We start from the raw sequence: 144,179 nt of genomic DNA, 5'->3' as shown, positions 1-144,179 counted from the left end.
ATTGCATCTAGTTTCTCAAATATGTGGTCTTCAAAGATTAAATGACAAGTTGAACAGGCTAGCGTTCCTTCACATGCACCTAAAGAAAAAAAAAAAAAATCAAGATAACAGAAAATCCAAGTTTCAAATTACAGCAGAATTTCAGAAGAAATCCTTCATATATAAGTGTTTGTCTCATACAAGAAGTATCTCTGTTGATTAGTAAAATTAATGTTTCATATATTCCCACATTCATGTATCCACTCTGCATTCAACTGCCAATATTTCTACAGTTCCTACAACACTAAGATTTACTTGAATGCTGTAGTTAGTTAAAATACTTAACTAATCCTCTTTCTACCATTTAAAGAGAGAAAAGTTTTCTACTCTAAGAATGCAAAAGCAGACAACACTGTCAATCAACACTACTTAATTTATTTCCAAGGTTGATCCTTCTATCCCTTCTCTTTCCCATGGTTTTGAGAACGTTTCCTCAAGAAGTTCAACAGAAGACACCTGCTATACAAAAAATTCCTCAGAAGGAGGGATTTTATACTTGGTATTTCTTCTCACTCAACAGAACACTAATTCACAGCAACAAAGGTAGTCAGGGTAGAGAGAGATGGTTTTCTCTGTGTTAAAGAGTACTACATGTATTACTAAGCAATCCAGCCTGAGCCAAGGATCTAATAATTTGCTAGGATTGAACAGAACAAGCATCAACTACATCTACCTGCTAGAGCAATTAGGTCGTCACAGGACAGTAAAAGTTTGAACACTAAGAAATTTGTCTCTGCCGCCGTATAGGGCTGGCACCAAGTTCCCTACTTTGTTGAAAAAGAAACATGCCACTTCAAGACGAGGAGAAAGCTGAACTCTTCATACTTGTGTGGAGATTTGGGCTGGGGCACACAAACCCCCACCTCTGATTTAAATTGGTAAGAGAGAAGTAGGTAACACATTAGCCAAGTTTCCTTTATTTACTCATTTCCAGGGAAAGCAGAACCAAGACTATTGTGACCACATCACCTCTGTACTCATTTGGAAACAAAGGGAAGCAAGGCTGCAGGTATAACCACTGCTATGAAAAGAAACAGTGGGATTCATCATCAGACCACAAGAATCATGCAGAAAGCACCATGCTGTTACATGTAGTAACAGTATCAACACCACATATTCAAAGTGAGCATGACACTGCACTATAAGACTTGATTTTTAAAATAAATCACATCTTCAAGTACATACAAATGCATGTGAAAAAGTAGAGTTTAAATAAAGTGCCAAATAATGTAAAATTTGTCATATCAGCAGTTTAAGTGTTTTAATGTTGGGGGAGGGGAGAAGGGGGAAAAAGAAAAAAAAAGGAAAGAAAGAACACTGACCAGTCTATTTGAGCAGTGGAAGGTCTTTCTGTAACTGTAAAGCTAGCAGCAGCAAACAAACTTGAGTGCAGCTGAATCATTCAACAGTTTTGTAAGTCTTTATACAAAGCTATTCCTATTATTATTACTACACATGGGATGCCCCCTAGTGATAGAAGTAAATCGATAAGATTTACTTTTTACATTTTTTCCCCTCATTACTTTATTCCTAAACACAGAACACACATTTTTACGTTATTTATACTGCATTATTTCTCTGCCCTAGCATGATGTTTCATTAGCAAATGAGTATTGAAATAGGACTGGCATATGTTATAAATAAAGATAGTTAGAGTATCTCCAATTTTTAGTTTGGCTTCTGTTTATTGAACAACATTATCTTTTTTTTCCCCCCCCACTTTACCACAATGCTTTAACATGGCTGACATTTACACAAACTTAGAGAATATTTACTGTAGAATACAAGCAGACTAGCCATAAGCCTATATGACATATTTAATAAGTGATACATAAAGCTAGTTATCCCAACACATTACAGATTTTTGAGACAATTCTTCTTCCCCAGATGTGTGCAACTCTAGACATAACAGTTGTGTCAGACATAAATCTGAGATTTATAATCTTATCAAAGATTTTATTACTAGCAGTGAAATTTATTTGCACTTAAATAAAACACACCTCAGATTTCAAACTGTGCTACGCTAGCCTACTTATTTTTTTCTCTAATTGCGCCATGCTATGCATTCACTCATGCAAATTGTACTTCCGCTTCCTGCTTTAGTTTGTGCTATTAATTCTTAAGCTCATGTTCATGTAAATACCTGTCCTGAGGTATTTAATTGCATTACCAAATACCACTACTTTGCGTCGGCAGAATCCTACAACTTCAACGGAACTAACCATGGAAAGTGCAAAAGTTTGAAGGAATACGGAGGTGTTATAACTTCCTCCTATTTTGATTTTAAACAGAACTTGTACCGAGTTAGAATTTCACTAGGGCATTGGTCTCCTTTACCCCAGTCCTTTAATAAGAATTAAACTTTTTGCTCTTCCCTGCTAACTGACACGGATTTGGTTGTTTCTTTCACTTAACATGCAAATACTACAGCAATTTGCGCTACAAAAAGCCGGATAATAAATTGAGACAGTATGGCAATACAGAAGTAACCAGACGCTGTTAGAAATATACCAGTTTTGTGTTGCCTCCAGAACCTTTCAGCTCAGAAGAGTCTGCAGGTGGCATACTTCAGATTCTACCTTGACAGCACTCTGTCCACATTCCCCTCCTTTAACATTCAACCAAGGCTCACCCCAAATATTTTTTTAGAATTTGACCCAAAATATTCTATGCACTTGCAGGAAAAAACCAAATGGGGAGAAAATCCAAATAAAGTACAGCTAGGTTTCATAAATAAATTCATAAATAAATATTAATTTACGGTCGCACTCAATCTTAAGGGTCTTTTCCAACCTAAATGATTCTATGATTCTATAAATATTTATGAATAAACTGGTAACAGAACATAACTTCTAGACACTGGATACAGTATTCAGTGAATCTACTTACCAAAACCATCTATGTCTAGATTATTATCAACAACAACATCCAGTAGTGAATCCCCAGGTTTTCCTTTGGCTGTTAGTTTGTCACCATCACGATTTATGAAATGAACAGTTATTTTATCTTCTGAGCTGAAAAAGAAAAATATATAATGGAATTAAAGAAAGAATTCTATAATTTTTTAGATCTTTAAAATTGATTGAATACTACTAAACCAGTAATCACTATCAACTCTAAGAGCACAGAAACCTAAGTTATTGGCTTTTAAAGCTGTAACAGGTACAGACAGTTACTGCTGTACATTGAACAAAAGCCATGAAAAACAAGAAAAAAAAATTGGTTTGTGTTTTGTCACTAGAAGCTATATAGGATCCTGATGTTTTGCCTTTCACCAAATAGAGTCAGAGCTATTTTGTTTTAGGCACAATATTTGTATTTTTATTAAATAAAAGAGCTTATTTTAAATGCTTCTCTACACACCTTTCTGTGGACTCTTGCTTTGGATTTATGAAATTTTAATTGTTCTCATCATTATAATTTAGGACAAATTTTAAACTCTAAGCGGAAATGGGAAAATCTAAGACATTTTACTTTATTAGTTCCAAAATTTAATTCTCCTGTCCTCCCAAAAATGGAAATACTCCAAAAGCATTCTGCTTTTTTTGAGCACAGATTCTCTTAGGGTTTCACCTTGTAAATATTAATTCTAGAGAAGTTCAAAGTTTTGACATTGGCTTCAAAGAAAGAAGGTTTTGTATTTTCCTGCTTTGCTTTTCAGACAATTATGTTTATTTAAGAAAAAATTATCTTGTAGTCTGCATAAAAATTTCTTAAGACTAAAGCTTTTAATATGGAAAAAAAATAGAGTTTTTTTGTGTTCCATATTATGTTATTTCACATGCAAATTAAAGGAAAGTTTTTAATATACTAACAAATAAAATACAGCTTGTTTGTTTTGAAACAGACTATTTTCTTTCCTATAGTAAGTGAGCAAAACAAGAAAAACTTGTTGGATGGACAGTGAAGAAACCTGCCAGGAGATGAGAGATACAAATAGAACAACTGAAAGCTAATGCAAAAATCTATGTTTCAATGTGAAATCCATGTTTAAGAACAGCATGCTTAATACTACCTTTAATCTTTTTGTAACTATGGGCCTTGAATGATCTATCATATGGAAAGCATACAAGCTTGAAAATCAAGTCACACCTGGAAAACTGTAACCTGTAGAGCTGAATATTAAAGCAAAAATTTGAAAGTGGCCATACTGAAACATCAGTGAACAGATTATTTTTGGAACTGGCTGTAAAAGAAAGTGTGTTTTTAAGCAATCCGAGTCCTAGCTCATTTTGAAAAACAACAAGTGTTTGTTGCTCTACACTTAATGTACTTGCCACAACTGTAAGCTCAGTTGGCAGCAGTATGCGCTGTGATTCATTATGATGTCGTGTTCAATTCTTATCATATCATTCCTCAGTCCATTCTCCAGAAGGCAGCCACAAGCTACTATTAACTATAAATTCATTCCAAAATTATAATCGATAATGAAGGATTGACCTTGCTGATCTGCAGAATGCAACTGAAGCACGCACTATAATAAAATTCAGCAATCTTAAAGATGTATCTTTACAAAATGTAATTAATGTTGCATAGTCACCTGTCATATCAAAGGACCACCTCCAGCAAACCATTCTGTGGGGGTTTAAGTTACCACTCTGCTCTTCTTTTTGCTCCTCTGCTGTGCTAACACCTCCCACAGCACAACCAAGGAAACAAGCACCCACTTCTTAGATATACTAGTACAAAATTCACCACGTCCACTAGTAGTTTAAGACTGATGGGTTTAGATTGCATCTGGGAAGATATAGATTTGCATTCTGACAGCCAAAGTAAACAACTGACAGTGTACTTTTAAATTGCTTCAAAAAGCCCTTCCAGAGCTCACCAAAATACACTCTCATTTACTGAAATATTTCTGTCAACATGACAAACACAACCCTGACAGGAGACTCAATGCAAGATGTACTTGCATTTATGGGCATCTTCTGCCCAAGGTATAGACATGGCAAGTACCAAATATTTGTTCAATATCCAAAACATACCCTTTCCTCTATTATAGGATGAGGCAATCACAAGCAACATGGACCATACAGCAAGATGTCTGGCCATCCATTAGATCATTGGAACCTTTGTAAAAGACAAGTCATCTCCCTCCCAGTTTTCAAAACACACCTGAAACTGTCTTCACCTGTGATTACACTTTAATCTGGCATAACACCACAGTGCCACCAGAAGAACAGTGCTGCCCTCCCTCCTTTGTGCCTTCTATCACCAGCGCTCACACTGTCATGCAATAAACCGGGTCTGGAAACAAAACCGGCTGAAACCCAGCCTTCACAGGTCAACGGCCATATGAATGTCAGAACTGGTACACAGTCAGATCTGCCCCTTCTACGAAATTTACTTCAGTTTAAAACAATTGTGTTACTGCAACTTTACGACGCAGTAACACAATCTAAGCTTCATGATCAGCTTAAACCGATCTCTTTCTAATATAAAAATGTGGTTTTGGGTGATCCCCACTCCAAATTGCCCTGCCATCATCCTTACAGCTGTATTACTGCAAGTCAATTCATTTTGCAAACCTGGGTGAAAATCAACCATAAAAACAAAGTAGTCCCAGCTGAACCAGCAAGCAAAACTGACAGAAGTGCCACTGCCCACAACAAAAATGAGGAAACAGGAGTGGGAACCCCTTTTCAGTAGTAACAATCTTACACTAGCTTCAGCCAGTTGTGGAACTACACCGTGGCTGTGCATGCCTAACTGGTGTGGCGTGCAGCAAGGGGACAAACCAAAGTACCACCACTAAGTCACTGACTTTTGTTGAAGATCGCTACAGTAATTAATCTTTTCTACGGGACCTAATCCACCCTGGTTGATAACTGAAACTAAAATTTATGTATTTGTAATAAAGTTAGAGATAGCCTTCTTAAATCTTCCAGTAGGATCTGTTTTTCTGCTATTGCCATCTTTACCACTGTTCACATAGCCAAAATGTTTAATTTAAAAAATCACTAAGGCTTTATTGTGCATGAGCCCGAGCAGTGAAAATACTTTCAGAAGTGTGTGTACATAATAATCAGACCTAGTCAGACATTCAAAACACACACTGTGCAGATCTTTTCAATGACTGGGAGATACCATTAAAAAAATAATCACCACACCTGCATGAAACAATACTTAGGCTTTATAAATTTCAAGTAATGTGGCTTTTGTCTACCCAGCCATTGTTTGTGTGAAAAAAAAAAAAAACCACAATGAAACACCACCATACTGTGAACTAGTCACAGGCAATTAACATGAAACATGTGCCAGGCCTATGCTAGTATAAACAGCCTCAGGATTATCAGGAAGAACAAAACATATTTTGTCTAATCTGCATAAAGCATAAATATCCCAATTCATGCTCAGATGAACCCTTTTCACCAGATGTAAAATACAATTAATTTCTTCATATGGTTGCCACAGTACTATCAGCTTTGTTATCAAGCTTCACTAGGATACCCTAAATTAAGCATACTGCAAATGCACAGAAGAGCACCAGAGAACTGTAAATGCTGTTCATTGTCCCTGCCATGCCAAAAAAAAAAATACTGCAAGAATCCTGACAGCCACCTCTTCCCCCTTAAAAGAAGTATCCTTTTGAATCTTTCAGCTATTACTTCCAAGTTAAGAATCACCTCTTACGTTCCTCCAAACAAAACATAAAGATAACAACTGTAGCCTGGTGTTGCACGTGACGAGATCAACTCTATTATTTCCAGATTTTTTATTAAACAGTAAATCTAACGGCCATACCTAATTGACTGAAGAGTTTCATGAATGAAACTATTATACAGGCCTCAATTAAAATATGGAAGTTATAAATCTGAACTAATCTTTAAAACATGTAGTAATTATGTTGTGCACCAAAAATATTGTACAGCTATCTAAACTGGTATAAAAGAATTCTGAGATAACTACTGTGCACCATGAAATGAAAAGGAAGGATAACAGATAAAAATGGAGCAAGAAAAGAATGAAATGGAAATGAAAACAGGATGCCTGACGCTTCACTGAAACCCTTGGGAATCTCTGCTCACAAGAATCATATCAGCTGATGATTTTATATAGCTAGGTCTTCATCCTCTAGACACAAATACAGCTAATTTTACATATACAAACAATGATGTATCTTTTTACTGGAATAACACTGACTGACTATATAAAGTTCAGGAACTGGGTCTCAAATAATACGACATCCAGAAATGGTAGGGCTAGAGAAAATAACTTGCACATAAATGGAGAAAACACTAATATATGGAACAAACAAGGATTTTCTTTTTCTCCTGACTCACTCAGCCAGGTCATGACATGGAGTATATGAACAATACATTTTAAATACTTGCTTGCATGAGCTTTTTTGCTGGTATGCTTGCGCAATGAATGTGAATAAATTCCAATCTGTATTCAGTCTATTTGTCAAAGACCTGAGGGATTACAGGCCTTACATTACTATTAGGTAAGGAAATGTTTTCCCTTTTTAGTATTCTTTTTCCTCCCATTTTTACCCTGTTCAATAATTTTAATAACTTTTAAAAACTTGACAATACTTTACACAGACTTTTTGATTTTTTGAATTAAAAACTGTGAATCGGGGACCTCAAAATAACTGATCATCAGGGCACACACTCAGTGGAGACTTATTTTTAAGACAATAGGGTCACTCAGAGAAGAGATCTAAATGAGCAACTTGCCCATCTCATATGGGAGTCCTGGACTAAAAAGTTAGTTTGTCTCTCCATATTACAACTATCTACTGGAACAGAGTAAAAGAGCACCTATAGGAGAGTTTAAAAACAAACTATTGAAACAGCTTTGATGGTGAGGGCACTACCCAACCCTCTAGAAACAGGCTAGGCTACACCCCTGATGTTGGGCAGCTGGTTGCGGGTCCTGTTCCGAGTCAGAGAAACTTCTCTGGCAACCAAGTAAATTAGGCTTTTAAAACTTCTGTATTTTAAATACCGAAAGTTAACTGTAGACTCTGACCTATCTTTGAATATACAAGCTACAAGCCAGAAGACCATGCATAAACACAGTCTTTGACTACGTGCACCAAGCTGCAAATCTATAGTTGTGGGCTGTAGAATATTAGATGTCTACAGATGTAATGCATTTTGAAACACCTACTCATACATACTGGTCAAGAGAGGAGGGGTTCTGCATACTTAGATGCACCAGTACTCTTCAGTGAAGAAAAACTATACCAAAAGCAGAAGAGATCTTCAGATCGTCAGTATTGGGCTCTCTCTGATATGTGCTGTACTTCTACCACAAGCCTAGCCAGACTTTCACAAACAACAAAAAAAAGCAAGCGCTGCACTGCATGAAAAAGCAACATCGATAAGGTCACAACCTTTTAGAAAACTAGTTTGAACATTAGGAACCCTAGTTTAGCTTTCCATAACGTTATAAGCTCTTTCAACGGGGTTCCAGGTCACATAGGCCCTGTGGCTTAACCACGCCGCAGGGTCGGTACGGTGCCTAACGGCGACGGGCCCACAGGCACCTCCAGCTACCGGCCCCCGGCACAGCCCTGCGGGACGCTGCTGGCCCCACCCGCCGAGGGCGCACGGCCGACACCCCGGGGGGAGGCTGGTGGAAGGTCCCCCCGCAGAGCGCTTCAGTGCCACCGCCACGGCAGCCGCAGGCGGGACGGCGAGAGCCGGGGCGAAAGGCGGCTGTGAGGGGGCCCAGAAGAGGCCGGGACCTGCCCCGAGCGGGCCAGGCAGCGGCAGGGCCGGGACAGCGGGGCACCGCGGACCGCGGTGCGGCGAGCGACCGGGGGAAGGTCACGCAGCGCCAGCCCGGCTCGGCCGCCCCCGCCCGGGCGGCCCGTGCCACAGGCGGCCGCTGGCCCCGGCTGCCCTCAGCACCGAGGCCCAGGCAGCGGCCCGGCCTGGCCCGGCGCTGCCGCGGCGCGAAGGCGGCCGCCGCCGCGAGGAGCCCGCCCGGCGCCTCACGGCTCCGACCCTCTTACCTGAGCACCGCCCGGGCAGAGAGGCTGAACAGCCGGGCTGCCCTCACGGCAGCGCTGCCACAGCCCGGCCTCGTCCCGGCTGCCGGCGAGGCGGAGAAGAGCCAGCGGCGGGAGGAAGCGGCGGCGGCGGCCCGGAGGAGCCGGGCCGGCCCCGGGGCAGCCATCGCGGCGGCAGGACGAGAGCGCGGGGCCTCCGCGCCGGCACCGGGGGAGGGGCGGGGGCAAAGTCCACCGCTTACGCCTCTGGCGCGAGCTGCGGCGATTCTCGCAGCCGTCTACGTAACGCACGTCCCGCCCCCTTTTGGCGGCGGCGAGAGGTGGCCGCGCGACGGGAAGAGCGGGGTTACGCAAAGTGCGCAGCGATGCGCCGAGGGAAGGGGCCGGGCCTTACGGAAAAGGCGCAGGGCGCTGGTCGCCCGAGGCCGTCTTCCCGTCAGCTTCCCTTTTGCTCCCTCAGACCGCGCTGCAGGCCGGTGAAAGCTCTCCAGTTCCCAAATCGAAGCCCTAGCCCTAGTCTTCCCGGGAAGGTGGTCCCGTGGAGCCCGACATGTCCTGCGCCCCTGCCCGGTTGGGTCTGTGAGGGATTTCTTGTCATGGCTCAGGCCAAGGCGAGGGCTCAGCGCTGCCTAGGCCCCAGCGGGGTCCCTGACACGCGCTGTGGAGGTGGCACCCAAGGAATCATCACTACATCCCCAGTGCCCCTTTGGGAGGCCTGGCCTGTGAGGGACTGGGCTCCTTGGCTCTAGGCAGGGCAAGAAGCACGGCCCCAGGGAAGTAGAGCTGGCAGCTCAGGGGTCTCAGCTGTCTGCCGGGCTGTCTGGGCAGGACCACTGAGAAATTCCCAGTTCCTTGTTACTATTTCTTATGGCAGAATATCAACTTCTAAAACCCAGGCATCAGCAAAGGGACAGCAATGCTATCAGAGGTTTTAACAGGAGATGAGCATTCATGGTGAATGACTCAAATATCACTATGCACAATAGGAAATTCTGAGATTTCTGGAGCAATTACAGACTGCACATGTAGACTTAATGTGGCTCTCTGCAACGTACACATTACTCTACAAGTTTTGATTAGATGGTTATGTAGATCCCCTTCACTGCCACACCCATACTGGAGAGTGCTGAGTGAATGAGGAAGAAATGGAGCATTTACTTCGAAATAATTCATTCAGGAGTGGAAATAAATGGGGAAAAGAAGGAAATGTTTACCTCTGATGTGCTTGAGGTCGCTAAGATTATTCCTGATGCCTTATGATTTTAGGAGTATGCTTTTGTGGCGTCAGAGTAAGATCAGAGAGGGAGATAACGTTATACTATATAACTTAAACTGGTGTATTTTCTTTAAGGAGAGGACAAGCTTGTGGTGGAAATGTCAAGAGCCTCCAAACTGGCCATAAACCAAGTGACTTGAATGTGCCAGTTTTCTCTGCTTCAGGTATATAGCTCCTACCCTCTAAGTTAGACTCAATGTCGTTAGAGGGATTCCCTTTACCGATTACAAATATAGTCAACGTAAGATTTTACATAGTCTGAATCTTGTCTTTTAAGCTTTATTTCAATTATTGCTACGTCAAAGTAGCTTTTATAGCACCTATGCTGTATGAGTCCTGTTACACCAAATTTGTTTCACATCATTATCCTTTTATAGTCCAGTATTCTTCCCATAAAAACAAATTTACTGCTGTCCCCATCTAGATTTAGCATAAGATTTTTAAAGTGTTACAATTACCTAGATGCACAGTGTATCTCTACATGTCAGCTGACATGAGGCTGACCATTTTTTCTAGGCAATTTCCTTAAAAACTGTACCTGTTACAGAGGCTGCAGTAACTTTACACAGGTTGCCACAGTGTAATACAGGCAGAATAGCTTTCAGTTGTTCTTTGATTACTAGCAAAATAATTGCGTTTGTTCAAATACACCATTTGTAGAGTAATATTTTTAAAATATAACTGAAATCAATACACTCAATATATTTATTAAATCATATATTAATATAAATGCAGTTAACATATGTGAACATATTATAGAGCAGTCACTGAAATAAATACTCTGAGGGCCAGGTCCTCAGCTAGTATACTGGTATCCCCTCACCCATGCTGAGCTCTTTTTCATTAGGTTTCACTCTTTTGCAACACAAGAGAATGTGGCCACAAATAATACAGTTTATTTCAATATTGTCACTACAGCATAGGGTCATATATGCATATTCGTAAGGCAGTATATAGCTAAATACATACAACTTTATGTGGACTTCTAATATTGTAAAGCCAAAAGAACATATCAGATAATCTAGTCTGACTTTAACCAGAAGGCTGCTTGTCATAAATTAATGGTTAATGCAGGAAATAAGTCTGAAAGGGACCCTCTGGACCTTCTAATGTAAACCTTTGCTGTCACATTCAGCTCAAGTAACTAAAAATAGAAGTATTTATTCATTTCTTAAAGTTGTTTTGCTGTTATTAACTGCACTGAAAAACACCCCCAAATTTCACTCCTTGGAAGGGTAGAAGGCCTAATTATTTATTAATTTTCAAATAATGTATTTTATTAGTTTAATTCTTAGTATAGGATTATTTATACTGATTTGTCCCTGGCCAGTGCTGCCCATGAGTTTAAATAGTTTTTGTTCTTTGTGATGTTCACCCATCATTTGTTGTACCCCCTCCAGCCCTTCTGTTTTAGCCTTTGTTGTTACTAGTCTCCTTTCATAAGACAGGAAACTCTTACTATTCTCCTGATTATCCCACTGAGCCATTTGTGCATATGTTAATTTGAATTCCCCCTTGTTAACATGGACGACTAGTTAGTATGTTCACTTCAGGTCTTGTACAGTGTCTCTAATAGAAATGTGTGGCCCTGATACATCCTAGGATTGTACTTGATTTTTTTTCATGTACACATCAAATTAGTAGCCTTGAATCATTTTGTGATGCGTTAATAACCCAGATGTCCTTTGTTGCGTCTCATTAATGAAGCTGTCTTTAACAGCAAGAGTTCATGGGTTCCCCTAAACTGAATACAGTAAGCTCTTTGAACTTTGCTTAGATCTACTTTCATGTGGGATTTTCATTCATACACCATTTTAATGAAGAAGGCCATTTCCATTAACCAACTTGACCCCCGTGTTGGACATGTTCCATAGCTCTGTTCCAGCCCTCAGACTGCCATGGCCCTGAGCACGTTACCCCCTTGCAGAAGTTTAGTTGGCAGAGTCCAAGGTCAGCTCCTTCACTGATAAGAGCAGTTGCGAAAAAAGCTAGTAGCGAGGGCCTGCCTCTCCTTTCCCTTGAGAGCCACTTTTAAGCTGAGGCTTTGCGCTGGCCCTCGCCTGTGCCACAGTGCAGCCGCGCAGCAGCTCTATTTGCACCGTCTCGCATCTCCGCGAGTCTGGCCCTGATCCGGACTTGCTGACTTGGCATCCTGGCTTGGCCTCGGACCTTCGTCGTCACTGCAGCCCTGCTGGGTGGCCACTGGACTGTGTCTGACCCTGACCACTGTCTCTCAGCCCAATCTTGACCCTGGCTTGCCGCTTTGCATCCTGGCTCCTTGCTGGTGAGGTCACTGCTTTCATCTGCCTTGGTATTGTGCTTAGCTCCTGGCACACCTTCCGTTGCAGAGCAGCCAACTCTTGCTGCTCTCTGACACCCCCCACCCCCAAACACAGAACCCTCCTAATTCCCTTATAATTTCTGTATAATGTATGCTTTTGGGTGGGCAAGCTTGAAGAAAATGGTGGAGCAAATTAGGTCAGGACACCTCAATGAAATAAGAGTAGCAGAGTGAAATAGAAGAGAGAAAAATTACAAACAGGGTGTACCTAACATCTCTCTGAATCTCACCTTGGTTGTGTGCAAGTTTTTGTTGCTTGTCTCCATGGCATGTTCATTCTAATGGTAAACACTTTGCGAGAGGTGCTTCATCTTTCCTATGTATTTGTATAGGTTCTTGCACATTGGGGAACAGATGTAATACAAACTTTTTTTAATAATTATGTCCTCCAATTCTTTACTATTTTTTAAGTTTATATTTGTAGGAGGCCAACAAACCACTAGGTGGCAAACGATTTCAGCAAGATAATACACAGGTATTCACACAATCTTCTGTCCTCAGCTTCATCATTGAGGCCATGGAGTGTAGTCCCACGGCAATTTATAGAAATCTGGGGTGAAGCTGATACAGTCCTTCTCCTCCCTGCCTCTCTCTCCCTTTTGCTGTTCTAGTGTTCATGAGCCAGGTGTGGGGTGGATTCATGGAGGTGATCTATGCAAAAACTAACCTAGAAAAAAAAAAAGAAAAAAAAAAGGAAAGGAAAAAGAAGAAAGTAAGTGGTTTCCAGCCATTTCGGTTCCATCAACCAGCCTACAGACCCCCTGTGCAAAACAAGATGTATTCTGGGAGAACAGCAGTCCCAGCTTGGATTGTTTTATACTGCTGAGCAAAGGTACCACATATTCTTCTCTTTGGCATAAAATTCCAAAGTTCAGGATGATAAAAACATTACATATGTGTATCAATGATCAGCAGATAATTTCTATAAGTTACTACAGATGATCTGTCCGAGTCCTGGTTTTCTATCTACAAGAGACATGGCATGAATGCATATTTACAAAATGCAAATCCAGCTGTTCTGAAGAGTTTTTTAAAATAACAAATCCACCAAGTAATCAGACTTCTGTATACGATTAGCTTTTCTGGTCGTTACCAAAGTTCTGTGTGAACATGTGTTTTAACCTGGATTTTCTTGGAAGCAAAATTGTGCCAAATTATCCCTTTCAGTTGAAATACTCAAGGAGATCTAGAGAAAGGAAAGGATCCATGGTCCATGTGGAGCTTTCCTTTTGTGATTGTCTCCTGTTAACCAACATGGGAGCAGAACCATCTCATCCAAAGTTTATTCTCTGAGGTAGCGTGACTTGTGATATCCTAGGATTCCCCACTCTGGTGTTTGGCATGAGTCTTTCAGTTCAGTCCTCTGGCTACAGTTTCTCTTTGATTACAAGAGTGCAACTAAGCCCTCACAAAAAAAGACAGGAGAGCAGCGGGCCACATTATTTCATCTTGGCAACCTTTGTACAACTGGGGGCAGGAGTGGTCATGTGAGCTGCTGACACAGAACATTTTCTACATGTTTGTTCCTCCAAACTATGGCATCTCTTCAACCTGATTTTTCTAATTCTGAGACCGTGTAAATGACCAAGGCCTTTCTTTCCACCTGCCCCTGACAGTTCAGTAACACAGACCTTGATCTAATTTTAAGCAATCAAACTTAAATAAAATGTAGTCATTGATCATAGGAAGCTCCAATCAGTCAGAAACCGGCAGAGATTCAGTCTGTAGCTGAGCGAGTGGGACACACAGGCTGGGCACTGTGTTGTTACCTTAAGCCCAGGAGCACAGGACTTGAGAGCGGTGAGGTCTGAAGTAACCCATGCTTGAAAGAAGGCAGGAATGTGAAGGAGAGGTCATCAACCAATGAAGGATTAATGGATAGGTAAAATGCTTATGGGGTGGTTGTTTTTATTTTGGGAATTAAAGTGGTTTGTAAGCCTTTCTGTAAAAGGCAGGTAATCTGAGAACCATCGAAGTGTGTGTGTAGCTGCCAAGGGATCCTGCAGCCAAAGGGAGATTTGGGAACTTTGGCACTTGGTTGGTGAGGATCCGGTAACTGCAGTGCGGCAGGGCAGGAGGGTGTTTTGTTTGCAATTGCTTTGTCTTTGCTGGTTTCACTATAGCACCTGAAATACAGCAGGAAACAGATAGAAATGTTTGGAGTTTTGTCATTCAAAGAGGCGGAGCTCTGGAAATAAGGCAGAGCCTGGTGTTACCCACTCAGAGAGGAAAGCTGAGGAGGTGGGTCTGTCTTATGACAGGAAGGTCATAATTACTGCCATGGAATTCTGCTAAACTGTACATAATTTGTTGCCTCAAAGCCATGGTTCTGTCATACATAAGAGACTGCAAATTCTGTGTGAGAATTTGCATTTCTGAGTAGGGGATTTTAAAGTTAGTTGTCTGAAAGTCTTGATACTCTTTAATAGAAAGATGTGGGCGTTTTTCCACAGGAAAACTTTTCTTACTCTTCTGAATTTCTGAAATTCTTCTACTTCATGTTACACATAACATTTCATAGCAACAGCTCCTTCCTCTGATAAATTGAAAAAGTGCGTGGACAGTTTAATGTGGAATTTTCAAAACAAAGCAGAATTTGTCATCGCTGAGTTAGAGCCAGATTTCCATTGTGAATATTTGTCTCTATCAATAGGGGATCTTAAAGTGTGTTCAAAATACAACTGTACAATGTCATGAAACGGAAATCCACTGCAGGCTATTAAATACAAAAACACCATGTCCAGCTCATGTCTGAAGTCCGTGATCTGCAAGTTGTTGGAAGATGAGAAGGTATTCTGGGGAAGTCAATGCTTGCTCCATTCTCACATTCTTTCCCAGGTGTCGACTTTCACAGGTGCTGGAGACAAAATACTGGGCTTGAGGGACCTTTGGTCTAACATAAAATGGACTCTTCTTTGGTCTAACTCCTTCCTAATTTTCATGCATATAATAACACCCTGAAGTTGAAGTTGTGGAGTTCTTACTGGAGGACAGGAGTTGAGGACCAAAATCCACCACACCTTCCCTAGTGAATTTGGGCTGGGGCAATCTTTTTGACTACTACCGGTGTCCCAACTCCTGATCAAGACAGTAATTAGAGTCTCCAATTAAACAAAAAAGCAATTTTCTGACTGCACAAGATTCATGTTGACAATGAATTACAGCCTGATATCCACTCCTGTTGCCTACTGGTGCCCGCTTCTCTGGATAATGCTGTTATGAATGATCAGTAACACATTTTTACTCTCTTCCCAGGAGTCTTTACAGTTGTTTTGTAAGAACATATGCAACAAAGCGTAAGCAAAATCTCTCCACTAAGCAAGGATGTTCATTGCTGTAGATGCTGCAAGTCCTGCTGTCCTGTCAGTAGCAAGGGGAGTGAGTGATGTATGAGGTCCTGCATGCTGGTCTTTCCTACCGTTGAAAAAGACATCTTCGTAGAGCCTGCTAGGAAGGAATGCATTTACTTTTAGTGGTAGCCTATTGGTTTGTAATGAGAAGCAGCTCAATTACACATGAGAAAGTCTTTAGTATAAGATTCTTCCAGAAAGTGTGATGCACAAAGGTAGTGTACTAAGGCAGGAGGTTTGTGTGTCCACCAGGAGGCATAGCAAGCTAGGGCTCCATCTTGCACACAGCCCTGAACATGCTGCACGTACCAGCAGTGAAGGGAGGCAAAAGTTTTCATCAGATTTTTACATCCAGAAGTAGGAAATTGAGATATTTCTCGAATAAAAATGAAAATGTGGAGAACTGGCAAGGAACTGAAGTAATAAAATGCATATATGTCAAAATGTTCTCTGGTCAAAGGTTATAATTTCAAATAAATTTTGTTGCCGTTGTTCACAGTCATTGGAAGTCATAATTCATATGACTGAAAATAAAAATGCTAATCAGTTTATAAAGTGATACTGGGGCTCAGCTTCTTAAGGTATACATCAGCAGTTGTGTAAGAGGCCAAATTAGATACCTTCATGTACGTGTGGGGAAGGACAAAGTTTTGATGCTGCAAACATTTAGGCATGTGAATGATCATATCTGTTATATCTTAAAAATATAGAAGAGATTACAAAACCAGCCAGAGGCTTACCAATAAGTACTTGCACATTGGGACTCCGTGGGAATCCAGGTTGTAATAAGCTTATCAGTTATGCTTCTCCTCTGACAGTGTAACTGGAGTTAGAAACAATGATCCTTCTCCCTGACACCCTAGGAGCACGTATATCACATCAGGAATGTGAACAGTGGTGTTTTCAAAGCTGCTAAATTTTGTAATCTTTAAAGTATTGTAATAAAAGCCTTCTTTTCTGTCATTTCAAAATCAGGCAATCAGCTAGGAATTGAAAATCTAAAACCAAGCAAACAAAAAGGTCTCTTCCCAGGCTTGAAGAGAAACCTGAATATAAGAGCACGGAAAGGAAATAAAGAGAACCCCAAACTATTATTAAGGCCTCATGAGTTTTTTTTTTTTAATGCCAGTCTCATGACTTTCTGGGAACCGATTTATTGAAAGCCTTGGTTTGGCAATTCTGTGCTTGGCTAGCTTGGGCTTGACCCAAGTCCCCTTTTTTCTTGGCAGCACTTAAAACAGTTGAGATGTAGCCTATGCTCCTTCGTAATCCAAGATTGCTCTGTGCAGTCAAGAACCCTTAAGCATGGGAAATGAACAAAGTGACCCAAAGCCGTGGGGCCCGGGCTGGCGGTGTGGGCTGTGGGGCTGGGGTGAGGAGCCAAGGGCCCGCTCTGCTTCCCTGCGACCAGCTTCTACGTGGGTTTAGTGCAGCTGACGCTCTCCGACTGGTGTAGAAATTCTGTTTTACTTTTAAATTGCGCTAGCTTAGCTGGCAATAATCCAACTGCTGGAAACTCAGTTGCGTAGAGAGAACTCGTCTGATATTTCCAGTTCTTCAGCATTTACATGAGCTGCTGCTGCACAACAAACAGACGCAGTGTGCGGCCATCTCCTGCAGCAGGTCACGTCCTGCTGGAACAGTGCAGCAGCAGCGCCAGGCATTTTCGTGACCGTTCAGCAATCTCAGCAGTAAGGCAGCAATAAAACAATGCTTCCAATGTATTGCACTGGCTTTGCCTGTTGGCTCTTATTTCAAGGCAGAGCACTCTGCTGGCGTATATATATCATATAGTAGGTTTCTCTTGCACTGCTCCTAGGGCTCTTAGCCAAACTGCTGGCACAAGGTTGGAGTTCGTAACCCATAGCAGTACCACCGTTGTTCCAAACTCCTGAGGTAGCACTCTACCCTATTGCTTTTTTATACACTTCTGTTTTCTATATAGAAACAAGGGTAACAGAATCATGCAGCTCTCAAGTCTTAAAACAGGCCAAATTCTTTGTTTTAAACTGGCACAGCTGTGAAGTTAGCGGAGTCCTGCTGCATTACACCAGCACAGAGCTGGGCTAACCATCATGATGCAGAGGCCTGTACAAAGACCAGTAAATGAATGTCTAGCTCCAGTGTTTATACCCTATGTGATTAAGCATGATATTTCTTTTAGTAACCTTAAAAGCAACTGTCTTTTAAAGTTTCCTTGTAACATCCTGGTCTCACTGACTTGCCTGCAGTTGGGATTTCAGGACTGGTGTTTGTTGCACTTGACAGCTTTTATCTGTAGACTGGTGTCTTACTAACTAAGGTGGAAGAAACTGGAACTATTCAGTTACATAATGGAGAAGCAAATGCTTTTCCAGAAATTACTATTTGTTTATTGAGGGAGGGTGGGGGTGTGGGGGGTGTTTCCTGAGCCACCATTGTTGCAGTCATTGCAGACCTGCTTGTGTCTTTGCCATTTGCTAGCTGGGACATCCAATTAATTAGACTGAACTTGTTTCCTTTTGTATCTATCCATCCTGGGTTAATAGTTTAGAGGGTGTGTATGAAAGACTGAAGTTCCTGGCACTGCAAACGTATGAATAGTTTTATTCAAAAGACTAGTCTTACTGCATGAAAGACCAAGATGTCATCACACAACAGCTAAAGCAAAAATACTTGGATATTTACATCCGTATTATTACAAAACGCTCAAATTTTACTGAAGCAAAAACACTTCAATTCGAACACAAGGTCACAGAGTTCCATGCTTTTATTTGAGTGTATTATATTTTAACAGAAGTACAACAGAAGTTAGCAGTTATAACAGCACCCCCCTATACACCGGAGCACAACCTGTGTCAAGGTGTGCCTGTCCCTCATGCAGATGTCAGCCTCTCGAGCAGCCCATGTGACACCTGCAGAAATGCTCACAGGCAGCCCATGGGCCTCCTGTCTCTATACCGATGCAGCGTGGTGCCCAAAACTGAGCCGTTACTGACTGTGAACCAACCTCTGAGGTGTGCTTGCTTGCTCTCAGATCCCCATGCTCTGGCAGGTGGCTTGACGTTGCACAGCTGGATTTATACCGTGACAAGAATGCATCTATTCTAGAGGAAGAGTGTGGAGCATCCCTTAAAGGGCAGCTGAGATACACCCACTCAGACCAAATATGAAACCAGAATTACCCACATCCTTCTCTGCAGTATCAATGTCTCAAGTGCATCTTCCTTTGCTTCACAAGAAGAAAAATCTGGGGGAAATCCTGTGTTCTCTTCCCAGATTTTTGCTAGAGCTCTGACATCTTGTGTAAAGAAGTATAATGGTCCCAGCTTAATTAGGGTAAACAGTATCTTGTAATCCATCTTTGCTTGATTTGCCGAATTATCTTTCTTGTCCCACAGATTTGTTAGTGGCTTTGCCTACTGTATAGGAAACATACCAGTCCAGTGGTTTAGATTTCACTGAATCTGGAAAAATCTAGATTGCCAGTTCTGCAAACCAAAATACATATGAGCAGTTCTTTGACTAAAATGATCAGGACTACTAATGAGACTCATAGGTCTTGTAAGACTAACTTTACTCTGTATTTTAACTTACTGCAATAGAATGTAGTGAGCCTTTGAGTAATAGATTACATTACGTACTACACAAATATTTTTGTAACCGATTTCTGAATATATTAAGATACAGATTAGCAGGCTGAGTATCTTAAACTGATGAAGAAAAATGTTAGCAGTTAAAAATCTCTTCCAAGGATTTTGAAAATGTGATGAGAAGCAAATGACATCTGGTTATACTAACATCTTGAAGAAGGCCTGAACCTTCTATATAGCATTGCTCTGAAGGCTCTAGTCTTCATGAAGAAATTTCAGCAGCAGTTCTCATGTGGCAAGGTGAAGAAGTGAACACAGAACACACCGACATCTCAGTGCAGGTGACAATGCAGCTGCTGGTTTTACTCTCAATATCTGGATTAAAAGTCCCTATGCAGACTTTGGGCGTATATTCATTTTGCTTGTAAAACCACCTTAACAATACAGCCTCCCTTGCTGTATTTTCCAGGATGTGGTGTTTCAGTGTTATCATAAAACTACTAATGAAGAAGACACGTAAGCAAAAACATTGTATGCTACTCTGCTACCATTAGCAGTAATAGTGTGGCTAGGCTCCTACTGAAAGATAAGCAGGTTACACTAAGAACTGGATTCTTTTCTTCCATACAGAGTTGTATAGTAGGACTACTGTCATCAGATTGTGTATATGTGGGAGAACAAATATCAAAATGAGCCTTTGCAAATACAGTGAACTTTAAAGAATCTTGGGTGGAACCGTGACAGACCGTTCCACAGGGAATGGTAGTGCTTTCAAGGACCTCAATAGTTGGTGATTGCATTTTAAGTTAGAAATTTTAATTGCTAAGCAGAGCTATAAACAGGAATCTAACTCACTGTTTTCATGGTCTGTTGCATTTGCAAACAAGGTTTTCTGAGCCCCAATAGTTGTACAGTAACACCTGAAATGGATCTCTGCATAAATTAGTTTCCCAAAAGCCTAAGTTGCCTGGAACTGACTTCCTACGGTAACGAAGGATTTTCTGAACGGTTGTGTAACATGCATTTCTTACATTCTCCTAAAGGGAACTAAACATTGACCTTTCAGAAACAGGGAGTTTGGAGCAATTACTTGCTCTTCAGTAGTCTCTTTGAAACTTTGCTTTACAGAATTAAACCTTAGAGATTCCTTCCCCTGTTTTTCCTCAAGGCTTGTATAGTTTGATCACTGACATGCTCTCTCTGTGGGCTAAACCTAGTTTTATTTCTAAGAAAATGTTGAGCTCACTGGAGCATATAACTTGCCATACTGCATTATGTTCATTTAGCCCAGTTGTGTATCTCTAACTGTTGTCAATTCCCAACACTTCTGAGAAGATGCAAAACCAAAACTAACCCAAACATATTTTTGACAGAATTGGGGTGATGGAGACTTCATCGTAATTACTAACTTGTTTAAACTTTGTGTTTCACGCTGTTTTTTTCTTTTAATACCTCTTATATAAATAACAAGAATATCCAGAAATACAGTAATTCAGGACAAGAGAATCTTGCCCTCCCTTTTAGACTCTTGCTGTGTGTTTTGACTTCAGTAACACCCTGGAGCAGTGAGTTTCACAGTCTATTTTGTTCTTTGATGAAAAGACAACACTCAGTTTCAAATATATGAGTTGTCAGCTACACTGTCTGCCTCCTCTTATACTACAAGACTAAGAAAATGTAAGCTCACAAACCACATTCTCTAGTCTATTTTTATGTTTGCAAGCCTTTTGCTAGATCTTGACCCAGAATTTCTAGGGAATATTTACTAAAAAGTGTCCTAAATAATACTGTACATTTACAAACAGCTTAACAAAACAGAACTTAGAAAGGAGGAAAGTAAAGGAAGGGAAATGGGATAGCAACTACACTTTCCCTAAAGGACAGTAGTTATAATTTAGAGTTGTCCTCTGATTTCGTAGGGCAAGTGACAGCTACTTACCTCCTTAGGTAGTACTTTATTCACTGGTACTTAGTGTCAAGTCCAGTGGATTGACCACCTGCCTCAGTTTAGGCTGTTGCATGCCGAAGTGTCACCATGTAATTTGGGTTAGTTGCTCCCAGTCACCTGCTGTCCTTTCCTACTGACCATCCTGCTGGCTGTTTCTTTTTGTGAGTCACTCGTTAGTGATTTTGTGCTTTTTCATAGGAGATCACATATAAAGACACAAATAATCCTTGTTGCCCCAGGAAGACTGTTTTTTACAGAGCTTTCCATTCCCCTTCTAGGAGCTGCTGCAAACCCAGGCTGAAAGGGAGGTTTTAGATTAGGATGACTGCTAGCCCTGAGCACATTTACGCTGAGTTAGTTTGCCCAGGCTTTTCACACATTACTGTAATTACATCACTGTTTCAAATTTATACCATGCTTTTTCTCAGTGGCTGACTTCTTAACAGAAATACAACAAAGCATAAACTGCCAACAGAAGGTTTCAAGCCTGCCCGTTTCTGTTCAGCTCCTTTTCTATCCTCAAGATGCCAACAGAGCACTCACCCTCTCTTGGTTTTCCATTCCTCTACAGTGCTCAGAAAAAGGCTGTTGGGTTCTTTTTCTCCTAAGCCTCAGGCTTGCATATTTGAATCTCTTTTTATTTATTTCATTTCTTAGGCAAAAAGTTCTAATCCAGTTAGAGGCCTTCTTTTCATGCCTCTTCAGTGTCTCCAAATGTCTCCTAATTCTGTTGTCTTTTAGGCTGCAAAAATCACAGCTGTACACAGATTTCAGCTGAGGTTGTATGATCTGTACATATATGAATCTTAAACATTTTGTTGATCAGAGCCCCATACTGTACTGTCTACATTGATAGCTCTGTCTTTTTCTGGAAACAATATTGTTAACATATAATGTGCAAGATTAATTTTTTACCTTCTCTACCTTGTGCAAATTTCATTTGCCGTTGTGCTCCCTGTACACCATCACTGATGAAATTCCCCCAATCTTTTATACATTGACAATAGAAACGAAGTTTGCAGGGCTCAGCTGAAGAAATGAGGAAAAAAAATCTCAGCTTGCATCATAGGAAATGATGTAAAGAAGCAAGAAAGGGCAGATCTTCAAGCTACCAAACCTCTGTTTTCATGCAAAGCCTCAGTGGTTTTGACTGGCTCCATGTAGAAGAAACTCCATATAGAAGATGGTGAACAATCAGCGGCACAACCTGAGTAAATCTGCTCTTGATCTGTTAAGTGGGAGCAAGGAACACATTTTGTTTAAAAGAAACAAAAAATAACCAAACCAGAGGTCTTAGCAGGAGGAATGTTTCATCTCATCGAATTAAACTCAAAAGATGAACATCTGAGCTATTGAGATGCATGCAGCAGACAGATGTTCAAACTACTCCCAGAATTCATCAACTCCAGGATGTAAGAAAATTTTGAGCTTTCAGATGGAAAAAGTAGTAACCAAACCTGCTGGTTTCAATGTAGGCTGTGAGTAGCATTTAATGCCAAATGTTGAACTTAAAAATGTGTTATCCACAGTCTAGTCTGAACATTAGTTCAGGACATAGGAAAAAATTGTTCATTGTTTAACAAGATAAATGACTTGGACTGGTACTTCTTCTGCCTTCATAGTGGATCTCAGTTTTATATCTATTTTCAGCCCAGCCTTTGTTATCAAACTAGGTTCCTCTGCAAGTTTACTGGATAACTTTAAAACCTATTAGCCAACTTCAACCAAATGCAGCAAAGGTAGGGGCCTTGGAAGAAATTAATATCCTACAGATTTCATGTAAATAGCCACCAGGAAAGAAGAAAAAGACAACTGAGGTGTCCCCAGCTGGGAAGGACTGACTGAGCCATCTCATAACTTCTCAGTCAGCAGGGAATCCACACCAGGCAAAGCTCTCAAGTTTGCCTCAGCCACAGGAAAGAATTACAGCTACACCAAGTCAGTCAGTTACAGGGCTCTGTTTCCAAGCATGCACAACCTCAGTCAATCTGGTTTCATGGAGCAACTTGTAATTTCAACTTTGTATTTTGTAATTTCAACTTCAGCATCATCTGAAGTATCAAATCTGTCCTTATGTGCCATCCTTTCAATCTCTGTTCACCAGTAAACTTCATGAATGACGTGTAATGGAAAACCATTAGCAGAATTTAGACCCTTAAGGGGACTAAGTCAAACTAATTTCCCATTTCAATTTAATCATATTTCCTTGCTTTGGTACTCTTGTAATATTCTAGCCCACCTGGTTCTTCAACTGCCTTAGAGGTATCCTTAAGGATAGCCACAGACTGTGTCTTTTAATACTTTTTCTAAAAGCAAATACTCTTAAATCTTTCAGACCTTCTTCATACACAGTGAAATGAAAAAGGAGCAGCCTTTAAAAATATACTTGCAGACATAGCACACTGAAGTTCTTAGCATCCTAGAATTACCTTGCCTTTCTCCCTTTCCTGCCTTATGTTTCTCTTTGCTGAACTTTAATGGAGGGTGATTTGTTCTGATAAGGTTCGATTGGAACATAATAACTGCTGCAAGAGCAGGTGCCCTCTTAAGGCTAAATTACCTTCCAGACTCAAAATCGCATCTTTGTAGGTGTGCTGATGATAAAGCCTTGAGATTAATCTAGTTCTGCAAATGAAGTGCCTTGATACGTTCCTCACTTGCTGTTCTTGTGAGGTGAAAAAAAATGAATCTGTGGGGGTATCCACTTCAGCAATAGAGCTGTAGCTGGTTTTAATGACACATGCTTTTGCAGCCTTTTTGTTCCTAAATTCCTTCAGAAGCCCAGAATGTCTGCGGACTTACGACCTTGTACTCCGTACTAGCAGATTAACTCTGAAATAAGCCAGTGATTTCAGTGGAGGCATAACATTTAAAATAAGAGAGGAATTGTATTCAGTCTCTACTTCTTTACATAATGTTCATGCTGGGACTTTTTTTTTGGGCTATTGTTTTTTTCAGCAGACTTTCATGATTAAAGGCTACACAGGGTTTAGCTGAAAACAACTTTGGCAAAAATTGCCATCTGTTTTCTTCTACCTAAAACATTTTCTTAATAAAAGTGGGTTGGGGAGACTGTTGTGGAATATCCCCTTTAAAGAGGTGATAGGGTGTTTCCTTTGGTTCTGCAGGCATTTTTTTCATCTTTTGTGATGCTGCTGGCATGCTATCAAAAATGTCCCATATCTGGAAAACACAAAACTGAACAGTCTACTTCAATTTCCACTCTTTTTTCCTAAATATATATATAAATATTCCAGGAAATTCCCATCTTAAAAAAGGAGTCTTAACCACTCTGGCTAGAGTTGAGAGGAAAGGTGGACTTCTATTTTGAGGTTTTGACATGTCCATCTTGGTAGAACAGGGAGATGACACAAAGTCTTGAGGATATATTTTGCCTGAAAAGTTTTAACTCTCCTTCCACAGTCTTGCTTATTTCTGCTTGTTAACAAGGAAGCAAGTAAATGCAGTAAAATTAGAAGGGGTCAGGACCTAAAATACTTCAGTGACTGATTCCTAGTAAAAAACTCTACTTTTTAATATGATTTTGTTTATTCACAAAGTTGTATGGCTGTATCTCAGAACAGTGTACATGTGCCTTAGGAAAAAAAAACCCAAAAGCATTTGCTTTGGCTCTAACAGTTGTATATATTTTTCAAGCTTTCAAACACTCGCATCCAATTCCTTGGTAACCATATTCCTTTTTTTTGCCCACAGAAATAGTTTCATCAAAAAGTTGTCTGGATTGGTGCCTTTAACTCTGCCTAGTACCTTACATCCTATTTCATTACAAATACTTAGTATTATTTCGCTGAAGTGAATACCCCCATGATTATAAATGACTTTGATTTCCAATGCCATGGACATGACCCACATTATAACTAAAATAAACGCTGTCACTAAAAAAACAATGCTGTCACTGTGGAACAACTTGCACTTGTCATAATGATTATAACTATGAATGAGATAAAAACATTAAGTGGCCAGAAGCAGGAACTGCAGCTAAGTGTCAGCTGTTAGATGACAACCTTATGTATCAGTGAAGGCATGTTTGGGTGACATGACACAAGAGCAGTGACATGAGCAGATATGTCCCATCTCGGATACAGGAAATCAGACAGCTTGCCCCAACCTTAATTGCAAAGCAGCTTAATTTGTTAACTTGTCTCTTGTGTAATTACTAACAGTTACAAAAACAAATCATAGAATGATAACGGTGGCTGAAATAATAGATGGAACGTAAGGGCTGCATCATACATACTTTGTGTATGAAAATTAAATTAGCAAATCATTACCACAGAGGTGCAAATACTGATTCACTTAGAACGAATTAAGATCCATATTTGACACTGTTAAATAAACACACTCCTCCACAAGTGATTTTACTACTTCCCATCTTGAGCAGAAAAGGTACTAAAATTTGGCCCTGAGATAGATAGGCTGACACCGCTGTGGTACCTTTGCTGTAGTACCGGCGACTGAATACCTAAGAGAAAAACAAAGATGTGTCATTGGAAGAGGTCATCATGTGTGAGAGGTGGTCAGCAGGAAAGCCTTTGGGCTTCTCACTCACCCAGGCACTAGGCCAGTGTAACGTGTCTGCTTCTGGTGGGCACAGTCAAGAGAAGCAATGTTCTCCTTAAGTCTTTCACTGGCAGGAATTCATTGGGCCGCAGGACAAAACTTTTGCAAGCAACCTTACAGATTTTCAACAGTAAAGGTGTCTGCTGGCCAGCCAGGTTTCAATGTCAATGTTAGAGGCTAAGCCTCTGCAGCTAGGTTATTAAAACAAAAGGTAGAACAAGCCAGCCTTGTTGACGCCAAGCCAGCTGCCAACACAGCAGTTCATTCGTAGATTGCCCTGACCGCTGTTTTTCAGATGTTTTGATCAGGCTTTCGGGTGCTGGTTTATCCTTTCTGTTTCCTGCGTGTCCCTGAAGAGGAGGGAGAACCCCCCTTCCATGTAACTTTTTGCACACTAGGTCTGTCCTCCCTCATCACAACACCCGTGCAGGGGAATACCCAGCTGAGGGGTCCTGGACCTGGGCTCCCTGACATCTTCCCCGGAGCTGAGGCTTGTGGAGGTGCTGCCAGTTGCAGGATCACGGCACTGAAGGGCACCTAAGTGAGCTTCACACAGCTATGGTATTTCAGAAAGGAAAAGGACAAATCCCTCCAGAGCCATACCATATTTTGCCTTTTGAACTTGATCAAAGCTGAGACTATATATATGCACGCAGTAAAGGCAACTTGGAATGCTCAGTGTTGCTACTGGAACCCTTATATTTTTATTGAAATCTGGTATTTTAATAATGCATGAAAAATACTTCTTGGAATTAGATACATTTGATTTTAAATGACAGACAAATTTAACAACAGACATAAAAACTATTACTTCAGACATTTATTATAATTTCACCAAATATTTAAAATATCCGTGAATTGGATTCATCTAACGACCACAAAATTCTTTCAATTCCGTTTGTTTCTAGCAAAGACTTTAAAAGGCAATCTAACATACTTGTTGGAAAATAAATACGATTAATGTCCATTAAGGTAACATATCCTACTATTGTTATTCAAATACTAACAAAAGAATAAACAATTTGGTTTTGGACCATACAATTAGTAATAGTAAAATTATCCTGCAATAATTTTAGACTATGTAAGGTCTGCTTCTGTAAACATATTAATAGATGAGTGTGTGTGTGTTGAGTCATATGCATAAATATTCCCAGAGTGGCTAGCTTCCAGGCTTGTAGACTAAGTCCATGTATAACTTTTCATGTTAGGGACATGGTATGGGCAGAACTACACTTCTATCCTAGCTGATGGCATAAATCTTAATAGAATTAGAGGATAAAGTAAAGGTGTGTTGCATACCATTTAAGATGCCAAAAAATTCAGAAATTCCTCAAGGTGATTTTTTTTTTCTTAGTTCTCCTTTCCAAAATGCCTTGTTCAGTAAATGCCCCTTGGACTGTACATTTAGCTTTAATAAAAGTAGATTCGAACACACAACTGGGTCTTCACTGACTAATGCTTTATGCCTTTGCAGGTGCACTGAAAAAGAAGAGAAGCATTGGCCCAGAAATCTTTACTTTCAAAAGTGATTCTAGGATTGATTCCTCAGATAGGGCAATGAAAGTTTAAAATCTGTTTTTTAATGAAGAGCTGTATTTTGGCATTACTGCTGGAAGACAAACTTTTATATCTTGCAGTTATGGCGTTCTTATCATTAACTTTATCTTTATAACCTACCTCTTAAAGAACTGTGTAATGTAAGTTGATATGGGTATCTGAAAGCTCTCTTTATTGCCCGTAGTTCTTTCTGTAGTTTCAGTTTCATGGCTAGAAAGAATGCAATCTCTAACTACACTTTTGTTTTTACTGCCCTGTTTTATCAGACAAACTGCAATTTTACACCTTGTTAAGGAAGCAAGGTGAGAAGAAAACCACATTATACTGTTGACAAGGAAGATAAGACTATTATTTACCTTGACATTTGTGAGCAATAATATTCTTCATGTAACAGGATAAGAGATAAAGCATATCCTACAGTGATAGTGCACAAATTGAAAGGAACTTTCTTCCACATGCTATCAACACTAGTAAAGAAACCATGCCCTAGTGCAATAATCCTATATTTGAGCCAGTTCACAATGGACTATTTTGGAAGAAAAGTGAGCCTCTAATTCAGTCAACCAAAGTAAACACATTTTACCTGTGCACTGCAGTGAATCATAGACAATTTCTTTAGGTGACTGAATGAAACAGGGTTTGGTTTTCCGTGTTTTTTTTTTTCATTTCCCTTGGATCTTACTCTGACCTGCAGGAAAAGGCTGTCTGAACAGGGAAGAGTACGTTGTGTATTAATGGTGGCTGATCAGTGGAACTGTGTATCTGCAGAGGCTGCAAGACACTTCAGAAGTTTAATGTACTGCAAAATACTCTGTTTCAAGCCAGGATGTTCTTCACAAAGAACAGAGGAGGAGGAATTATCCACTGTCACTTCTTCCTTGGAGCAAAATGGCATAAACAAAGCTAGAATTGAAATTTTAGCCCATGGGAGGAAATTGAATATACCTTTAATAGACTGAGATGTTCAGGTTCTGTGGTGATGACTGCAAGAGAAATGCCTGTTTGAAATATACAATAAAATGCATAAAATCATCCCAGATTAAACTCATTAAATGTCTCTAGAACAAGCAATTAAACTCAAGCTTATATAATTCAATTTAATTTCACCACAGTTTGTATTATGTAGTCATCTAGTTTATCAGATTGTTCTTTAAATTTTGTCCAAACAAATAAAAAAAAATTTAGTCAGTGAGGCTCCCACAGATTCTCTGGGAGATTATTCCTTGTTGTTTGCCAGGTTGCTCTCCTCTTCTTCCCCTTCTACCCACCTCCGATTCATCCTAAAATGTTCTTATTATTCTTTTTGAAGCAGCTTTAATTGAAAATTCCTCTTAGTTCTTCCCCCAACCTTTCTTTCTTTATCAGACAGCCAGAGGGCGAGGTGTATTAATAGCAGCTGCGTGACTCAGAGTTGGTAGCTCAAGTGGATCCCTTTGCACTGAGCTTTGCTGTTTGGCCTCCCCTGGCTATGTTGCCACCGAGCTCAGGGAGCACCTTCACTTTCTTGCAAACAAAAATAAACTGCAAAAGCACAGAGGGGGCTGGCACTGCCTCAACCTCTCTGTCCTTCAGAAGGATTCTCCTTACTGCTTTTTTCTTCTCCACCCCCACTGGGGTTGTATACGAAAAAATGAAAATATGTATATGAAAAAAACCCCGTGTGATTCCATCCCCCAGTGTGACTCTTTCCCCCACGTGAGTGATGAAAAAGGAGCGAGGGTCCCATCACTGCCATGAGATGGAAGAGGGGAACGTGGTCAGCACTCTCCACTCAAACTGCATTCCTTGCTCTTTCTCTGAAGGCTTCCCTTTTCTCAAGGGCCATCACAGCTTGAGGCTTCCCAGCCCCTAGCCCACCACACCCCGAGCCCCGTTCCTGCCCGCTGCGTCCCCCCGGCTGGTGGCATCGCCAGCTCCGTGCCACCCTATCTGCCCAAACACCCGGACTCCCACCGTGCCCCAGCTGCGCCTATCGCACCCACATCCACGGAGCCCCCTGAAATACATGCCTGCCTTTTTCTCCCCAGCCCAAAAGGAGGGCACATTATTTCCTCGCGGGGCTTTGAACGGAAAACATCCACGCTGCCAACTCCCCCCTCCCTGGCTCAGGCTTTACTGACATTTTCTTGTCCCGTCTGCCCTTAGAGCCGGCTGCCCAGTTGTGCTAACGGGAGAGCTTTCTCCTCATCCTCTCCTCACTTATGTGAGCAAGGAGTTCTTCGAGGACAGCTTTACCGCTGAGCAGCTATTACAAGCAAACACGCGCGGGCAGAACTGGGCTCGGGTGATTTCCGCGGGGACTCGCGTCTCCGAGCACCGGCTCGGCCCGAGCGTGCAGGACGCTGCGAAGCTCCGTGCAGAGGGGCCGCAGCGCGGTGCCAGCTCTGGCGGGCCTCGGGGCCGCCCTGCCCCGGACTCCGCCTCACAGGGTGGGTGCTCGCCGCCGTCCCCTCACGGGAGCTCCCTCTCTCACCCTCGCTGTGCCCCCATGGGAGCCCCGGTCCCTCACCCTCCCTGTCCCCCAACGGCAGCCCCAACCACCGCCCCCTCTCGGCCGCAGCACCGCCACCTCACCACAGCCGCGCACGGCTCCTTCCGCGCCCGCGGAGCCGCTCGCGCGCTGCCAGCCCCCACGCCCCTCCGCCAGCGCCGGCACTACGGGCAGTGGCTTCACGCCGCCTGACGCGCATGCCCGGCCGCGCAGCGCATGCCCAGTGCGGGCGCAGGAGCAACATCTGATAGGGGGGAAAATCTGAACGGCGGCGGCCGCCGCCATATTGCGGAGCTGTCAGCGGCGGCCGCGCTTGGCGCTTCGTCCCCGGCGGCGCCGCGAGCAGCACGGGGCGGCCCCGCAGCGGCCTCCTGCCCCGCTGCGAGGGGGGAGCTGCGTGGCGGGGGGGGGACGGGGACGGACACCGCCCTGCCCCGCCCCGCCCCACGAGGAGCGGAGCGCGCCGCGCCGCGCCCAGCACCGTGCGCCGGGGTCTCGTCCCCCGCCTCCGCCCGACGCCGCGGAGCGCCCGCCCCGCTCGCGGTGGAGCGGAGCCCCAGGTGAGGTGGGGGCGCAGGGAGCGGCCGCGCCGCCGCCCAGGCCGCGCTGGCCCCGCGGGGCGCTGAGGCGCGGGGAGCGCGGGCGGCTGTCAGCGGGCGCGGGGGCGGGGTCTCCCCCCGCCGCGGCGCCCCGGAGGGCAGCGCGGGGGCGGCGGGCCGCGGCCGTGGGGGCCCGCTCCCCCGCCGCGCTGGCGGCAGCCTGGGGCGGGAGCCCGCCCGCAGCCCTCGGGGGGCGGAGGGGGGGGCACCAGCGCGCGGCGAGGCGACTTGTTGCGGCGGCGACGCGGCGTTGCAACGCGCCGCTGGTGTCCGGGGCGCAGCGGCCGCCGCCGCCGCCGCCGCCTGGGAGGGGGGCCCCGCTCGCCGACCCCGCCGCCGCTGAGGGGGTGGCGGGCGGGCGCTTTGTTGGGGAAGCCCCGGGAGCGCGCCTTCGGCGTGCCCGTGCCGCGCAGCCCCCTCTGCATTATTCATGTCCCTGAGCGTCGTGGCTCTTGAGGTTACCGTAGACATGTGGCAGTCGGGTCGGCCAGCTGACTGTGGCGGTGTGGAAGAATAATAAGGAATTACTTCATAAACAAGTGCTGTGAAGCATCTGTTGCTGTCTATTGTTTTCAACAAATGCACATTTTTAGAGTCCTTAAATACTGACCGACGTAATGGGCACGGCGGCCCTGAATGAGCCTTTGTGCATTGTTTTTTTGAATGGATTAATGTTTTGTACAAGTCGTGGGCATTTGTAATTAACCTTGCCGCTTAAAGTCTAGCGCAGATAAGGGGTTTTAGTTTCAACTTTGTGGAATTAATTTCTCTTTTGTCAGTTTTCTTAATTCAAATGTGAGAAAAATAACTCTTTGGACTCTATGCCAACACAACTAATCACATCAGTTGTAAGGTGCTATTAAGCTGTCTTTTCCAGTCTATGTAACGCCCTAGACAAGTATTTCATGTTCCTCTTTCTGGTACAGGCTTTTAAAAAGATCCATTTTTTTTAACTGAGGTATGGGAGTTGCAATTCTGGGTTTTAATTAATTCTGTCTTTGTGACTGGTTTGTCAGGCCTCAGACGTGTCCCTGCATCTTACTCTGTTTTGTTTTCATCAGAGATGCTTGTCATCGTGTTTGTCACAGAAACGTTTTGAGGATGCATCTGCCCACACAGCACTTCACATATTCAGAAGATCGTAGAAATACCATTGTTGCTGTCAGCTCTTATATAGTGCATTGGCACAACGCTGCTGGGCAATGTGTGTTGCAAGGGCAGACATTGAGTTGGTATATAGTAACATTATGGCTACTGTGATGAAGTAGGTTTTTTGATCATTAAAGATGAGAGACAAGTAGTAACTGTTTATTGGATTATAAGACTTACCTCTATTGATCTATTGATTTAGCATAAGAGGGGCTGTGAGAAAAATAAACTACAAGTAAGTGCAATGTTCCGAGATAAGGAACCTCCCAACAAATGGCAATTGCAAGGGAGTGGCATATTTCCAAGCTTTGTGCCGAAGTGACACAGCTCTTCTATCAGGTTGGGAGACTAGAGAGCAAAAGTACAACAAACAGCTTTAGAAAACGCACAGAAAATGGCATGGTGTGACATGTCAGGAGCTGTCCAGAGAGTTTTCCTTGAGTGCTGACTGAAAGAAACGGTGTAAAAGTGTTTGTAGAGATGACAAAAAGTTCTGGTCTGACTATTTCTGCCATTGCAGTTGAGAACATTGCAGGGCTTAATGATAATAGAACTGCCAGAAAAAAGCTGGTTCACAGAAAATTAAGTAAAGCCATAAAGAGAGTGAGACTACGGATCCATCTACAAGATGCAAAATTAGGGGGGTAAGAAGTGTAGAGGTTATGGTATTAGAAGGCAGTTCCTGGTAACAAAAGTTACTTTAGCTATTGCAGGATAGGTATATGGCCTTTCTTCTTGCAACAATCTTGCTCCACTTTTTGAGGAGGGGTACCTCTGTTGGCAGAGGTGAAGAGGGAAGTTATTTAAGGTATTACTTCTTTCTATTGGATGTGTTAAACACATCAAAGCAGTCCTATCACTTTGTATTGCGTTGGGAGTCTGTGGGAGTAGAGGAAAGGGAGGATTTTCAAGTCTGTATATGTAAACAAAGCTTTATACAAACTTCTGAAGAAAGTCCTGATTGTTGAAAGATACTGATCCATTAAAGCAGCACTCAGTGTATCTTGCATGCTCAGCGACTTTACTCCCGAGCTGAAGGGGCCTAGGTAAACTCTTTCCTTTCAACATTGAAGGGCTTCGTCTGTGGGCTGACTTTACTAATAGGCTAATTCTTAGCTGTGCTTTGAATTTAAAAACTTTTTTCCTTTCTGCTTTAGACATTTATTAATCACTCTGTGAAATGAAACCTTCAGGTCATGTAGTACAAGGAAAAACAATTATTACATTGGCCCAAAAAGGGAGTTAATAATCTTTACACCAGAACATTTCGATTTAAGAACTCTAGCTAGCGTATATGGAGACTGATGCGAGTGGCCAGTTCATGTTCATAAGTTTCCTGTATTTTATGGAATGAGTTCTAAGAGACTTAACAGCATCATTCAGAAAACAGAATACCTGGTTTTGAAATGGGATATACCCAGAATTTCAGTTATGTCATAATTCTTTGCCAACTGTATTTTTAGAGAAAGGTTTATTTCAATTTGAAACAACAGAGTACCTGCATCAGTCACACTTCTTAATTTCCATTTTTGCTTGTATATCAGATGTACGTGGGAAGACTGGCCATCCTGTCATCATAGGACTCTTCAAAATCTTAGAGTTATTTCAAATAGTGCAGTTGTGGGTACTTTGAAGCTAAAATTTGAAGTTAAGGTTACTAAACTTAATAAATATTAACTACGTAAATTGTATAGCACATCTATAGCATACCAGTTTATTAACTGGTAAAACTGCAAGTATTGCACGAATATTCTTTGGCTGGTCTGTGTTGCTTTTTGTTTAACTACTGTGTTGGCAACTGCCAAGTTTTCATTTGTACTTCTGAAGTTCTCAGGAACTCCCGTTTAGAAGAAAAACTTCACTCTTCAAAATATATTTAACTATAAATACATTTAATGTGTAACAATTGTACTGGTTATATTGCAATTATTTTTCAGAGAGGCAGCAAGCCTATCTCAAGTATTTCAGGGAAGTGAGGATTAGGGGAAATGGTTTTAAGAAGGTAAAGATACAGTACTCAAAAAAAAAAGTTGGTATGTAAAATTCTGCATGTGATATTTAGCACTGGTCAAATCTCAATTATTATGTGTTAGTTATAGAATTCAGCTCTTTTTTTCTTATTTTCCTTTTTTTGTGAAATAGATGGCTTGTTTTGGTTCCCCCAGTGGTTTGCTTACATCACAGACAATTGTGTAGATGACCTCTCTGTCTGAAAAAAAGGTATGCAGAAATAGTCTGTGGCAAATGAACTTCTTTATTGGTCTGCAGCAAGTGTGTCATTAGGGAGCTGTTAGTGTGAAAGATGATTGCCCTGCAGGCATTCGCAGGCTGCTTTGGAGTAGAGAGGCTAGGTGTTTTTGTAGAAAGCTGAGACCAGTTAGTCAGGTACAGTGGCCTGTAAGTTGCCTATTGCTGCCTCTCCAAAGATCAAAAACTTTTAGGTATCACAAAAAATGGAATGGTATAAGACTTGGAAAAGAAAAAGTATATTAAATTTAAATAAGTTCCTGTAAATAAATGAGTTAATTATATTGCTGTGCCTAAAGCTCTGTGGTCCCTGCCATCTGTATGTAGGAAAATAGATGATGAACCTCTTGCTAGGGCTTAGGAGGCACACTGCTGAAGAGACTGCTTCTGAGAGAAGGTCCTAAGCCGTCAGATAGAGATCCCACTTTTGAGGGTTGTTTCTCTGCCAGCCAGGCATCCTGCTCGAGCCTTCTGCCTCCTATCCCATCCTCACCTGACCTCAGACCCATGGCTGTGTGTATGAATGTTTCTTTTGAAAACAGCTGCTGCATGAATTATTTGACAGAATTTTGGCATCAAGCATTTTATGCACCATCATTTTCCAAAGAAAGCTTTCTTTGTAATCTTTCAACAATTGCTTTATTTGTTGGCTTCTGTAGCATAACTCGAAACATGGATGATACAGATTTAAAAATCCTAACTGCCTTGTAGTGAAATGAATTGAAATCACAGTTCTTCATTTCAAGAGAATTCTTGAAATTCTGGATGATTTTTTGTTTGTTTGTGATGTGGAGCCTGCTGATATTTTGGTGGTTTGGTCCAGAGTCCAGATTACTGCATATGCTGTGAAGGTCTCGAGGGCTGGAGTGTTGTAGCAGTAGGAACTCTGCAAAGTCACAACCCTGCTAATCCTGACTTGGAAGAGTCACCTTTGGGAACTGAAATGCCGAAGTGATGATCCTTTGTGTCTAGTAGGTCACAAGCTGGTTTCAGAATGCAGGAAGTGACAGGGATATCATTCCCAATCCCAGTTGGCTGCGTTTTTTTCCTCTATTTGCAGTGCCATTTCACATGAGTGTTAAGCTAAAAGTAAGTATAAGTAATTAATTGTTTCAAAGATTAAAATTTAGTAAAACTGATATGGTTGCCTCCACTAAATATAAATTTATTGGAAATGCATAAGTCGCAGAAGTGAACTCCCACTCCAGTAATAACAGTGCAGATGCACAATATTTTGCCTGGCAGTGATTTTTGGTTTCTTTTGGCCAAATATTTTTCTTATATTTGTTTTGTTTTTAATGTTAACTGATGCCAATAATTGGGAAAGATAGAGTGTTATTTTTCTATTCAGTGCTTATTTGATTTCAATTTTTGTACAGTTTTAAGATCTGTGTTCTTCTTGATTTTTTTATATACATCTAATACTTAGTTGCAATGCTTTTGTATGAATATACTGTTTTGATATTGTGTAATATTTTGAGTATGAAAGCATATAGACACAGGCTGTTTTTTGCATTATACATAAAATGGAAACAGTGGTCCATGAATTTAAGTTGTAGACCCTATCAGTTGAGTTTGATTTTTTTTTTCCTTATAATATGGCATGAGGTCTTTATGATCTGAAATAGAAACAAGTTCAGCATAGTTGGTTCTAATTTTATTAAATTTTTTTCTTTTTTTAAAGAAATTATAGATTTTTTTTTTTTTTACTCTAGTAAAAGATATTACAGCAAACACTTCAATAAAAAATACCTGGGCTATTATTTGTTTTGCATAGATTTTTTTCCTGTTGCTCGTGTACTGTGATAATTTATCAGGCCCATGACATCTGTGGGGCTGACAGCGAGACTTCATTTCTATTGAGCTTTGCACAAAAGGATTCTTACTTTTAGCCAATAGCTTTGTTTTATTGCATGTGAACAATAAATGTTAATTCTCTAAACTCATTTAAATTACGTGTCTACCAATTGTGACTTGGTGACATAGAATTATACTGTAAAACTTTGTAGTCACGTTTCTGATTTTAAAAATTACCCTAAGGTTTTAAAACGTTTTCAAATAAGTAATTTAGGGTTGGTTGATAGTATTTTAACAAAATGTTTGGGTAAAACCCAAAGCAAAAAGTTGGGACATATTTATGGAAGAATTTGCAATGATAAAATGTATGAGGGTATGACAGTCATCTTAGAAAGTGATAAACACGGTCTCTCTTAGAAAGACCTCAGAAAGTAATCAGTTGATAACACAGATCTCGGCCTTGTGCCATATGCTCTCATTTGCCTCCTGGAGACTGGACTGACTTATCAGTCATCTTACCATACCCCTTCTTTTCAATGCTAATATAACTGTAGGCACATAAAAATAGTCGTGCTACTTTCTATTCCTTTTAGTACTGTTGAGTTGGCACGCTTATAAAATGGTGGATGAGAATCTAATTTAGCTTTTGCATCGTTAATTAACTGAGTTTAACTCTAGGGCTTCAATCTGCCTTCAGTTTTGCAAGCAATGAGCCTCTACTGTCAAAAAGGTGAACACAGGGATTGCTACAGCTTGGAATCCTGCTTACTGTTAGCAGATATTAGAACCAAGCTTGGTTTTGCTTTTTATTACTCCTCTGAATTTTTCTGAGTAGTACATTAGGGAAAGGGGGGAGAAGAGAGGGCAGTCTCTTCTGTGAACTGGAAATGTGCTGTTGAATTTTATCAAAAGCCAGTGTTGTAAGCACCCAAAAAAACCATTTTTAGGTTTTTTTTTTTTTTTTCCTTGAAAGCATTTCTAGTTTAAAAAAAAAAAGGGTGGGGGAAGGAAATTGTGGAAAAGTGTATTCATATTTTTCAAGAATATAATTAACATTTTAGAATAGTGGTCTTACTGATACTGTCCAATACTTTAGAATGTCTTCCATAATTAAAAAAAATAATCTACTGAAATGTAATTGTCTTTATGCTAGACAAACGTAGTATTATGCCTTTGTAGTTGTGCTACATTAAGTTTATCATAATGAATATAACTTAAAGATACTGTTGTAATTTTTTCAGGCTGATTTTTCATGAAACAAAATTTGCTTCGTATCTGCATTATACCATTAGCGCTCTCTTTCTGTAATCTTTAGTCTTAACATTCCTTTTTCTTTAACAGCCAACAACATTGATGCTTCTTAAATTCTGTTTTCATCCTTATCTTTTTTTCCAGTCTCTCTTTTCACATGTCTCTACAGATTAGAAAAAGAAATAAAAACAAAATGCTAGTGCACCTTAGGTTGCTGTGCAAATGTTTCTAATATTTACTGTATTTTTTTTATTGCCAAGAAGCAAGGAAAAGTAACTTCTATTGTAAATATATATAACAATACTTTGTATTTGCATTTTTCTTTGAGTGAGAAATCATTTATACAAAAGTTTGCTTTTGATAAATGAATTACACTAAACATTTTGGTTTTCTCCTTATCTTCTTTTTTTAAGCACTTCTCAAAATTTTATTCATCTGATGCGGTCATGCAGTTATAATACTGGAATCTCGGATTATTCCGAGTAGTATGTCACTTTCATTTTTCTTAGTATAAATGTAATTCCAGTTAATATTATTTTTGAAGGCAGTGCCATCTTTGGTACTCTTTGCAGACCAGCAGCAGGACTGATTCATGGAAGTCATTACTTTAAAAGTGACTAGCTGCTTATTCTTTCTGAGTTAGAATGAATTGAAAAGGAGGCAGGATGCTATCTACCAATAACATTGCAAGCATATTTTTTTAAAGGCATAAAAACTTTTTTGGAACAGAACACAATAGTGAATACTTTCATTACCACGTAGACATAACTTACAGCCTTTCTGCTTAAAAAAAAAAAGCTTTATTATTTTAAGCAGAGCAGATTTTCTTCCTTTTTTACTGTGATGGTGTACTTGCATTTCTCTTCATTTGGGAAAAATGACTGTATTGTTCCTTCACTGAGAGAAACAGATGCTTTTGTAGACATGAAATACAGTTTTGATGCTTTAAAATTATGTTAGGTTTTTTCTTTGTTCTCATGATGTTTCAAGTTTGACTAGAGTTGATAGATTAAATTGCAGCTTTTGGAGTTCCTTGTACAAATTTTACTTCCTCGTAAATAATGTTAAGGGTTTTTAATACTAGAAGACGTCTGATATCAAAAGTTTTAAAAAGAATTTGTAGCACTTGGGGAACTGTTGTCTCTTTATTCTAACATTGGTGGATTAATATTTTACAAAAACTAGAAGAGAGGTTACTACTTAGAGATCTGTAGATTCTGGTACTGGCTAACTTGCTTTTTGTTCATGTCGTCTACTGAAAAGTGTGTTGTACATGTAGAGCACTTGTTTACCTGCTTTGGAATTTGTACTATTTGCTGTGATGTACATGAACTCTGTTTTGATTAATTTAAAAACAACTCTTTCAATTTTGTTTTTGACAGAGGGGGACAAAGAGTTTGTAGAAGGCTTAAGTGGACAAGAGACTAAAGAAAACAAGAAAAATGCCGAAACCAGTAAGTACCTGTTTTCTTACTCATCTAAAATCTAACAGGGTTTTCACATTTTAGAGTGGTGATCTTATAACAGCTCTAGTTGTTTTGACTCTGCCCTTTCTAGATTTCATAAGATCTGATAATGTACAGTTGGAGTTGAGGTAGTTTAATACCAACATGTGAAAAAAGATCAAGAAGGCTTGGTACTGCAAGTTGCATGGAGCACACTTGGAGATGGGGGCAGTACTTATAAACCACCATGAACTTGGAGCCCATTTGGCTGGCAGGAGGAATGACTTTTCAGGAATTGTTGACTTTGACGTGAGATGACATACAGTGGTGAATGGAGGCATAATTTGAGCCTGACTCAATGTCTGTGAGAATCAGTGGAATGATTTGATGCAGGATTTGGCAGGGAAAGACAGAACGTGTGTAAAGTGTCTGTGACAGCAACAGCACAAAGTTAGGTGGTAGTTTTACCATGGTAGAGGGTATAACCTAGAAAGTAAGTGTTGAAGGGAGGAAATAAGCAATGTTTGTGGTCTCCTATTCATCTCACTTCAGCTGAGATAAGGGTTCATCCACTTTCTATCCAGGGGGGGGGAAAAAAATCTCCAACTTCTGTTTTGACAACGGTTCTAGAATTCTTTGAGGAGATAGTTATTCAGAAGCTTGATTCTTTTGCTGTTGATGTAATATTGGTTGCTTAGGATTTCATCTGCCTTGTGTTAAATGACTTCTGATTGTCTCTTCCCCTTGCCTCCAGTGAGCAAAGCATTCATAAAGGGAACGGAATTGTCAGGGGAGATTATTTCTATTCAACTCAATTGGTTTATGTGATAGCCTTCAGGCTTTCTTTGTTTGCTGATGTTTCGTTGAGGTAGTAGATTAGGAGCAGGGCAGATCTATTACTAAGAATAAATATATCTGTGTGCATGTCTGTACACATATACATAGCTATACATAGATGTATAAAAGGTTTTTGCTATTAATCAGGAATTACCAGTGTGAATAGTCTGTATTGCATGCCAGTGTTTGGAACTGGTACAGCTTAATGAATAATGTGAGCATGGGGCTGTCCAAGAGCTAGAAGTTCTGTTCTGAGCTTTGCTGTTGGTCTACTGACCAACTGGCCATACCCCATTGTTTCTGTAATTTCTTCTTTTCCCCCCTGTGGATTGGGGGCAGTATCTTTAGCACTTTCTGAAGTTGGAAGTAGTTATTTGTATCCTGCCCCCTTCTTACAGAAAGCTGCACTATTAAGGGCAGGCAAATGAATTAGCAGCATACTGTTTTCTGACCTGTTTGAGTCCTGGCTATGATAATTAGGTAATGCCTTTGATAGAGCTTCTGAACTGGAAAACTGCATTTTAAGAATAAGGCAAAAAGTCACTGTGAGCTCATGTGGTTCCTGAGGCCCCCAACTCCATGCAGCTACAGAGCAGTGAAGTCATGGAAGTGATGACTAGAAAAAAGACAGCCTGAGTGAGGTTACTTCTTTTTAAATTCTGGGATTGGAACCATGAAATTTAGGCAGGCAGGCAGGGTTCCCTCTATTTTAAGGACCTGAGAAAATCGTAGGAAATACAGTTTCAGGGTTGTTCACAAGAAAAGCAATATCCTTAGAACTGAGATTGCAGAGGTGTTGGAAGAGCTCACAATCCACCCTAGGAATGGAAATTAGCTACCAGATCTTAGGAAAGAAGCTGGACTCATGCCAAAGATGAGATAATATTTTTTTCCTTTTATGAGGGGCTTTATATAAAGAGTTCTCATATGTTGGGATGTTCTCGTATATCTCCTGACGATATAGGTGCATGTGAGATCTTAGAAGGAAGCCAAGTGAAAGGAGCCATTAAGAAATGAAATTAAATTGATTGCATTTCTCGACAAATGTCATATAGATTTCTTCCTGTAAACTACAGGTTGCTGCAATTATAATTGGTAATCAGTGAATGAAGAAGTAGCACACATGCCAAAGATTAAGTAATTTTACCTATAAAAATAAAATCTCAGATTTTGCTCTGGTTGCTTCTTAAATGGTAGATCACTTTGGAGCTTTTCCCCTTTTTTCTTCCCCCCCCCCCCCCCCCCCCCCCCCCCCCCCCCCCCCCCCCCCCCCCCCCCCCCCCCCCCGCTTCTTTGTTGACTGTAAGTGCCTAGTCATTGGTTATGCTTAATGAATCCGACATTGTTCTTTGAAGAGTCTTGCTGTTCTGCTAGGGTTTGATAGTACTGGACTGTAGAAGGTCTCTTACTCTGGACATTCACTGTAGCTTTTACCAGTTGTCTTTAAAAACAATCCACAATAACCAAATGTACTTCTAGTCCGGAAACGATTTGTACTTCAACTCCTTGTTCTTCATTTTTGACAGCTGTTGCAATAAGACTGTCAGTGTTTTATTATTGGAGGTCTTTTAACCTGAAAACTAATGAAATAATCATGGATAAGAACTAAGAAAACCCAAATAATGTAACTGTGAGAATTTTGACAGTGTTATTTTATAGCCCTCTTCTCTGTATTACTGTGACCTATTTAGGTATATATTTTTTTTTTTTTCCCAGATTCTGCTGTAATGATCCAATTAATAGTTTTCAGAAAATCTAGTCATCTTGTAAATATGTGAACCTCTGCAGTACAACTATAAGTAAATTCTCTCCACGTTTTTGGAATGATTTTTTTTGTTATGCATAACAAATAATTAAACTATAGATTGGTTTAAACAAAATCAGTAAACACTAAATCACAGAAAAAACAATGGAATAGATTTTGGTTTCACTTTTTTGCTTTCACGTTGAGAAGTTATGTAGTATTTCAGACAAAATTGAGTAAATGAAGACCAATAAAGGGTCTTGGCATAGTTGAATTTTAAAGCAAAGATCTTCCATTTTTCCTGGAAGTCTCAGTCTGAAATAAGGTTCATGCCACTGTGAATGATCTTCTTATACATGGTAGTAAAAGGTCATTGCTCTTATGCGTTTGGGATTTTCTCTTAGATGCTACTAGGTTAAACAGCTTGAGTGAAAAGGCTGTTTCAAAAGGGTAAAAGTGACTTTAATATATTGTCCTGAGATAATTAAGGTAATATATGTCTGAAAAATATACATTATTGAAACATTTTCCTGTTTGATTGCTTCAGTAGAAACGTCTGTTCACTTTGGCTGTGTTTGTAACAAAGTGGCTTTCCATTCTTTCAAGCAGTCCACTCAGCATCTCCTCTATTTTTAAAACAAAATAGTTTTGAGACTTAATATTCTCAGTTCTGCCTAGCAGTGGAAAATTCAGTTTCATTTAGCTTCTGTTGTGATCCATCTAAAAAAAATTGGTGACTCCTTTGTTTAATTAGCTCTTTGCTACTGTAATCAAAATTGGAGTTCTTAATCGGGCTGTCTTCAGTGTGCTTAGTTCTCTGCTTACTGAAGAATAGAGTATTTGTTGAATCTTTTTTCAGTGCTTTCTTCCTAAAAGAACAGATACAAAAATGTTTCTCAGCTGTATGCCATTCTCCCAGATCTTCACCAAAAATAGAAGCATAGAAACTAAAATTAGACATCATTAGTTACATAACTGTTAATCATTTCATAGGCTAAGAAGATTAGGTTTAATTGACTGAAATATTAGTTGCATTTATAGGGTATAAGAGGAGTTTAAATTATCAGCTGTTTTTGCTGTTATTTTGCAGCATTTTTGTACAAGACTGCAAGGCATGAAAGAGAAAGCATTACGCTGAGTAGTAACAAGGGTAGATGTCAAAGTTACTAAGATTAAAAAAGAATTCTTTTTTTAGACTTCAACATTTTACGATATTGTGTATTCAGGAGGAGCAGATATCAGATTCTGGAATAATATGGATGTTTAAAATTTGAATTAATATTTACAAGATCAAGTTAATTTCTGTAAAGTGGTTGAATTGAAATAGTGTATAAATTAATCTTTGACTAGAGTGCTGTTTTACAGGAAAATCTGAGATGTGTAATGCAGTATTTGAATTATGGTTTGAATATATGATTTGTTTCTGCAACATAAATAGAGACAACTGATGTCAGTATGGAGAACTGCTTTCTTTTGATTTGTCTATTAGTAAAATCTATTTGCCATTATTTTGTAGCCTTCTCTTCCTAATGCTGTTTAATCCTTACTTTTTTACCTTATTTTTGTTAATTTTTCTCTTGCATCACTTCTTATGTCTGCTTTGAGGTTGATATGGAGAGTGTGCTGTGTATATTTGTATAGTGTGTAAAGCAGTGGGACCAATATACCGCTACTCCTTAACACAAATAATTTAATATGCAAACTTGACAGTAATTGTCTGAACTAGTGTGAAGAAACTCTTGGAAGAAACTTTTTTTGCTATTTGTAATTTTCTTATAAATAAGAATTGGACTGGTTTCTGTGGCTCTTACAGAACAAAGCAAAACCACTGGAAACCTTTTTCAAGTAATTTTAAATGGCTTTCTTACTAAATATTGGTATCTACTCAGTTTTGGGCTTCCTGATAAAAGCTGAAGTGCCATGACTAATATCTGTGAATGATGGCTGAAGTACAGTAATAGGAAGTATTAGACTATTAAGGTAACAGTCAGGTTTTGTGCATATTTTATGGACTGTATCTACATTTGAGGAGACGTCCAAAGGTTAATGTGGTGACTATGTAATATCCTATTGAATTGTGAAGTGTTGAAGTTAGATACTAAAAGGCAGTGTAGAAATATTTTTTCAAGTCCTTAAAGCAGTGAATGAATACAACAAAAATATAATTCCCATATGAAATGCATGCTTTTAACATGTGCACATGAATGTTTATTGTTCCAGTTACGTTCATTGACTATACTCTAGTGGTTTGGATAAATTCTTTCATAAATAAATTGCTTTAGATTGTTTTTTATAAATACTGTTTTGTGAGCTGTGGCAAATGTCCTCATAACCCATTAGCAACATTTGTTATCAAAACATCAGTTACTCCCTTCACAAAGAATAATCAACATGTATGTATGTGTTCTTCCCTTTCCCTTGACCGTGTTTAATCATTCTGAAGCAAGTCGGATAAAATGCAGATAGCTAATTCTGATGCCAAGGACCTGGCCAAGCTTGAGAAGTGGTCCCATGTGAACTTCATGAGGTTCAACAAGGCCAAGTGCAAGGTCCTGCACCTGGGTCGGGGCAACCCCTGGTATCAATACAGGCTGGGGGATGAAGGGACTGAGAGCGGCCCTGCCGAGGAGGACTTGGGGGTACTGGTGGATGAAAAGCTGGATATGAGCCAGCAATGTGCTCTCGCCACCCAGAAAGCCAACCGTATCCTGGGCTGCATCAAAAGAAGCGTGGCCAGCAGGTCCAAGGAGGTGATTCTGCCCCTCTACTCTGCTCTGGTGAGACCCCGCCTGGAGTACTGCATGCAGCTCTGGAGCCCTCAGCACAGGAAGGAGATGGACCCATTGGAGCGGGTCCAGAGGAGGGCCACAAAAATGATCAGAGGGATGGAACACCTCTCCTATGAAGAAAGGCTGAGAGAGTTGGGGTTGTTCAGCCTGGAGAAGAGAAGGCTCCAGGGAGACCTTATTGCAGCCTTTCAGTACTTAAAGGGGGCTTATAAGAAAGATGGGGACAAACTTTTTAGCAGGGCCTGTTGCGATAGGACAAGAGGTAATGGTTTTAAACTAAAAGAGGGTAGATTTGGACTAGATAGAAGGAAGAAATTTTTAACAATGAGGGTGGTGAAACATTGGAACAGGTTGCCCGGAGAGGTGGTAGATGCCCCATCCTTGGGAGCATTCAAGGTCAAGTTGGACGGGGCTTTGAGCAACCTGATCTAGTTGAAGAAGTCCCTGCTCACTGCAGGAGGGTTGGACTAGATGACCTTTAAAGGTCCCTTCCAACCCAAACTATTCTATGAGCCTATAAGATGGAGATAACTGTCACAATGCAAGGGTTTAAAGCATTATTATTTGGGAAAAGTTTATTACAAATAGATTAAAAAATATGTATAGGTACCCAGATATTGGGACAAAGCCTTTTTGTCAGAAATAAGGAAAAACTATACTTTTTGTAGCAATTTTTCCAAATGTTTGGTGATCCTTTTACGGTGAAAGGTTTCTGTCCCTAGCCACTTGTTTATATTGTTCAGTATAGGCAAATGATCCAAGCTAAATAGTCACTTTAAAAGCTGTGAGGTAGGTATTGGTATTCTAAACAGAGATTTAGTGCTCTAAAATAGAGCTTTGCAGTAGAGTTTTCCTAAATGTCCAGCAGACTTTTTTCTATGCTATGCTAAACTTCACTGTGTTCTTGATACCCTTTTACAGCAGCTTTGTTTATAAAATACACTCTTAAAGGTAGCCAGCTGAAGAAAACTTCGTGCTAAGCATTTTCTTCCTCCTAGAATTTTATTAAAAATTGAAGTAACTTGTTAACCTGCTGTTTTATGTTTCCCATTATGGCCTTTTAAATACAGCCTGTGCTTGTCTAGATGCTTGGCTTATGTAATTTAATGTCTAGTTGCATAAAGGCAATATATTCAGGATGAAATTCTGCCAGAAAGAGGCAAACCCTAAAGGTGTTCACATTTTGCCTGTGGGTTGTGCGGGGTTTTTTTTGTATGCCACTTTCTTCCCAGCACAAGAGTGCATTTCTTGTCCTAGCTTTACTGGATGAACATCAGTATAGTCATACATCTAAAGTGGGAGCGGAGAAGCTGTCTTGCATCCTTTGCTTCAAAACCGTATATAGCTCTATGGGTTGGGTGTTGGAAGCATTGGAGTTTTTTGGTTGGTTTTGGGGTGTGTGTGTTTTGTTGGCTTTTTTTTTTTTTTTTTTACTATGTACGTTGCAGTACTGGCTTAAGCCAGTGATTTCTGGTGCTGGAGGTAAGAGGGCTGGTCTAGGCATGCTGTATTGCCTGGTGTCAATTCTGTCTGTCACTGTGGAGCTGCTGTTCAGGTATGATGTTGCCTGATCTGTGGAGGAGGAGGGGAGGATCTCTCACCACATGGACCTTGCCAGAGGATTCACGAAGTCTAAGTTACCTAGTTACTAAGCCTACAATAGCATTATAAAGTATTTTCCAGACATGACCACCATGATATTTTAGTATTTAATATTTGCATAGAGATCTCTAGGCCAGTAATAAGTGATATAAATTGTTAAATTGTGGCACCAAAAATAATATTTGCTTATAGCCACTTTTTAACGTTAAAAAAAAAAAAAAAGGATGTTTGCTCAGGCATACTCCTATGAATTGGAGAACCACCTAGAGAGTTTCTTGATTAGTTTACCAGAGTAGGATCCTTAGAAGGCATCTACTCAGAGTTCAGTCAAAATTACGTATGAATATACCAAATGAGACTTGTTGCAGCTCTTACCCTGAGCCCGTGCACAGCAGAACAGGATTTGTCTCACGACTGAGCAGCTGAAGTAATTGGCGAAGTCTTGTCTAGTGCTCTGTCATAGTTTCTGAAGTTTGAAGGAAGATGTGTAATCCTGGTGAGAACAAGATTGAAAAGCAGGCATTAAATGGGTCTTGTGGTATGAGTAGTGGTAGCCTTCCAACACTTGCTACAGGAAAGCTTAATACATTTCTCTTGTTGCCATTGCAAGAGCTCCTTCCTGTTTCCATATTCGTGTGGTAAAATTGGTTCAGAGTAATTATGTTCAGATTAGTGTCTGTCTTCATAATTTGTGGTTCAGATAATTTCCTTCTGTCATCAGTGTCACATTAGGAGTGTTGCTTCGAAGTAGCTAGATACCCAACAGCAGATTACATGAGTGACAGTCCATTGCTGAATTTACTGGGCCTTCTTTATCTGCCTGCGTTTTCTCAATTCCCTGCCGTATTTATAATGTGGAAACTTCCTCCAGGACTCTTCTCAATGTAGTTGGTTAGCTGTATTTTACAGACAATGTAACTGACACCAGAGGTTTGATTTTGTTGAGAGCATGCTGTGTGATCGAGGTTTGGATTAGATAAGTAAACCTTCTGGGCTCAGTGTCATGGTCTGCCAAAAGTAACCTTCTTATTTTCCATGCCCAGAAATAACTGAAGCTGTGAAACAATGTTATAAGGTTGTAAAAGCTCTGTATTTGTATGCCAAAAATCTAAGTCAGTCCAAATGTCTTCAGAAGGAAAATGATCAAGTGTAGTGTTAACTTTGTAAGTCTCTTCTTAAATAACTTGTATCATAAAAGGTAACATTTTAATATTGCTATCATTTAATTTGCGACTTTCTTAGTAGAACTGAAAGTGTAAACATTAATCAGCAGTTGGGTAATCTATTAATCAGAAGTTCAAAGAAAAAGAAAATTGCTGAAGACTTAAGCAGTTACTGTAATGCATATAAGTGACCAGGTACTCCTAATGTGTATTTATATCTATCACAGATGTAGCAGCTATGTACTCCTATAGCACTCAGCTTTTATTTGAGGCAGTAACATCCAGAAGCGAACAGAATCTACAGGCTGTATTGAGTTTGCCTCTGTATTACATCTATTATTTTACTGTTTGAGTATTTGAGTTCTTGTGAGGGATGTAGACTTTCAGGTAGTAATTCTTGCATTTGTAGATGATGACATTTGTTATAAGGATATTTATGTAAGAAGTTTCTGCTGCAACTCTTAAGAAGTCTGCTACAATTAGTTGAACTTGCTGTGCTTTGTAGATCTTCTGTGATGATTCTTGTTTTGGCAATGGTGCTGTTACAGAACAGGGTGCTTTGGCATTTAATAAAGTTACATTTTAGCCTTATCCTTTGTAACTTCCTTACTTGTAGCTGCCCTAAAGCAGGCTTCATTTTTAAAATTGAAAAACTGCTTTAAAAAACCTAACATCTTGTAATTAAGAGGCAACCCCCCACATTTAAACCAGTGCAACTGACAGTGAGTTAGACTTACCATTTAAAATGGGTTGTTCTGTTTGAGGATAAGCAATTTTTTTTCCTCTGGAAATGGACAGAGTGAGAGAATCTACAGAAAATGCCTCTTTTCCCTCCTCCTGACACACACCCTCTAATTTTTTTTTTTTCAATAAAAGTTTACTATCTTTTACTCCAAAGCCTTCAACTCTTGTTGTTTATCAGTGTTTGCACACAAAAAAAGCTTGCTAACCCCCTGCTGTCTTCCTTGTTTGCAGGTCTATAACCTAGAGGTCCTCAGACTCCTGCTCCTCTTGTCTTGTGTATCCAGCTCATGCCCAAAGTTGTTTATCTTGACACTAAAAAAAGGAGTGAACAAGCTTAATCTGTTGCACAGGGACAAACTTGTATCCAGTTTTCTTTTTTGCACCTTAGATCTCCCTTCTGTGCTATGTCTTGCAGAGAGTTTTCCAGACTCTCACTTCTCGAAGTATTCCACCTGGTGGCAAAATTAGGGAAATAGTTAATGGAAATGGTTACACAGGCATAGATCAAGTCATGTAAGAACCTGTAGTACAAGTCCTAATTTATTCCTGTTCCATATTTTATAGTAGAGAGAGAGAAATTAGAATATATCTGTGTGCTTTAAATAAGTTTCATGTTTCTGGTTTTTGCATTTATAACAAAGTAGATTTGACCCGTAACACTTTATATGCCTATTCACTAAAGATAAATAAAATGTGATACCCTGGCAGTAGGAATGGAGGACCATTCTGACAGTGAGAAGACAGTACTGTGCATTTAGTACTTTGTTCTGTTTCGTGAAAATTCTTACTTCTGTGTGTATCTGTTGAAGAGAAATTGGAACAGACTTGTACTTCCAAGTTAAGGTAGGCTTCCAGATATCTCCTGGAATATTTGACTGCTTGTTTTAGAACAAATAAAAACAGTGACTGTCAGGAGTCATCTGGAAAATGGTCCTCTATTTCAGGAGAAGGAAGAAGTTTATTGAATAGTGGTGGTTTTTCAGTCTTGTAGTAAAGGAATTGAATGGGATCAGTATTAAGGGGAGCTAACTTCTATAGTTCCTCCTTCCATAGACGAAAAAACTACTGTTAGTCTGTCCTGAGGTGTACAAGCTCTAGTCCTATATACTTTAAGACCCCTGAACCTCTTAATTTTAGAAATGACAGGGCAGGAGGCTGCTTGTCTTTTTATATTGCGAAGTGTAAATACCTTCTAATGATGTGTATAAGACTAGGAACTTTGGCACACATTTGGGAAGCCCACTGAAAGATAGTACCCAGTAGCTGAATGTCCCAGTTCTTTGAGTGTTCAGTAGTCACGTCAGCTATCCCATTAAATTGATTTTGAACTTTGTTCCCTGGTTGGACCTTCAAACCTAATGTTAAATATTATCCTGAATATGCTTTTATACTAAATAAAAGATGAGATTTTTTGCAGATTCAAATTTTCCATTTTTGTATCTGCTATGTTCTGTGGGTATACAAGACCATTAAAATAGTTGAATTTACTTACCATATATTGTTTCTTACAGGCTTATCAGAGTATGTAGAAGCGTTACACTGTTACAGTATGATTTAAATATTTCTTTATTTTCTGTAGATCAATGTCAGAGTAACCACAATGGATGCAGAGTTGGAATTTGCCATCCAGCCCAATACAACAGGCAAGCAGCTCTTTGATCAGGTAACTTAAATGTGTCTCTGTGTATGTATGTGTACAAACACATAAAACTAATGTGGGTATTAAGGCATAGTTTGAGAAAGCGGAAGTGTTCTTATGTATAGATTATGTTTTTCCTTACGTTATCTAAGCTATGCTCTCAGTTAGTTTGAACTTCCTCATTACTTGTCTTTGAATTTAATACATTCCATGAGAACTCTGTGTAAATAGGTTAACAATGTGGCTTCAGTTGAATCATGTGTATAGAACTGCTTTGAAATTAATGGTATTTTTTATGTCTAATCACATTATAGCTGCAAGTGCAATATAACGGTTAGAATTATGTGTATGAGAAATTTATATAGCCTTCACTATTTAATAATGAATGTAACAATAAAAGTTCATTAAGGAAAGCTAACATCTTTTATTTTTTTTTTCCAAGAACAGAATATGTAGATACTTTTTCACTTCCCAAATGTTAGAAAAATAATGTTTTCCTATGATCCAGTTTGAAATTTCAGTTAAAAAAAAAAAAGGAATAAGTGGAAAAGTGAAAATGATGGCTTTAATGTGCTTATGGATTGTAGACCCATCAGAACTACACATTCTCACTTGATAGTGTCTCTGTCATACACCAGTCAAACAGGCTAAATGAATGATTTCTTAAAGGGTTGTTCTTGCATTCATTTCATATGATGTTAGCCATCAGAATCTTGAAACAATTTTTTGATCTAGGTTGTGGTGTGTTCTAGAAAATGTTAAGAATAGAAGCTTGTCAATGTGTCATTTTGTTTTTCCTCGAGAAACCAATAAATATGTTACATTATGTAGATCAAAGATGAATGCATTTAGTTAAAAATGCAGAAGTATTTGAAATTGCTCTTCAAAAATAGTTTAACTATATCAACAATTATGTCTGTTAGAACTGTTGTTGCTGTCTACTCCACTATAGATGCTTTAAGTATGTAATGATGGGTATTAAGAGAAAGTAACACATTGAAAGAGTTCTTTAAGAACTCTTAAACTTTTAGTTGACCTTTAAGAGTTGGTTAAATGTCTTAGTATATAAGTTGAAAGGAGGAGAATGTTTATTGTTTTGTAACACTGAGCTTTTTCTTTTAGATGAATGAGATTTCATTTGCAATTTTTGTTTGAAGTGACTGTCTGACTCTTAACACTTCTACCCCACGCCCCTTTCTCTAACATCGGTAGCAGTATATCTTCAGCCTCTACATAGGAATAGACTTCATGACTCTTACAAAGACTTCTTGAAGAAAGAGGCTGTCCTGCTTTTTGTCTAACCAACACCACCATCAAATAAAAAGTACAGTGTTCTGTGGCACAGAAGCCTCAAGCTGTTACTTGTCTTTTGCCAACCTTTGCTATCTTCTGCCATGCAGTACTGGGTGGGGTGACATTCTGCTGTGTAACGTCTTGTGCCCAGGTCATCAGGCTCATCCAAATTGGGGCATTCACAAACAGGGACAAAGATACAGCTCTGAATTCTTTTTCATGCTCTCTTCAGCTTTGCTCCTCAATTCACTGTGTGGCGTTTGACATCTCACCAGCTCTTACAATCAACTTCTGGAAGTTTAAATTGAAAGATTGTTAGGTCAAGCAAAATCAACCAGCATAGTTGTGTGTGAGGAGAGATGCGTTTTCAGCCTGATCTTAAATTTATATGCCAGTTCCACAGAGTAACATCAAGAGCTGAACTGTATTGCAAAACCAGCATGAAATTTTCAGACAAAAGTTATGCTGTTTATAGAAAGAGAATTGAATAGCACTGTTATTGAGAGGATTGGTCTTCAAGGTTTATGCAGAAATCATGGACATGACAGTAGACTTGTTGGTTATTGCTTGCAAAAAGTAACCTCTCTACGACTTTAGCTGTTGTGTAGTGCTCCTCTATGTTTTTTGTGAACAACTTGTCCTTTTTTTCAGTCAGTGGTTCTTTTAAGCTTTTAATTGGTGTTTTCTGGAGTTGTTGATTTGTTTCCCATTCCATGTGTGTGCTTTCATCACCTTCATCTGCTAGCAGACAAGAATTCAGCATTTGATGTCTGTGGCTTTCTCTTTTCTCTTCCATTGTGAAACTCAGTAAAGTTCTTATTTATTGCACAAACCCTTTTTTTTTTTTTAAATTACTCATCGTTAGTCCTTCTGTCTATCCTGTCAGTGGTCAGAATGGGCAAGAGGGGATCTGTCCTCCTTTAGTCAACCAATTTAGCATCTGTAACTTTCCTAGGAGAGGAAGAACCCTGTGGTGGGTGTGTTCCACACACTGGTGGTAATGGTGGGGGTTGTTTTGTTTTGTTCTTTTCAATAAGGTGTTAGCACTGAGCATCAGTACCTCTGGTTTACTGTAGTTGCCATTCAGAAAGAATGGGAGGGTTGTCTCTTTTATTTCAAGTTATACCCCACTGTCCTTTCCAGATATCTCAGAAGCCTCCCTTACAATCTTTCGGAAGCTGACTCAATGAAATTCTTGCTAGGTTGTCTTTGTGTATGTTTGGATTTGCCAAAACATGTCTATTGCTTTGGTTGCTTTTCTTCTCCAAGAAGTTTTTATTGCCTATTAGTAGTCAAGTTGTAGGATATGATGGTGGATAAATCTGTTTTGCAGATGTGATGAAGACTTGCCTGAAGTCACTTAATGAATCTTTTGAGCCAGAATCAAACTCCTAAGTTTCTCATTCTGTACTTATTTTTCATATCACGCTACTGCAGTGCATAAGTGCTTATGTTATCTTAGGTCAAAGTTTCAGAAATTTTTTTTTCTTTCCTTTGAGCTGAGAGGCAGTGATAGATGATGCTCTTTCCTTATTTGTGGAGTCTGAAGCAAAACAGGCTAATGTGTAAGCTGTTTTTAGTATTGATTTGCAAGCATGTCTAACTCTGCATTGCAGTAGACAAGTTGTCTGTATTTAAATGATATGCAGTGTGCATTTCAGTTGAAGGACCATAGCTAGTAGGTGAGAGCAAAACGTTTCGACGTGAGCATAAGCACTTGTCTCCTTATGCCTTATGGGCAGAGCTGTTGAGCATCTGCAGTTCTTACTGACTTCTTTTGCAGCTCAGAGAGCTGATTGGGTACAAAGGCTCAACTTGGACAGCTGCAAAGTAAAGATCATTCTCAGTCATCTGATAAAGCCATAAGTAGTTTGATCAGCATCATATTGGAGATCTGTGCCAAAAGAAGCAGCAGGTCTGAAACGTTTATGTTGGGACACCAAATTTAATGTTACTCAGGACCATACTAGTTACATAAACGTGTTCTTAACATTTCTTATGTTTTAAAGTAAATTATGTAGGAATTCTAGAGAAAATAACTGTGCTCACTAAAGGAATCAGGTTGGATCCATGAACATTGTCCATTCTGTGCTTTGGAGCTTGAAGGTGAAAGGGTAGAGGAAGAAAAAAGGTGCACACTTGAATGATTGTTAAGTAATAGTACAAATATGCAAGGCATCAGAAGTAAGTTTGCACAGCTATCTTGTGACCTTTTCTAATTTTCAAAATCTTAATTTAGCAACCTGATAGTACTACTTTAAAATGGAGGAGGATCTATGTAAAATTCTATTTACTTCACATGCCTCTGAATGCTTCCATAAAACAGCCTTCAGTAAACCAGCTTGCCAGCATGGTCCAACCTGAGAACATATGTAAGTACTGCCATACTGGCTCTTTTGGAGCCAGAGTTTACAGTTATTTAATAATCTTTGCTGGACCTTTCTGATTAATTGCTTATTGAATCCATGTGTACTTTTACTATGTAAAAGACTTGTAAGATAGTTTCACAGTTTCATTAAACTCTGTGTAGCAAAAGTGCTTCTTTTTGTTTGCTTTGAATCTGCTAGCTAATGATTTCTCTTGATTCTCTTAATTCTTACATTATGAGAAATAATGAATAATCATTCTCTATGTTCCTTCTACATGCCATGCAATTTTATAGACCTATATCATATTTTTCCTTTCCTCATTTCTCTGTCAGTAGCCTTAGTTCTCGTCTTAGCTATGCAGAAAATATTCCATGTCACTGATCATTCTTTTCAATGTTTCTGAAAGATTTCCAGTGCTGCAGCATCCTTTTTTAAGTTGACATGACCAGTCTATATGTAGTATTAGAGACTTGGGAATACCATAGACGTGTATAGTAATATAACAGCTTTGTTGCTTTTTTCCTTTACAACAAGAACTTTGTTCGCGTAATTAAAATTGTTGTCTTTTGCGTACAGAATTTTGTTTTTATTAAATATCATCTTTTACTGAGGTTCATCTTCCTTTTCCATCATCTGTTCATTCACAGATCTTCATGGAAGGTTTTCTACAGCAGATTTTGTCACATCAGTTTCATCTTTTTTTGCAGATCACATACGAAGCCCTGGGGGACTTCCCTAGTGGTTACACTACAAGTCTGTTGTGAAAACAGTTTGTTTATTTTTTTCTTTCTTTTTAATGAGTATATCCATAAAAAGACCTTCCCTCTATTCAAGGACAATTTTGCTTCTTTAGTAGCCTTTGGTGATAGACCTGATCAGAAATCTTACAGGAAATCCATTTGTGGTTTATCAGCAGATCATCCTTATCCCTTTTATCATTAACTCTTAGAAGATCTCAAAAATATTTGAAGGAGGTGACACGTCCTCATTCCCTCATGCTTGACCACAAGTATTATTCTTTATTATAGTTTCACCAGTTGTCTTCTGTTGAAGTGGACTTACTTGTCTGTAGGTCTGCAGATAACTTCCCAGACATGCTTTCAAAAATCAGGGTCCTGTTTGCTACCTTGTATTCCTCAGGTGCTGGGTTTGATGTAAGCAGTAAGCTGCATACTCCAGTTGGTAGTTTGGCAACACAGTGTTTATTTAGAACTCTTAAGGTGAATGCTTCCCTGAACCTGATGTTTTGCTACTATTTTAATTTGGGGTTTTGTTCTTGTAAACTTAATTACATTTCAGTTTGAGATGGTTTCTGTAGCTTAATTACCATTAAAAAAATCCCATTGTGATTACTGATTATTATGGATCATTTATCTTTAGGTGGTGAAAACTGTTGGTCTTCGTGAAGTCTGGTTTTTTGGGCTACAGTACGTGGACAGTAAAGGCTACTCAACTTGGCTGAAGCTAAATAAAAAGGTAACAATTCCCTAATATTTAGGCAAGTGTACGGTTTGAAATATACTTTTGTAAGGCTCACTGCTTTAATGTTGTAGGTGAGATACAGCTGGCTTCAAATTTAGTTGAAAAGTAGCTTTTCATTTGCTTTAAATGACAAAATACAGTGATAAGTTTGGTTAGTTATAAAAGAATACGCATCAACATTTAATTTGAGAAGGAGGTGCCATTTCCTGTATTTTCCAGTACCATGGTGATGCATGCATTAGGAAAACTTAAATTCATATGATTGTCCTGTTGTCACGTAGCAAAATATAATAGAATAAATGTTTTACAGTTGGGGTATGTGTGAAGTATTTGAGCTTCAGGAATTTGCATGTATACAGCTATAGATCTTTAAACAAGGCACCAATAATAGGCTCCTAAACTTCTGTTTAGGTATCTAGTAGTTACATTGTAGGATAACTTTTGGTTTGTTTTTTCCCCAACAGCACTGAGCACCTTGTATCTCCCAGCTATTGGGAGCCAGGTCATTTTACTTTAAATTCTATTTATGAATTTGAATGGTCACTTTTTATTTTAATATTGGCTGTCAGGTTATTAATGGCACTGTTTAGAATAAAGAGATTTGTTTTTACTTCAACTTAATCAAGAATACCTTTTTTATCTTCAGTATTAGGAGGTAAATTGGGAGGTTTTTAGGAGCAAGTCCCACTGTCTGCATTTATATAATCTTTCTTTCTCCTCTGTGGTGAATCCAGTGAGTTAAACCTGCTAACCACCAAAACTGTCTCCTAGAATTTCATGTGTGTCTTGTTTCATATGCAATAAATGTTGTAGTGCTACAATATTTTGTTAGCCCTAATGGCTTGCCTCCAGTGGTTGGAGACTACAGGATTTGGTGCATCATTTGCAAAAAATACAGCAGACATCGCTCTATGAAAGTCTTTAGCAAGTTAAGTTGCTGGTGCAGTTCAGGAGCAGCAAGGGTGTGCTAATTTCTTTTAACTTTGACTAAGGCAGTTATCTATCTTTTTTTTTTTTTTTTTTTAAGAAGCTTGTAATATTTGATTCTTAAACATCATCATAAACTGGCTCTAACTTGTAAGTTACTATTTAAATATTTGCAGTAAACAGATAAGATCTGATAAATCACAGAATAGATGTGCAAATAAGGTTTTATTACAGCAAGAGCACAACTAATCATTCACTGGTGAGATTGAAGTGAAATACTGTGTATGTAAACCAGAAGCAGGTGGACAATAATGAAAAGCAAGCAAAACTTTTAAAATTGACATCTGAAATGTTGAATATAGTACTTATGTTGCCTTACGTATGTGATTAAATGGTTGCATTATTTACAGTTTTTGATACTTCCTACAAGTCAAGCAAACATGTATCATTTCATGCATAGTGAAGAAGTTCTGGAGGGACTACTAGTGCACATAAAATTAAATGTGTAATAAAGTGCTTGAGGAATTGGGATGTATGAGATTTATTTTATTATGAGTGTACCTTTTAACAACCTCTGTATTATTTGATGTTAAAATTAGTTTAATTTTGAATGTTTCCGCTTTAGTCATAATCAGTGCTGAAAGCTGAACCCAAATGAAATGGAAAATCCTACATAAAAATGAGTTTTTGTTGAAATTTGAAGTACACACTTAAAACTTAAGATGACTACATCTGATCTCTTTACAGAAATCATGATTATAAGGCTTATCCATTCTAGAAAAATAATGTGATTAATGGAATTACATTTTTTTCACAGGAACAAAGCACATATAGTTAGTTCAATAGTTCAAAGACTTTTAAAAGAATCCAAATTTACACTTACATTGAAGAAATGTGCTGTAGTTCTTGCTAAAGAAACCTTGTTAGACCCCAATTTGTTACTTCCTGCAATTCGTCCTTAGATATAGTTTTGATTTTTTTTTTTTTTTTTTTAGTGTGTATTACATCTTTTTTTCCAGGTCTTTGTTGTGATAAATACAAAATTCACACGAGCCTACGAAAAACCTCTTAAACAGCCTTTGAGTAGTATTTCAAAATTGTCTGATTTATTCAAATTGGTGTACTTGGTTCAGTGCCATGTGAACCTTTCATGAGTTCCACAGTGGGCTTGTCAGGAAGCACTGGATTTCACTGTAGAGGAGCTAAAGACTTCATTACTACTGAGTTAATTATATTTAATATACCATTTAGTGATCTTTCTATTTTTTTCTTTATTCCTCTCCCTCAGGTAACACAGCAAGATGTAAGGAAAGAAAATCCTTTGCAGTTTAAGTTTAGAGCCAAGTTTTTTCCAGAGGATGTATCTGAAGAATTAATTCAGGAAATAACTCAGAGACTTTTCTTCCTGCAAGTCAAAGAAGCGATCTTAAATGATGAAATATATTGCCCACCAGAAACTGCAGTTCTTCTGGCTTCTTATGCTGTCCAGTCCAAGTATGGAGATTACAGTAAGGAGATACATAAACTAGGCTACCTAGCCAATGACAGACTTCTCCCTCAGCGGTGAGTGAGACTGTTTTTGCATCATCTGCTGCATATAAACTTGATTACAGCACGTTTTTTATAATTAAAAAATTAAGTGATGATGTGCATTTAATGGTAGCTTTCTTAAGAGTGCAGGTTTTGCTAGTAAAATTCAGAGATCCTAATTTAGACTTGAAATAACAAAGACGTGTCACAACCATGGGTTTCTTGAGACCTATTTCCTGTTCTGTCTCCAACCATCTGCACAGATTTAGTTGAACAAATTTCCAAAGTACTCCAAAATGATCTAATGTTCCTGGAGGCTTGCTTCTGCTAAATTAAAATCCAAATACTCTAATATAGAAGTCACTAAGATTCATTTGATACTCCTTTTCTTCAGTTCTTGATGTTTTTGTACACTTAAATGATAATAATTTCCTGAAAATAATTATGAAGTGTATTGCAAATAAAATATATAGCAGAAAAATGCTAGCCTGGACAGAAAATTTAGAAACTAAATTGTTGCCATTGCTATTGAGTATAAACTCTTTTGTATCAGTCACTCATCTAATTGGTTAGGAAAAGTAAGCACCAAGATTATAGTTCTGTTTCTTTACGCAATGGAAACCATGCTCCTGGCATGTTTTGGCAGCAAGAGAAGCATTGCGACACAAATGTACAAAGTTAGACAATCTTGTTAGTGTAGATGAATCCATACCGATGTATCATGGACAAATGTGTACTAAATATGTAACACTAATGCATCTTCAAAGAAATGAGAGCCATGGAATAATTTGAGGTTTCTTTAAAAGTCATATGCTTTGTCTCTTTGGCTTTAAAACTAAAAGTGGAAACTCACTCATTAGTGTAACTAAGCTTGAGAATTTTCTAGCAAGCAAAAAAGCATTTCAAAGGATTGTGGTGAAGTATTGAAAGAAATATTCCTGAAAATGTTTCAGGTTTTTAAAAATCCTGGCTGAGAGCTTGGTTTTGGCTGTTTACTTCCTTCTTGTGACAGTGAAGTTTATACCTCTTTCTAGAAAAATACCCTTTGTTAGGAAGGCAGGGAGATGTAGAACCAATAAAACTGTCATTACTGAATATGTTAGTTCACAAATCTTGGGTTTTGCTCAGTTGTGATGACAGCCTGTGAACACTGGAGTGCTTGTGCACGACACAAATTCAAATACTTAAGATGCTCCTTTTCAGTAGACAAATGTTCAGATGATTTCTCAGCATATGCTTTCAACCAGTTGTGTGCCAGTCTGCACTGAGTGAGCACATAGCTTTTGTATTCATTCTAACACAATTATTTCTGTTTTGTCACCTGTCACCAGGAGATTTGCCAGAAATCAACAAATACATTATAAAAATACTTCAGAACAATATACAATATAATGTCAAAAATACTTACTTGTTTCCCAAAGTAGACTAGCTTTGCGAAATTTTACTGAAAAAGGTGAGAAAAGACTTGCAGTTCCCGTTAATTATAGAGTCTTAATGTTCCCCTGTCAAAACTACTGCATATTTCTTGGCTCAAAACTATGAGCTGGGTAGCAACAAGGCATCAAGTCCTTGCTGAGTTATTCTGTCGCAATAGTCCTTGCGTATCTGCTAGTGATTTTTCATCAGTAGCATGTGAAGAGAGAATGGAGGGGACCAAATGACGAGATGGTTATCACCAAAGACATTGCCAGCTTTGAGGATATCATAGAAACACAGAATCGTTTGAGGTTGGAAGGGGACCTCTGAAGATCATCTAGTCCAGTTGCCGTACTCAAAGTAGAGTCACCTAGAGAGGTGGTCAATGCCCCATGCCGGTCAGTGTTTAAGAGGCATTTGGACAAGGACCTTAACATGCTTTAATTTTGGTCAGCCCTGAAGTGGTCAGGCAGTTGGACTAGATAATTGCTGTAGGTCCCTTCCAACTTAAATATTCTATTCTAATTACAGCAGGTTGCTCAAGGCCTTTTCCAGTTGGGTTCTGAATATTTCCAAGGTGGGACACTCTACAACCTCTCTGGACAACCTGTTCTAGTGTTTGACCACCTTTGCAATAAAGAAATAAGACATTGTGTTCAAGTGTATTTCACTTGTGCCCATTGCCTCATGTCTTTCAACTCAAATTCAATTTTAAAAGAGGAAAGTGCAAAGAATTTCTGTAGAGGTAGAAATATAACTTAATTTGGAAAGCCTAAGAAAGCACAAGTCACCGTGAGGGTGACTGAGCGCTGGCACAGGTTGCCTGGAAAGCTTGTGGAGTCTCCCTCCTTAGAGGTATTCAAAAGCTGTCTAGATGTGGTCCTGGGCAACTGGCTGTAGGTGACCCTGCTTGAGCAGAGGGGTGGACAAGATGACCTCCAGAGGTCACTTCCAACCTCAACCTTTCTGTGATTCTGTGAAGAGCAGCATGGGAGCAGGGCTTTTATTTTCAGATTGGCATTTGTGTGACATAATCCTGGGATAGTGTATTTTGCTATATCCTGTTTTGTCGTTTATTTTTTTGATTGTTAGCTTTATGTTACACTGCTGTGAAAGCTTTTGAACATTTTGTGAATACCTGCTGGAGGAGTAGAAGAAATAACGGTGGAAAGCAGCTCACAATGTAAATATCACGATGTAAAAATCAGGCCTGATTTAATTACAGAACATCTTTAATAAATTAACATTGTCCTAGAAGACTTGGAATTAATTTTTTTATGTAATAGAAACTTGTAAATGATTGCCAGGATGCTTTTAGATTATTACAGCCAGAGCAGGCTGTTCTACTTTGTGCATTCTGTAACACGCTTCTGTAAGTATCACATTTAGGGCTTATATTCAAGGCTAAAGATGAGAAAACAAACAAACAAAAAGGATGTCTTGTCATTGCATGTTCTTCTCTCGTTTAGCTGTGAACACGTCAGCTTTGTGCAGGTGCAAAAACTAAAACCTCTGCCTCAGTTTTGAGGAGGAAAGCCTGTTGATAGGGATGCACACTAAAGTGCACCACTGCAAAGTGCACTTCACTAGATATGGGGCAGAGTAGCAAATCGAGTGACAGAAGGATCCTCTAACAGAAGAAACACTGCATTAGTATCTTCTGCATCACTCAGTCTATTCCTTATTGTACTTTGCTAAAAATGTAGGGAAAAGTAGTAAATCCTTACTTTCTGAGTAAAGAGAAAGGAAGGAAAGCAACTGTTCTGACTTTAAGATTATCTTGCAGTCTCTTTTTTTTTTAATTGTCCTTTAAAATAAATTCTCTAGGAATGCTTTGAAATGCTAGGTGCATGGAATAAAAGCATAATAAAGTTATGTGCATTTGATTTATTGCAGTACTACATTGAAAGTTGTAGTACATCAAAATATAATTCTATCATTGCAGCCTGCTATAGATAAACCTCAAATAGTTTTCTGAAACTGCGTCACTATTGATTTTATTTATTTAAAAAAAAACCACTGAACAAACTAGTCTGCTAACTTGTCTTAATGTGTTACTTTTTAAAATGACAGCAGAATGAAAGCTTGAGTGTATCTGTGCATACCCAGAGATTAATTTGCAGCATAGTTGTATGAGGATTTTATAGGTCTGCATTTACAGGTGTTCCAAACATTACATTTTATGACTTTACTGAAAGTTGAGATATGCCATGGTATGACTTTCATATTACAAAGAGTATAGAATACCATGAAAAAAGTGATTTCACACAATTTCAAAAGTGTATTTGTTGAAATACAAAGTTTCTGTGTCTGTTTGGGTTAAAAAGATGAGCAGTGTGTAGGAAGTCATGTTTAAGTTTATTCAATTAAAGCATATGTTACGCTGTGTAACCAAACTTATTTTTATAACTTTAAGAGGTTAAATTGGTTGTCAGTGTCACTTAATAGCAACAACTTCTATTCACAGCGTGTTAGAACAGCACAAACTGACAAAAGAACAGTGGGAAGAAAGAATACAGAACTGGCATGAAGAGCACAGGGGAATGTTAAGGTAATTACGTAAAAAAATGTTCCAAGACCTTTAAGATTTTTTTTTTTTATTATTAGGATGTATTTTGGGAGGTGGCTTATTTGTTTGGAAACTGCTTTCTTTTGTTCCGACCAGGGTAGGCGGTTATCCAAAACTTCATGAAAGCTTCAGTGAGGGTTGAGTTTCCAGTTTGGTTATTGGCTTACCTACATGATTTCTGGTAAGGTTGGCAACTGCCTTTGTCCACAGTTGCCTGCCTCTAAGATATACTAAGTATTTCCTTAGCTGACAGGGTGAAAAGACAAAGTGCAATGATTGGACTGTCCTTGGCTATTAGGGTGTAGAGCTCTGCAAGTATCTGAGTCAATGTACACATCAATTTCAGAGAGAGATTTAATTCCTAACTAAATTTTACAGTAATTAATTATTCTGCAGTTTGATTATTCTTACAATGTACTCTTGATTTGTCTACACCATGCCATTTTTTTCTTCTTTTATCAGGGAAGATTCTATGATGGAATACCTTAAGATAGCACAAGACTTGGAAATGTATGGAGTCAACTATTTTGAAATAAAGAATAAAAAAGGAACTGAATTGTGGCTAGGAGTTGATGCTTTGGGCCTGAATATTTATGAGCATGATGATAAGTAAGTGGCTAATACTCATTTTGCAGTTCTGTCCTAGGAGATCCTATCTGAGATTATACAAAAACCACCGTAACGTGTGTTCAATAACATCTAGCAGAACAGGTTCTCAAAGACCTTCTAATGTATGTAAAAGGTAGAAAAAGAGAGAGATATGTTAACTGCCAGAATATTTGAATTTTAAAGTTTAGAGACGCAAAAGAAGGGAAAGGAAGACCAGTTCTGTGGAAACTTAAATTTACGTTGCTTAATATGGATGTATGATAGCTAGACCATCTTTATATGGTTTCTTTCTGTATTTTTCACTCCCTCAAGACTTCCTCTTCAGTCAGGATGAAAAGGACATTGAGAAGCTGAGCAACATATTTAATGAGAAACATTTTGTAAGAGCAGTGACTAGGATTGTAGCTGTTAGAGCATGAAAAACTTTGGTATCCAAAAGTGGAACCTTTTAGACATCAAAGAAAATAGATGAATCTTGTGTCCTGATAGAGTTCAAATATTCTGTCCTACTTCAAGAGGGATAAAGCTGAAATGTGCAAAATTTGAAGAAACTGGAAACAGAGTGACAGACTTTTCTTTTGTTTCTTTCCAAACACTTGTTAGTAGTATCTGATGTCAACAGTCCTTTCACAGTGATTTGAAGTTAAACATGATGTGTCAAACACCAGATAACAGCTGTCAACTGAACTGAACTTAATGCTCTTCGATGTAGATACTCTGTAACAAAATTGTGTAAGCCTTAATTGCCATTAGATGGCAATATAACTCCTGAAAGAATGAGATATTCAGAAAATGTTCAGATCAGATTGAACAATCAACCAATTTTTGGTATTCTTTATCTCCCAATAGTTAGCAATCAAATACTTAAACATTTTCTAATGCTTGTAACTAAGATAATATGAATTGAAAAAACTTTCTGTGCTCATGGAGAAAAATATTTACAGTTATGCAGTTGGTGCATAACGTTGTGTCGTGGTTTACGTGTTTCATTACATAACATTGTAACGGTTTCTGAACTGAATTTATTTTATTTAAGATGCAAAGGAAATAAATTTAACTTAAACTTTGGAAATGGAAGATCACACATCTTACATCCGAGTTAAACCAAAGTACAACATCACTGAAGGCTAATTTAATTTCAGTCTTTGAAATGTCAGACTTTTCTCAAATTTAAATAGTTATTCTTTTCACTGAAAATAAAATTATCAATAGCTTATAAAGCATCAGTACATGATTGTGATGTTTAGCATCTATTTAATGGTAGTAGAATAAGTCACAAACAGAAATTCCTTCTGTTACAGTGCCATGTAATTTATTCATTATGTAATTTATTCATTGGATGGAATAATGTGTAAAAAAAATTGTCTACCAAAATATGCTTGAACTGTTATGTTTTGTGAATGTGACTAAGTGTGATAGTGAAAATGGTACAGAGTTAAGACTTAGCGGACATAAATAAAATGCACATCTTTGCTGCTTCTAATGAGAACTTTTTCTCTTTGAAGGCTGACACCCAAGATTGGTTTTCCTTGGAGTGAAATAAGAAACATCTCTTTTAATGACAAAAAATTTGTCATAAAGCCAATTGACAAAAAAGCCCCTGTAAGTAGTGTGTAGAATAGTATGTCTTTGTCTATAAAGAGATTTAAGCCTGCAGGGACTTGCTCTGGCATTACGGCATGAGTAAATATTTTGTGACATTTATTATTCTTATTGGTAGAATAGTCAGTAATCAAAAGGAAATTTTGATTTTGAAGTATGGTATGTTTATTTTCTCTCTTTTCATTCTGGTTGGTACTCTTAAGATCTCTTGTTTTTAAGTCAACTAATATTTTGTGATGTGTTGAAAAGCCACGGTGTAAGATGCCTAATTCTCTGGCCCCCCACCTCTGTTCTTTTTTGTATTACAGCAGCACATTTCATGAGACTTTCTAGGTCAAAACTCTTCAGAAATAGTCACTCACTTTTTTAGAAGTTTTAAATAATTTTGTGTAAACTAGCTAACCTCTATGTGGAGGAATCCAGGTGTAATTTTGAATTTATCTTGCAAGTTCCTGACAGTAACTAGATTTATAGATTATGGTGTTGGATTGCTCAGAGGATGAATATCAAAATACTTGTAAGTTTAAATTTAACAAATGCAAGCATGCAGTAATGCTTTGAGTCTTGTAACAACTGTCTTTTTAGATTAATGCATATGCTGCAATTATTTTTGCTAGGATTTTGTTTTTTATGCACCCCGTCTGAGAATTAACAAGCGAATTTTGGCACTGTGTATGGGAAATCATGAATTGTACATGAGGAGGAGGAAACCTGATACAATTGAAGTGCAACAGATGAAGGCCCAAGCTAGAGAGGAGAAACATCAGAAACAATTGGAAAGGTAATTAACAAACTTCCATGAAACAGAAAAAAAATTCTTATACCCTTTTAAGAAAACTAAGTCATAGAATATCAGACATCTTAGCATTCTAGAAGAGAGAGCTGCTTTTCTTTGTGTACTATGTAAGCAGGTTTGTGGATTGGCATGGTCACCTGTCTTACTAGAAAGCCGTATCTTTTTTGAGCTTTCATTATAGTAATAGTAGCTGTACCGTTGTTTCTCATTATGTTTTTGTGAAAGTCTTAACTCTCTATTGCTTGATCCTAAGGGACTTTTATACTCTACAGGTGAACCTTTAAAGCAAGTTCAGTGAAGAATGTCATGGCTTACCTTTTGTATATTTAAAAAATACCGTTGCCGTTTCTAGCCCAGATGAAACATCAGCCATGTCTAAAATGCAGGTATAATTGTGGATTTACCTGGTTGAACCGTAACCAAGGTTGCTAATCAGTTCTCTTCATAAATTGTTTTTCTGTACACTATTTTGAAATAGAAACTTGGTGGTTCTTGCATTGTAAACTGAGTTTGAAACATTTGAAATTACATGCTTTTCTGCTAGCTGAGTAAACTGAAAAATAGGCTGCCAGCATCTTTAGAGTAGAATTTAATCTGAGGTTTAAAAAAACCTTTTACTATTTTTTTTTCAGGGCACAATTAGAAAATGAGAAGAAGAAAAGGGAGATAGCAGAAAAGGAAAAAGAGAGAATAGAGCGTGAGAAGGAAGAACTAATGGAACGCTTAAGACAAATTGAGGAACAAACAATGAAAGCTCAGAAAGGTGAGCTCTTACTGGTCCTGGATTTCTTATATCTGATGACAATGTTTAGTTCAGTTGGGTAGTTCAGTTCCACAATTCTCTTGGTATGTGTGGGTTTTTTGTTGTTTTGGTTTGGTTGGGTTTTTGTTTTAATTTATTTTACTACTAATAACAAGAATTTAGTGGTGTATTATTTAATTTGGGAGAGATTCTTTTTCAATGTTAGGAGTTAAAAGATGGTGTGCTTGTGCATGTGTGTATATTTGTGATATAAAACCAATTCCTAATATAGCAAAAATTTAAATTTTCTTTAATAAAAAGGAAATTAATGTGTACACAGTTCAACTCAGAATTATGAAATGCTTAAAGTGCTGAAAACCTGGAGTTAGAGGGAGCAGGGAAATTAGAGAGGAAGATTCAAAGTAATTCCTCTAGGATTTTGTTGAATTTAGCTTTTCCTTTGGAAATTCCTTGTTCCTTCATTTTCATATTCCTTTGTAAGATATGAGAATTTTAAAATTAAAATCTTGTCAGATTTTAGTGAATAAACGTAGCTTCACCAATCACAGTCTTTGTGTTGAACCACCCCGTAGAGTCCCTGCCTCCACTACTTCCCAGTCCCTCCTCTCCATGTTCTGTTTTTGCTTCAGGTTTGGTTTACGTTCATAAAAGTTTTGTTCCTCTCTTCTGTTTCATAACTGTTGGCTTCAGGCACAATAGAGAGAATCACTGACTAAATCTATGCAAATAAATTACATAGGCCTGGCACTGTTCTCCAGCTCTACCCCTGCATTTTTTCAGTCTTTCAATGCAGAACAGGTTGGACACAGGTAACACATGAACTGTGCCTTGGAATTGTTTAAGGAAGAGCTATTTAGCCCGGGACAAAACAGTGTCAGTGTGATTCTAAAGGTTTAACAATGTACATTCTCATAACTTTTGTAAGCAATGTAGCCTAATTTGTGATGCAATACATAATGTTCATGCGTTGCTGGTCTTTTTAGCCTTCTCTTCACATATGGAAAAGTGTTTATATAAATCGTGTCTGCGCTCTGTAGTTGATTTGGTAGTTAAGTGTTCTCTATCTTCACAGGAAGACTTTGTTTGAGTAGTGTTTTTAAATATTTATGCATTTTATTTAATTTTTTAAGTACTGCATTTGTACAACTCCACATACTTGTAATGCTGTTCATTTAATTTTATAACTGAAGTAGTAGGCCTGGGAAACCAACTGAAGAATATTGATTACATGAGGCCTACTTAACTGCAAGTGCAAAGATTAAGCATGTGTCAGCATACCTGGGGAGATGCTTTTTTAGCATTAAAGCATATGGTGTAGGGCAAATGGATCATTCCAATAACTGAGCAGTTGTTTAGGTTTCCTGGTGAAGGAATCTATGGCAGCTATGCCTAGACAAAAACATAGTGGAAAATTTATCATTAGAATCAGCAAGGAGCTTCAGAGAGACTTTTCATAGTCACTTCATTTTGCACATCAGAGGGGAGTATATTTTGCCTGTGCAAATCTTACCTTGCAGTACTGGGAGATTATTACTTCTTCCTATTTTATTCAGGGTTCTGCCCTTTAGATTGCAATATTTTGCTAACCAGGCAGCTAGACAACTATTATCCCTCCCTTGATTTAAAATTTTCCTGTTTGTACCTTTTTGGCTCTGTTCTACGGACAATTTTTCTGACCCTTCCAATGGGTCTTAGGTCATTTTTCTGGAGGCATATGCCTAAATTTTCTGTTGCAATTAAGGAAAGGCATTTCAATAGAGTAGAAGAGTTTTTTTGCTTTTTTGCTGTAAGAGAGTATGATTTAATGTATATAAAATCGCAGTATTAAGAGTGAGAGTGTATGTGCATGTATATGTACATATATTTGGGTGTTGAGTTTTATCAGTGAGGTGTTAATTATCTGAAACACTGGGCTGTCAGAACTGTCAAGTGAGATGAAGTATATCCAAAGTACGTCTTAAAGAGGGGGAAAAAAATCCGACACAGAGCATAGCTTCAGGTAACATGCTCAACAGCTCTTCTTAGCTTGAGGCAGCTTTGTAAATCTTTGTCAGCTTTCTAGGTTACTTTATTTTGAGCATGTTACAGCTGTTACCTGTGTTACATATGAGGAAGAGCTAGTTAGTGATGTCTTGTCTGCAAACTTTCCTTTCGGCAGAGCTAGAGGAACAGACTAGAAGAGCTCTAGAACTGGATCAAGAACGAAAGCGTGCGAAAGAGGAAGCAGAGCGCCTGGAAAAAGAGCGTCGAGCAGCTGAAGAAGCTAAAGCTGCTCTAGCCAAGCAGGCAGCTGATCAAATGAAGAACCAGGAGCAGCTAGTAAGAAGCTTTAATTCCATTTTGAAGCAAATTGATAAAGATAGTTGAAAATTTAGCCTTTATATCTATTTTGTCGAATGGACAAGTATGTTGAAACACAAAGTATGTGAAATACCATTACAGATTGTTGTGGGAACTTTCTTAGAAAACTACATTAGATTTGCCACTACTTGCAAGAAAAAAATAAAACTCTGGAGCTGTTGGAAATTAAATGATGAAGTAGACATTTCAGACTGACAACACTCACTACATTCTCTTTCTAATAGTGTCAGGCTTATCCAGCTGAGAACAAGAGTAGCTTCCTTCTGCAGTCCACTGGGAAGCCTGTTCTCTGAGGCAGGTCTGTTCTGAAGCTTGATGGTGGTGGTGGGGAGTTGGTGACACTGTGGTTTGTTGGGTTTTCTTTTTTTGATTTTTTTTGGTGTTTTTTTTTTCTGTTCCCCCCTTCCCCCCCACCCCCCCGTTTCCAGCATTTATAGTATCTTCTCACATTCTGTGCTAGACTACTTCTAATTCAAGATTTGCGCATAATAACTGAGAAAGGCACGAAAATAGTAGAAGAAATGATTTATCAACTATCAAACAGCTTTGGTCTTCCGTAGACTCAGCACACAATTCTGAAGGCAAGATTTAGCTTAATAGTACTGAGATTGTGATCCAGAGTCATAATCTTATTGGTGGAACCATTAAAGCTGTATTAAACTGAAACAGCCCCAGATGCTGATTTGTAACTACAGCTTGCTCTTTCCCAGCAAGCTTTGGAAGTGCAGAAGATAAACATTTTTTTTTCTAGACTTATTTCCATCAGGCAAGAGTACTGATTCATTCCCTCTGTCATGTATGCTTAAAATTTCTGTTTTTAGCAGAGAAATGATGGATGGTAACTAACTCTTTTCAAGTTGGATCACAGCAAAGGCTCTGCTTTCTTCCACTGCAGAGCCAAAATGATAACAAATTAAAACTTCTACTTCATTTTTTTGTTTCAGGCAGCAGAACTTGCTGAATTCACTGCCAAGATTGCACTTCTAGAGGAGGCCAAGAAAAAGAAAGAAGAGGAAGCCTCAGAATGGCAGCACAAAGTAATGAGCTCATGCTATGTGAAGTCAGAACTTCAAAGAAACTAAGGGAAATGAGTGCGGAAATCCCACTGGAAGTCCATGGGGTTGAATTTCTCTCTTTCCCTTAGGCTTCAGAGAAGACTTTCTTAAAGATTTTTGTTCTCCAGTCTACTGAAGCCAGCCTATACTTACATTTAACTCATTTCTTAATATTAAATAATCACGAAGGGGGGGAAGTTCTCATCACAAAGATATGGTCAAAGATTTGAAATGGCTTCCTTATGTATGGTGATGAAACAGATTGGGGCTTCATGTTGGAAAAGAAAACACCTCAGGAGGGAGGTGTATAAAATCATGAGTGGTGGTGAAAAAATGAACCAGAACAATAACAAAGGCACATCAAATGCAACTGGACAATAGTTTAAAGCAAAATAGTATTTCTTCACAAAATCTGTAATTAGCTATGGGATGTGAATAGTAATTGTGTGCACAGGTTCAAAAAGTGATTGAACAAAATCTTGTAAGTTCTGGTCGAATATGAAATTTGAAGACATCACCTTTTGATTTAGGAAGTCCCTAAGCCTCAAACTTCAGGAGGCTAGAAAAGTTGGAAGGCAATCAGTGTGACTGCCCTATTCTCTCACTCTTCTCTTGTCTACTGCTGGAAATAGTTGAACTCCAGTACGGCTGGTTTTGAGTCATATCTTTTTTTACCCTGTATTCCTATTTGACAATTTTCAGTGCATAAGCTAGTCGTGTCACTTATAAAGGAGAGTTTCCATGTGTCCGAAAACATTTCAAATATTTATTTTTATTTTTCTGACTATTCATAAATCATTTTAAAAGATGCTAAGTACTGTTTACTATATTTAGGCTTTTGCAGCCCAAGAGGACTTGGAAAAGACTAAAGAAGAACTGAAATCCGTGATGTCTGCTCCTCCTCCACCTCCTCCCCCACCAGTTATTCCTCCAACAGAGAATGAACATGATGAACATGATGAGAACAATGCTGAAGCCAGTGCAGAACTGTCTTCTGATGGTGTCATGAATCACAGGAGTGAGGAAGAACGGGTAACAGAAACACAGAAAAATGAACGTGTTAAGAAACAGCTCCAGGTAATGAAGGTTCTTAGTTGTATCAACATAATTCAGAGTTTTCATTCTTTATTTGTCAAAAATTTCATTGAAATTACGGTGTGCCAAGGAAACAGCCTTTTTATCATTTACTAGGTTTATTACTAATTTACCAACTAATATCACTCATAGTGTTCTAGAAGTAGAACAGATAGAAAGATTGGATGTAAGATTGTGCTTTATAGCTTAAAAGTATTAGTATGTTGTCGCACTAGCTAGTAAACATTTCTAATAATTATATAATGTCCAGGACACTGAATGTTAAAACATAATGCTTTCCTTTCTCAATACTGAAATTCATTAAGTGGTATGAACAGATGCTTACTTAATAGTATTTGTGTTTATTTGCAGTCATTCACAGACATTGTAAATGCAAAAACTGAATTATGCCCATTTTGGATTAATCTTATTTCCCTGAAATGGAGCATTTCCTCCTAGACTAGTGTTACCCTTCAAAGTATAATAATCTATGTTAGTGGTAACCCTTTGCCTTGTTATGAAATGTCTATTTGGGAAGGAAATAAAAGAAATGGAAAGCTGCTTCTTTTTCTGGCAGCAATATCTTAGTAGCATGTACGTGTGATAGCCTTTCTGCTTGGCCAATCACTGAACAGGATCAGGGAGATAAACGAGCTGTCTTTAGTCAAGCAGAAATTGAAAAATAAGGTCATTCTCCTGCTTTATCCTACTGGTCCCTTTCTTCTTGGATGTTATGGTATGAGGCCTTTTTTTTAGTTTGATGCCCGTACTTACGTAAGGAAAGAATCCTATGCTCTCCTTCTCTTTCCCTCTGCAGTCTTTCTGATAGACCTCACAACCTGAGTTACTGAATGCCAACCTATGAAATGCTTGTTGTGCTGTTCAAGAAATCCTTATCCAAGTTGCAGAATAGTTGTTATCAGAAATTCCAGAATCATTAAAAGATTAGTCAAAGCACTTAAATGCAAATATTTTATTCAACAGGCTTTAAGTTCTGAGTTGGCTCAAGCCAGAGATGAAACCAAGAAAACACAAAATGATGTCCTTCATGCTGAGAATGTTAAAGCAGGCCGTGATAAGTACAAGACTCTTCGACAAATCCGACAAGGCAATACAAAGCAGCGTATTGATGAGTTTGAAGCAATGTGAGAGCTGTTATTTTGCATATATGTTCCTCGTAAAGCTGAACCACCAACAGAGAAAAAAGCAGGCCTTTGCAGATTTGATGGATTGCACCCCACTTTGCCAAAGCACTTAATACCAGTTTGACTACAGTGGCTAGAAGACCAGTTTAGGGGAAGCTATTCAACCGTAAGGCAGTCTGTCATCCCTAGCTTTTTGGGGGGGAGGGTGTGGAGAATGATAGCAGTTTTTTCCCCATCATGTTTTCAGTTTCATTGTTTCATATATTTTTTTTCTTTAGAAACTGATGTGAAGTATATAATGACTGACAAGTGTATATATTGTTTAAACATTAAGAAATAGAAAGAAGAATGGAACTGAACCTAAACTGGATAGGTACTATTTCAGTATGAAGTTTGAAATTACGTTTTTCAGTGTAGCTACACCATTAAGAGTTTGATATTGCTGACTTTCAGTTTTGTTTTTTTTTCTCCCAAGTGAAATTCTTTGGTGTTTCATGTCCTGTCATCATTGATGGTTTTCTTTGCCTGCCTGTTCACAAAGGTCTGGATGGCAGGTGGTAGTTCCAGGAAATATTTTTAAATGGAACACTACCTGTGGGCAGCACATGGCTGCTGATAGGCTTGAATAAGTAATGCTTTTCCTAGGTGATTCTTTTAGACGCGCAAAATGTTCTAATGCAGCAAAGGAAAAAAAAATACAAAGCTTCATGTGCTATTTGCTTGTAATTATTTTATTTGCAGTAGGGAGACCTGGACCTTTCTGGCAAGGGAGCATATGAAAACATCAGTCCCAGGGAGGGGACAGTATCCTACCTCACTACTATGTACATGATGACTGGTCCTTCAAACACCATGAAAAAACCTGTTTAAATTGACTATCACTACACAGTGATATCATAGAATGCTAGGAGCCCTTACTCCCAGGATTTTGTTTTACTTTAAGATGGATTTATAGTGCTAAATACTGTCTAACTGCCTTTTGTTGAGTTTAAATTGTAAAAGCATCTTGCGTGTTTTAAAGCTGTAACCTGTCACTGGTATACTATCTCCTGGGAGGGGTGTAGAATGTGCGTGTCAGTTAGTTTGGTTTTAGGTTTCCAAATACAAAATGAAAGTTCCCAGAATTGGAGTAAAAGTGTTTGTAGCTTCAGTTTTCAGTGAAGCTAGTATTGTAATTGTCATATCTGATGTCAGATCATTGTTATTAAGTCCTTTCCCTCTTGAAAAGGAGACCTGCTTTTTTGAGAAATTTGCTTAGAAATTGAACTTTAGAAATAACTTTACAGTTAATGGAATAACTGCAGTTATTCCTTCTGTTATAGTACCCTAGTAAATATCTACAGTGGAAGAACCCTGCTTTCTCTGAGGATGGTTCAGCTCTTTTCTGTTTGATATTATGCACTCATAAATTTACACTTATCTATTAAAATTTGCCATTTTATTAAACATTTTTTTCATGCACAATAGGTTTAAATTTCTTATGAACAGTCCAACTAAATTTTTTTTTTATTTTGCGGAGTTAAAGGTTGGCTATGTGGGGTGACATCATGAAAATAAAATAAAGATACATTAATATATTTTTGGTTTGTGGGGCTAAACATATCTGGTTGACCTTGAAGACTGATGTGCAGATGGTGTGCACATGCTTCAAAACGCTGCTTGGTGGAAGTTGGTGTTTCTACTTGCAGTGCACTGTAAGAACAGTTTTTGTTTCACAGGCTTCATACACCGAAGCTTAAGCAAATTTCTGAAGTATTCAAACAGTTTGCCACAGCAGGTGAAATACTGTGCTTCCAGTGAGTTTTCATTTTTCCCTGGAAAGTGTGCACTAACACTGATACATCAGTTTCAGTGTTGGGAAAAAATACCAGTAAAGTTTGCTGTTCATAAATCTACAATATATAGAGTAGGGCTAAATGGATTAGATCCATTTATAAAGCTGTGTGATTATTTTTTTTTTTTTTTTCCTAAACAACCAGGAACAACCATTTGTAATATGAATTTTCACAATGAACAAAGTGGTAATAGCTGCTGTCACCAGCAGTTGGGAACACTTACTGGTGCGGAAATACTAAGAATACATTTAGTGATTACTTGGTGAAGTAATTTTCCACATGCTTTTTCCTTTAGCATCATGTTTTGTGTTGTACAATTAAGCTACAATTACATCTACTATTTTGGATAACATTCATTGGTTAACAATAAAGAGATACAGTTAATTTCTCTGAGGTCCATTGTTGTTATTTAATGCCCTTTATTTCTGACAGCTTTACTAAACGCACTGTAATAGCCTTTTTCCAGAGCAATGTACAAATTTTGGTCATCTTTTGTTTCACACTCTGGTCAAAATGAAATTAAAAAAAAAAAAATTCAAATTGTATCCCTAGAGAATGGTACTGTGCTTAACAAATTACCACATACAGTTGGGAGGAAGCACTGGTGATTGTCGATTCAAAACAGGATGTGAATCATCAGAGCAAATGGGCTGTCTTCAGAACAGAGGGTAATTTGGCCACGTAAGAGCTCTATGGGTAATGTAAGAACTTTCAATCACTGCCTACGTATTGCTTAGCCCCAGGTTAAGTGAAATTCAGTTTAATAGGTCAATGTCTTAAGCATTGAGAAACCTTGATGTGGTTTTTTGATACTGCACATTATAGTGGACAGTGCTGTCAAATATATGCATGCCATATGTTTTAGATAATGAGAGGTTTATGGGCTTTTCACCTGTCTAATACACTTGGAGATGGCAGGAACGGTCCTATATAAATAGGTATACAAATTAATCTGCTAAGCAGCTCTCACATTAATTAGACCTCCTCTCAGGTGACATTCCATTCTATCTTGTATTTGTTTGGCCTTGCACTCAGTACAAGCACATGACCCTTTTCGTCACTCCATATGGCAGAATTGCTATGATAAATTAAAACGTGTACTTGATACTTTTAACCATGCCTATTTCTAGTTTTATACTTCTCTCTTCTTGGAGCCGCTCCTGCGGAAGCATTAGATTTGAGGTTTCTCACTTGTTAGAGAGCTTCTGCATAGGTATGTAACTTCAGAACATTGTGCTTGAAAGGGGAGGTAAGTGCTTTGAAAGGTTTTTTTAAAATATGCTCTTGAGGTGGAGAGAGAAGGATGCAAAATAGTGCCACTATTTACAGACGAGACTAATACAATCACCCAGAATGCCTCGATGTGAAAGAAGATATTCTGTCTTCTTGAAGTAGTCCCCTCTGCACATCAAAACCTACATTTTCTGTTGGTCGTACTCTTCGAGTACATGTTTCCTGTATACTCTCTTTATTTTGTCCAAAACAGAACAAAATTCACGTCTGCCTTTTTAAACCCACTTTGGAAAGCATTGTTGTGCTTTTGCCTCTCTTAAAACATGTTCTCTAGGGCTGTTCAAGTTATCTGCCTTATAAGCACCTCTGAGGAAGGAGGTTTGTTCTAAATGAAATATTTTAAACTTCTGAGGACAAAGTACCTCAAGTATGTTTTCTTAATTTTTTTAAAGAAAATATAGAGATTAAAATGATTAGTTAAAACCTTTTGCTTTTGAAAAGGAACTTTTATGCAAGCATTTTCCATGTCTGTTCACATGTGGATGATGTAAAAAGTTGTTCTCCCCAAGACATCAGATTAGTTTCAAGAATTGGGGGTTTTAACAAAGATGATGTATCCCAGTGGGATGAGGTTGTTGATGCTAGTGTTCATAAACATACTTTCTGAGTAAAAATATCAACGTAAGAAAATTGAAAGCTTCCTTACAAAAGAGCAAAGTTCACTTAATAGAAGTTGTCTCATACACAGAATTTAATGTATCTTGGCTGGGTGGTAAGATTTTCCTGGAAAATGTAATAGGCGTCAATGGATCAGCACACAAACTGGTAATTTCTTTGACCCCCTCACAGCATATTCTGTTGTTCATGCTTGGAGACGGAGAGTACCTGCCTCCCAGCCCGAATGGCGTGCTGGCTGCTCAGCTGGGTGGGTGGCTAGGAGATGGTTCTGGCTGGCCGCTGTGGGCACCTGCCAGGCAGTGCGTCCCTCTGCTCTGCTCCCGAGCAGGCCAATGCAGCACCTTTCCTCCCCAAGCAATGGGTCTGCAAGCCTGAGTTTTACATGACTGGTCCTTTTCCTAGTTTGGGGACCCAGTCAGCAGCAAGGAGCAGCTCAGGGCTGGAAGGGATGGCGTAATGGTAGAGGGCTATAAGGGAAAAAAAAAAAAAAACCCCAAACACAAACGTGGTGTGCTAGAATCCTTAACTGGCCCATTTATTCACTTGTGTTGAGGACTCCTTTTCAGTGTACGGTTGCAGCATCCATAAATTCACTATGTGTGACCAATAACTTGTTTAGCTAATTCAGCAGGCAATTTGTTGGAGGGAGTTGCACTTTTCATTTCACTGAGCTGAGCCCAAATCTATAGGCATAGGTCAGTTATCTGATTTTGTTTTTATTCATGGAGTCTGTCACTTGTGTTCACTTTACTACCTGCAGACTCCGAGTTGATAAACTGCTCCTTTGGAGTGCAGTTAGAGAAACTTTGACTTGTTTTGCTTTTTCTCCCTTCCATGCAAAGAGATTGCTGACATATCAAATGTATATGTCACATTTAATGTGAATGAAGTGGACTCACCAAAGCCCAAAAAGCCTCCCCCCAATCCCTTCAATCCCAAGCCATCAAATTTCTTCACAAGAGACCACAATATTTGCAGCAGTGCCTGCAATATTCTAGATATTTAGGAAGAGAGAGAGCCCACATAGTTCATAGTTTAGGGAAAGACAAGGTTAGCAAAGGGAAATGGAGCATTTTGAATTGCTGGGATTCCATTAGGTGTTTATATTGGCTTTTGTAAATAATGTGTCAGAGTGTTTCTGTTCACAGCAGTAGGCTTTAGGCAGCAGAAGAAACAAGGGGAGATGGAAACGCACATCAAAGGAGGCGGCCTGGTTGCTGCAAATATTCCTAATGCACGTGTGTGTGAAAGTTAATGTTCCCTGTGCTCTGGATAAGTGGATCAGGTGAAAAGAGATCAAGCTCAGAGGTAGGACAATTGCATTGCTTTTTTTTGCTTGTTTGGGTTTTCTTTTTTTTTGTTTGCTTTTAAACTACCTTGTTTACATGAGAGGAGTTGCCATTATCTGAATATTTAGCTGAAGGCTTTTAGACAGCCTGCTGCCCAGCACTAAAAGGTCTTGGAGTTCTTAAGGCCGTGTGTACCCAGACTGGCCTCTGTATTATAGCTTGCTAAACTTCAGCAGAAGACATCCTCTGCAGTCTGATAATTTTGCCTTAGAGCACTTCTGCATTGACAAGATAAGAGTTGTGTACATGCACGGTTCTAGCTGCCCCACTGCTTGTTCCAGCAGCGCGAAACCCACGTGTACCCATGTGAAACAGTAATCGCGTGACAGGCTCCGTGACCACATAGGCTGAACTCTGTGGGATCTCATATCAAGTCTACAGCTCCCTGTGGCCTCAGCTTTCACGCTTCTTATTCACCCTTGATTTCTTCATTAAACTTGATACAGTATTTAACTTCTTAATCTATAACTTCAATAATATTCTACCAAACTGAGCTTCCAGTAAACGGTTGACTACTGTGTCAAATGTTTTCTTAAAATACATTATACTGATAAGTTGAAGTAGTCGCACTTTACTTTTATTTAAGCAGCACTTCTGATTAATTAATAATCTTTCTGAATATGGTAATTACAGTTGCATTGCCAGAAAGAGATTCATTTGCATCAGGGCTGAGGCTGAAAACATTTCTGCCAAGTGTACTTCGATCTTCAACAAAGTAAGTTGAGAATGTGTAGGTAACATCCAGAATACACAGACCAGTTGATCCTGCCACCGCTACCTTTATTGCTGGGAACAAATTCATTTATGTTTGAGTGAGCAGATCAGTGTTTAGGGATTTGGGACAGGACAGCAAGCTTGTTCACACATCAGAAAAATTTCTAAAAATGATAAGAAATCTTCATATCTTTAATCGGCACTTCTGCTGTATGTTTCCTGTCCTTGATAGTTTTTCTTCAGTTTAATTCACGTTTTGAATTCTTGGATTTCTTCTCTTGAGAACAGTGTTTCGGGCATCCATCTCGCTGCTCAGTGCCAGTTGTTGTACTTCTCTGTACCATTTGAAAACACAGCTCTTCCTCTTTCTTCTTTTGCGTTTGGGATCTTACAGTGTTGTTTTCAACAAAGCCAGCTAACTCAGCATGTTTAAATTTAGAACTATTACTGCTACTTCTTGGAATAATCTTTGGATTAATTTTGGCTACATGTTCTCTTATCAGGCATGAATAGTATATGCCACCTTATAGAATAAATAACTGTATTGACTAGTTAATAATTGCTAGTAGCATTCTGGAGAACAGAAAATGTCAGAAAACAACTGTGTTAATGCATGCAGAAAACCAGGGAAGATCTGAATCACAGTGTTTATACCCATGAGGTTCAGCTTTGAGCCTAGCCCTAGTCACGCACACAAGGGAGCACGTGGGAGAGAAATTCTCTGCTTTCGTTGTGTAGCTTCTCTCTCTGTCTGGACTATGCGAGGGAACGCACTGGAATGGGGTGGCTATGCCTGCTCAAACAGCAGAGCAGTCGGGCACAATTGCATGGTGCTATGGCTTGTCTTTTCTGCACAACAGTTGTCCTGGATGTAAAAATACTAAAAAGAAAAAAACATGAAATAGTTGATTTTTTTCCTGTGGACTCTTATTTAAGAGAGTTATGGTTATATTCCTGCCTGGCTTCGAACCTTGTCTGCAGGTCACCCTGGTAAAAGCTGGACTCCTCTATAGCATAAGCGCAGATATCTTTGAGGAGTTAGGTATCCAGTAGCTCTCCAGCCCGTCCTGACTTTAAGATGCAGTGGCAGGTGTGGGGGGAAGACATCTCATACCTGTCTCTGTTCGTTTTAATATGAGGCCATGAAAATAAATTCTGGAGAACCTTTTTCTAGCGGTGGCTTCTGTTTGCTTTGGGTGGCCCTTTTCATACATGTTTCTCCCAGTCTTTGAACTGGTTCTTACGTCTCACCTTGCTTTACTGCTGTTGAGGGGTTTTTTTTTTGTCCTTGCTAGCGTGTCATGCCATTTATTTCATCTGAAGAATAGATTTCAGTTTAGATCCTTGAGAGCTTTAATGCAATTAAATAACTTTGTTTCAGTATGGGAATGCAAATTAAGACAGGGAAGGAAGATGTTGCATAATTATTAGTTTAAAAACATTGTGGGGAAAAAAAGTTTAAGCCTTAAGACTTGCCAAAAGAAATACGTTGCATTAGCTGACTACTTAGACTACAGGGTGAAAACAAGAGGCAGGCAGCTACGTATGGCAAGGTAGACTTTTTCTCAAACTAGATTTATGGTAGCACAGTACTTTGGTAAAATTCACCAGGCTATTTATTTATTGACATTTGCTGGATTCTTTAGAGAGCACTGGAGAAGAGAATACTGTATATTTCTTTCTTTAGTCATATTTCCTTTAATTACTTCTGTTGTAGCTTATTCTATCAATTTACGAGTAAAAATGCCTTTTTCCTCCCCAGTGATTTTGTAAAATTGTGTTTTGCCGATGACACTGCAACTAGCTTTGCAGTCTGTCGGTTAATGGATGAAACTATTTTCTGAGGGAAAGGTAGTATAATTTGGTTTGCATTTAAATGAGCTTGATAATTTATACATATATATACACATATATCTAAAAAAGAATGTGTATATATAGCATGGTTACACTGGAGATTTCTGATACAGTATGTGGCATCAGGCCTTGTAATGGCTGTATTAAAGTGAAATACACAAGTTGCTACTTATTTTTATATAAACTTTGATCTTGAATAGTTTTAGAAATCAAGCTTTTTAAAGCTAACTGTTTAAAAAATGATCTTAAAAATATTACAGCATGCAGAGTGATTATGGTTCAGTCTTGTCCTTGATATCAAAATTGGACCTATTTACCTGCATGTTTGTTTTTATCCTCCTGCAAAAGCCAGTTGTTTCTGGGGATCTCTTAGTACCAGGAAACATTTCACTGGTTTCAGTGGTACCTTCCCAGTGTACAGTTTCACTCGCTCTTTCTCCTGTTTCAGAAGCATGTTTTTCCTCCCCACCCCTGGCCACGAATTGCTGTCAGACTTCTAAAACACCAGAATGTTAGTACTTCTAAGTCTTAACCACACGTCTTATTTGCTTATGCTCAAGCCCTGGAAGTTCCCACTGACTTTCTGTGCCAGAAAATGATTTGTGTGGGAAACAGGCTGTGGTATAAAATTTGACGTGACGTTCCTACGTGTTACATGCTGTAGCTGCACTCGTAAACGTAAAGAAGTGCTGTTGAAGGCTTCTTACTTTTGAATAGCAACTCATTCCCTATGCTTACTGAATGACAAAGAGAATCTGGTAATTAAGTCTTTTTCCTGATTCCTTTTGAATAAAATACTGATATATTAATACTTATAGCTGAAGTGTTTCTCTAAAACAATCAGAATGAGAGGTTCGCACTATAGGAAGGCTGAATTTAAAATACTGATTATTCTTTGCCTATTCATAATATAATCTACTTAAGGAAGTAATTCTCTAAAAGGAAAACATTTTTCAAGCCACTTCAACAATGAATTTTCATAAAAATCAACATGGGAAATACACATTTTTGAAATATATCTTCACTCAAGTAAATTTTGACTCATTGTAAAGATTTCCACCAGAGAACTTTAAACTAGGAGAGAAATAAATTTGAGAGAGATTCTTTATGCTGTCCTCACCTTTTCTCCAAAAGGCTCATGCAAGGCAACAAACTGAATAAACTAAACCCCAGAGCTTATACAGCAAACGGTATGTGTGCTGTGCTAAAAAGAAGAGATGTCTGAAATCATATTGGCTGTGATTGAATGTTCTACAAATATGTCCTGTATTTGGTGTATTTATGCACAAGGCATCTTATTTCAGCCACCTTTGGGAGCAGTTTTAACACAGTCTTACTTATGTCACGCTCAGCTGTGGTTTCTGTCGTCCTCTTCAAGCTGAAAGTCAATGAAGACGGGTTCTCGGTGTCCTTGGGGGCCTTGGCCACAAGAACCACATGTTTCTTAAATCATTCTGATGCTCCCTCATTCTGCCTATGTCTTAGAAACAAAATTCAGTTGGAAATTAAATTCAGAATAGTTACAGGGAGTGAAGTGTGGCTCTTATGATGTTGCTGCATATTTCTATTTATTGTTTTTGTTTAGTATTCTTTTGGTAAATCTAGTTGATCTCTCTCTGTCTTTTTGTGCAGGTTACAAAAGTACGATCTCTTGCAGCCCTTAGGATAGGAACAAGGTAAAGATCAGCAGAAGACCTGGGGTCTGCCAAGGCCTGCTATTGCGCTTCTGTAAATCTGGACAGTTTACAGCACTTTAAATTAGGCGCTGCCTGGTCCGTGAAGAGTTTTTTGGAAGGACCAGGAAGTGCTGTTACGACATTTCGTTAATGTTTGGTTCTCTCATGGTCTCTCTAAATCTTTCCTTTGTTGTCTTTTCCCAGGAGAAAATTAGCTTTTTGAAGTATTTAAGCTGTTGTTCTTCCCAGAAAAACAGGAAATAATACTAATATGTTAATCTTTAACATGTAATGGGACGTGCTAGAGTGAATGGTGATGTGACCCTTCAAAGTGCTTGGGGGATCTTGTAGGCTTTGCCCACAGATGATGTAGTGTGGGAAGCCTGACTCTATATCCAGCCTGGGTAAAGTGAAGTAAGAGTAGATACTTTCCAAGTTTTATTGGTTTTCTACACAATTTCTAATAGCTTCGATGATACATGAATAGTGTCAGATAATTTTCTAATGTAAAACTCCCAATTTAATATGTCTGTACATACATTTCCAGTGTAAGCACCCGTTGCTGCTTGCCTTTTTGTATGCTATGAGGATGTGCATACTGTGTATACGTAACTGCGTTGAATTGTGCACCCTGCACAAAAGCCTGAATAAATGGGTTTTAACATTAATCCAAAGAATCACTATTCATTTGACAATCAGTGTTGCTTATTGCTAGGGAAAATTTTTTTCACTTCTCTGAGAAGTTTAATTCATTTTGTGGCACCAGTCCCAAGTGGAGTTTCCAGGTAAACGTCTTGTGCTGTGATCAGATAAGCCATGGGAGGCTGGATTTGCAAAGAATGGATTGCTCTTGAAGGAAAAGATGGGAGCTGGTAATTAAGGAATCTCGTAATTGAGTAGATGGACGCCTGAATTATTCCCAAATTCAGCTAGTATCCCCTGGGAATATAGCAAACCTTGGAAACACTTGTGTTCCTCGCGGTGCCTTCTTGCACAATGGCCTCCTGCATTGGGAACTGTGCGGGTAGATCCATCGGAGGACTTGGATCTGAAACAGCGGCTGCCAAAGCCGTACAGCACGTGCCCAAAATCGTTAGCTGATAACTGCCCAACGAGGGAGCCGCCTCAGTGCTCTGCAAGCCTCCCATGGAACTGGGACGCTGCCTGGGTGCTCGCTGCTGTGCCTCCTGTAGCCACCACCGCCCGCGGGGAGCAGTCCTCCGGCTTGGCCGATGGAGGAGGGGCTGCGTGCAGTGGGCTCTCCGTCCTGGCAGGGTTTGGAGCTGCGTCCCCAACACCTCAGGGCTGCGGGTGGGCAGGGCGGGCTGTTGGGTCACCGCCAGCCTCCTGCTGAAACCCCCGCGGAGCCCCGGGGCTGTGCAGAAGGAAGCCTCCCCTGCCTCAGTGGGTTACGCCAGGGCACCACCAGTTGAAGCAAGACCCTGGCTCAGCCCTTGGAGGATGAGGTTTGGGTTCAGGATGCCGAGAGGAACATAAAATCCAGAGCTGTGGGATTTCAGGGGCTGCTTTGCACATCTAGGCCAGCACCGGGGCCTCGGGACTGGCTTGCTCAGCACCTGAGTGATTCTTTTCAAATTGTTTCTGCAGCCTCCCTCTCCCTGCGTTACCCATGCGGGGGGTTAGAGATGTTCCTGGTGCTCAGGGGAACCAAGGCACAGTGGCCTCCATGAATTTTATCTCTAGCCAGATTCTAAAGTGTTTCTGCAATAACTACCGCTTGAAGCAGCCTTCTCTAAGACTGTGTTTGCTTCAGGTACTAACAGTGAAAGGTAATAGGACCCTTTCATGCAAATACATCTTCAGTACAACTGCAAAATGTTCCCAAGGATTTTATTTACTGTTGTGCTGCCTTTGCTGATGTCTGCCTACGATGCTTTTTGGCTTCTGTTACAAGTGTTGAAGTTCTCTGGTGGACATCCTGCAGAGAGGGAATTGGGCAAGATGAAGTGTAATGTACCTTAGCAGCCAGAGTGAAAAACGGAAACATGAAAGAAAGTGATTTTGATGTAATGAAAGCTTTGGGCTCTTTCTCACTGCTGATTGTAGCTTTGTTCAAAATGTAGCTGCTCTGGTCTAGCTATAACAGATCGGATCGGCTCTTTGTTAGCTGGAAGGTGCAGGTTCACACCCACCGCTGGTGGCCGGCAGGAGCTGGCCTGGGAAGGGGTGGCAGCTCCCCACGGCGGCTGCTGGAGGACCCAGCCCAGGGATGTCTCCTCCTCTGCTGCAGCAGCTGCTTTGTATAAGCCTTGATGGCTGAAAATTGTCATGGTCTTCCAGGCGGGGTGACAATCCTGCCTGTGGGAAGACCACAGGAGGTTTCTCAGTCACGTCGGGGCGGGGGGTGTCAGGATTTTGCCCTGGTGAGGATGTTGTTGAAATAGCAGATTGGCATTTACCCATAGGTGAAGGTCTGTCTGAAGTATTGTTGTAGCAGTGTTGTATGATGAAAAATGCTGTCCTGCAGGGAAGGAAAGCATGAATTCAATCATGCCTGTGAATACCCGGCATGAAAGAGCAGTGCCTGGTCTGTAAGGCAGAAAGCAACTTGATCACCACTTGAAGTGGTGTTTTCCTTCCTTGTCCCCCTCGCCTCTGCGCTATTTCCACACTTGGTGGCTGGCCAGTGGCTTTGCTGGTCCTTGCAGAAGTTCATCATGGGTCTTTCCTCTAATTTCACAAGTGGTCTTTGCATCTATGGCTGCAGCAGGGTCTGAACTTGAAAGCAGCCGGGCTGCAGCTGGCCAGGGCCAGGCGGGTGGGCACGCAGTGGCTGGGATGCAGACACCCTGGGTCTCGGGACTCGGCTGCCTTGCTGCCTCGCCTGTGGAGGGCAACATCATAAACCTACATACATTTTGGGGTTTCTTCCCGGTTTCTGTGACGGCCTGACTGAAGTTCTGCTGCCGCTTTGCTTTCCATAGTTGATGTGTGCTGGCAAGTTAGTGAACGAAAGCCTGCATGCCTCCCCAACCCCGGCAGCCTCCTATGGCAGAGCTTGCTGGCCCTCAGTGGGGGGGGGTGGGGGTGGTAACCCACTAAATTAATTTTAAATGTCAAAAGAAAAGGGTGGGGTGAACAATTTCATTAAAAGTCTGATCCAGGTTTAAGATGGAGTAACAGCCCCATTTCCTGGCAGCACGTGGCACACTAACACTTTCCATTTTTATCATGCTGACATTTTTCTTTCTCTGAAATAATTCTATAGATGTAGCCCATGCCAACCACGAGCAGCTCTGCTGTGTCCTGTGTGCACGGAGTTTCAGCATTAATTAAATCACTTCATTGCAGAAGGAGCCAAGGGAAACTCATTTCTTCTTGTATAAAATAAGTCAATTAAACAAACATAACATCATCCCTCTCTGCAGTTCCTGGAGCATCTGCCTCTCCTCAGCCATGGTGACGGTGACAAGACCAGGGCAGAGCCTCAGCCTGTGAATGCTGGGGGCAGGTTAGTGCTGAGGGCCACCGTGGTCTGCACCCCCCCATAAAAACATTTAACTGGGGCTGAGCCCCAGCAGGCTGGTGGTTATAGTCAGTCTGCAAATATGTGGCTCATGCCAGAGTCACCAACAACTGCTGGAGCAGCAAGAGGTGCTGCCGTGGTCTGCGAGGTGTCTGCAGCGGGGGAGCAGGGAGGAAAACACACTGCCCGAGACGGGAATTTTTGCTACTGAATTCAGTTCATTTTTTTTCCCCCTGAGGAAAGAAAAAGAGCATTTCTATTTCTGAAATTGGCAAAATATAAATTAAATCTAGGTTTGTGTGTGCCCGAAAGCTTTGCATAAGTGGATGAAAACCAAATTCCTTCTCCCTGCCTCCCAAGCACCCCGGCACGATCCCAATGCAATTTTCCCCTTTTCAGGCCGCTTCCCGAGGGGTGGCGTGTCAGGTCACCCAAACCACCGCCGCAGCTCCAGTTCCAGGGCCCAGTCGGGGATCTCTGTAAGGTGAGCCTGGCCAATGTAAGGAACCTGCCTGGCGAACACTCATCGCCAGCTCCTTATCCCCCACACTCCTCTTGCTTACACTTCACCCAGCTCATGTAAATTAATAGCGGCATTTAATTTCTGTCATACCTACCTGTTGCTCTTGGCAAGCTCAACTGCGGGGGGGGAAGCCCAACCCTTTCTATGGAGGCCATTAAATAGAGTGACACCAGGAACGTCATCTGCATGTCTACCATGGGGTGCTCATATGTATGTCCCAGCACCCAGCTGTTGGCCACGGTGAGCGTGGGGCACCCCTGCTCCTCAACCCACACCCCATCCTGCCCTGCGGGACTCCAGTAAGGACTGGTTTCCTGGGTCTCCTACAAGCTGGTTTTGGGCAGGTCCTCCTCAGCCTGGAGCTTCTCCCAAGCTTTCCTTGGAGAAGCTCGTGGGTTGGATACATCCCCAGGGATGTGCAGAGAAATGCGGGGCGGCAGCTCCTTCCTGGTGGTGGCTGTAGGACTCTGGGAGCCTGCCGTGTGAAGCAGGGTGTGTGACGAACCCCATCAGTGGAGGAAATTTCAATCATTTTCAACACTTCTGCTGCTGCTTCTGCTGCTGCTTCTGCCATGCCAGGTGTCTCAGGAGTGGGTCCTGGGGTTACCGAACACAGGTCCTCTGTCATTACGCTGAAGAGCAGGATGATGGTGGCATTTAATGCATGTGCTCCTAATGTGCCCAGTTCCTTGCCAGCTTTTCTCTACAGTCACAGCAAACCTTTGGAGCAAAGGGGGTAGTTCATGCACTGGAGGAGAAAATCTCTCATCCATTTCTTCATCGCAGAATGAGCTCAAAGATCCTGCAAGGCTGGAGAACGCTGCTCAGAGCGGCCAAAGCGACGCTTTGTCCTGCTTGGAAATGGTCTTGCAAGGAGCATTCCTGTGTGGTTGTACAACAGCCTCTCTTGCAGGTCCTCTAGACAAGGTCATGCGGGTTGTCTAGTTCAGGTTTCAGCTCCAGGATGACTGACAGAGCCCCTTCATCTCCAACCTAACAACACTTCAGCCTGCATCAGGAGCCGCTGTGATGCCTGTCAGGCTCACGTGGACTCTTGTTAAAGCCATCACGAGAAATTTGTAACCTGGTAAAAGGCTCTCCGAGCCTGCCTTGCGTGATGCAGGCAAGCAGATCCTCATGGGACTTAAAGACTCACCTGAACTGGGGAAACTCACTTTCCTTGATCAGTCCAAGGGAGAAATCAGAGCTACGGAGGAGAGGCCTTGGGCAGTGGTGCAACCACCACCCAAAGAGACCAAACCAGATTACACAAGCACCAGCAGCTCAGTGTCTTGAGCAGAAAAAGTCTGGATTTGGCATTCTTGAAGCAATCTCATAAAATGAAATCCAGCCTGTGCCAGCAAACCACCTATGAAGAAACCAGTGTGTCCAGGGACATGCCAAATCCCACTTGCGGCTTTGCAACTCCTCTGAATTATCCAGCATACCGGTTTCCTCAAGAAATGAGGAATGCGCGTGACTCTGGTAGTGGCTGTGAGGTCTCACTGAAGAGAAGAGTTACAGCTGGGAATACTGATGTTTAAAGCAGTTCATCAGTCAAGATCAGCTGCAGCACTTCTACTGCACTTCCCTCAGTGTTTAACACTGCCACTGATGAACATACTGTATGGAACATGGTGGGTCGATCTTTACTTCTGCCTGCTGCAGTGGGCTGAATGCAGCATCACAACCATAAATATAAGCAACAAGTTCAGCAATTTAAGCAATTTTTAGGGCACTTGCAGCTGAAAGCTGGCTGGAAGCTGGGCTCTGGCGGTGCCCTCACAGGAGAGAAGAGAGCGATTTGTCACCCAGCATCCCCCAGCAGGTACCATCCCGCAGCTCAAGAGCAAGAGCCAGAGCGTCCTAAGGTTGAGAGTCGAACAGGGAAGTGAGTAATGCAACCAGGGAAGCGGTAACTGTTTTTTAGAAAATAAATAACTTCAGTGTGCTAAACAACTAAGTAACAGAGAAAAGTTATAACCTGTTCATTAGATCTTGTACTGGGCTTACGACCCAAGCTCTGGACATGCTCCAGGCCCCGTTACCTCTTGCTCTTTGCAGGAACAACAAGCTGATGGTTGTGGTCAGGCTTTGGGCATCCACCCAACCCTACCTTCTGCTCCTCAGCTCTCTGGAGTTACAGCTCTCAGCTTTGGAGCTACACAGTGTCAACGTATGTCCCACCTGCAGTTTGCTTCTGCATCTGAAATAATGGATGAAATGTGTTTTTCTCTTCCCTTGCCCTAAGTAATGCCTTCAAGAGAACAGCGACTTGCAGGACAAGCAACCTGTCTTCTCCTTAACTCGTCTGGGTGGAGGCTGCAGGTCATGCAGAGCAGGACAGGGCCCTTGGAGACATGCATGTGGGGTCTTCAGACATTATCTGCTCAGCCTGATAAATACAGCAGAAGTAATTCGCACCTCTGAGGCCATAAAGTGAGTCCTTCCTTTACTTGTGCTTTGGGGGATGGAGCCTCTGCCCTCCAAAACTGCATTTTCTTGCCAGGTGAATAATATGATACTATTTTAAAAAGTGTAAGGGAAAGTGTGCTATTTAATTTCCTCATCTACTGCAAACAGAAGATTTCTGGATCTATCAATTATGTGGAGACACAATGCAAATGTTTTAGAGAGAGACTTCAAGCAGCTGGCTGAAGAAACCGATAGGCCTGCGCCATGCAGATCAGCAGCCAAGGAAACCTCACCTCAGGTCATTGATCCATCTCTTCCTGCTGGAGACGTGATCATCCACCCTGAGCCTTCTCTCTGCTTACGTACACACTCTTTGCTCAAGCTCCAAGCGTTGATTTACTGAAAAGTAGCTATATGACAATTCGAACAGCACTTCAGAAAAAATGACGTATTTCCATGCGGCGAGCGTGAGGGCTCAGCTGAGCTGAAGGCGATGGGAGCACCTGGGCCAGCAATACCCCAGCCTGACTTCTGACAACAAGGCAACAGAGGTGCTCAGAGTCCAGCAGCAGGTCAGAAAAAAGCAATGCAAGCACAAAACGGTATGTCAGAGACCAAGCAGCCTCATGCCAGAGCTTGCAAAGGAACCACCACCTGAAGCCAAGCAGCGCACCAGCGCTGGCGCAGGCAGCGCAGGTATTTCCTGGGATGGGACCACCTTGCCCCGCGAGCCAGGGAAGCACTTCCCGCCCCTCGCATTACACGCACGCAGCTTCCCATCACTCCTCCGCTCCGCTGCCAATGCGATCAGTCATGGTTCATGCACACCATGATGAGTTTTGAGATCAGCATCCCCGGAGGTACCTCGCTGTAGTATTTCCACCCAGCTGCTGGGGAGAGACCTTTACGTTTCACTCCAGTGCCTCCGTTTGCTGTGAAAGGAGGCACAGTCATATGATATGCTCAGGCTGGATACAGTAAAACAGCAGATGTTCATAGCTGTGCAAAACATTTGCATTAAGCAAATTACCAGTGGTCACAACTGATGAAGGGCAACATTATGGTCTTTTTTTTTTTTTTTTTTTTTTTAGGCCAACTGCTCCTTCCATCTGCATTCGCATCACCCCGCTTTGCTCCTCGTTGCAGGGCTGGCAGGCTGTTCCTGCGCCCGCACGTAGGGCTGGAGAGGGAAGGACACAGGGTCCCAGCAAGTTTGGCATGCTGGCCCTAGCCAGGCAATGCAATCTGGCAAAAATACAATTCAACAGCTCCGTGTATTTTGAATAGTCATTTTATCACAGCTTATAGCAGTTTCTGCTGTTATCTCTGCATTCATCAGATAACTATTCTATTCTATTCTATTCTATTTATCCCACAGTATTTTGAGCTAGGCCACTAATAATTATGCAATGGAAGACGAGTAGATGTGTAGCAGTACTTGAAAGGAGACCAGATCCACTGGCACAACATCTAAATCCAAATTCTGCCACTAAATGACTGATGTGGCTACTTAACCCCAGAGTTTTAGTTTTCTTAGTAAGCAAAATGAGGGGAAAGAGCCCATTAAATATGAATTACTACATTAAAAATGAACTGATAATCTATAGTTATTTATATGTTTGAAACTGTTTAAATTTACTCAAAGTGAGCAGTTTTGTTGTGCAGGTAGGAACACAAAGCTGTCTATAACTCACTGCTAACTGCTCTCAAGATTTTTTTTTTATGAAACAAAACCAGCCCGTCAATGAGTAAAATGAATCTTTATTTTTTTCTCTAAAAGCAGAATCCATGTACATGTGTTTTTGTACGGTTTAGAAGGTGGTTTTAAGATGTGAATAGTCACATCACAGAAATAATACAGAACAACCAGTGAAGGAACGAAGAGCCAGTTTGACAATTGCTTTACCAAGTAGTCCAAACGTTATTTTTAGCTAATGTTTTTGCCAGAGCGGACTTCAGGACAATATTAAAATCTCACCTACTCAACAAATACAGAGATAATGAGGGGAAAAGGAACTACAAAACACAATTATTGCTGCTATATCTGCATTTCTGATTCCTTGCAGGATGATCTGTAATATGCTGGTAAAACAGTTTTTAAATATCAGTTTAATTAAGAATGTCATTCAGATAAATAAAAAGTAACCAACCAGCCAACCTAACGTGGTAACTTAGACTTCATCTGAGACCAAAAGAAGAAAGGTTGTTCTACAAAAAGCAGAGCGGTTTTGTTTTACAGGGTGAAGAGTAGTTTGTTACACCTTTGAAACACCGAGGATGGATGTGCTTAAACACCTAAGTAGATTTGGTTTGCAGGTGTTCCTAACAACCACAAAGTGCAATCCTGGCCAAATGACCTGTCAGCACCAGTGAGATCTCACCTCCTTCTGGGAGCAGGCGGTTCCCCAGCTCTGCTCCAAATGTGCTCCTCAAAGCCCCAGCCCTCCCGCACTTACACACACGCCAGTTTTACTCAGGTCTTCTCTAACGCCACCAAAATTGGCCCATGCGAGTACTTGTGCTGAAGTCAGGCATACGTGTAAGTGGCAGGAGACTGGGCCCTCCAACAGCTATTAAGTCTGAGAGAGGGGACGAGAACTATTGCAATCATTTAGGTTAAAGGGTAGACAGAGTAATAAACACTTCAAGCACAAGTTATGACAACCCTTTAAGACCTGAAAATGGAAGCTGGAAAATTATTTAAAGCATACTCGTAACTATGAACACCACACTGTATTTGATAGTGCCTTTATAAACATCTACTACAAACTTCACATACACCAGTGAATTACCTTGTAATGCACTGCAAGGGAAACCCAGCATACGGTAGGATGATTCACATGCAAACAGACATTTCACGTGCGGTTAGGTGACTAGACCACCAGTTTCTGATGAAACCTTAAGATATATGAAATGTATTCTAGAACATCTGAAAATGAAGTCTGAACATCTCTCACGTTACCTAGCAGAAGGTTAGCTGGAACAATCATTTAACACAGATGATTTTAGGATTAGTTACATGGTTAGTCTAAACAATGTGCACATACCTATTTAATTTGAACAAAATTCTTCAACTATGCTTTTCTAAAATTTACAAAGTATATAAAACGCATGATTTGACATTTATAAAACCTCAGCCCTTTTATAAAAAACAAAACAAGGCCATAGAGTTTTCTTTTGTTTAAATTTAAATCTATTGGTTTTTTTCTCAGCAGTTTTAGTTCCTATGATAAATAAAAAATATAAATGGCACTCCACCACAGCCTTATAATGCAAGGAATAAATTAGCAAGAGTCACACTGTAAATCAAAATAAATAATTTCTAAATTATTTTTATTTTAAAAAATGGTCTCTTTAATTGCACAGTATTTTCAATTTTCAGTAGCAATGAAAAGTCAGTTGGGTATTTTTCTAAATGCTCCAGAGAGTATGAAAGCACTCATTTTTCAAGCTTTACACATCAAAAATACCTTGGTCAAACCATCAACTGATAAAACTGATAAATGTTTTGGTAGTCTCTTACTGCAGCAAGATGCCGCGGTATCTCTCACCAAGGCATTTAGTCCTCCGGCGCTCACCTTGCTGGGGCAAGCGCCCCCAGCTTTCCGTTCCAAGTGAGGTACTCTGGTTTACACTGATAGCTTTGATATTTTTGGAAAAGTATTCACCATTAACGATGACTTTCACAGCAGAAGATCGTCAACTGCTCAACAGTCCACATACTCCAAGGCTGCAGAAGTCCCCTTCAAGGGCTTCACCAGACCGGCACGCCTTCTTTTTGGGGTGTCACATGAACACATCAGGCTTTTGGCTCTCCCCAGAGCTATTCTGCAGTGGAGGACCAAGCTACAATTCAGATATACCAAAGAAAACAGGACACCTGAAAAGATATGATCTTACCTCAGACTATTAGCAGTAGTCTTAAACCCACCTGCCAAGTATATGTATGTATATATATATACACACACACACACACACACACATATTTAAAAAAAAAAAAAAAAGAGACAACAAAGCGATTAATACTGTCATAGCCTGGGCATATTTAGCTCAAAGTTAGGTATCCATAGGACATATTTAAAAACTCTAAATATTGGCAACACATCGTTGTATACAAAACAGTTGTGGGCAGATGCCTAACGTAAATGTGCATTCAAAATACTGTGTATCTACATACTATTACTGATGTAGCTATAATAGCTTAGGATTCTATCTAAAAATACAGAGTTTCTGCTAAGTAACAAAACAACTCTCAAGTACTGAAGACAAGGGAAAGCGTTGCCCTCTTCTTAGCGGTGGGACAGGCCTAACTTAAAGGTACTTAATCCTTCACTGCAATTCCAGCACTCAGCTGGGGCAAAGACAGTATCACTGAACTACCTTTACTGTTTAAATAACACAGGATGTTACAGTTCAGTTATTTGCATCAACACAATTACATTGACAAATGTAGTATTTGACAAGTATCATTGCGTTCATGTTTTTTACTGGTGTCCTCTCTAAAGGCTGTTAAATATATAGACTGATCTCTTCATCGTGGAGGAGTTCACACGCAATTCCTCATTCTCTCTGTTATCACAGCAAAACCAAAGGAAATATCAAGGCCAATATTTTGTCCACAGTAAATTTGCTTTACCCAACACAAGAGAGTCTAAGGGGAACTAGCACATCATTGCACAACATTAAAAACCACCAAATGACTCCTGTTCTTATACTTTTAAAGCATTTTCAGTGCTTGAGTACAAAGCACAGAACCTATTACAAGAATTCTCTAGCAATCAACACACTTTCAGGGATTCAATACTGCATTAAACGTACGTGCAGGCAATCAATACTGATAACCCAGGTCTGGGTGCTGCAGCACACAGTCCCACGCGTCTCCTTGCGCCGTTTTAACAACGTGGCTAAGCCTGCTGATCCAACACTCTAGGCCAGACTGCTACATGTACATCATAGGAAGCATTCTGGTGCTCACACGATAGGGAAAAAGACAAAACGCCTCTATTACATACACGTTTCTGTTCATGCTTAAAGGAATTCAACTTTTGGCAGAAGTAAATTCCTACATAAAAAATAAATGTAGAAACCCATTAAAAACACAAATATAATAACTGCATTGTTAAAACAGCTGCATCTACACTATGGTGTAGTACTTAAGTGTAATTCAATTTAAAAAAATCTTAGTGTACAACTAAGATGAGACCCATTTCCCAGTCCAAACCTCAGCGTCAGCGCTGCATCGATCTCTACATTAAAACATGCTCTACGGATGGCGACCAACCAAATCCAGGGAAAAACTGTTGCCACAGGTGAAGAGTTCCTCTCCCTAAACAGACAACGCAGGACAGATGGTGTAGAGCCCCTCCGGTATTGCCGCAGGGACAGGCGACGGCAGATCCCGCAGCACATCAGCAGTTGAAGCTGCATGAGCACTACGTCCTGAATTGGTTTGCTGAACATGGTTCAGATTATTGGATATGTCTATAAGCACAATGCTCTTTAGAAGCATTTACTGTATACCCAAACCCTACTTGCTGCAACACATGGTGTCGCACAAGTAGTGAAAACGTCTTCGTATTCAAAGGTGCTTGGACATCATTTTCAGGCAGCATTTTACCTTTATTTTAGTGAGTTCCCACTACAAAGATTTTAGAAGGAAGAAGATGCCAATAGTTTCTTTTTTCTTTTTAATATGTGAAATCGAGACAGACACCTAAATAAGTATCTACTTTTACTTGCCTAAGTCTATTCTATGTCTGAAATCTCTAATTTTTAAATAAGGGATAAAATGTTGCCCAAAAGACTAGTTATAGTTATGCATTTGTGTTTCTACTAAATCTACAAATCAAAATAGTTCTCAGTTAAAAAGATACAATTTGTATCAACAGTAAAAGGTACTTTCTGGTTCTTCAGGGCCTTACTTTATATTCCAGCAAGCGTACCAAAATTATCAGCAGTAATAGTGTAAACTAGTGATTTTTTTTTAACACTGAACATCATTTCAATGGATGGAAACCTAAAACTGTTGGCAGTCACGTAAGTACATCTGACATCAACTGCAAAATCTATTTCTATTATATATATATATAAAAGCTTACGAGGTGCTAGTAAAACCCATGACTCAAAACCAGAAATATCCCTTACTAATACTAAAACAGACTTGGTTTGTCTGTTTCTAAAACTACACTATTTGTGGCAAGAATCAGGCCTACACGATGCAAAAGGCCAAAACCTAACTTCAGGAACACATACAGTATCTTCTCTCCCCGCAACCCTCCCCTCCCCAACAGAAACAGAAAGAAAAAAAAAGTTTAAGTTATTATTTTGAGCTACAATATCATTACCATAGTGCAGTTAATAAACGTTGCATATCCTCAACACACAAAACCTTTTCAGGCCAGCCTTGATAAATAGCAAGAAAAATCAAACAGTATCTTAAATACAAAACTTGCATTGAGATAATTAAATTCATTTAAAAACAGGTAAATATTTTATGAAAAGCGTATTTTATCCAGTACACTTGTGCAGCAATACAAAGAAAAAACACATAAAACAACTAAATGGGACCCTACGATTTCAGGCCCCCTTCTACTGACCAGAAATACACAGAGCTGGGTAACAACGCACGGGAACTGAAACTAGGTGGCCTGGTTTGGGGAGGTTCGGAGCGTTTGCAGCTTCTGTTAGGTTCAAACAGGGCTGCAAATTCTCAGCACCTTTGAAAATCAGGCAATAAGGCTTTTACCTTATTGATAAATTAGTAAAAAAAAAAAAAAAAAAAAGGATTTTTTTCCTCCTCTGATTGCATCTGATCTTACTAATTGACTGCATCAACAAAACATTAACTATTTAAACAAAACAAAGAAAGCAATGAAAAGTGCCATACTATAAATTACCAATATATTGTTACCCATTTCACTGTTAACTGGTAACTTAATTATTTGTTTAAAAAAATGAAGTCAGTGCTGTAGTAAATCTTTGTTTCCTATAAATAGATGATTATAGCACAAAAAAGCTCACAAAAACAAACATACATACTTATGCTGTTGTAAAAAGTTCAAAAACTTCGCTTGAAAATTGCCTGCCAGAAGTAGCAAAATCCTCTTTCTGCAGGTTGTTTTAATACCACACAGCCCAAGGACAAACATCCAGCAAGTTAAAAAACGAAAACAAAAATCCCAACAACATGTAACAAAGATAGAAAGTGCTGCATATAAACCCCTGATGCACCAAAGATTATAACCAGAGACCACAGATTTTTTTTTTTTATATATATATATATTAATTTAAACTGGAACGTTCTCCAGCTGTGAAAATAGCCATTTAAAAATTTTCAAACTAGAACACAAAACATATCTGGTACTTCCGATGCATGGGGCTATACATACAGACTCCATGATACAGTATTTCACATAAACGGATTACTATATAACCTCCTTGCTGAGAAGGAGATCCCAAATGCTATTGTAGCAAACCTCCCTCAGCATTAGAGCTGAGCTGAAAACTACTAGACACCACAAAGATGCATCATCTCTCAATAACCTAGCTGAGATTTTTCCACTAAGATGGCTGCAGCGAGCTGCTGAGCGTCCGTCACGTGAGGGTTCTTCTTCATAACGATCCTCACAAGATCAGGGGGGAAGATGTTGCAGAGGTTAATGTAAACCTTCTCCCGGGTGTCTTGGTGCCTTGGAGGGTCTTGAGGGATTCCACAGTAAGGTACGCGCCAGGTCTGGTCCTGCTGTTCAGGTAAGCTTTGGAAGGCAAACTGCTCATAACACGGCTGTGTGGGGTTACTCGGCAAGGAGTAGGTCTGGCGGTAGCCATACGCATCCATCCCGTAACTCTGCCTATCCCAACTTCCAAGCCCATCTTGGCCAGAATAAGGCTTTCTGTGTCTTAATGGAGAATTATCATATAAACGCGAGTCTGAAATGCTGTCTATTCTTGTGGACACGAGGGCTCTCCCCAGATGCATGGTCTTTGAATGTGACGAACTCTGAGACGTAGAGTAGTCGTTCGGACAACTAGAACGAGCACCGACTGTTGGATGCTGTAGATGCACAGCCATGTACGGAACTGGAGGTTTGTGGTGATGCTTTGGTTCTTCGTGATTATAGCTTTGCACTCGTGTGAGAGGCTCGTGGTAGCTCTGTAGGAAGGGCTGAGTGTTAAGGCGGCCATGGGGGTGCATATGTTGGCACTTCAAGTTCTCCTCTAGCTGTGGGTCAGGCGAACTCATGTAAGAGCGATCGCTGTAACCCACGTAGGAATCACTACTGCCACAGCTAACGCTCCCTTCGCTGCTGCAGTCGGAAGCTACAGAGCTAATCCTATAATCTGTGTCCAAGGAGAAGCGCCTTTCAGGACTACGCGGACCAGATATACTTAGATTTGAATATGCATTCAGCATAGAGTAATACCCTACATCCACAGGAGACTCACATTTTGGATACTGGTCATAAGGCATTGGCGTTCCGTGATTTTTGGTTGCCATCATCACTGTAGGATACTGTCCCTGTGGTCTTTGATCCTGAGGTGGGAAGTGAACTCCAGATGGAAGGCCGTTAGTTAAAGGTGCAGTACTTTGGGGTTTTGCAGCAGAGGAACTTGGTATACTAACTAAAGAAGGTACAGACCTGGTTTCCAATTTGTTTTTGGTGGGAAGCTTTTCCTCCAAGTCTTGATAGACTTGAGTCCTTATACTAGGATCCGATTGCCTCTTTGGAGCAGCACGCTTCAGCTCAGAAGTGCCATCATTTTTAGTGCTAGACGGAACACTATTGCTTTTTACCAGTCCTCCTTCACTTGTGGTTTTGGCAGCTGTGCTTCTAGACATGGCACGAAGTTCATCAGCTACAGATCGCTGAGGCTGATTTCCTCTTTCTGGATGATAGTATTTGCATTTGTGTCCATAGGTACATTTCTTCCCTATTAATACAAACATAATCAGATAAAAAAAACTTCAACCAAAATCTGTTAATCATCAAACAATGGAAATGCCCCTCAGTTAAAGTTTTACTGATGATTTGAAAGATCTTGCAAGTGGATTTGTGTGACACAGGGTGAGATCTAAGACCTCCTCTTCTGTATTGTGGGGAAAAAGAGGCAGTGGTAATGTGCTGCAGCTAGTGCTCTAGGAATGCAGACCAACACTACCAGCCACATTTTGAGCTGAACATGACACTGTCAGTGTGTCACCTGCTGTATTGGGCCAAGGAGTTACACAGGCAGAAAACTTAATAGGAAAATCCCACAGAGTCATAAGACCAGCAGGTTTCAGCTCAGTCAAGATGGTGGTGTGCCTGTAGGGATGCTCAGTAGCTAAACTTCAGACAGCTCAATCAATTTTCTGGAAGAAAACTTAGATGTCTTATGACCAAATCACACTAGAAAACGGCTTTCTGGAGCCTGCAGAATTTAGGCGCTGTTTTGGATCTATTTCTATGAATGATTAATAAAGTTGCTCCTTTAGTTCAACTAGTAGATAGAAATGTTCTCTAACTAGCACATGAAAAAAATCACTTCTGTTTCCACCATCAGCTCAGCATTTCAACCATTCTCAGGCTAAGACAGCAACGTAAAAATCTCTGTTAAAAAGCTTTTATTTTTGGCAGTGTTAAAATAAAGCGGGAGCTTGGTCCCGAGTCCCAGCAGTACTGAAAACTGACAAGTTAAATCAGATTACCGTATGGACATGGTTGCTTCTTATGTTCTGGCACAATAGGCTTCTTCCTAAGAAAATTGTCCAGACTTGGACCGTGGCGGCCAAGAGGATCATCAGGAGGCATAAATCTATAGAGCAAAAAAAAAAGTATTATGGAAGCAAACAAGCCTTTTCATATTCCTCATGCAATGACCAAAAGCCTCATGACGGTGTCCTACACCATAACCTGCCATGCTGACAATTTTAAGCCTGGGTACTTTGAGAGCTGTTTTGAAAGGCCACCTTTCTGCTGCAGGTACTGCCTGAGAGATGAGTCATAGAAATAGACTGTGTGGACACCCCTAGTCTGCTTCAGACACCTTTAGTCTAGCTCAGCTGACTGCTCTGCGGCAAAGCAGGGCTGTACACAACCCATTTCTAAACCAAAGTAAGGGCAGCAATACAGGCAGCGATTTCTTATAACGCCACAACTAACTTTGCAAAACTGTGCTCATTGTCTAGGACTCTTGCATCAGTATTTAGGCACTCAAATACAAGTGTCTGCTTCGCAGAGTACTGAGTCCCTCCCACTACAAGAAGCCACCAGTAGTAACTGCAGTTGATCTGTATGCCAGGGTATGAAGATACCATAGATGGATCTAAGCAGACAGTTGAACTAGAGACCTCCTGAGGTTCATTCCAACATGGGTTTTTCTATGACTCTAGGATTTAGGAGTCTAACCACAGGCACTCAAAAACGCTGGCTCAGTATATGAAGAGAATTGGAATATTATACCATAGCATACATCAAATATAGCATATACATTGGCATACACCAAAAGAGGAAAAAACAGCATAAAAAGATATAAAGATATTGTTATAAAAAAGCTCTAGCAAAAAACAGAGTTTGAGTACTTTTAATCAGAAGACCAAATCTATGATTGGCTATTCCTCCGGTTTTCCTACATGTATCTAATGATTTGGGTGTAAGATAAGAAATTCATACAAGTCTTCAAACTGTCCTTTCCTCAATTATTTTAGTGGCACGTATAAAGACAGAATGACTTACTTGTCATTAACAAATGAATACATCAGCAAGCGTTCATCTATGAACTTCTTCCATTCAGGCTTTTCATTAGCTAGATCCCTGTAGTTATCATTAGAAACAATGATGCCATCTGACTCAAAGGCCAACTTCACTATAAATCGGTCATCGTAGCATACCACCCTTCTCCCTTGCACTCGGCGGGATGGTGTGAACACAAGAATCTTCTCCTTTTCTAATTTACGCAAGATTTCTTGATCTACAAGGAATAAGAATCAAAATTCAAAAAAGAAAAAGAAAGAAAAGAAAAAGATGTTTGTTTAATCTCCAAAGACATTAGATTTGAGGAAGAAAATCTAGACATTTAGGACTAAACGTGTCTTAAATTGTTACAGTCCAGCAGAAGGTGTCTGATGTATGGTATTTGAAGTTACAGTCAGCAGTCAACTGGCAATACTTTCAAAAAAACCCACAAACAAATCAAAACCTCCTGCTCCACACCATTTCTCTAAGACTACTGCAGGGGACCTTGTTCATGTTGCTGTGGTTCAAAAGAAACGCTACTTATCAAAATGCCTGCAAAAAACTCCTCTGGTTGAAGGGGTGGTTTTAAACATTACTGAATGTTTCAGCAAATAGGAGCGCTACACCCAAGTACAGCCAAGGGTTTCCCGTAACTGAGCTCCTTGGTAAAGACAGACCTCTTCCATCTCTTTGTAGTACCCAGCAAGAAACATCTCTTGAAATAGTTCCAGTAGCTCACGTTAATGGGACTGTCTCATAAGTCTCTGCCCATCGAGAGAAGGGGTTACTACTAGTACCCACAAGGACTAGAAAACCCATGTTCTGTGCAAACACTCAGGCTCTTCACAAACATTAACAGCATCCCCTAAAAAGACCTCTGATGTCATCTTGTAACCAACAGCAAATGTGGTTTTTGGTTTTTTGGGTTTTTTTACCTCCAGTAATAGTTCAGAACGTATCTTTCCTTGAAGGGTTTACAAATTTATATATAAGATCTTATCAAATCCAAACAGATTTCTCTTTAATCCTGCTAAATAAGCATGTTTAACATTTTATGTAATTCCTTCTTGTCCTACACAGTCTATCAATCACCTATCCAAAAGCATTTTCTCTTTCTCTGTGTGGAACCTGGAGATCCCAAGGAGCTTTGAAAGACGGGCTCAGGCTACTAAGGAGGTTGTACCTGGCACTGGGGCACATACCCCTTGTGTCGATTCTCCTAGCTATCACTCTCCTCAGAGCAGACAAGCTATGAAAAAAAAAAAACCCAAAAAGCTAGGCAACATCTAAAACGGCAGAAGACGCTTGCGCTGTGAATATGAGTCACGGCTCTTAATAATGGTTGAGATGTCAAATAACTCAACTGTTTTGTGGCACAAAAAACTTGACAGGGAACATGTTCCATCTAGAAAAATAAAAAAAGACTCCAACAGGAAGAAATATAGCATTAATATTACATATAAGCAATATATTTGATACAAGCACTTATCTGCTTAGTAGAAAAAGCACAAGATTTTAAATTAAATCCAACCTTTTTGTATTCACACCCCCTCGCCCCTGCCATGTGGTACATCATGAATAAGAGTGTGATGGAAGGTGATTTTTTTTCCCCACTAAGAAAGAATTAAAAAATCTGCCATGTGATGATTGGCAGGTAATAATAAGAAAGATGCAGCTGTTGTTTAGTCCAAGAAGCTTCTCATGAATACTGACAGTGTAGAACTATCCTCACGTTAGTCATCTAAGACTTTTTCAAAATTCCAGGTGGCCGCATATTTCAGGTGCATATCTCTGGAAACAGAGTGTCAGCACACTGTATTTCACAAGACTGTAGCAAACAGGCTACCTGCATCCCGATAAGAAAACTGAAGAACCTCTATTTTACAGAAGATACAATAACTTTCTTTGATCTTCCTCCCATTTTCAGGGTCCATGATGACACATGGCAAACTGATTTTTCATTGCTAGACAACTGGTCAATTCTAAGCCTCGCTACTTTCTTTGAAACTCCTTTTGGGGCTTCTAGCCCTAGCCACAGTTCTAGCAGATGTCACAATTTATTTCTAAATAGCCAAATCTTTATTACTTAGCCAATGCTCTTCTCATACCTCAAACACTAGTACAGTTAAAGAGAAAGGCTTCAACAGAAAGGCTCCATACTGCCTGTGATGAGGGGTTAACAGCAGCTTTCCAAACATTTTCTTGCATCAACATGATATATTCTAGCAGCAATCAAGCAAATGAAATGAAGTGTTGTGAAGATCTTTCCAGATATTTGAAAATGCACGTGATAATCAAAACATACTTCCATATTTTTAGAAGCCATAGCTACTGCTCTCAAAAGCTTCCCTCCCTTTAAAGGTAGCATGTTTAAAAAAGAAAAAAAACCAGGCCCCTCCCCCCCAACCCCAACCTCCCCCCCCCCTAAATTCTAGGGGTTTTTTTAACCCCAAATTTTCCTCTGCTTCAACTTCAGGGCAGAGGGAGGACAACTCTCCAGCCTTCACACAGAATCAATTAGTTTTATCAAGAAATAAATACCTCTACACCAAATTTTTTTTCTAGATAAACACGTTCAAAACTAAAATTTTCAAAAGCTGTCTCACTTGTTAGTAGTAATGATGAAAAGGGGAGCCGTTCCCTTTCTGTCAGGATAATTCCCGTAACCCCAAGCGCGGGCAGTGACTCACCGCAGGTGACCGGCAGACAGGCCAGCCGAGCAGAATTTGCTCACCACAAGAAAGATCACCCAGCGAATCACTAACTTCAAACCTCTTCGCTGCCAATGCTACGTGGGCGTAACAGATTTAAAAAATAGCAATTACATTCTTCAAGAAATAAGTAGCAATGTTAATGGAAAATTTATCAGGTGAGCGGAAAAGGAGGACTCGGAGAGGGCATTACTTTGTCTTTTTCCGTCCTGAATGTTGCAACGAAGTTACTACACCAAAGATACTTTCTATTATAGTCTCTCATTTCTAAAGATTTGTTCATTTGAGCAGTAGCACTCATGCTGTGCAAAGCAACAAACAAACCCGGAAAGGCGGAACAGAGCTTACCTGTGATAAGAGCATCAGGTCTCGACTGTTCTTTCCTCCATGCTGGCACAAACACAGTAACATCCTTGTGGCCTCTTTCCAAAAACCAGTCTACTGCCAATTTGATTCCTCGACAAGAAAATACTTCTTTGTTCCCGTGGCTGAAACACACATTAAAATGCCTTATAATATGACTTTGCTTTTCTATGACCGTAAACAGAGCACAGCAAAACACGGATCTCAAAGCCATGCTCTTCACTTGCTCCGTGGTTTCTAAAGGCAGCTGGGAGTCAGTCTGAGCCTTGCCCAAACATTTCCATCACTTGCAAAACGGTGTGGGAGAGGGATACCAAATCTGGCAAACATTTTTAGCATCTGTACGCAGATTCGACAAGTAAGGAAAAATATAAGTAGGGAGTGTTAAAAATCCTCATAGCTCAACCAAAAGTACGGGGTATAACAGGCACCACGGAGACTTGTTGAGTGGAAGCAGGAGGCCTGAAACACCAACATGAAAGAATGCAATGTGTTTAGGAAATGCCAGCAGATGAGTACTGAGCACCGGTGTGCATGGCAGCAGGGGAAGAGACAGCAGATCCCCGCTGCAAGGAGCTCCGTGAGGTCCCGTCTGAACAGGGAAAGAGAGAAGGTCTCCAAGCCCAAGGGGATGGCAGGCACTCTGCAGGACAGATTAGGCAAACTGGAGAGACTGTCCAAAATCAACACCACAAAACTAAGAACTTCCTTAGTACTGCATTTCAGAAGGAGAAATTAATTGTGTATTAAAAAAGCCATGGAGAGACAGTTAAGCAGAAACCTATCAGACACAAGCAAAACAAAAGATGTGCGTCTGTTATGCAATAACTGTCTGAGGTAAGGTAAGAGACGCAATTATGTCATTTTCTAAAGGCAGATGAGTCCTCAGCCAACTTCTACATCCAGTTTCGGGCACAACATATTACAAAAGACACAGATGAGCTGGAAAGAATCCAAAAGAAAGTGAAACGAGACCTATGGGGAAAGGCTGAAGGAAGTGCATTTAGTTAATCTGGAGAAAAAAGGCAGCCTGTGGAGGAACAAAACAATCTTCAACATATAGGAGGTAATTAAAATAGAGGACAGTGATCAACCATTGGATGTCCATGGAAAAGTTTTGGTAGCAGGAGGCTACAGGGTGGCCTCTGTGAAAAGAAGTTAGGGGCTGCCCCATGCCAGGCATGCCCAGCTCTAGCCAGCTCCACCATGGAGGGGAAGGGAATGAGGGAATACCAAGGCTAGAGGAGGAAGAGGTGCTCCATGAGGAGCAGGTACACCCCCAGAGGGACTTGCAGCCTGTGGAGAACAGGAAAAGTGCAAGAAGGAAGGGGCAGCAGAGAAAAACTGCGATGTCCTGACCCCAACCCCCTGCACAGCTCACTGCCTCTCTGAAGGGACTGTCACCTGCAGCCATGACAAGGAGTAGGAGAGGTGTCTGGAATGAGGTTGTGACAAGGAAGTGGGGAGGACAGGTGTTTGGAGTGAAGCAAGCGTGCGAAAAGGAGAGATGTTTTTCCCCCTAAGTATTTCAATGTTTCTCTTTTTTGTTTCCCAATACCTGAATCAGTAATTATTTATGTTAACTGGCTATAAATTAAATCCCCCAAGCTGAGTCTGTTTGGCATGCAACAGTACTTGGTGAGCGATTTCCCTGTCATTACTTTGACCCATGAGTTTTCTTGATCCTGTTCCTCCTGTTTTCTGCCCTGTTCTGCTGGTGGGGTGAGCTGTGGCTGACCCACCATAGTCCCACTGGGTAAGGAGAGAAAAGTCCTTAACTAGCATAAGGAACAGTTAAGCAATGTTAGAAAAAGCCTTCTAACTGACCAATGGGACAGTCTGCCCATGGATTTTGGGATCTCCTCACCAGACACTTTGCAGAACAAGTCAGACGGCTCCTCTAGGGCCAGTCTAGGTTCTCCATGCACAGGAGGAGATGAGCAACTTTTGTGAGGTCTCTCCCAAGCCCACAGCTCTATGTAGCAGAAGAAACACAGGGGCATGGCAGCAAGCTGTTACCTTTCGCTTGGCTGGCTTGTCATGTACAGCAGGTATGCCACAATCTGCTTTCCAGAAAGGTAAAAGAGAATTCTTTCACCATGGAGTGATTTGTGAAGGGGACAATATGACGATAGATAGCCACAGGGATCCTAAAAGTTCCTCCTACTTGCATGTTTTGAGGTAAATAAAAACACCAGAAAGTTATTTAAAAACTTTTTTTTCAGTAGGACCATTTTAAAGTACGTACTATTTCCAGCTTTCTAGAACATAGGACTGCTGTACGTTCCTTGATACTTTGAGGGAGCTTGAGTAATTGTGCAATGGATGAAGTGCCACAGTAAAAGTGAGAAAAATTGCAAAACAACGTTCAGATTCCAGAAGCCTGCGAAGGAAGTGGTGTACATGTTCACCTGTGTGTAGGTGTCGAGAGAGAATGAGTCATGGTACACCTCTCACAAAGCATCATCCTCAGAAGAGGCTGTGTTGAAGGTCACAGGCCCCCAAAAAAAAGAAAAAAGGAAAAAAAAAAAGAGGGGGAAAAAAAGAGTCTACTACCATCTGGATTTAAGTAAGGAACTGTACTACTTCCTCTGCTAATGATGCTGGAGACAGGACCTGGAAACATAATCATATACTAAGACATTGCAATTGTTGCCGGCCATAATAATCAAAGTTTGTAGATCTCAGCTGGCACAGGGTACTCCAAGGATAGTTTAAGTTTGTCTTCGCGCCTATAGGGCTATACTAGGAACACTGTCAGGAGCAAGACATCTGTGTATCTCAAGATCCTGTTTAGCTATGGTTATAGGCCTCTGCAATAACACATTCCCTGTTTTGTATGATAATGTAATGTAATACACTATTACACTGTAATAACACTGTAATAATAAAACACATAGCAGTATTTTTTCTAGGCATTGTTTTATACTATACAATTATTCTTGTACTTGTTTGGGTGAAAGTAGTATCTTTGTGTATTTCATAACCTCCCAGGAATGGGAAACCAAACCACACACAGATATGTCACATTTAAAATGCACATGCACACATGCATAGAAAAAATGGCCAACAGTATTTCTAGCCATGGCAAGTCTAATTACATCTCCATGCAACAACACAAAATCAGGACACTTGGTGCGCATTCAGTACCCAGTGGGCAGCCATAAGGCCTCCTTTGCAATGTCCGATACAAGAAGTTACAGTTCATGCTATCAGCAGGTCATGGGCAACCATAAACACACTGCAATCCATTTAAAAACAGTCAGGAAGGGCTTGTTCCAGCTACTAAATTCCAGTGAAATCACTGTACTGTTATTACTCTAAACAATCTCCATGGTTTCAAATGGATAAAATCACTTTTCACTTCTGACAGCGAACAAGCGTTTTGTTAGACTACATTTTAGTAACAGTATGTTTCTTCCCGTAAGTCTGAGAAATCATTTCTGGAATGAAATCCTGGCCTCTCTGAAAGAAATGGATGTTCTTGCCTATTGCCTTCCATCAGGTTGGAATTCAAGCCACATTTTTAAAGGCAGAGGGAGGACCAGGCAGTTCAACTCTGTAGTTTTCTCTTGCCTAATACAGACTATTAAAATTCTTTCATCTAGAACATAAATTTTAAATATACTTAAACTCTACAAAACAGAAATGGGAAATGCATTACAATGCATACTAGCTTTTCTGCATTGCTGAGCAAGTGGATTTATAGCTCGTATAAATCTTCATTTTTCTGCTCCTTTTCAGACACATGCTGGTATCTGAGTGGATACAAATTCCAAGAAATTTAAATGATTAGTGAGAAAGTCTGTGAAAAAGATCTGCAATTAAAATTTGTTCTTTTCTTCTGTTTTGTTGTCATGCAGATTTGATGCTCTCCTTTTTGTGATCTTTGTGCTTCATCAGCTTTATGATAAATCTTACGGTGAAAAGACTGAAATCATGCTGCTGCTTCTGACTTTTTTCCTTTTGATTAGTTGTAAAAAAGAGGAGAAATGTTTGTATTTCTTTGTCAAGAAACTTTCTTTTAAAAATCTCTTCCCAATTATTAGAAGTACATGAAAGCTCAGAGCAGTCAGGATGACAGCTGTAGCCCTGGGTGAGACATTGGTGTATACTGCTTTGGTTCTGCTTGCTGACTATGTTTAATCTACCACTCTTAGTTGAAGGAAGATAAAGTATATTCCTTAGAAAGTATCTATTTCTCTGTCATACCATGCATGAATGATTCTTTTTAGCACCGCTTTTACATTTGGCCTGTTGATAGCTGTGGCTTTATTTTTAAATGAAAAAAAAAAAAAGTAGTATAACACTTCCTGAGGAAAAAAATCAATCAAGCATTTTCTAGGCTAGGAGAGTTAGTAGAAAGTGGTAAAACACCTGACCAGAATATTTTCATTTTCTCTGTTACCTTCCTTGCCCCTAAACTAGATTTTCAAGTGACTGTCTTGAAGAGTTGTGGTATACACTCCTAAAACACTGACTACTTACAATAGTTGCAAGACTTCTGGCATGCTCCAATGCAATATTCAAACCAACATGGAGCTCTCAGATTTTGAAAGCTACAGAAAACATACACATTGATGACAAGAGACATTAGAGCTGAGGTCTACAATAAAGTCTGTTGCAATACACATACAGGTTTTTATACAACTGAAATCTGGACACGTCGAGGTATTTCCCATGTAAAAGCATATTGATTAAAAGCAAGAAGAACAAAACAAAAACACAGATCTGCCTGTTAAATGTAGAGAGTTACCAAACTATTTTCTTCACGTCATAGGAGGAAAACAGTGTTCAGTCCATAGCATAGAGAGGTAAGAATTTCCACCCTGTATCATATTAGTGACTCATTAGCCTGGCAGCCTGGTTTTGTCACTAGCCTCATCCCTTTTTTTCAATTTTTTTTTAAGCGCTCTACTAATTTCCTAATCACAGAAATAATTTGTCCCAAAGCATTTCTCAGTAACCCGGGCCTTCTATCAGTCCTGCATTTGTTCCTTACGTATATGTATCTTGGTGCCGACATGAAGTGGATGAAACGGTTCCCAATGTTTTTTTTCTGTTTAGCCCATGACAAGTTACTCCAATACTTTGAGGTCTTTGAAGGAAAAAAAGGCTTGGAAGCTATAACATCTTTCAAAACATCTTTTGTCTGTAGGGCTTCCAACGCTGAGGCACTCTACAGAGTACGGCAAGTGCGGTCGCCAGCCAGACACGCATGCGGGTGTTTGACCAAGCAAGAGTCATGCAGTCAGCAGTCAGAGGTTAAAACAGGCAAAGAGAAGTTATACTCAAACCTGCCAGTGACAAGCTCCTATCCACATGATCGTTACTTGTTGGAAAAATATTTTTATCTATTCCTTAAAGTAACTTCTCAAAATAACCTAAGAAACTAGACAGCCGGTGCCACTGAAAGATGAACATCTGAATCAAGGTACCAAGATACAATTGTGTCTACTCAGATTGTGTGTTGCTGAGCTTGGAAGAGGCTAATGCAGCTAAATTGTTAGTTTGTTAAAATACATACGCAATTAAATTGCCATATGAAAACTACATATGGCATAGATAAGACAATCAAACCATCCTTTGGTTGACACAATTTGCAGTTGTGGAAAAACTTCTACATAGATAGGGTATGAGCGAACTTTTTACTACGGCCAAATGACCTGCCTCATGGTTAACGCACGGGGAGAAGACTCAGTTGCCTAAACAGAGATGTCTAATGCTAGTTAGGCACCTTTGGGTATCTCACACTTCCTCCAGCTGAATGCCATTCCTGAATGGCACTGGGGTCTCTGTCATGTCTGTCAGGCTTGGGTGTATGTTTCTGATGCTACCAAGCACCTAGAACATCCACAGCTGGAGGGATGGCTGGGCATGAAAGCTGTAAAAAAACCCATAAAATACCTGTCTTAAGCGGGAGTGCATTTAACTAAAAAAACACCCCCCCAAATCATCATCTTCCTCTTACAAATAAAAATTAAGTATGCAATGGTTATCTCGTGTTGCATTTTCCCTTCTGCAATGAAGTACCATCAAGCACCATTTAAATATACAGGCCAAGGTTTTTCAAAAGGGAAAACTGAAGTGCATCACCTGGGAATGGGAATCCTAAGGGTGAAGTTTTCAGAAGAATCTAATTGCTCAAAACAAGATTAATTGATTTCAACCTGCAAACCCAGATGGCACACAATCAAAATACTTCAGTTCTTTTGCCCATATAATTCTGAAAATTGTTGTCTAAAAACTATAATACAGCAAGTAAAATATCCAATTACTTGCTTACAAGTGTTATCTTCATGTTGTGCTCTCTGTAAGCACAGCAGACTTCTTTTTTGCCTATATATTTTCAACATAAAGTTTTATATAAATTTATGTAAAATTTGAAACTCGTTCTTTTCACTGTTAGCAAAGAAAGTCTGAAGGCACCCAGGGTAGCCAGGGAAAACTAACAAATATGGAACAGAAGCAAATGAATAAAATAGTTAAAATTTTCCCACTGTCTTTGTAACTAACAACTCTGTTCCTAATTCCTTACTTCTTGGTGGCAAAAGCCTGACTGATTCCAGCAAAGAGAAGTATCACAGCAATAGCCAATTTTAGGCAATTTTCAGCATCCCAACCTTATCCTTGAAAAGGACAAGCAAAGGAAAAGGACTGTGCAAATATGCTGCGGTATATTTCTCTCTTCAGAAGGAACTCCCTCTCTCTCAATCTCAGCAGTAAAGGGAAGTCTTAAAATGAAGGGGCAAAAGAGAACCTCAAAACCTTGCCTCTGCTGCCTCATGGAGAAACAGGACCTTCTCCCCTCCATTCCAGACTGCGGAGGCTCAGCTGAGGAAGCTGGGGATGAGTGAAGAGCAGGTCCAAGAATACACTGGAGAACAGAGAGATGTAGAGGTGAAGAGCTGACAATCTGCTGTTGCTAGATGAGCAGAGATCACCTTCTTTTGCCTACCTCAGTTATGTAAAGGGAAAATTTAGGGTAGCTTATATCTCATCACACAGGGATACAGAACTACTATTGACTGAAATGTGCTACCTGTCTATTATCTATGCTGTGCAGTTTACACTAAATAAGGTCCTGAGTGCATTGTTATGTCAATGGACAAATGCCTTTCTTACTCACGTGGACTAAGGTTCTAAATGAAGATTTTGTATTACAACATCATCATCTACATGCAAAAACCCCCACCTTATGAAGCAGGGTTAGAGCTACACAGTTCTCTGGAAAGCCAACATAGGTCACTGCTCAGGTATGGCATGACTGAATCCGGGTCCTATCCCTTAGTCCAGCCTCAGTCTCAGCTGTGGGAAGTGTCTATCAAGAGCTCCACAGCTGCTCTAAGGGATTATCTAATTTGCTGTTCAGCTCTGATTTTAAGTTTACACACACACACACACAGATAAATCAGTCTCATCTGTAAGAGCGTTCTAACAAAAGACTTTGTGTGTGTGTTAGGCTTAAATGCATAGTCACCTTTCCTCTTCTGGAAAAGGATTAAGTCAACACCATGAAAGCTAGAATAACGAAAGAACAAGACCAGATTTGAAGTATCCCATAGAAACTAAATGGCAATTCTTCAAGTCATAGCCTGCAAAAGCCACCGAAAGGTGGCTCTTCAGTTGAAAGAGGGGGTTTGCTTTGTTTTTAAAACTTTACCCAATTCATATTCTTTAGCCAATACTGGAGTTTTAAACTTGAAATACACAAGATGCATCTGATCAACCATTTTCAGTTTAAGGCACAAATGACAAGCAATGCCATCTCAAAGTATAAGAAAAGCTTTCCAAGCATTACCAAAAGGCAGAAAAATTGAGAGGTTTGGGGTTTTTTTTAACTACAGTTTGCTAAAGCATCTTGTCTGGAACAGGAGTGTTGTGGTTTAACCCCAGCCAGCGGCTAAGCACCACGCAGCCACTCCCCCCTCCCCCCTCCCAGTGGGATGGGGAGGAGGATCGGGAAAAAAAGTAAAACTCGTGGGTTGAGATAAGAACAGTTTAATAACTAAGTAAAATAAAATATAATACTAACTAATAATAATAAAAATTATTATTAATAATAAAATTCATTACAATTAGTAATTGTAATGAAAAGGAATATAACAAAAAAAGAGAAATAACACCCAAGAAAAGACAAGTGATGGACAATACAATTGCTCACCACCCGCTGACCAATGCCCGAGCAGCAATCCACCCCTCCTGGCCAACTCCCCCCTGTTTATATACTGGGCATAACATTCTATGGTATGGAGTATCCCTTTGGCTAGTTCAGGTCAGCTGCCCTGGCTGTGCTCCCTCCCAGCTTCTTGCACACCTGCTTGCTGGCAGAGCATGGGAAACTGAAAAATCTTTAACTTAGGATAAGCGCTACTTAGCAACAACTAAAACATCAGTGTGTTACCAACATTATTCTCACACTAAATCCAAAACACACTGTACCAGCTATTAAGAAGAAAATTAACTATCTCAGCTGAAACCAGGACAAGGAGTAGTCACCAGACTAGACCAGCATACATGTTGGCTCTGGCCAGCCAGAGTAAGTTATTCTGGCCCAAGCCTTGTTCTATGCTGCCCTCAAGGAACTCACAAATCCACCCATCATCAGTTGACTAGATGCAACCAGTTACACAAATATGAACATCCAGTCACATAATCAGACACATTCTTCCTCCTTTCTGTCAGACCTAGCTGTTCTCCCAACCACAAAAACATTGGGTTTCATTTACAGGTCTAATGGAAAAATAATCTTTTCTGATTTTTCCCCCCCTCAGAATTAGGAAGCTAAATCAACTCATTTTTTAGCCGTTCAGTCACTAGATGAGATGCAGGTAGGAAAGCACGTGAGACAGAGGTGAGGCTGAAAGTAAGTCACTCTGTGTCACTCATTAGATGTTTTGTGAAACTGCATCCTTAATTAGTCATGCAATGGAGAGACAGCGCAGCATACCATGTTTGATCATTCCAGAAGAGGACAGCTGTCTCGTCCTTCTTTTATTATTGGACATCACTCACCTCAACCTTCTCCACAAAACTTCCCCCTCTCCCAACAAATACATCCTTTAAAGGAAAATTAGCAGTTCTTATCTAGCATAATTCCTATAGTAAATGGTATCATCAAGTACGTGTATTACAACAACATGGCAGTAAGAATATAGATCACAGTCTACCCATTTCTGTAAGAACATGAGAGCTCCCAAGAATATCTCTCGAAAGACTGTCTACAGTCTTGCTTAGGGCACAGGCCTATTACCCCTTGGCAACTCCAAAGGGAACTCATTGGCCACAGCTTGGAAAAGCAAAGAGGAAAGAAAAGAATAGACTGTGCCAATTTATAGGTTAGTTACTTGTAACAGGACTCTGGACATTTAGATACAGAAATTTGAACAAGATTGTCTGAACTGCAGGTGAATTCCTGTATCTCCCCCACTGCTCTGAACGTTGTTCTTTTCATGTAAAAGCTCAAATCTTTCCTTTTAAGTAAAGTGCTTATTTACTATTACCTATTTTCTTGAAGGGGAAAGGACAGATCCTGCCACTAAACAACTGGTTGCACAGTTGGTGTCAGTAAACAGGGACTCATCTTTTACAAACATGGGACCGGCTTTCGTAATCAAGGACTGATTTCCAGGAAAAGGTGAGATCCACTTGACCAAGCAGAACAAAAGCATCTTCGCCAACTGGCTGACCAAAAGCAGAGCATAAGTGTCTTTGCCAATAGGCTGGCCAACACAGCAAGGCATGAGCAATCCAGGAAGTTTCTGGAGTGCATTGATGATAACTTCTTAACATGGGTGATTGAGGACCCAACAAGGGAACCTGCTGGACCTCATACTTACAAACAAGGAAGAACTGGTCAGAGATGTGAACGTCAGAGGCAGCCTTGGCTGCAGTGACCATGAGTGGTGGAATTCAGGATCCTGTGAAGAAAGAGCAAGGCAAAAAGCAGGATCACAACCCCAGACTTCAGGAGAGCAGACTTTGGCCTGTTCAAGAGAATCCCATGCGATACGACCCTGGACAGAGGAGGGGCACAGGAGAGCTGGTTGATTTTCAAGGATCACCTCCGCCAAGCTCAAGACTGGTCCACCCTGATGTGCAGGAAGTTGGGCAAAGGTGACAGGACAAGACTTTCCCTCAGTAGAGGTTAGGGAACACTAAAATGGGACATTCCCAAGCTGCTGGGCCCCGAGGGAATGCACTCAAGGGTGTTGAGGGAGCTGACTAATGACAATGTGAGGCAACTCTCGGTAATCTTTGAAAGGTTGTAGTGATTGGGGAATATTCCTACGGACTAGAAGAGAGCAAATATCCCCTCTATCTTCAAGGAGGGCAAGAAGGATAATTTAGGCTGGTCAGCCTCACCTTGATCCCTGCAAAGGTGATGGAGGAAATCCTCCTGGAAGCCCCTTCCTAACAAATTATGTAGATTGGGTGAAGGTGATTGGGAACAGTCAGCATGGATTTATGAAGGGGAAATATGCTTGACCAACCTCATAGCCTTCTATGGCGAGATGACTGGCTCAGTGGATTAGGAGAGCAGTGGATGCTGTTTATTGTGGCTTTAACAAAGCTTTTGACACTGTCTGTTATAACATCCTCACTGACAAACTAACGAAGTATGGGCAAGATAAGGGGGCAGAGAGGTGGACTGAAATCTGGCTGAACTGCTGCACTCAAAGGGTTATGAATAGTGGCACAAAGTCCAGCTGGAGGCCAATCAGTGTTGGTGTGCCCCAGGGACTGATACTTGGGCAAGCACTGCTTAACATCTTTGTTAACAACCTAGATAACAGGACAGAGTGCACCCTCAGCAAGTTTGCAGAGGATGCATAACTGGGAGGAGTACACCAGATGGGTGTACTGCCATTCAGAGGAACCCTGGCAGGGTAGAGAAATGGGCCAACAGGTACCTCAGCAAGTTCGACAGAGGGAAATGCCAATCCTGTACCTGGGGAGGACTAACACCAGGCATCAGTACAGGTTGGGGGCCAACCAACTGGAAAGCAACTCTGAAGAGAAGGACCTTGGGGTTCTGGTGAACACAAGCTGATCATGAGCCAGCAATGTGCATTTGCAGCACAGAAGGCCAACAGTCTCCCGAGCTGCATTAGGAAAAATGTTGCCAGCAGGTTGAGGGAGGTGATCCTTCGCCTCTGCTCAGCCTTAGTGAGACACATCTGGAGTGCTGGGTTCCGTTCTGGGCTCCCCACTATAAAACAGACATGGACAATACTGGAGAGAGTCCAGTGAAGGACTACAAAGTTAATCAAGGGACTGGAGCACCTGTCATACGAGGAGAGGCCGATAGAGCTGGGACTGGAGAACAGAAGGCTCAGGGGGATCTTATTCATGTGTATAAATACCCAACGGCAGGGAATAAAGAGGACAGAAACTGACTTCTCACTGGTGTCCAGTGACAGGACAAGAGGCAATGGTCACAAACTGGAATACAAGAAACGTTGTTTAAACATAAAAAAAAGAAAACTTTCTTACAGTGAGGGCATTCAAACACTGGCCCAGAGAGTATGTTGAGTCTCCATTCTTGGAGACATTCGAAACCCAGCTTGACATGGCCTTGAATTGACACTGCTCTGTGCAGGGGATTGGACTAGAAGATCTCCAGAGGTCCCTTCCAAACTGAATGATTCTGTGATTAAATTTGGTAGAAAACAAGTAAAGACCTGTTAATTTGATTCTTGGATACAGAAAGACTGTTATATTAATAGATTTAATCTGTTTTAAGGCCCTGTAGCTTGCATAGCATGCATTCATATTTGGCTCGTTTTATGTAGGTGGTGAAGAAAGTAAACTGAGCATAGGAAGGCAGGTCCTAAATATTTATGCTAATAGCTGAATAAACATTAAGGAAAAGTGACTGATCTGGAGCTACTTCTGGAATGTGTTCAGTGCAGTTTGTGGGAGAAGTTGAACCTAAGTCCACCCACCAAGTCTGAGCTGTGCTAACTAGCTAACACTTACACAACTGTTTTGGATTTATGTGAAATACAATCCAAACCCATTCTAGAAGTCTCTGGATAACTTCTCAGTTGAGTACCAGAATAGTGTTTGTTCAACTGGACGTGTTTCCTTTACAGCTCAAGTTGAACAAAAAGATTAGGAATGACACATCAGGTAGAAGGAACTCACAGGAATACCCCATTTACAAAGAAGTAATATCCTTGCCTTATTTATTTAAGTAGATGTGTTAGCCCACAAAACTATCATATTGGCATAAATAAGAGCTGTATTTAAATTTCATTTTAAAAAGCGTCATTTAAAGGTAATTGACTTGATTATAGGAGCTAAAAAACCCCTGGGCCTTTAACCCAGAAATGTCTTGCACAAACTTTTATTACTAAGCTGATGAAAACCACATCAAGTCATCAGAAGACTAAAACTGACCTTCTAAACCATGGTGCTAGTAATCAGATAATCCTTATGAGTTACCCAATTAGTTACTAATCAATTTGTCATGTAATCATTTATATAGCCATAAACCCTCCATCTCTCAGCATGTCTCTCTGCCATTTCCTTCTCTCTCTAATCACCGATGAAGCACGAACCTCGCGCCTCCCCACAGACAAGTTTCTTGCTATGCACCTAGATGACTGGGGTCAGGATGGGTGAATGCTGTAGGTAAATGTGTTATCTGTGGGCATGTAAGTGAAAGTCTAAAGCATAGGAATCTCGGGAATTAATGGCAATAAAACCTAACTCCAAATCTGAAAACCAAGACCAATTTTACAGACAGACCAGTTATCATAGAATAGCCTACCAAGGAGAAGTATCCCTTAGGCTACTTAATTCTAAATCACTATTTTATAATCTTAAGGAATCTTACACTTGCTTTAACCTCCTGTATGTAACTGGATACAGCAATTGCCCATAGCAATGGTGCCTACCAAAAATTAATTAAGTACTAGATTGGCAGTGGGAAGGAGAGATTTGATAGCTGCCTAATAAGGGAGACTGGCATTAACCTATGGTTGTTCTAACAGTGAGTACAAAACACTGAACTCTTACAGACCTCTAGCCTGATTACAAGATTGGCATACTGTGTGGTCGACGAAGATGCTTGCAAGAGAACCTGCATACAGTTTTAGGCAATTATACCGAACATCAGTGCTTGAACGGGACAAGGTCATTCTGTTTCCATTTAAATATAAAAGCAAAAGCTTCATGGTCACGTACCTCATTGCAACATTGCTGCCATCAATAACTACTGGCCTCAGGTTGTCACCATCCTCTGTCACATCCTCCTGCAGCGGAGACTCTGACCTCTGAGACTCTATGGAAGATGCTTCACGTATTACACTAGTGTTAGCATTAGTTACAGTCTGATCAGTCTCAGTTTTATTCCCAAGTTTGACAAGTTCTCCCAAAATATCATTTATTAAAGCATCAGTACCAAGTTTATTTAGTACAAGTTGAACCTGCTCTTCAGAGTAACCCAACTTAAGTGCAAACTCCAGTTTGGTTTGATATTCTTTCACCACATCAGGGGGCTTTTTGACTTCCTTAGGTACTATCTGAGCCTCTTCTATCCTAAAGTCTTGCAAGATTTCATTTCTTTTTAGTATATGAGGCTCTAAGCAAGGAGATCGGCACAGCTGTCGGTGAGTCTTAGGCAATAAATGTGATTCTGATGCAGAATTATTCAGTCTCTCTGAATCATTATCAGAATTTGTGCTTTCTTCAGAGTCACAGCTGGAGCTTCCAGAAGTCTCTTCAGATGCCTCTTTGTCTACATCTTCTTTCCTAGAATTAACCTTATCCATCGTTGGCTTCTCCGCCACTGACCAAGGTACAATTGCATTTATTTGTGTGCCAGTGCTCCCGACATAAAGGTGGCCTAAGTCATGCCCCAGATGATCCTTCAAGCCCATGAAGCTGCTGCATGTGCTTGACTCCACTTTGCTGTTTTTCTTGTATTCCTGAATATAAAGTGTTCCGTATTCCTAAAGAGAGAACAAAAACGTTGCAACTGGTTACACATATGACTTGTTTTGTATTTTCTTGCTGCTTCCTCAGAACTGCATTTATTCTCTCCCAGCAGAGAAATAAGACTTTTTTTTTTAAAACATGGAAAACCTTTTTGGGGAAAAACTTTTCTTAAGCAACATCATAACTAAGTGGCTAAACAACTGATCATCTGTTTTCTGAGATGTTTAATTACTTAAACATTTCTAGAAATGGTTTATGGAAGAATAGGAAACCAAACACTGCAAGTCTACCTACTGTAACGCAGATACAGAAGTCCTGTCATGATTTAAAGGAACCAAGATATTTCTTCTAACTTAAGACAGTATTGTAACAATGAAAAAAAAAATGCAGCTATAAAATACAAGTACTAGAAAAGCTTTTTAAACTAAATACCTTAAACTCTCTCTTGAATAGAAAGAAATTAGCATAGTACTAGATTACCTGGCTTATTAGGCAAATATAAGACATCATAACACATAAAATGTATTAGCAACAGAAAACATGATTAAATGAAAACCTATTGGCCCTAAAAGACACTATCCGTTCAACTGAATACACTCGAACTATTTCTGAATCCCCTTACAAAGTGATAATTAAGTCAAGAAAGACTAATTGCTCTCAACAGAGTGCTGCATTACTAACACATACAGCATTTAGAGACATGGATTGATCTAATGGCCAATAAAGCCAATGGAAGTCTTTGCACTGATTGCAACAGACTATTCATCAAGCCAACAAGGCAACAAAACTAAAAGCTGATTTCAACTCTTAGACTAGACTTGCACAAGCCTTTTGCTGAATCAAAACTATATAAATAGATAGAAGTCATGTAGGAAGAATGGAAGAAGAAAAGTTGCAGTTTTCTGGACTTCATACACTTGCCACATCAGTTTTTCTAGAGGAATTTTGCGTAACGGTAGTTATACAAAAGTTAGCTACCCATTTCATCACAAGGATTACTTCCACAATCTACATCTAAAGGCAGATTGCTACCTCTTTCCCTTATTTTGTTCTTTTAAACAGGAATCTTTGCTAACTGCTTCAATAAAGAAAGTAAAAGATAAACTATTTCTCACAGATAAAAATGGACCATATGGACCAATTGTACTGCAAGGTGACCATGAAAAAGAAGAATTTACATTAAGGGAAGACTATGAAACAAAGAGTTCTTTCACACTTCCATCTTGCAAGGCAGAATATAAAGCAAGATATAAAGGCAAAGGACTTCACTTGAACTTGACAGATACATTACAGACACAAATTTCATCAAGGAGGATATACTGAGAGAAAACATGTCAAACAGAATCTCTTGATCTATACTAATATAAATTACAGGTACGTCTCACAAACAGCCAAAATCTCTGTCAGCAAATACATTAACTCGCTCATCCCCTTACAGGTTAGCATTCAAGAATGACCCACTATTTTTAAAATACGGTGTACCTTCCTCTCCTTGGGATAAAGATCTGAGAGTGCACACAAGAGAAATTCATCCAGGCTTAAGACTAGAGCGAATCAAGCAAAAAATCCAATCCATGGTTCAGTAAAAGCAGACTCTGTAGGCGCTGAGTGCCAAGACATCACTACTGTGGTGGAGCTTTTTGGTTATGGGGCACAAAAACTTACTTTACCTAAGCATTTCTAGTTTAAATAAATAAATAAATAAATAAATCTATCATCAGTGTTTTCATCTCCAACAACTTAATCCAGGCAAGACTGATAGGAAAGAAAATACTCTAAAGTTTTATTTAGATCTGATCTTGTTAGAAGGCAGTAGGGCTGTAATTCTCAGGCAATGTATCAATGAATATTACTTTCTCTTAGCTCAAAGCTTTAGGATTTCAAGCAACACCACAGATTAAACACAACAAGAATTTAGGAAATGAACCTTTTCACACAGTGATTTATTAACTAACGTAATGCACTCGATAGCACAGTGCTAGTAACAAATCACAACAATATCCCAATAAAAGGATACAGTTAAAAAACCAACACTGTGGCCTTCACAGAACTGACACCAAAAAAAAAAAAAAATTTAAAAAAATCTCAAACAAGAAACCCCTATTGGAAGTGAGGCTGCTTAGCAACCAGCCTGTAGTTGCTAGGATGCACTCCTTTAACATACCATCATGAATACTAGCACAGCGAAAGAATAATTTGGTATGAACAAAAGCCCATGAAAGAGAGTGGGACTTAAGTGCGTCTGGTTTCCCCTCTGAGAACAATGCAGCTGCCAAACCAATCTGGAAGCCCCGACATCATTGTTCCACCAACCCCACAATCTGCTCTGACTCGAGGAAGTCTAGTTAATGGGCAACACTTTTAAGCTGGACTGAAAAGTTGAGCTGGCTCATGTACCGCTGCCACAGAATACGGGGAGATAATGGGTCACTGCCTAAATCCGTGTACTGTGAAATGTCATTTTAGTATTGAACTAAAAGTAGAGGGAGGGGGTTTTTTGGAAGGGGGGAAGAAGAGGTTGCATATTAACAGCATGGAATAAACAAAGCTTGAAGTGCATAGATCAGAAAGAGGATTTTTTTTTTTTTTTTAGTATTAGTTAAAATAATACTTAAGTCATTCTTCAATCACTTCTTCCTTGAAGTTTAAGTGCTTTACAGCAACTACAATCATAACACCCTCCAGTGGGATTCAAAGAAGTCACTAGCATATGAATGTGTCTGAAGATCAGGCATTATATGAAACATACTTTAGATGATTTGCACATCAACTGCGTATGAAAAATGACCGTAAACTGAGCTTTGTCCATTGTTGGGAATGTACACATAATCAGCCTCACATCTATCTGCTTTAAGTCTCCTGTCAACCTCCATCTTGCTCCAATATATAATTGCTTCTTTTGCACAGAACTCTACTGTTTTTCAGAAACTATTTAAAGAATAGAGTAAGAAGAGCAGCAGCTTTAAAATCTGCCACAGATAGTATATACTCACCATGCTGTTGCTTTAAAAGGGTAGTTAAAATGACGTTTACACTGTAAATCCAAAGCTAAAGATTTCTGAAATAGTTTTGCATAAGCAGTACACTATTTCTGGCATGCAAACTGTATTTATTTTCAGACAAATTTTTACGTCTGTGAACTTTGTACACCATATTTGTGGTCAGCAGCATCTCTTAGAAACACTAGACTTTGGAGCTCCCAACGTGATGTCCTTTATGAGATTCATCGATTAGAACCATGAAAATCAGATGTCACTGTTGAACGCTGCTGGAATTGATTATTTTATCTTCATTTGGTTAGTGAAGAGCAACATGCCAGCCAGTCTATTTGAATGAATTTGTATTCCAAATAAACACCAGTGTACCTACCTATAGGACAATGAAGCAGAAAAGGTCACGTTTACCCAAGGAGTAACATCAGATAAGAAGAACTCCTTGCACTCTATTTACAAGGAACTCTCATTACGCACATATGGTTTTAAAGTATGCTTACTGATACAATGCAGTATAGCTAAGAAAAATATCTGCTACGAATTCTGACTCAACTGAGAGCCAAACAAACAAACAAAAATCAGCCAAAAAATTCTTGTCAAGAAAGTCTTCAACTTTTGGTTATGCTCACCACAGCTGAGTAACAGAATTTGTATCTATGAAAAAGTTAATAAAACAGGTGACTCCCAATTCAGACATATGTATGACAGCATAAGTTTTAAACTATAGCCTGCTTAAAACTACAGTATCTCACACTAGGTTCACTGTTAAAGGCCTAAAATACTGTATTACTGAGTCAAAGACATTTATCAAGTATAAATGTAATAGTCTGGATGAGCACTGTGCTACTACACTGTAGAAGTGTAATCTTTTCCCATTTCTTAGAAGTCACCACTATTTTCCACTAACCATTAACAATAATCAGCCCATTAATTCACCTTCTCACAAAACAGAAATATTTCTCAAAGGGATGTGGGCAGGTAGATCATCTAATCTTTTAATGTGTATTCAGAATATTTTCCACTTACAATTGAGGATAAGAAAAGCAATTTAATGCAAATTTAGTTCACAGAGGAAAATAACAAGGGGTAAAATAGTGTCATGTGGCACAGTATAGCAGAAATTGTGTATTCTCAAAAGACTATCAAAATTTTCTGAAGATACATTCTACAGTGAAATAGTTCAGCATGTTTTCACACAGGCAGACTTTTTCTAAGTCCTCTAAACACAAAATGGAAAACACTGAAATCACAGTTTGTTGAAACACTGTCATTACTTGTCACAAACAGAAGCGCAGAGCTGATTACAAAAGAAAAAAAAAGAATGTATCAGTTATCCAAATGATACAGATACTGCAACAATGCAAATAAAATAATGAATATGTAATAAATACCTACTGCTGTAGTTTCTATGTATTTAATTACCATTGTATTTCAGCAAGTGCTGTTGTCTGCATCATTCTATCCAACAAAGGAAGGATGTCCCATTGAACAGATTGGTTAATGCTCTGGGGCAACAGATGTCTACTGGAACTGCAGGAGACCAGCAACTGGTGGCCTGCCCATCTTCTGAAAACTTTCAATAGACTCATGCATATGTTCACACAATAGGGCATGTGGTAGAAATGCAAACCTCCTTTTAACCCTTTTATATGCTCTCTTTCCCTCCCAACTGATATATGAAGGTCTTTGTTTTTTCTTTACAGGATCCTTGGAATACAGGCTCATGGAGTATACAGTGTTTGTTCTTCAGCCTAACATCTGAACTCAAAACATAAAACAAAACAGATTAGAAACTTTATAAAAATAGCCAGGCTAGATCTGACACACTTATGAATAGCTTTCAAAGCACAAAACCTTTGACTGGAACATGTTCCTATCTGAGAGCACCCTAATGCTCTCTCTTGCACTACAGTATCTTCAGATAGCCCACAATGGAGCTCTTCCTATTTTCACAAACACAGGAAATTTCACCCATTGTATGGTATAATGCAAAAGGTTTGGTTTGTTTTTTTTTTTCTTAAAAGCTTTTTCTACCAGTCACAAATTAAAGTAAATAATAGCTTATTTGCAAAAAAGGGTAAATACCTATAACTTAAAGTTGAAACCTCCCCTTCTCCCCAGGGGACTAGAGGAGAATTTGTCCTGTTGATGGCTATTGCCTACCATTTTCAAGTTCTGGGAAATACACCATTATCGATGCTTTTGAAAGTTCCTCAACAGAAGCACTAGGTGAGATCATTGCTCTTTAACATACTTAGTCTTCAGGCATAACTGTTTTTCTTTCCCTCTTTTTCCAAGAGACACCCAAAGTGTGCAAATCTCAGCCGACACACACACTAGCTACGTTGTCCAAATGCAAACTGATACGCTGAAACACCAGAGAGGTGAAACGTCCCATTTCTGCAGAGAGAAGCCCATATACTTACGTTCGCTGGAAAACACACAGACATTGGTTTCTTGTAGCTGTTCCAGAAGCAACTCCTTAACACGATTTCAGCTGCAGACTTCAGGCAAGCAAGCAGAACAATGAATGGACGAACAGATGGACCCGCGATGTCTTTGCTTAACCTATTACTGAGCGGACGCGGAGCCAATCACGACCCGCAGAGCTCACAATTAGTTGGCCGGGCAGATGCAAGGCAACCTCCCCACCCTGCATCAGGTTCGGAGGTTTCTAAGATAAGCAAGTTGATGTCATTCTCAGGGTCTGCCCCGGGCAGCATGTGTATTAACGAGGGGTGTGCAGCAACAATAGGCCATACAAAAGAGACTAGCAGGCAGCTGCTGTATGAGAGCCAGAGTCATTAGGGAGCAGGCTGCCAACAAGAAACACCTGGCTTGGGCAGACTTCAGCTTCTCCTCATTGTTTCTAATTCATGAAACAAAGAAAGGAATTATTTTTAAGTAGTAAAAGTTGTGAGCTCCTATTAAAATATATCAGTCTTAAGGAATATAATCCCTTCTATTATGGAAACAAAAAGTTCTTTGTAAGGAAAAATATTAAAGAGAAATAAATCTATCAGTAGCTATTGTAGTCCCCTTTTCTTGTTAGCAAAATTAATCATACTGGTATAAAGTGCAAGCAGGAATGAAAGGAGCCCACACTAAACACTGAAATGTATTCAGAAATCGCTTTCTGAATTTCCTGACACTTTTGTACATCAGTCAATAAATGTAATAAACTTGCATTTACACACAACTCTAACAGAGTACTTGTGGGTAATTTCAATGGAAGGTGAAACTGATTAAACTAAAACCACGTAATATTAATATGTGGAATAACGGATATTTTTAAGCAGTGGCATTGAAACGTTAGGGCACTTGATAGAAAGGAACTATGAACCACTCTTTTGTTCTGGAGTCACTCGTATTTGTTTGCAACAGAACTTCTTTCCCTTTTATTTCACAGATCTGTTCTAGATGCCAAGATCTTCCTGCCTCTTTGCAATGATGAAATAGTTGAACAAAAGTCAGGAGCTAGGCCATAGCCAGCTTTTTATTGTTTTTATTTTTACTGAAGTAAGCCACATGGAAACACAAACTCCAGTCCACACCTCCCCTTCCCTCACTGCCCAACATTTCCAATACCACCAAGTCCTGCAACACACACATTTAGTGATATAACAGTAGCAAGGTTTGATGCTTGATAAAAAGAAGTGGAGCAATGTGGACTTTCAAATAAAAAGTTGCCACTGCTAGTACTTCAGTGAAGACAGCTCAGCACAGAGAAGGAGGGGATTCCACATTTGCAAATGTTCATCTCAATGACTACTAGAAAAGCATATTTACTGAACTTCAGCATCATTACATGACTAAAAGCAATACTACGAACCACAGAGGCAGCTGTCCTCCTCTGCTTGGGAGGATAGTCAATCTGCTGGGAAACATCTACTGTGATTTAAAAGAAGAAAAGGATGAGAATAGGTTTGTTAGAACTGTTTTGAGTAATTTCCCAAGTTTTATGTGGATATTAAAGCGATTCAACACAGTAAATGAAATCACATACCATCATGCTATTACACTGATGCATTTATCATGTGCCCAGATATTAAGCTGCAAAGCAGAAACCCCAACTACAGTTTCTCTACACTGTCCATTAAACACTCCTAAGAACAACTACTAACACCACTATTTTGGAGCTTTTAAGTTGGAGGCAGGAGGAGACTCCTCACTAATTTCTGCCACCGTGAACACAAAGAGTGAGAGAAAGCTACCCACGAGCACAGTGGGACGCCTGATCTCCAGCACTGGATTAAGCCTCTTTGCAAACAGTGAATAAAAGCAGTGATCTGAAAAAGCTAATCAGTCCCTGCTGTGGTATTTAGACTACCTCAGTTGCCGGTATTGGATAATGTTAAGCATATTAAAACTTCTGTAGGCAAAATAGGAAGCCAGTCCAGTCCACCTATGTCCAAGAACTGCCCCTAAATGCAAGCAGGATCACTTGGCTAGTCACTAGCCGAGTATCTCCCTGATTAGAGCCAGGCACTTCTTTTGCAATACCAGAAATGCTTGTTTTGCAGAGGACACGTATGATACCCTTTATGTACATCTCTAACAAATTGAGAACTCTGTAGCACAGAAGTGGTGTACTTAGGGTTCTACAAGCACAATGAGGGCAAGTATATGATCTGGCTTAAAAATCTGCCTTAAGAATAAGGTTGTAAGAAGTTTACTTGCAAAGACCTGCCCCCTCAATGTCTGCTACAGTAACAATAAGAATACTCCACCCCCAAACAACTCTCCATACTCCAAGTGCATGTCTTCAGGGAAACAGGTCTAAACTTTAGTTGCAGATTAATGCTCATGCTAACACCATGCTGCAGCACTGACTATGACTAAAGTCAGAACAGATACAATCTGAAGACTTACATTATATTGTTTAATTTACAGAAAATATTCTAGCAAGCTGTAGTTGCATGAATTAAGAAGACGTTTTCTAATTCTACCTTGTGCACAATGTCAGTTACTTAAACCAGCTGCCTGTTCTGGAAGCACCTTCTTAGCTCTTCTCTAAAAGAAGCTGGGCTGTCCAAGGTTTACAAGGTGTCAGATTGTCCTATTAAATCATGCTTGTGATGACAGAAAAGCATTCATATTAAGGTTTAACCAGTACACGAGGCTTCCTTCTGGGAACGACGAGCTCAACAAAGAAACCTTAGTAAGAAACACTGTGGCTCTCCCATCACATCTGTGAGAGGCTATAACAGCATCACTAGAAGGTACACTGCGCAAATGGACAAAGCAAGTTCCACTTCCTGTGCTAAAACCTCCAAATCCAATAACCCGACTAGTTCAGCAATCTCCTATTACCATATCTCAAATACAAAGAGTCAGTAAGTTAAATCCAGTCACCAAAATACAGCAAATGTAACGGCTCTTCACATTTCTGGTCTTGCAAGATCAGTAAGCTATAAAAACCTATTTTGGTGGCTCCTAGAGATCGGACGTTGCGTACAGTGCTCATCAGGTCCCTAATGGCACTCAATTAAACAGCAAGCCAGCACAAAATCCTGAATTGGCTGGAGGTGATGGGCTCAGGGACTCCATGGTGGAAGGAGATTTCCAAACGGCACACAGCAAGGTGATGGGATGCTGCAGAGAGACATGGACCAGGGTGAACCTCTCAGCTGGGTGAGGGGTGGGAAGGACAGCGTCCCCTCCCCCCTGCTGCCCAGTTTGGTCTGAAAAGCACACATGGGAGGATCAGAAAGACCAAAGGAGGGAGAGCTGGAGGAGCTGGGAAATTCAGACAGCATAGGCTGAAGATATTAGGGAAGCACTACTATAAGGAGAAAAAAAACACCCTAAAAAAAAAAAAGCTGCTAGTTCCAGCCAACTCCTGTTGTTTCAAACACATTGAAAACAAAGCCTTATTTAAAAAGAAATTATTTTATGCAAGCATACAAAACAGTTGTTCTGTATCTCAAATGGTATTATTGCAGCAATTAGAAAGACAACTTGTCCCGTTGAAGTATTTCATTATCTTTTATTGTAGAACTTTATGCTACGCCTCCAGTAATAAACGATGCATTTGCAAGAATACACTGCACAAGTTAAATCAATCACATACCACTGCATTTATGAAATCGAAATGAAGGTTGTATGCTACAGACAAAACTCACTGCTGTGCCATTGCAAAATATCCTACATTTACTGTTGGACTTTGGAGCTGCAAGGGAGATGCTTATCTTTAAAATTACGAGGTGGCAATACAACAGAAATTCTTCTTTTCCAGTTAGTATGTTAAGAGATGCAAACTATCTTAAGTAGAACACTTTGAAAGATGTTTACTTAGTTTTGAGGAATAGTAAGTGGTGCTCTAGACTGTATCTACACACAGTCATAAAAACAAACAAAAAACTACCCCACTCTACAGCCATACAGAGGAGTGAACTAAATGACCAGTAAAACGTGCCTAGAATTCACAAAAAACAACTGATATTATGATAAAGATGAGTAATGCTTTGCCTAGAGAATAACTAGCCTTTAAAAAAAAAATATTAAAAAAGATCAATTGTATTTTCAAATGCAATGTAATTTCTCTATAGAAAAATATGCACTTTCAAATACATTAAAACAAAGCGGCAAAGAGTTCTCTCACTCTTTGAAAGAAGATTCAGCTGTCTGTAGTTATCCTTAAAATTTAAAAAAGCAAAGATCCATTTTCCAGCAGGCAATCATCTTAAAAGAAGGTCAGAAGTTCTAGTTTCTAGTATAACCCTATTAGATCGTCAGTATTGACTGCATGCAACACTCGAGCAAACCGTTCCAACATTATCATGACATCCTCTAACATGTTTTGAAGAGAAGAGGAAAACCCTAAGTTTTATCATAAGTAGCGATTACTTTTTTGCTAACCACGGGTATAAACAGATGCAGTCTTTCCTTGTCTGTGGGTAGACAAAGGCCGTGACCATGAGCTGTTCGTCATGAGATGACAAGGTGCCCGCCTGCAGCTGCACCTAACTGCACACTTTGCCTACATTAGGAGCCCAACAGGCTTGAGCCATACCAGCCAACCACGAAGAAAGCATAAAGCAGAATTCTGCAACAGCAAAAACACTGGCATCACCCATCAGTACCACACTAAAAAGTAGCTCCTGAAATGAGAGACGTTTTCTGAAGCAAAGACTTTCATTTTGAAAGTGAATAGTTTTGATCATGTGACAAAATAAAAACCCACTATGTTTACCTACGAGGATAATGAAAAAGTAGTTGCCTCAGCACCATAACTTTGGATATCCATTGTAGGCACGGATCCCTAAGCAATGCTCTTTCCACAGAATCACAGAATCATTGAGGTCAGAAGAGACCTCTGAAGGTCATCTGGTCCAACCCCCCTGCTCAAGCAGGGCCACCTAGAGCCAGCTGCCCAGGACCCTGTCCAGACAGCACCTGAATATCTCCAAGGATGGAGACTCCACAACCTCCCTGGGCAATCTGTGCCAGTGCTCGGTTACCCTCACAGTGAAAAAGTGTTTCCTGATGTTCAGACGGAACCTCCCATGTTTCAGTCTGTGTCCATTGCTTCTGATCCTGTCCCTGAGCACCACAGAAAAGAGCCTGGCTCTGCCTTCTTTGCACCCTCCCTTTGGGCATTCATACACATTGGTAAGATATGCCTAAGTCTTCTCTTCCCCAGGCTGAACAGTCCCAGCTCTCTCAGCCTTTCCTCATAGAAGAGATGCTCCAGTCCCTTCATCATCTTTGTGGCCCTTTGTTAGACTCACTCCAGTATGTCCATGTCTCTCTTGTACTGGGGAGCCCAGCACTGGACACAGCACTGCAGGTGTGTCTCACCAGTGCTGAGCAGAGGGGAAGGATCATCTCACTTGACCTGCTGCACCACCTCTCTTAACGCAGCCCAGGACACCGCTGGCCTTGTCTGCCACAAGGACACATCGCAGGTTCAAGGATTTTCCCCTCTTTAAGTGGATGCTCCAACTCAAGTGCAGTTAAAACCCAGCACAAACATACAAGTCACTATAACCATACGTGCACAACTACACCAGGGCGTGCGCACACAGACGGCATGATCACAGAAGTCTTGTTTCCAAGGGCAGTGAGTCACGTGGCCAGAAATTCTTGGGGTTTTTTGGGAACAGACGCCCAAGAGCACTCCACCAAATGTGTCAGGGAAATGTTTTCCTTCACTAGGCACATAAGCAATGTGACCACTTCCACAGTTTGGCCGTTTAAGGTTCAGTTTTGCAACTATGCCTGTGTTCGTAGGGGTAGATCTCTTCACTCCCTGCTCTGATACAGCCATGTGTAAGACCCACCCCATTCTGTGAGTCTTCCTTTAGGACCGAGGCCTCAGTTACTGTTTCCTGTTCAGAAAAAAATAATCTTATTTTATTTAAAAATGCAAATATAAGGGAAAAATACAATAGCTGCCACTATCACCGAGAGGTAGGTCTAATAGTCTTTTTAGCTTTCTTTAGAACTGCATTTAATACAATATCTTGTATTTGTTTCTGCCCTTTTTGGGGATGCAAGAGCCTAAAACATCTTAAGTTATTAAGAAAATTACCCAAATTAAAAATCCTTAAAAAGAAAAAAAAAAAAAAAATCACCTGCCACTGGTTTTCAAATTCCAGTCTATAGACACCAAAGGGTCTATCCTATTTTTACACATTTTGCCAAAGAAACCCAAGAAAATCCAACTTGCAGTTCAGCTACTTCGATGCTGGGCCTTCCAGCTCTACTGGAAAGTTTTCAGGGGTTTGCAAGACAGAAAACATTGAAAACCCTTGCCATGCACTAAGATGGCTGTCGAGCAACTGCTCTCCTCAACACCAGGGCAGCACGGAACATGCTGCTGATTTCTGCAACAAATGGGGGAACAGTGTTTACTTTACGGTTATTGCTGAAGGGCACTCTGTTTAATTTCTTTCTTAATTTTATTATTTATGAATTGAAGCAGAGACACTGAGATACAAAGCACTCTAGAAAAAAAAAAGTTTCCAGCAATATACGTTAGATCTGATCCCTTCCCACTTCCAGAATGAGTCACACTGTCTGGATGCTTTCTGAGCACGAAAATTTGAACTGTCTAATTAACTTTCCCTGTGACAATATTGGGCGGCCAGACAATGCCTACAACTGTACAAAGTGTACGCCATCATGCTTAGCAAAGTACTTTTATTCAAATTTGTTCTGTCAGAAGAAAATCCTCTAACAAAACTAACATGGTTATGCGAAAAAAAAAGTATTCTCTTCATGTAAATACAAATTTAAGAGACTTAGCTAGTCAACCTAACATCTTTTATCTGTGCCACAGACTATTATTAAGAGTTTGAAAGGCTCGTCAGAGGAAAATAGGCCTCTCAAACTGTCTAGCGACATGGCCAGGTTGTGTTTCAGGTCATGCTGCTGGCAACAGAGCTCCATAATCTCCAGGGTTCCTGGACGGAGTTCAAGGTGTTGGTTGGACTCTACGTTACCCTAAATGGCTTCACAGGGTTATGCTTATTTGAGAGACAATTCCTCTGCCTGTACCACACGGCTGCAGTTGTCTTTTTGGACTGGAGCCTTCTGCGAGAGAGCTGCCAGCAGCGGATTTTCTGCAAGACTTTCAGCCTTGCCATTTACTCTCTACCGGGATGAAAGAGCCAGAGGATACGTTAAGGTCCAATTTTTTACCCGGATTTGGTAAGTTAAGAATCAGGGAAGACAGAGATGGTCATGCAGTTTGTCGAGACACACTTAGGATATAATTACTTCTTACTTTCTGGGGAAGCTTTTAATAGACCTGACAAGTAGCAACAATAGCCAGGTCTTACAGAAAGTGCGTTACTGTAGCTGCAAATCCAAGTTCAAAAATAAATAGAAAATAGCTACACAGAAGTCTATCTTACCACCTGTCATTTAGGTATGGCTTTTCTTCAGATTTACTGTATCCCTGAACTCAGGAGAGACCACCAGGAAGTCCCCACACTGAACTACGTACACCAGGCTTTGAAATCCTAGTATTTTATACGTTAATAAAACAGCTTGCTCACTTTTGTTTAATAACCTAATATATCAAAAAGAGACAAACCATCTGTTAGGGATTCCACATAATTTTTGTAGGTCTTCAGAGTCTCAGAGTAATTTCATTCTGAGCTCAGAAGTTTGCAACTTTTAAAGTAGAAATTAATATTGCAGACCAAATTTCCTTATGTTTAATCTCACTTTATGAATCTTTTTTCTTCCCTTTTTTTTTTAAGTTGGAAAGCCAACTAGATTTTAGTCCTGTGAATACCTGCACAGATTCCTTCATTAAGGTTAATATTTCGAGCACTTTTTGGCCCCCAGAGCTCACATTTTGCTTTTCAGAGTCCCACCTTGTCATGAAGTTAGATATGACAATAACAGATGAAATGGGAAGACTTAATTCAAAACTGGTGATGCTATTAGCATTTAGAATTAAATAATTTAGTTTGGAAGGGATCTCCAGAGGTCAGCTAGTACAACAAACCCCCACTCAACACAGGGTCAACTACAGTAGGTTGCTCAGTGCCTTTTCCAAGTCAACCTCTGAGCATCTCCAAGGCTGGAGATTCCACAACCTCCCCAGGCACCCGTCCCAGTGTTTAAGTATCCTCATGGTGACATTTTTCTTCATCTCCAGCCAGAATTTCTTCACTGTAACTTGCAACTGCAAGTCTCTTGTCCTTTTGCTGCATGCCTTCAAATAGAGTACTTTGTCTTCTCTATACCCTCACATTACGCAGCTGAAGACAGCAATAAGATCCCCCTTAGTCTTCTCTTAGTAAGGCTGAACAAATGCAGCTCTCCCAGTCTCTCCTTGTACGTGATGTACTTCAGCCCCCCTAATCACCCTGGCAGCCATCCACTGGACTTGCTCCAGTAAGTCAGTGTCTTCTCCTGTCCTTCGGAGACCGAAACTGGACACAGTGCTCCAAATGCAACCTCATTACTGTCAAAAAGAGACAAATGATCACTCCGCTTGATCTGCTGGCTATGCTCTTGCTAATACAGCCTATGTGGCCTTATTACCTATTTTTGCAACATCACCTTGCACTTATCAAGGCATGAGGCTTTACTTCCCACAAAAGTATTCCATGTCAGCAGATGAACTAAACTCTATTTACAATGCCCACTGGAGGCATCTGTTTTCAGTCTGCCCACTACAAACGTTTTCTCTCCAGAGCTACCACAGGCATACCGATGAGCATATCCAAGCTGCAGATGAGCAATTCAAACTGCTCACGGAAGTACATGGAGCACAGCAAGAAAGATCAGCCTTAAGATGATGATGCTTGTTTTCACACTAATGAGTTTGCCTAGCTGAAGTCTCTCTTGCGACAGCTGTATACATCAAAAGGTAACCAATTTGTAACACACTACTGTCTGAAATTTAGCAAGGTATCCCGTGTGAACTATAGACTGCTACCACAGCCTCACAAAACTTTGGAGCTGCCAGTTTTATGAAACAAATCAGATGGAAGACCATCACCAACTACTGAACAAAACCTTATGGAGAGATCATGCATGGCACCAACACAGTTAAACTTACCAAAGCCAAAGAGCAATTATTCTGAGTCTTGAAAAAGACTGGCTGCGTAATTCCACAATGCAAACACATGTTAAATCTCTGTGAAGATCTGTAGTTTAATTTCTCCTAATTTATCAGGCAAGGGTGATTTACCAAGTTCCACTTATAACATAAACGATGGTCAATTCAGAGAAGGTGGCAGAGAGCTCACAAGAAAGTAAGTCCCAACTTTGAATGAGTCTTGGTAATAAGGTCAAACTCCAGCTAGTGGGCACCACCTAAACATGTTTATGAGCCATGCAGTCTTTTGCTGGAACCAGATGAAAGTCCCATCAATGTATGCATGATATCAGATGTTATTTTCTTCCACGCAATGGCTACAATAAAAAGCTATTAACAGACAAGCAAACAAGTGGCTGGGGAAACAACAGCTGAAGTGGAAAACTCTGATTTTAATCTTTCAGCAGTAAGCACGGGCTGTAGCTCAGCAACAACTTCATGAAACCCAGACTGTAATCCCAACAGCGACAGTTCCAGAAACACTCATGAGTCCAACTCGCAGCTCGGCAAGAGCAGCAAAAGCCCAGTTGGCAGCCCAGCAAGAATGGCAGCAGCAATCCCAGAAGCAGCTGCTACAGAGACTCGTGAATCCAGGTGCACAGCCCTGGGCATTTGTACATCATAGCCCTTCCCTAGCCAGAACAAACTATTTCCAGAGGTGTATCTGGCATTACAAATAGTATATATTGGAATTATTGCTGAAGGAGAAATCATCTGAGCTTTTCAAATCAGTTGAATGTTTTAAGGTAGAAAGGCCTTAGGGGATGTTGCTGCAAACTACGAGTCTCTCAGACCCTCCACTTAGATAAAGTGGAGATCTCCATGAAAGTGGTGATGGCACTTGTTACAAGAGAAATGTCTCCCATCAAGGATGAGGCCATGCATTGATGCTGTAAAGATTAGATAACTCAGTGATTCAAACATTAGCTTTACAGATGACAAAGGATTGAAGAGACCTGTCGACAGTCAGGGCACCAACTACAATGCTGACTAGGAAAGCACAGAGATGAGGATTTATAGATACCAGCTACTTATGTTAACAGTTTGCAGAACAAAAAGAGACTAGGAAAGTGGCTTCTGTTAAAGGAAATGCAATCTGTCCCTTTTCCAGACAATCTCTCTCAAACCACCAAATTTCATTAGTCCTAAAATAAAAGGTCTAAGTCAGAGCACAACAGAAATTTTCAGTTCATCGCCAAACTTCAAAGTTTGATGGGACTGATTCATTGATTTCGCAACTTAACACATTACTTTTTACAGCTCACAGGGGAGGATGGCTCACACAAATGGTCATTTAGGAATTATCATGACAGTTTTTGTCAATTAGTAAAGGACTCAGGGGTTTAAGACTCTTCCCAGCCTCTGAGCTTTACCTACTCACAGCAATCAGACTGCTTTTCAGGTATTTGCAATAACCTGTGTCACATTTACTGCTGAACACCTCCAGCTTCACTGACTTTCCCGATCTCTGGCACTCCTCTGCAACTTTCAACCACCTCCCAAGACATTCCTTTCATACCAAAAGAAATTACTGTATTTCTTCCATTGGGAGGATTATTAATGTCCATTAAACTCTCCTGCACTTCCAACGACTGAATGTCTTGCTTTGACTCTCCCTCCTCTCTCCCCAGTCTTTTCTCAAAATACCAACTTCCTATTAAGCAAAATCCCTCCTCCTGAACATAGCTTTAGTTTCCTCACTATCCACCCTCAAGAAAACTATAATTTTAACACATAATACATTTTAAATATTTTGTATAATCTTGCAGAACTTTTATGCAAAGGACATATTTATCCTGAAAGAATTCAGAATCAAATCACTTTGGTCTAAAACAGAGGTATTGGGAGCTATATTTGTGAGCACACAGCAGCTTTCCACATTTAAAGGATGGCAGACCCTGGGATGGTCTGGCATTCTATTCTGTATCTATCTACCCATACACACACACACATATATATACATGTACCTATATATACATAAACAGACATCTCCCCTCCCAGGGAGGAGGATAACGTATGTCAAATTTTAAAGTGTTACACTGGTATCATAAATCAAGCAAATACAACCTTAAAATGGCCAGGCAGTCAGGAGAGGTAGTCTGGCACGTGCTGTGAGGTAAGCCTGGAAGAACGATGGAATGAATCTTGCAGTTGCAGCGGGTGAGCTTCGTTACTCCCCGGGGCAAACTTTGAAAAGGTCTGGTCTGGAACTTTCCAGTTGGGACAACAGAAGTACAAGTCTTAAAATTAAAGTACTCTTTCAAAACATTCTCATTCAGCAGCTATGATTCAAGAATGAATGGAGCTTGAGTTTACCAAAAAGCTAAAATAATTCCTTAACTGAGGAATACGATATCCTTGCAGAATGGGAAAGTCAGTGTCAAGCATCAAGCCCAGCACTTCACACTAAGCAAAATACAATTTGGATTTTTGGTAGTGCAAGCTCAGCCTTTTACACAAGAAATGTGATCTAACCTGAAGTAATCAATCCTGATAGGCAAGAGAGAAATGCCTAGTCCATCTAAGCAGAAAGCCCCAAGGTTATGAAAACCTCCCTCAATTTCTGCTCATCACTAAACAACACGGTAAGGAACATGCTTTTTGACAGAGCCTCAAGCTGTTTCACAAAAACATTTAAAGATGCAGAGCTTTACAGTGAAAAATATCCATACAGTATTGTTCTCCTCTAACTCTGGAGAGCTGCCTATTCCACAAGACATGCAGAGGAAAAAATATGGAGTGAGAGAGAAAAAATAATATTTAAAAAAAAAAAGAAGAAAAGAAGGAGGGAGGGGAAATAAAAGAGCTAGGTGGAGAGAAATGCCTCATAGCTCTACCAGGAAGGCAATTATAAGCAGATTACAATTGATTTTCTATCTATGTGCTAACTGGAAATGACTACAGTTTGAGACCAGGAGGTAAGAAAAATGACTCTGCTTCTTGTTACACCGTCTCACCTCTGCTTTTGTTATAGTCTACCTTTAATATGTAATTTAGTAACTAAAATGAAGTAAGTGTCAATTCTTTCAAGCATAAAAATAGAGGCTTGTTCAATTAATGGGTTTCTTGCTTCAAACATATGGTAGAAGTAGTAAATTTATTGTAAATATTTAGCCAGCTTGAAGACAGGAGGCATTTTAAACATAACTATACATAATAAGAGATATAAAGCAACACTATACAATAACTTCAGTCCAAGGACAGAAACATTCCAATCTCTTCATAGAAACAACTCACTGCAGTCTTTGTACAACATCTGTTTCTCACGGTACATTAGATATAGTTTCCAGTACCACAAGACAAAAAGAAAAGTATAACCACCTTAATCACTAATAAGGCCGCTGGCTAGCTGCCATGGCAACAAACACTACAGAAATGAGTGAACGATGAAATCTCTCTTGAACAACTTTAAAAAACCCTTATCCATGACTTCCTAGCTACATGTGGGACACTGCTTCACAGAACAGCAAAAGCAGCAGAATAATATTTACAGAACAGGAAAGAGAGGAGTTTTACACATCACACATGTTCTAACCTTCCTCATAGTTACTATAACCCCCTCCCCCCCTTTCTTAGTACTGTCACTCGCTTTCAAGCACTTCAGTTTTTAAGAATTATTTAAAACACAGACTATGAAGAGATCCATGACTGGAAGCTGAGGCTAGCAAAATTCAGATTAGGATCTGTTTTAATTAAAAAATAAAGTGCAACCAGTGAAAAAACTACACAGAGTTTAAGTGTTCAAAGGCAGATTTATCTTTTTTTTTTTAAATTACTGGTTCAAGCCAGAAGTTAGGATTTGATGCAGAAAATACCAAATGAGATTTTATGACTTTTGTAATGAAAGAAGTCAAACTAAATCACACATCTCCTTTCTACTGAACACGGAGTTGCTTAGCCGTAGTAATTTCTGAGTACAACAAAAACTGACCTGAGCCAAGCAAGTTCCTTGTTTCACTTCACGCTGACTTTGAATTGTCTTTTTCCAGCTCACTCAAACAGTATTTTCAACTGCACATAGGATGTGTAAGATCTCAGAGAAGAAAATCTGATACGGTTTCCGACTTACCTATGTAAAATTGAACAGTAAGTAGGTTTCATCAAATATCAAACTGAATCTCCAATCTTTTCAAGTCTCATCGACTGCAAGCCTAGTTTTCTTCAAAAAAAATAAACAGCTCTGGAACACCAATACTGTTTTTAAAGGCTGGTACAACCCAGAGAAGCAGGCAGTGAAATCACTCCAGCAGACTGTTGCTCAGCTCAGCAGTCAGCCTGAAATGCACAATCTACACAGATGAGTCAAGTCTGGATAATCCCTTCATGCTCTGTCAGGTTGAGAGTATGGGGTTTGTTTTTAAATTGCATACCTTCAATAAACTCCACTTCTCTTTGCATTTACATTATAAGATAACATTTTTTAAAGCGTGTTTTGATTTGCAGATGCCTAAAAATATTGTTAGTGGAGCTCTGTCTATCAGGAAATAATAAATAATAACTGCCTTTTTTAAAAGGACCACAAACGGTAACGGTAATTATAAGACCACTGAGTGACTGCTGCCCCATGGAAGTCTAGTGTAGTAATAAAGGTGTAATAACCATGTTGGACTAAAACCATAAATACAGCAAGGTTTGTGGAGAGATGAAATACCTTGAATTGATTCAACTACCTCCATTAGGGAAAAAAAAAAAAGAAAGTTTTTGAATTCTCAAGACTAATTGGTCTAATTAATAAAAAAGAAGGGGGAGGGGGGAGAGGGAAAACACAAAAACCTGTCCCTATTTCCCTAAAACAGTTGCAAATGTGTTTTATACTGACATAACAAATTCTCTTTAAAACGACAACATGCTCGAATTTTGATCCATTCACTACAGTACACTCTGATGAAGCGTAATCTCACCCTGGAACATCACCGGATAGAAAATTTAGTTCATTAAGATTTATCAAATACAGTACTGGAAGAAGTGTTATCGTGAACTCACTGGCTCGCTATACGGGCAAATGCTAAGTGGTCAGGAGACAGTGGAAGAGGAAGTACCCTGACACTTTGACAACCCAGACATACTTGAATGGTTTATTTTCTTTCCAGATCAAAAGACTATGCTACTGCTATCTTAAGTATGTTGTTAATTGCATAACCCTAAGAGCCACAATTATGAATTATGTCTCTGCTTTGCAAACACAGACCAAGAGGACAAGACACAGTAAACAAGACATTTCAATACATCTGCTGTTAAAGAACTGTGGTCTACTGTTCAGCGGGATGGGTGTACTTAACCCAACTTGCAGCAACACCATCGCATAAGGGCTCTTTGGCCCTATCAAAGCTACCAAACCAGAGTCAGGCACAGGAGTGCCGGACAGGACCAGGACTGGCTGCAAAAGGTGCTGTACAAACACAGCCCAGCAGTTTCCTCCCCCGGGGGCATTATAAAATAACGTCACCGCTCCACAAATACAACCATACATGCCCCGCGTTACTCAGACATGCCTGCAGAATTAGATCCAAAACACACAGGTGAATGAAAATTAATTTTCAAGAGAAATTGAAACTTAAAAGCCACAGCTAGATCTGAGAACGGTGCAGCCAATGCTTTTAGAGGTTTCTGCCTATTACGGTTTGGTTAAATAGAACAAGCCAACTTAGGCAGCCGGTTCTCTCACCCAAAGTGCAGAGAATAAATCTCCACTGTTCTCACAGAATTATTAAAAAACAACAACAAAACCAAAAGTTAGAAGCAGGGGAACGGCAGGGTAGGTAGAGTACCTGAAATAACTTTTAAATTCCTTCTCAGACTCCCGGTACTCGCGGGTACGTGTGTCCCCCGGGACAGCTGCAGCTCCGACGCAACCGCGGGACCAGCCCCCGGGGGCAGCCCCGCGGGCGGGCCAGCCCGGCGCTGCGGGGAGGCACGGCCGCTCCCGCTGGCTCGGCCCGCGGCCGGCAGCCACCAGGTCGAGCAAAACTTTCCGCAGGGACGGGGCCCGCCGAGGGGCCGGCCGCGGGGCCTGCCGAAGCGCGGGGCGGCCGGCGCCGGCCCGCCGGGGTGGCGGGGCAGAGGGACGGGGCTGTCTCCTACCTGCCCGGGAAGCACCGAGCGGCGGCGGCGGCGCCTCCTCCGCGCCGCGGCCTCTGCCGCCCGGGCGACCTCCGCCGGGCGACCTCGGGGAGGCGCCGGGGGCAGGGCCGGCGCCGCGGCCCCGTGTTGACACACGCGCGGGCTCGGGCTCGGCCCCGGCAATGGGCGGCGCCGGGGCGGGAGCGTGGAGCGGGGCAGCCGCCGCCGGCCACGGCACCGCACTCCCCTCGCCGCCATCGCCGGGGGCGGCCGCGCACCCCGCCCCGCCCGGGGCCGGGTGTCCCGCGCCCCCGCGCCCCCGCAGCCACCTACCTGCAGCCTGCCGGCAGCCGCATGCCGTGAGGAAGGCGGCCCGCCCCGCCGCTGCGGGCGGGAGGAGCGGCGGCAAGGTCGCCTTCACCTCGCCCGCCGCCGCGCCGCCGCCCGCCTCATGCCCGCGGCGCTGCGAGAGGCGCTCCGCGGGGGCCCTACAACCAGCCCGCCGGCCCCCCCCCGCCGCCGGGCCGCCGCGCCGCCGCCGTCCCCTCCCCGCCTCCCGCCGCGCCGCTGGCAGGCCGGGCCGGGGCGGGCAGAGCCGGGCCGGGCGGGCGGCACCTGCTGCCGGGGCGCGACGAAAGCTGACAGGGGGAGCCGCCCGCCCCGGCGCTCGGCGCCGCGTGGTGAGGGCCCGGCCCGGCCCGGCCTTCGCAGCGGCCTTCAGTGGTGGGCGGCTGAGGGACACGGGTCACCCGCCGTGTCGCGGATTCCCGCCGCGGGGGGCGAAGGCCGCCGTAGTAACACCCTCCCGACATACCGAAACGTTACCGTCTGCGGCTGGGGCTAGAGGGGAGGCACCGCGCTGAAGCGGTCTGGCCGGCAGTGGCGGCACGGTCTGGGCAGCTGGTCCTCCGGGCCTGGCAAAGGTCCTGCTGCCACCTGAGAAAACCTCTGCGTGCTTCTGGACCTTTACTGTTCGAGTCTCCCCAGGCCTTACTGCCCGTGTCTTTGCAGACGGAGAAAGGGAGGTCAGAGAGCTTTTTGCCAAGGATAACAAACTCCGTCTGTGGCAGAGTTGGTAGGAACCTTAATTTCCATCCCGTGCTCTAATTATGAGATGTTTCCTCCCACCCCACAGTTAGGTTCATGCAGATGAAGTAATCTACCTCTCACCATCCCACCCTGCCTTCTGTGCTCCTGCCGAGGCGGCTGAGCGCCAGGAGGCTGGTTAGAAGATATGAATGAAACTGGTGGTGTGATTCCGGCTTGCAAGCTGACTGAGCATATTGTATACAAGATATGACACGCAGCTATTGCTACTCACAGACTGGAAGTGTGTATATATAATGGTTATTCGCTCCTATTCTACTATTGAAGTTTATAAAATTCCGGTACCCAGCAGAAAATGGGGCTAAATTTTTTTTTATTTTGTGTCTAATCTATGCAAACCCTACACAGAAATATGAGCCTGAAGGGCCACTCAGCAGGGTTTATTTTTCCAATAAAATGTGATAGATTTGCCTGAACAAAAGATTGTAGAGGAACAGGGCTATGTTGCTTTCCTATATATGTTTCAATAAACCCTCCCTCTTAGAGCTGACATAGTCTGTAAGAGTGATGGCATGATTTTGTCTGTTCAACTCATTCAGTACAAGGTCTGTTGAATTTCTCAGTGTGTCTCATCCCCATGTTAGGCATGAGTTTGGAGGGTTCAGCTCATGGTGCAAGAGGCTGGCGCTCTCCTCTGGTTAGTTACTTAGCTGTGCAGAAGGAGTTTGAGACCTCTACTAAAAAACCAAAACCGCTTGTTCCCTCAGTCCCAGTCATGCTGATGCTGTTTCAGAGTCAGAGTGGCGTCCAAATGCGACTATGAATATTAATTTAATAGAGGAAATCGGTGAAAGCAAGACTAAAGAATTAGACACTTGCAGTGCTACTTTGCTGCTTAATATGGAAGACTTTGCCAGTGATTGAGAAGCATATGAGTCAGTTAAAAGCACTGCAGTGCTGGAGAAAATTATTCTCAATTACCAGAATAAGAGAGAACAGAATAATAGGGAGTGGAATTGACTTTGAAACTACTTAAAGTCACAAGAGAGTTTCACATTAACTTTTTTTTCCGTTAATATACTGTAGTTCCCGCTGAGTTTGTCTAAAGGATCTTTTTGACCTCATCTCCTGTTTAGACGAGATAGCGATTCTGTAAACCTACAGTACCTTTGTAATTGATTAAAACGTGCTAGTTATAAGCACGAGTTAAGTCTGCTCAAATGTGAGGTTTACTTAAGATGAAGTGAGCTGCTTGATGTCACTGCATTGCTCATTGGTAAAACCTCATTTCCTCTCTATTGCCTTAGGAAGCAAGTTGCTTCCCAATTAAAACAGACGTTTGGGAGTCAGAATCCAGGATTTTTCTGTCCCATGACCACAAACCCCAAATACGGCAGCAGTACCTTGGAAGGGGGGGTTGTAAGTCTTAAAAGACTTTCTCTGGGTAGGACAGTCAGGGGCTGGGGATTCATACGCCTCCAGAACTTCCCACATCTCTCTCTTCCTCTGGGTTTGGTTCCCCATTGTGTGTCCACGGTCTTTCCCACATCACCGTTCTTCAGGTTTTGCTGAAACTCAGCATTTCCGTAGCTTCTCTGGGACTTTCGCACATTGCACAACACTTTCCGGGTCAGCAAATGGAGGAAAAAGTTGTTAATAAATGAGAACACACTTGTGGGATTAATCAGTACTTAAAAGCAAGAAGAGGGAAAACATGAGCAGCTGCCCCATTCTGAAACCAGAACCTCCTTCGTTTCCAGAATCTGTATTTGTGTAACTACAATGTAAGAATCCAGAATAGCAAAAGTTTATAAACAATACTTTTTCTATAAAACTGGCGTGCTATACACGTTAACTCTGATTTCCCTTCTGTCTTCTTTATGAATCTCTCTCAAGTCAGACTTGCTTGAGCAGCTTTGCATCAGTTACCTCTTTTAATTAAAAAAATGCACATTCGTATTTTCAAAATTTCTTTACCTTCTCAATTATGTTGTGCATTTAATCTGCCATTTCCGCTCTCCCCTTATGAGCTACAGCTGTTTCCTATGACTTGAATATTTTCTGCCTGTGACGTAAAGAATGCCTCTTTTATTCCTGCAGTTGTCCAATGAGCTGGCCAGCCCCTGTAACTGAACCTACTCCTCACCCTCTCGGCCTGGGAAACCTGCGTTTCGTGCCTCCATCCACAACAGCCCACTTCTCAGGTAAGTCCTGCCCAAAACACTCTTAATCCAGCTTGTTCTTGAGATTATCAGATATGCCAGAGCAGATAACTGATTTCAGCAGAATGTCATCACTATTAGTGCCTGTTGCTTTTGTCTTCTTCAATAACTGCTGCTTTACTTGAAGATCCTAAACATTAAGTCTACTTCTTGCTGGCTTTGTGCTTCAGTCGTTTGAGTACCTTTTGCAGGTAGACCCTCATCCTTTCCTTCCACTTAACCACAGTTACGGTTGCTGGTTCCAAACTGACATCCTTGAAATGTCTAGATGATTTGTCAGCTCTTTTTTTAGCCTCCACCTGGCATTATTTCCCCTTTTCAGCCACCACATTTTGTCCAGTTACTTTTTAATCTCAGAATCTTGTGCTGCTTCTGCCATTATTTGTGTAGAAAAGCCTACATACTTTATATGACAAAGCTGCTACTACAATGTACATGTTGTTAATTTATGTTACCACAGCAACTGAGTCATGCGAAAATGTAATGTTACTTTGGTATTGTACCTTGGTATTCTGATAAAAAGCTAGGGAAACGTAGTCTGTGTGGAGCTACTATGGAGCTGGGGCTTAACTAGGTAGATAACCGTGCCGACAGAGTAGGTTTTAACAGCTGGTGTCAGAATGGGTTTACCGGGTAGGATCCTCTAGGAATCTAAATCCAGTTCTGTTCAGTTCTGGGAAGAATTGCAGGCATGTTGGAGGAGGTGATTAGGATCGTGACAAATACAAAACGGGTCTAGAAAACATAAGGCACAGGTTGGGGGGGCAAAAACAAGCTGCTGAGCCTAGGCAGGTATAAAAAATTGCACAAATTCAGGAAAAGGAACAATTGGTGAAAAAGTAATCTTCCAGAAAGGAATCTGGAGTGTACTGTAAGTCACAAGCTGAACATGAGTCAGCAATGTGTTTTCATGGCAAAAATAGTAAACATCCCAGGAAGTTGTATGTGTGGGAAGCGATCCGTGGGCTCTATGCAGTATTGGTAAGACATCAATGGAAGGGCTAGTTTTGTGCACCATAGCTCAAGAAGTACATGAACCAACAGGAGACAGGGCAGGTGGCAACAAGAATGAACAGAGAACTGGGAAGACTAAAGGAGCTGGAGTTGTTCGGGCTAAAGAAAAGAAGGCAGAAGAAAGACATGCTAAGAGTGTTCATATACTTAAAAGGCCATTGCAAAGAGAAAAGGGGAACAATCTATTCTTGGTAGGGTAAGATGTAATGGACTTAAATTGCATCAAGGAGGAAAAGCTTTTTTAATGGTAACATTAGCGAGGCACAGCTATATATTACAGAGGGTGTAATAGTGTCTCCATTACTGGATGTCTTTAAGTATGTACTGGACAAATAGTAAGTACTATTGATCTGGCATTGGAATTGGAGGATGGACTAGGTGACTAATCAAGGTCCACTCCAGACCTATTTTTCTGTGATTACATATAATCTGAGGCTTCTTATTAATCATCATTCCTTTATCCAGTCCCATTGTACATTGTGTTTTCTTTTCAAGTAGGATCCCTAGTAATTCCTGTGTCCTTTGGAGGACAAAAAATGTTTTGTCCCGTTTTTCTCTGAGTGTAGTCAAAGACCAAAGCCTTTCTTGTTTTCCTGGCAGCCCGCAACGGACACAGACTGGTGAGTTGTACTGCGTTGAGCTGCTGAGATAACTATGATAATTTCATGTGAGTCAAACATGCGATAAAAATTATTTAGATGACTGTTGTCGGTCTATTGAAACCCATTCTACATGAACCCCACATAATGTTAACATAAATCTGAGATTCTTTACACATATACTAGATAAAATTACTCAATTCATAAAATGTTACTGTATTCCAGACCTACCTAAGGCACACAATCCTAAATTCTCTAATCTTCACTGCCAAGAACCCATAGAATTTTTTAATGTGAACTGTACTATGTTACTTATTTTTTAAATAGAAAGACTTTGCAAAGTCACTTCTACATTTTAATTTAAAATAAATGGCTTATACCAAGAACAATTGGCATTTGTTTACTTGGCAGATCCGATCAACAGCATTCCTGATAGGTTTTCTATTTTTCCAACCATGTTATCTATTCTAATTAGGTATTACTTCTTTCTACAAACTTTTGCTGTTATAGCCTTAAATCAGCATGTCTGTGAGAGCAGACCCATGCGCATTTTGGGCACCCTAGAATAAAAAAGCTATTGCAATAATTTCCAATGCTAAATACATTATTTGCTGAGCTTTTAAAGACAATATGTCCATCAGGAGTTTAAACCTACCCTTTTTCCCCTTAAGGACAACTTTGGCAAATTGTATAGTCATTTTATCCTTTCAGAGAATGAGGATTTTCTTCCTGTACTGATTTCTTGTTAAACATTAATAGTGTGCTTTTCTACACAGAACATGTATTGCCCATGTACCTGTGCTGATCAACATATTCATAGGTGATGTGGAAGAAGAGGCGGGGAATAAAGTGGCAAAATTTCATTATAATATTGGGTTTCTCAGGGTCATAAAAACTAAAATCCAACAATGAAGAACCATCAACTTCATGTGAGGCAAAGGACATTGGAGTTGTAATGAAAATGTCAGTGTTCAGCCGTGGCTGAAAGAAATAGGTATTAAGAAAAGAATAGGAAACAGAAAGCATTATTATGCCACTGTTTATGGTGCTCCAGTTTTTTGAATGCCTCAAGCAGCTCTTGCCTTCATATCTCAAAAGAGATACAGTAGAACTAGGAAAGAGTAATGTGGATGATAAGGGATATGGGACAGCTTCTCCATGAGGGGTGGCTGAATAGACAGACTCTTCAGCCTGAAAAGGACACAGCCAAGAGAGGGTATGAGAGGGATCTGTAAACCATGGATGGCACAAAAAACATGAATAGAGTACCTGTCTTAATATAGGAGTTAGGGAACATCAAGATAAAATTGTCAGATGTCAGGTTTCAGAGACAAAAGGAGAAATTCCCTGAAACTACCAACGTTTTCAGAAAGCAAGTGGATATGTTCGTGGAATAAAAATCCATCTAGAGCTGTTAAAAACTAAAGTGCAGAGATTTCTGTTTTAGCAAATCCCTAAGACAGCCCCAAGCCCCAAGTTCCAGCCCTGCTGGAGCCTTTATACGTTTGTTTAGTTCTTGTGTTTGGCAGAGGATGTCTTCAGCTGGCCGCTGTCAGAGAGAGGTCCTGGGCTGGATCGAGACGCGTGTCCCAGTGTGAGCATTCTTGCTTTGTTGTTTATTAGCCGGCTCACTGAGAAAGCTCTGAAACCCTTTGACTTGTCTGAGGCTGTGCTTCTGCAACCTTGCAGCACTGTGGGAGACACTTAGTTTGGGAAGTGATCAAAAGAATAAGCAGGAGGCAGAAATCTGCCTTCAATAAGTCAGAGCTTTTTTTTAAATTTTTTTTTAGTAAAAAAAAAAAAGATTGCCTCCCACATCCATGGACACAGACAAGCATGGACAGATGCCTGACTCCATTATCACCTTCTTCATCATCACAAAGCCAAGCAAAATCCTAAGGCACTTTAAGGCCACAAAATGGGTCAATAATGCTGGGGGTGGGGGAAGCAAAGAAGAAATTCCCTTGCTGTGCCTGCCAAAGAGTGAATCAAGCGGATGCAAACCTACTTTCTGCAGCTGGGAGACATCACTTGAGGGATCCCTGAAGTGGGTCAGGGCGGGGGTCATGCTTGCTGTTCTTAAAATTTCCAGAGCATCTGCAAGAAGGAGAATTATTCACTGTCAACATATCCAGAGGTATGATTGAAAACTAACATGGGAATCTTCTTCCCAGCAGAGCACAGGAAAGCAAGAATTTGATGTTTGAAGAAGTCTGACTGACAGGAATATTAAACTGGCTTTCACTTAGCAGGATGCGTACACATTGGCTTCTGGAGACCTGGAAGGATCGAAGTTACCTCAAGCAGCAGCTTATTGGAGAACTGTGAGACATTGTATAGCCAGAGGAATAAGGTCAGTGCTGAGGGATTCTTCATACCTATGATCTCCTTTAGGCTGGGGAGAGCACTGGGAGAAGGTGATGGAGAGACCCAATGTTAGCATAAGAAAAAGAATTTTGTCGCTGGTTTAGGAAGGTCTTTATTAACCCATATATTAATCTATTGCTACTGTCATGCTGTGGTTTAATGAATAAGGGAGACAAGGATATGGGAGTGTAAAATGCCTTCATCCCATTTGTTTGTATTTTGAAGCAATGAAAATTCAAACAAAAGTAGTTGCTACAGCATTTCAAATTTTGAGTCAAAAACCTTAAAACATTGAGCACTTTTGGATGCATAAATTTTACAGAATTTTCATTAAGTAAAATAATTTGTTTCCATCCTTAGTTGGGTTTTTTGATTCCTTGATTAGGAAGAAATTTTCACTCTGAAATTTCCTTTAGTTTATCTGAAACTATTTTAAATGCCAAAAATTAAAAAGAAAGAGCACTTGGGTGATAATTTTCAGATAATCAAATGTTGACCTTAGCTCTTTTATTTTCTTCACAGCTGGCAAAAATTGGCAGAGCACTACAGAAGAACAAGCTCTTTTCTGTCCTTCTGCAGCCAATATGGCTTGTAGTCATATTCTGCTGTTTCACCTGACAGTATTTTTTATTATAAAGCCTTAGCTGCAGTGACCATGAAATGGTGGAGTTCAAGGTCCTTAGGGCAGCAAGGAGGGCGCACAGCAAGCTCGCTACCCTGGACTTCAGGAGAGCAGACTTTGGCCCCTTCAGGGGTCTGCTTGGTAGAGTACCATGGGATAAAGCCCTGGAGGGAAGACGGGCCCAAGAAGGCTGGTTAATATTCAAGAATCACCTCCTCCAAGCTCAGGAGCGATGCATCCCAACAAAGAGGAAGTCAGGCAAAAACACCAGGAGGCCTGCATGGATGAACAAGGAGCTCCTGGACAAACTCAAACACAAAAAGGAAGCCTACAGAGAGTGGAAGCAAGCACAGGTAGCCTGGGAGGAATACAGAGAAATTGTCCAAGCAGCCAGGGATCAGGTTAGGAAAGCCAAAGCCCTGATAGAGTCAAATCTGTCCAGGGACATCAAGGGCAACAAGAAAAGCTTCTATAGGTACGTCGGTGATCAAAGGAAAACTAGGGAAAATGTGGGCCCTCTCCAGAAGGAAATGGGAGACCTGGTAACCCGGGATATGAAGGCTGAGATACTCAACTTTTTTGCCTCAGTCTTCACTGGCAAGTGCTCCAGCCACACCGCCCAAATCACAGAAGGCAAAGGCAGGGACTGGGAGAATGAAGAACTGCCCACTGTAGGAGAAGATCAGGTTTGAGACCATCTAAGGAACCTGAAGGTGCACAAGTCCACGGGACCTGATGAGATGCATCCGCAGGTCCTGAGGGAACTGGCGGATGAAGTGGCTAAGCCAGCATCCATCATATCTGAGATGTCATGGCAGTCTGGGGAAGTTCCCACTGACTGGAAAAGGCGAAACATAACCCATATTTTTAAAAAGGGAAAAAAGGAAGACCTGGGGAACTGCAGGCCAGTCAGTCTCACCTCTGTGCCGGGCAAGATCATGGAGCGGATCCTCCTGGAAACTACGCTAGGGCACATAGAAAATAAGGAGGTGATTGGTGACAGCCAACATGGCTTCACTAAGGGCAAATCATGGCTGACAAATTTGGTGGCCTTCTACGACGAGGTTACAGCATTGGTGGATAAGGGAAGAGCAACGGACATCATCTACCTGGACTTGTGCAAAGCATTTGACACCATCCCGCATGACATCCTTGTCTCTAAATTGGAGAGACATGCATTTGACAGATGGACCACTCGGTGGATAAGGAATTGGCTGGATGGTTGCACTCAAAGAGTTGTACTCAACGGCTCAATGTCCGAGCAAAGACCAGTGATGAGGGGCGTTCCTCAGGGGCTGGTATTGGGACTGGCGCTGTTCAACATCTTTGTCGGCGACATGGACAGTGGGATTGAGTGCACCCTCAGCAAGTTTGCTGATGACACCAAGCTGTGTGGTGCAGTCGACATGCTGGAGGGAAGGGATGCCATCCAGAGGGACCTTGACAGGCTTGAGAGGTGGGCCCATGCGAACCTCATGAAGTTCAACAAGGCCAAGTGCAAGGTCCTGCACATGGGTTGGGGCAATCTCAAGCACAAATACGGGCTGGGCAACGAGTGGATTGAGAGGAGCCCTGAGGAGAAGGACTTGGGGCTGTTGGTTGACGAGAAGCTCAACATGACCCAGCAATGTGCGCTTGCAGCCCAGAAAGGCAACCATATCCTGGGCTGCATCAAAAGAAGTGTGACCAGCAGGTCGAGGAGGTGATTCTCCCCCTCTACTCCGATCTTGTGAGACCCCACCTGGAGTACTGTGTTCAGCTCTGGGGCCCCCAACATAAAAGAAGGACACGGACCTGTTGGAGTGAGTCCAGAGGAGGGCCACGAAGATGATCAGAGGGCTGGAGCACCTCTCCTATGAAGAAAGGCTGAGAGAGTTGGGGTTGTTCAGCCTGGAGAAGAGAAGGCTCCAGGGAGACCTTATAGCAGCCTTCCAGTACCTAAAGGAGGCCTACAAGAAAGCTGGAGAGGGACTTTTTACAAGGGCATGTAGTGATAGGACAAGGGGTAATGGATTTAAACTGAAAGAGGGTAGATTTAGATTAGATACAAGGAAGAAATTCTTCACTATGAG

General features: G+C 40.5%; 3 protein-coding genes across 4 annotated transcripts in view; 1 reads left to right on the top strand and 2 right to left on the bottom strand.

Moving 5' to 3' along the window:
• Positions 1-9,186, bottom strand: part of FDX1 (ferredoxin 1) — a 16,591-nt gene extending 7,405 nt beyond the window's left edge. Inside the window, exons 1-3 of one of the 2 annotated variants that reach the window (XR_007767592.1) lie at positions 9,008-9,171; positions 2,929-3,053; positions 1-79 (exon numbers count right to left, since the gene is read on the bottom strand). The exon at positions 1-79 is cut by the window's left edge and continues 51 nt beyond it. Coding sequence is in view for 1 of the 2 variants with exons in the window: in XM_050909373.1 (XP_050765330.1) it covers positions 1-79; positions 2,929-3,053; positions 9,008-9,171 (368 nt within the window). In the remaining variant the exon portion in view is untranslated. Of the gene's footprint in view, positions 80-2,928; positions 3,054-9,007 lie in introns of both variants that reach the window. The other variant, XM_050909373.1, reaches the window with a different exon arrangement.
• A 21,366-nt stretch (positions 9,187-30,552) lies between these two features.
• RDX (radixin) lies at positions 30,553-72,346 on the top strand. The gene is made up of 14 exons (XM_050892212.1): positions 30,553-30,680; positions 38,546-38,617; positions 49,067-49,150; positions 54,169-54,264; positions 56,486-56,760; positions 60,611-60,694; positions 61,175-61,321; positions 62,827-62,923; positions 63,541-63,704; positions 64,352-64,482; positions 66,641-66,801; positions 67,788-67,880; positions 68,733-68,975; positions 69,957-72,346. The coding sequence occupies exons 2-14, from the start codon at positions 38,606-38,608 to the stop codon at positions 70,119-70,121; spliced, it is 1,752 nt and encodes a 583-aa protein (XP_050748169.1). The 5' UTR covers positions 30,553-30,680; positions 38,546-38,605; the 3' UTR covers positions 70,122-72,346.
• A 20,865-nt stretch (positions 72,347-93,211) lies between these two features.
• ZC3H12C (zinc finger CCCH-type containing 12C) lies at positions 93,212-119,060 on the bottom strand. The gene is made up of 6 exons (XM_050909281.1): positions 119,037-119,060; positions 112,865-113,631; positions 99,656-99,795; positions 96,597-96,831; positions 95,570-95,676; positions 93,212-94,812 (listed from the first exon to the last, which is right to left on the bottom strand). Exons 1-6 carry the CDS (start codon positions 119,058-119,060, stop codon positions 93,416-93,418), a joined length of 2,670 nt encoding a protein of 889 aa, XP_050765238.1. The 3' UTR covers positions 93,212-93,415.
• Positions 119,061-144,179: the final 25,119 nt, after the last annotated feature.

This window comes from Gymnogyps californianus, chromosome 1 (assembly GCF_018139145.2).
Source record: "Gymnogyps californianus isolate 813 chromosome 1, ASM1813914v2, whole genome shotgun sequence".
Classification (NCBI taxonomy): Eukaryota; Metazoa; Chordata; class Aves; order Accipitriformes; family Cathartidae; genus Gymnogyps; species Gymnogyps californianus.
The sequence above is the reverse complement of the archived record's forward strand: the minus strand, read 5'-3'. Positions and strand labels throughout refer to the sequence as shown.

What these genes read in the sequence shown, in the direction of transcription:
- RDX (XM_050892212.1), top strand. An exon ending in CAATTGACAAAAAAGCCCCT is followed by an intron (nt 62,924 to 63,540) that starts GTAAGTAGTGTG and finishes TATTTTTGCTAG; the next exon opens with GATTTTGTTTTTTATGCACC. An exon ending in AACAATGAAAGCTCAGAAAG is followed by an intron (nt 64,483 to 66,640) that starts GTGAGCTCTTAC and finishes TCCTTTCGGCAG; the next exon opens with AGCTAGAGGAACAGACTAGA.
- ZC3H12C (XM_050909281.1), bottom strand. Translation starts at nt 119,060, where the DNA reads ATGTCTGTGTGTTTTCCAGCGAAC. An exon ending in CTGTGTGTTTTCCAGCGAAC is followed by an intron (nt 113,632 to 119,036) that starts GTAAGTATATGG and finishes TTCTCTCTTTAG; the next exon opens with GAATACGGAACACTTTATAT. An exon ending in GAAGCAACCATGTCCATACG is followed by an intron (nt 94,813 to 95,569) that starts GTAATCTGATTT and finishes TTGTATTAATAG; the next exon opens with GGAAGAAATGTACCTATGGA.